Here is a 107221-nt window from a genome sequence, read left to right on the forward strand (position 1 = left end):
TTATAAAATGCATTCCTCTAAATGAATATATTCATTTTATCATATTAGAAAAACTTATCCATAATATGATAGAAGAAGATTTATTTCTTCTTAATTTTAAAGATATACGAGATGAAATCGATTGGTATGATATTGACTCATCATTTGATAAATTCTAATCTACTTCATGCAACATGGGTACAGATCCACCCTGGCAAATAACCAGAGGTTGAGGAAAAGGCGATAGAAGCCAAGGAAGAAGATACTCCTCTTCTAGGGGAAGAAACTTCCCTTCATCATCATATGCTTCTTCATCATCCAATTTTCCAGTATTGCAAAGAGGAAATATTAGTCTGATTAATGCAAGAATTCCTCAAATTATAGAATCATCTTCAAAACTCCGCATATGAGCACTTCGATCCATTTGGACGAGATTCCAGAGGATCATCCTTTATTTGAGCAACTACAATCTTGTATATCTGTCAAGTAAGCCGACTCGTTTCCTTCAATTGCCAAAGAAAACACGCCGATAGGGAAAATTATGAAAAACTTGAAAATCGAGAGCTAATAGTTCTCGTAGAAAATTCTCAAATATGTAAACAAAATGATCCATGGAAACTCCTCCAAAAACATTCATTAACTAACCTCTATTTTACAGGAGAATCTTATAAAACAAGGCCTTTTATGAATCAATACTAGTGGCTACTGGAAGTATTGAAATAGAACACCATCAAATGAGTGAAACAACTCCAGATGTTCATGGATACTCCAAGATGGTCATTAAAAAACTCATATTAATAGAAGATTGGGGAACCGCTTCCATGACAGAAAAATTCATGACAATGAAAGGATCGAAAATCGCTTTCACTTATTGGGACTATATAAAAGTTTTTACATAAACCTTATATTAAAACAATATTAAACATAAACATACTTGGTTTCTAAAGATTTGTTCTAAAGTCTTTGAAGACCCAATTCCCAATTGGTTTATTCAATGGTGGTCATATCATGGCCCTATAGTAAAAATTCTACCAATAGAATATCTTCATCTGTACAAAGAATGGATTAAAGTGTCTTCATTTCTAACAGACTTATATCATTCAGATCATGTCTATAATCTAGATAAAATCGACTAAATGTGTTTCTTTATAGAATTCTCCATTCCATGGATACATAAATGGAGTGTTGAATTCGGATACACGAAAAGACAAATATCCGTACTTTATAGGGTATTCTACACCAATTTTTGGAAAAAGCTAACAAGAAAGGACTCCCTCACTAAGCTCCCGCATGGACTAGAATTGCTCGAATCCATTAATCAAAAGATCGTCGGATAACCACTGCTCCCCCAAAAAAATTATGGAAGATAAAAACCTAAGTTATATTTCTTGAAGAATCTCTGTACATGAAGGAGACAAATTAGAAATGATTGAAAAATACTTAGAAGAAGTCCGAAAAAATTTGATCAAAATTGTGGAACAATGTTCGAATATTTCCATGAAGAGTCTTACAAGTGAAGAAACAGCTGAATATGAAGATATTCAAGAATCCCAGTCACTTTCTCCTAAAAATATTCTTAATGATAAAGAAATTAAAAGAGCTAAGGCTTACTTTATCAATTAAAAAGTAAAGAAAAAGACAAGATATGATAGGTTTACTATATTCGTCTTCTATGTATAGGATCCTTAAATAATAAATTATGCACAGAAACCCACCAGTACTGTGCAAAATACTTTTTATTTCTATATATATAAATACCTCATCTGTTAGGGAGGCAAAAGTAATTTTAAAAGTTATTTTTATTTTTTAAAATTAGCTGCTTAGTCAAAAGAGATAATTCTTTTTAAAATGTATAATATTGTGCTCCCTCGTAAACTGAACTCTTGCAAAAAAATAAAATAAAAAATTCGTAATTACACGGAATTTTATTTTTTCTGATATATAGGCTAAACGGGGGAAGAAAAGCATCGTAGGGGAGCCAAATCTATGTAAAGCCCTAAAACAGAAACAAAGATGGAATAGAAGTGCGCGAAGCAAAATACTCTACTCATCTGATCTCATCTCATCTTTAATATTTGATAAAACGAAAACCCTATTGGGTGATCAATTCTCCTCTATCATCGGTTGGTGTCTGAGTTGCTGCAATGGGAGCGAGTCGTAAACTACAGGGTGAAATAGATCGAGTGCTGAAGAAGGTTCAAGAAGGCGTTGATGTCTTCGATAGTATTTGGAACAAGGTTCTTTTTTCTTTTTTCTGTTTCTACTTCTTCAGTAGTCCAGCCGACATTTCTTTTATTGAATATCCTTCTTTTCCGTCTTTCTTCAGGTTTATGACACGGATAATGCGAACCAGAAGGAAAAATTTGAAGCGGATTTGAAAAAGGAGATTAAAAAGCTTCAGAGGTATAGAGACCAAATCAAAACATGGATTCAATCAAGCGAAATCAAAGATAAAAAGGTAAACATCTTACTTATGCTCTGCTCTTTCTTGTTAGCTATATAGATGCATTTCCTTGTCGTTCACTATGTTGGCTATGCTCCGTATCCATTTCTTATTGCATGACACCTGGTTATAACAATTAATTATTATATTAATAGAATCGCGAGTCAGTGATTCATCTTCTCTCAATTTTCACTTAGCATGACATTATAATGAGCGCAGTTCCTGACCAACTAAGCAGTTAGCCAGCTCATCATTGATAAGAGTACTTTAGGAACAACACATCCAAGGGTGTGGCCTAGTGGTCAAATGAAGTAAGTTGAGAATTATGAGGTTTTTAGGTTCAATTTCTTGAAGGCCTGGCCTGTATGAAAAGTTTGGATCATAGCTTACTTCTTTATACCATGTCAGCTATTCTATAAATTGGGACGATTACGATCCTATTTGTCAGCCTCAGAAGTTTGAGTGATCTTTTTTCTTCTTCCAAGTTTAGGTGATCTTTAAACTTGTTTTTAGTTGAAATTTTGAAGGACTGCATTATAGGGTCAACCTTTATTTTCTACCTTGGCGCGGGAACTTCTGGCTCACCACTCTTTCCTACCATCTGGAAATGCTTCCCATTTAATTGAGTCCCCTGTTAGACTTTAGGTGTTTATTCCTGTTTTAATACCATACTTGAGTAAGAAGTGAGTTTCTTATGTTGGTGATAGAGATGGTTTTAGAGAGAGCATGCCCCATGTGGTTGTTGATTGTTTTGCCGGCATTTGTTTAATCGAGTTTCATACTGAGACATTGTATGGGAAAAATAAATCTGCCTATTATGATGCCTCTTTAGAAGGAGAGCAGAAGTGTTGTAGTTGTCTGGCGGGAAGGAAGTGGTTGAGGTGTGTAGTAGGAAGAATTGATGGAGAAAGGGAAAGCAGAAGAAGAGAAAATTCTACTATCGAATGAAATGCTACCAATGAAGGGGGAACTAGATTAGACTCGGGAGAAATGTTGTGTTTAGGTGATTGAAATGGAACTGTTACTAATTTTCCCGGACATGTTGGCATAGTTAGTTTGTGAATGACACTCTTAGAGAAGTTTTACCTAGGTGTTTCTTTTTCAAGTTGTACTTCCTCTTCTCCATATTTGATTGAGTATGGTTCTTAATATTAGAGTTAAATTGTATTGTATATGATGAAGATGGATTCATATTGTGAACAATGTTTTATTTGATGATGTGAATTTCTACTGATACACTCTCTTACACTACATTGTTATGCCTTTTTTTTTGGTTGTCTTGCTTTTTGTAGATTAGTAATAGTTTATTGGCATTAGTTTGACAAAAGTGATGGCTTTACCCCTGGGAATAGAAAGTGGTTGTATTTTCTTAGTTTTGGCTTTTGAGTTGGTGAACGGGAGCTTTGGAGTAACTGGTGAAGTTGCCTCCTATGTGATCAGGAGGTCACAGGTTCAAAAAGTGGGAACCTCTTGTAGAAATGCAAGGTGAAACTGGCGTACGTTACGCCCTTCCTCGGATCCTGCGCGTAGCTGGAGCTTTAGTGAACCGCGCTGCGTGCCCCTTTTTTTGGCTTTTGAGTTGGTGGCTGCCTTTTCACATCAATGCATTCATTTGCCTTTTGTGTGGTCATAGATACTACTTTTTGTTTTTTCATCCACAAAATCGTGGAATCTTATTTTACCTTTGCTGGTTTTGCTTTTTGACATAGGTAAGTGCGTCATACGAGCAAGCGTTGATGGATGCTCGTAAGCTTATTGAGCGTGAAATGGAACGATTCAAAATCTGTGAGAAAGAAACTAAGACCAAAGCATTTTCAAAAGAAGGCCTGGGCCAACAACCTAAGACAGTAAGCATTGCTTTGCAATTTTGAGGTTACCCGTTTTTAGGTTTGGATATTTTATTTTAGTTCGTGTTTTTTTTTTCCATGCTAGAAGTTAATTGGTACCATCTGAAAGAAATTCTTATGAAGCGACCAACTATTTAGAGTATTTTCCCAATTCTTATGAAGCGACCAACTATTTAGAGTATTTTCCCAATTCTTATGAAGCGACCAACTATTTAGAGTATTTTCCCCATTCCAAATATACACGTTTGAAATCCCAATACTAGTTTTTTCTTAAAGAAATATCTATATAAATTGTATTTTCACCGGGAAAGGATTAAGCATTAGAGAGGGAATTTAAGGACTAGGGTCTCATTTGTTTGAACTTAGTGAAAGTCTTAATGTTAATCACTCAGACCTCAGTTGTTAAGTCTGTTTGGTCTGAATCTTAATTCTTAATCACTTAAATGTGTTAGTTTTTTGAATTTTACTACCATTAGTGGGTCTGAAGATCCAAATGATTAAGATTTGTTAAAAAGTCTTAATATCATTAAGATTTTTATTTAAGAATTTCTACAAAGAGGACAGTTCAACTCCATTCACTTTCACCACTAATTGTCACTGCCGACCTCCATTATCAACTACCATCTCCCACAAATCACAATTACCATCCTTAGCCACACCCATCACAACAGCCAATTACCATAGTCGGCCGTCATTACCATTAGCTACTATTTACAATCATAAGTAACCACCATTAAAACCGCCAGTCACTAGCAAGAATCATCACCATAAACAACCACTGTGTGTCGCCAGTCACCATCATCATTCACCCCCACTATTAGCTATGACTATCATTCACTATAATTATTAGTTGCCACCACCAACTACCATTGTTAATCACTAATGTCATCCACCATCACTACTAGCCGCTACCCACAACCACCACCATCACCCAATACAATTCCCAATCACACCTACAAGTCACAACCACCACCACAAGCTATGTCAACCACCGACTGTTGTATGATTTTTTAAAAATATTTTATTGATATAGTAACAACAATAACAACAACAACAAACCCAGTGAATTCCCACCAAGTGGGGTCTGGGGAGGGTAAAATGTACGCAGTTCATACCGCTACTTCCGAAAAAGTAGAGAGGCTGTTTCCGATAGACCCCTGGCTTTAGATCAAGAATAGTTAACACGGTCATAGTAATACCTGAAGCAGAATGGATGGCATAACCGAGATACGAAATGAGAAATAATACAAATAGAGCTAAGAGAGCCATGAAAATAAGAGCAATATAAAAGTAAAAAACAGTAAATAAGAAATAATAAAAGGCCACCCCCCTCGTAGTAGCATGCACTAACGGCTCCTACCAGAGAGCACAGTCGTAAGCTTACTAAGCCGGCTACACCAGAGCTCTCTAACTACTAGCTATAACCCACACACGCATTAACCTTCTACCCTGATCCGCGACCTCCACACCTTCCTATTTAGAGTCATGTCCTCAGAAAACTGTAACAGCCCCATGTCTTGCCTAATCACTTCTCTCCAATATTTTTTCAGCCTACCTCTACTCCTCCTGAAACTATCCAAAGCTAGCCTCTCACACCTACGAACTGGGGCATCCATGCCCCTCCTCATCACATGCCCAAACCAACTCAGCCTTCCTTCCCGTATCTTGTTCTCCATCGAAGCCACTCCCACCTTTTCCCGGATAATCTCACTCCTAACTCTATTTCCTCTAGTAAGTCCACACATCCAACGCAGCATTCTCATTTCCGCTACCTTTAATTTTTGGATGTGGGAGTTCTTGATTGGCCAACACTCCGCACCATACAGCATGGCCGGACGAACTACCACTCTGTAGAACTTGCCTTTAACCTTTAAGGACACCTTCTTATCACACAGCACTCCCGAGGCGAGCCTCTACTTCATCCAACCTGCTCCAATACGCTTAGAGACATCCTCATCAATCTCACCATTCTCCTGGATCATAAACCCAAGATACTTAAAACTATTCCTCTTACAAAGATCCTGGGAATCCAACCTTACCACCACTCCATCCTCCTGCTTCGAATCACTAAACTTGCATTCCAAATACTCCGTTTTGGACCTACTCAACCTAAACCCCTTGGATTCGAGGGTTTTCCTCCAAACCTCCAATTTTTTATTCACCCTCCCTCGTCTCATCAATTAGCACTACATCATCTGCAAATAACATACACCAAGGCACCTCATCTTGAATACTCCGTGACAATACGTCCATCACCAGCGCAAACAAAAACGGGCGGAGAGTCGATCCCTGGTGCAACCCTGTCTCTATCGGGATATGATCGGAGTCTCCCCCGCCTTCCTGACCTGAGTCTTCCCTCTCTCGTACATGTCCTTAATCACTCTGATGTACGCGATCAGGACCCTTCTCACCAGCATCTTCAAAGAACCTTCCTCGGGACTTTGTCATAAACCTTCTCCAGGTCGATGAACACCATGTGTAAATCCCTCTTTCTTTCCCTATACTTCTTCACCAATCTTCTCACCAGGTGTATTGCCTCTGTCGTCGAGCGACCGGGCATAAATCCAAACTGATTCTCCGCAATGGACACGACCCTCCTCAATCTCCGCTCAACCACCCTCTCCCAAATCTTCATAGTGTGACTCAACAGCTTAATACCCCTATAGTTGTTGCAACTCTGAATGTCACCCTTGTTTTTATACAACGGAATCATCGTACTCCATCTCCAAGCCTCAGGCATTTTTGCAGACTTGAAAATGTCGTTAAACAAATTAGTCAACCAGCTCAAATCAGCTCCACCAGTAAACTTCCAAAAATCCACCGGAATTTCATCAGGCCCTGTCGCCCTGCCCCTCCGCATCCTATGAATAGCCTCTCTGACCTCCTCAACCTCAAAACGTCTACAGTAACCGAAATCCCGATTATCCTCCGAGTACTCCAGCTCCCCTAGCTCAATGCTTCTGTCCCCCTCCTCGTTCAATAAACCATGAAAATATAGTATTAGATTAATTTAGTATTTTATTTGAATTTTATGTTTATTGATTTTTTAAATAAAGACAAATTTTATATATTCAGATTCTGTGAAAACAATCTTAATAATTTTGTGTTCAAATCTTAACACAACATTATAATTTTAAGATATGTATTCATATTCAAACGCCTAAATCTTATTGCACATCTTCATATTCGGATGTTTATTCAGATTCAAACGTCTCAATCTTAATAAAAACAAATGAGGCCTAATACTTCCACCTAACATAGTTGCTTTTTAGGAATAGGTGTGTAGTATTCTCACAATAGTTAATAGTTGATCAACTTTTCTATTATTCTCGAGAACAGTTAATCAATTTTTACATCTAACATCAATAGATGCTTAGTTAAGTGCTAATCCATTAATGAAAGCTTAGTGAAAGGTAGGCCAAACTGATGCTTCTTGTAATTTTAGTTCTAATGTTTGCTTTGTTCCATTATATTTTAGTCCATGTGTGTAGGTCCAGTGTCAACTTTGCATTTGATGGCGTTGTACCATTTTGATTCTAAATGTATTATTTGTATTATTTTTGACTTTTTGTTTCATTTTATTGTTCGAAATTTATCAGGACCCAAAAGAGAAGGCTAAGTCAGAGACACGAGATTGGTTGAATAATGTGGTATGAATAATCACCTTTTTTCAAACGTTTTATCTTGTTAGAAAATTTCCCTTACATTTATCATTGTGAGATATCTGCACTTAGTTGGGTCTCTTTCCACATGTTTATCTTCCAAGGGTAGAACAACTTCTCTTTCAATCTGTGTGTCTTCCAAGGATAAAGAATCATGATTTAATTTTCAAGTAATAGATTTTTATTTTAAAAAAATAGCACCCAGAGGATGCAATGTATGAGTAGTAGTGAGCACAGCCTCAGCAATATGTATCTTAGGGCCCGTTTGGGATTGCTGATACAAAACTGCTTATTTGAGAAGCACTTTTATAAAATGACTTTTCAAAAAAGTGCTTTAAAAAAAAGCAATTTGTGTTTGGTAAATTTATTCGAAAAGTACTTTTGATAATCAAATTATGTTTAGATAATTTTTTTTAAGAAGTTCTTTTTTGAGACAAATGATAAAAAAGGACATCTATTAATAGCCTTTATTACTAAAATCAATTTATAGAGAAAAATTATTTTAAATATCTATGTTAATATTTTTAATTAAATTTTTTTATTTAATTAAAAAGTACGTACTCTAAAATTTTCAATCAATATTTATATACATAAATACGTTAAAAAAAATTAAATGGTGATATATTACTTAAATAATTTAAATATTACTTAAAACATCAAACAAAAATGAATACAAAAGTTATTTCATAAATTAAATCACTAAAAGTTAGCAAACACTATATTCATGCTTACAAATATCTAAATGAGATAATATTTGTTATTTGTTACCTTTTCTTTTGGATATGTTTTTACCGTTTCAATTGTAAAACTAAGTAACCAAATTCATATATGTATACTATACAAATATTTAAAATAAAATTCTATCTATTATTTGTTATCTTTTTTTAATATATTTTTACAGTGTCAAAATTTACTACGAATAAACAATCATCATATTCATATATATACACTATATTTTAACAAATATGTTACTTTTCATGAATTATTTATTTAAAATTAAATATTCGAGAAAAAATTTATATCTGATGTCAAAATATAATCTTGTAAAGTGATTCATTTGTCAATTGTTATCATTAATAATAATAAAATAATTTATATATTCTTTAGTCATCATCATCAATAATAGTTTCAAATTTATTTAAAAAAATGAGTGAAAATAAAATAACAATGTATAAATCATAAAGAATTATGACTTAAATATGAAATGTAAAATTTTAAGAATCAAACGTTAATCAAACTTGTAAGATATGTTAATCAATTAATAAGGTATATAAATATATGTGTGTGTGTGTGATAAGGATATTTTTGTCATAAAAAATAATTTTCTGCTTCTGCTTCTGCTTTTTTTGAGCAGCAGAAATTTTCTGCTTCTTCCCAGAAACAGAAAAACTGGTTCTGCTTATTTTTAACTTGCATCCTTCTTTAAAAAAAAAGTTTTTTTTCTTAGAATAAGTGCTTATTTTGGGAAATAAGCAATCCCAAACAGGCTATTAGTATAGTAGCTGCTTGTCAAAAGAATTGAGGAAATTAACCATCTTATAAACATCTGGACTTCCAGTACATTTTGTACCAAAAGGCTAACTGGCTAGGAAAGTTAACCATCTTTGCTGTAAGGTACAAATTGTGTTCCTTTTTGCCTTCTAAGTATCTCTGATTTCTTTCTTACACAAAGTCAACTGTATAGCTGCCAGTATAGTGTTCCACAACCTTTTGTCACCTTTTTATAGTCCTGTTTTATTCCAACATTGTTATAGGCCTTGAGGAGATTCTGGCATGCACTATTTGACTTCAAGCAAAATAAAAAAAGAGTGCCCTGGGTTGAATTTTGCAGTGGATAAAAATTGCTTCACATCTTCATAATCTTTTTCACACATTACACATCTGTTGCAAAAAGTCATACCTCTTCTCTATAGACTGCGAAGTGAAATGAAATACGTAGGAATGATGGATAAAGTGCTTTTGATCAACACTTTCTACCCCTCTTTCAACAAGTACCTCTTTTGCCATCCATAAACTGCTTCTCCACTATTTTACAGTCCACTCAACCTAGGTCTATGCTCCATACGGTTGAGTAGTATACGACTCATATACATTGGTCACGAGTGAGGGATGCTCATTTTGTATAAAAAACATTATGACACCCACATGGACTAATCAAGGTATGATGGGGAGGGTAATATGGGTACGAGTTGTGACCAAGGGTATGACTCAAGGCTCTTGTCGTACCTAACTCAAAGGCACAAAAATGATGTTGCTTTTCAATGGTTCAAGACCTAGGTGTTTCATTTAAAGTAAATGACTATGAAATGTGTATCACTTACGAAGAATGAAATCTCAACACTTCAACGTCAACGTTCGATACTCTCGAATACTTGGTCACTGCATAGAAAAGAAGAACAAGCGCTGGCCCCTATGTCGCATGGGGACATAGCATCCGAAAATGGTTAGCGGTTGGAGTGCTAGCATGTAACTCAAGGATAAAGGTAATATAATATATTTGTTCAATCAAAGTCAACCATCATTTGAAATAGCATTTATGTTAGCATAAGCATAATAATATATGAAGAAACATATACATATGATTATACATAGCATGCCAAGTCATGGAAGAAGTCATAGAAATCATTCTTAAAGCATTCTTTCATGAGACATGGAATGAAGAACTTTTGACCTTTCACCATACCAATTTTAGAATCCTAAACTTATCCTTTACATTAGTCAAGGGGATCCGAACCTCAAACAAACTCGACAATGTAACCAATTCAACCAATTCCTTAGGAAAGGGACTCGATCCACACACTCAATCAATTGTCCATTGGACTATAACCACATGCTTACACATTCAATTATACAAGGAACTCCAATCATATGCTCATATGCTTAATTGGGCATACAACTCTAATCATATACTCACCTATTCAATTAGGAATGGAACTCTAATCATAAGATCAAATATTCAATTAGGCATGGAACTCTAATCACATGCTTACACATTAGGAAAGGGACTATAACCACAAGCCATTTCATAAGGTAAGGTATTATAACATTAAAAGATCTCTTCAAGCAAGGGACTCCAACCACAAGCTATTATACGAGACTTTAACCACAAGTCATTAGATGAGGGACTTTATCCATACATCATTAGATGATGGACTTTAACCGCAAGTAATTAGACGAGGGACATTAAGCACAAGTCATTTGACAAGGGACTTTAACCACTAGTCATCCCATTACCATCCTTAGTTTACATTTGAACTCTTAACGCATTAGTTCATTCATTAATATCTATACAATTCATTTCGTCATTTAAGGGCTTAAACCCATTGAGGTAACTCTAAGCTACATATAAACACCATAGAAAACCAAATGGTCTTTGCCAACACAATTAGCCATTAATCATATAGATAGGCCCAAGGCCTTAGATCAAAACACGATAAAATTTCACTTATGGTCATCAAGACCCCTACAAACTATTCATTCCTCATTACTATTCTAATACACACCATTCATTCAAAAATAATTCAAGTTTATGTTTTTGGGACCATGTCCCATTTAACCAACAAGCTATAAAGGACATTCACTTACTCCTTGCATGGCTAACAAGGCCTTTAACAACAATTTGCCAAGTGTTCATATTCATTACCAACATCTTACCTCATTCATTTCTACTAGACCAATACCACAGATACATATTTGGACTTCGAATAACCATTTTACCACTAAAACCTTCAATAGACTAAATGACTTAATTCAATTCAATTTACGATCATCAAGACCCACACAACTATACACATTTCATTAGAAAGCTTACAACACATTCTCACCATATTTTAGTTCAACACACTATTCAAATTCATTTTCGTGATTAGAAACATTAATCCCTTATTAGCCCTCAACCAAAAAGGTCATCAATTATAAAATACATGGCTCACAATACCTTCTCAATATCATTTATCAATTATTAATGCTTATTAGGCCATTTCCCTAATACAAAACATCACCAACATGTGACTAGACAATTCACTTAGACATTTTCACAAACACCTTATGTGCATACGTTTTATAAGGCTATTTTAATGGTAGATATCATCAAGATTAGCGTTACTCAAGACCCTCATGTTAAACCACATACAAAAAGAACCCACATATGCAATTCACCATCTATAATATGTATAAACACAAGTCTAAGCAAGAAACAACATAATTTATCATTAGGTAACAAAACCCTTTTTATTTAATTTCGAAATCATCGTGTACACTTACTAATCCAAGAGTAAAATACATAGGTTTAGAGTTATTTAACAATGGGAAGGGTTACATGTCTTAAAAAAGCTGATACACCAAGAACTTTACTCCTCTTTGTCTCCAGAAGAGCAACCTCAACACCCTAGACTCTAATCTTCAATCAAGAAACTTAGAAAGTGTTTGAGAGATAGTTTAGGATGTTAGATCCACTCTAAAATGAGTTTAAAGAGGCCATATACACTTATATAGTGAAGGGACTTAGGGTTTAGGATATAGGAAATGATCACAAGGCCCCTAGCTAAAGTTGAAAATTTACCGTCATGGTGGGTATGACTCACTTGAGTCAATCATACCTTAATGTACGAGTGGTACCCTTACTCATACCCTACGCTCTACCTAGGTCATCTTCGGTGATCTTTATATGACTACACACCCTTGAGTCATATCCAAAGTGTACGACTCACACCCTAATCATACACAACACTCATACCAAAAATAGTCCACTCTACACTAAGTGCCAAACACTATACGACTTACCTAGGTATGACTCGTACCCTTGTATACGAGTGAGGGGAGGACAAGTCATATAGAGAAAAGAGTGCTACCTTCCTAGGCTGCTCAAGGTACGAGAAGAAAGTGAGAAGTTGGAACGACTCACATCCAAATGGTACGAATGGATTACCTTATTATACCTTAGACAATACACTCAAAAACAAAACCAATACAAGGCCAAGATCTTGTGTGTTTCACTCAAAGGCCTTAAGACACGCTTTATCAAACACAAACTCTACGTCCTTCGCTAAAAACTTTAATAATGGATTTACAATTTTAGAGAAGTACTTGATAAACTATTTATCAAACCCTACATGACCCAAAAATCTTCTAATACCTTTAACTGAAATCGGTAGAGGATATTTTTGAATTACCTCAATCTTAGCTCTATCAACCTCTATTCCCTTCTTAAATTTTTTTTTCCAATAATTATCCCCTTTTTTAGAATGAAGTGACATTTTTCCCAATTTAAACTTAGGTGACACTCCTCACAAAAGTGCATTGACTAATTGGGCCAAAGAGTATGAACAACCAAAAAATTATCCATAAAGACCTCTGTAGTATCCTCCACTATATCAGAAAATATAGAATATTATAATTCTGAAAGGTGGTGAGAGCATTACAATGTGAGAAAAGCATTATTTAGAATGCAAATGTACCATATGGACATATGAAAGTTGTCTTTTCTTGGTCTTTTGGGGTAATAGAAATCTAATTTTACCCTATATAACTGTTAAGAAAACCATAACATCCTCTGCCTGCATGACGATCTAACATTTGAACCATGAATGGCATTGTAAAGTGACTCTAATACATCCTAGTGTGCAAATTCTTTTAATTCATGCACACACACCATCCCATAACTGGTCTTATGGGCACTAACTCATTCTTTTAATGAGGGACCATATTTGTGCTCCCTTTTTTGGTATACAGTAAATTAAGCTCACCCATGCTATTGGTGATCGGTTAAACCACACCTGCATCTAACCACTTGATGATCTTATTCTTTACCACCTTTTGCATAGGTGGATTCCGACGATGCTAGTGCTTAATACTAGGCGCATAATCTAATTCAAGCTAAATCTTATGAGTATAAATTCCAGTTGTAATACCAATACTATCCATAATAGTCCAACCAGTGGCCTGTTTAAACCTCTGCAATACTAAAATTATGGTCTCAACCTATGTATCCAACAAATCCTCAACAATAATAACTGACAAGGTATTGTTCGCCCTTAAGAATGCATAACACAAATGAGAAGGAAGGCACTCCAATTCATAGACTAGGCACTCCAATTCATAGACTGGTTGCTCCTCGATAGATGGTCGAGATGGTAGGGTTGCTATATTCTTAAAATCCAAATCCAACTTCTTTGGCGCGCAAGAATAAGAACCTCTACCACAAAAGCGCTCAAAATCTCATCATACTTCTTGATGCTGTCACTATCAAAATTCATGATTACAACCACTAATGCCTCAACCCCAAGTCTCTCTTCAATAGGCATAGTCAATTTATTATCATCCACGGTATCTATTATATAAACTACTCTCATTACTTTTAGCTGCCACATCAACTGATACACTGTAAAAGTAACTCGTTCATCATTGAGTCAGAATTTCATTTCTCCCATCTCTATCTCAACCACTGCTCTGCCTGCGGCTCAGAAGGGACTTCCTAAGATAATAGGGACATAAAAATCCACCTCACATTCAAGAACTAAAAAATAATTTGGGAATATGAACAAATCTACCTTCACCAAAACATCACACAATAAACCAATCTACTTCTTCAAAGTATAGTTAGCAATAAATAATTCACAAATATCGACTTGGGTGTTCCCAGCCCTAATTGAATGTATACAACCAATAGCATAGACTGCTACCTCTTAAGCCACTATCATATCTAGGGCTCTCTACTTACTAGAATCACCAATAACATAAATATCAGCTCCTCTCTGTACCTTTCAAGTATACCACCCTCGGTTGGTTTTACAGATTTAGTCTAGGATTTTCTTAGCTCAATCCCAACGGTGACCTATAAAACCCCAACCTGTGATAGTGTCAGCAAAAACCTTGGTGTTAGCATTAAAGGATCTATAGAATATCTGTAGCTAATTTCTCCCCAAATATCTTTGATTAGGCACATTTATAAACTTTTTGTTGAACCTTAACTAAATATTGTATAATGCCTCTGAATGCATTTGTCTAAAATTGTAAATATCATTCTTTAACTCTAGCATTCTAGAAGGCAAGAAAATTCAATCCAAGAATTGGGTCATCAACTCATTCCAAGTGGTAATAGTCCCACGAGGTAATTCTCCTAACCACAATGTCGCTTCACCTATATGAGATAATAGGAACAACCTAATTTACAATGCTTCCTTACTCACCCTCGACAAATTATACAAAGCGCAGATCCCCACGTAATTTATAATATGCTTATTTGCATTATTAGTCAACAAACCAACAAACACACCCTTCAGATTAAGCAACTGAATCATTACACTCACTATATAGAACTTCACTCCTTGGGGAAAGTAAGGATGATTTATGGATCCTGATTCAACTTGTTTAACATACCTTAAATCTTTATCATATCATCATAAATTAGTAAGTACTGATAAGCAGGGGGTGGTTGAGCTTTATTCATTCTAACTCTATTTCATTCAAGTGCTTCTAGATGCCTTTTCTTATGTATTACTCTTTCTTCTTGAGATACATGATAGGCTTAGGCCATCCTAACATTCTTATTAGCTAATAATTGAATAATAGTCTATATAATTATCTCCTAAACACTATGCAAAGGTAGCTGATTCAAGGTATTTGGGTAATCTTGAACCCCATCTTGATAAGATCCATGATCCTATTCTTCCATCCTATGGTTCTAGTATAGGATCTATTCAATATTAAGATTAAGTGATATTAAGTGATTGTCTTTACTTTGATTACTAGGCATATACCAGAATATACCCACGAAATATTAGAAAAATGAAAACCAATAACCTCAAAAAACTTCATCAATCAATCTATAACCATATTCCCCAGCAATGTTTCTAGAATTTAGTTTCACCCAAATTACACCTCTAATAAAATATATTGCGTTCACTGTCAAATATAGAAACCCAACAAAGATTGGGGTCAAACCCATATGGAATAGAACGAATCTCTGCTAAGAACTTTTTTATGTAGTAGGAAAAGGTAGAAAGTAAATGGGGAGGTTTAGTAACAATCAGTAGTAATAGTTATAGTGCTTGGCAAGTTGGAGAAGATATCTAGGATTGTATCCCCCCTGAATTCTTAACTTTGCAGAGTTATCATGTTCGTTGAAGAATCCTAGTGTCTTTCATGCAAAATCTAATAGTTTATGCATCACAACCATCTCTCACCACTATTTGGTGAATTTCACTCATCACTTATCGGTCTTACAGTGTCTCCTTAATAACCCTAGTCATCGATGACAAATTACCTATCTTCTCTGGATCTCAAGTTAATTAGATAAAGGTTGGTAGCTTTAAATTATTGATGTCATCTTAATTTCCAAGTCTCAACCTCTCTCTCAATTTTTTTTAGTAGAAGTAGGTTGACTTTGCACTTCCAGTACTTCATTATTCCATTAGAGCTTCTAGGACGCTCATTAAGAGGTTTAGCCACTCATTATTGCAAAAAATCTATATAATTAATAGTTTAAATCATTTGAATTATCTCATAAAGAATTAGGAATTAAAATTTAAATCTCAAATTAATATAAAACCTTAAAATCAAGAACATGAATTCCTAGATCAAAAGTGTATCTTAGAACTCAATCTAATGTTTTATGTATGTAGAGTGTGTCAACTAATAATAACACTTCAATTGAGTATTTATAGTTACATAGGAAACCATAAAAATCCATTCAAAGCCAAAGTTAAAAAATATGGTCAACATCGGTAACACCTCAAAAAATGAGTCTGGGCTGCCACGGAATGAGCTAGGGTGGTGAAAGTTACTCTGAATTCACCCTGGAGGATGTGTTCATCCAGGGGATCTTCCTGAATGGGCTAAGGTGCTGACTAATTTTCAGTTTTCCATTCGTTAGACTTCTTGAAGGCATGTTCTATAAATGAAAAGAAGAGAGTGGATTAGACTGAGAGTTTAACTTGAGCTCATGCTCACTCGCACGACATGAATATTGAAAGAATGGAAACTTTTCCTAAAATATCTAATAGACTCCTATCAATAAGTGTGGTGCGCTACGCACCCATGAACAAGACTCTAATAGATGTTGCTTTCAGACTACCTAGGACTCTGTTGAACCTTAGGCTCTAATACCAAGTTTGTAACACCCTGAGTTTGTACCCCAGACGCTACACAATGCTTATAATCTCGAGGAATCACAAGCTAACCCATGATTGGTACCTACTACAATAACTGAATAGTAATACTATAATTATGCAAAAATTAGGCTGAAACTTACCATAAGATTCAAAACTGTAAGTAAATACTGAGTACGGTACATCCATACAAAAATTGAACATCGATTTATAAATACTCTAGTCTGAAATGCCTCTATTGTCTGAATACGGATTTGATGGGACAAGTCCCCAACTAACTCCGACTACTGAAATAAACTAAGAAACTAAAATAAAATCATGTTCTCGAACTATGAGGACTCACCACTAACTCTGACTGCTAAAAATCTAAAACTGCTAAGTATGATCGGGACCTCGTGCGTCTGAACCTATGATATAAAACATCATAGCACAAAAGAAAAGTATGCGTTAGTACTTTGAATTTACTGATATGCTAAGTGAGGTAGACTGATATGCATGGGTTTATATGCATGAACAAATACTGACTTAATAACATGAACATAACTGAATAAGAGTACATGCATGAATACATAAGCTATAAATGAGGTCATGATAACACTGGATACTGAGTTTTGAATCACTGGTTTATTGATATTTGAGTTTACTAATATTGTATTTCTGTTAACTGAGTGACTGTATCTGATAGTCCTAATTCTGTGGAACTATTTTGTGTTCCATACTGAACTGAGTCACTGTGTCTGTCAGTCCTAATTTCTGTATAACTGAACTAAGTTCTATTCTGAAGTCTAAAACTGAAATAGTGGGGTAATCATCTAACCGACAACCCCTTTCTGAATGGATTGGGGTCCAACCCATAACCCCAGTTAGAAGGGTGTCAGTACTGTGCCATGGGTAAAGATAAGTTGAGTCACCCTCATCTGCCAGGTGCTTTGAATGAGAATGGTGGTACCTTCAAATAGAAGATAGGACACCTCATCAACCCTCAACTGGCAGGTTGACATCTCAACCTACGCTGGCTACGTAGTTCTGGAACACAAGGACTACTTCTAAGGATCACATCCTCTACTGGCAGGTGAGTTCCCATCCTTGGGTTTACTTGGTGTTGAACCCTACTCCCAACTGAATAGACACTGAACTAATTTCTAAACTATACTAGGTTGGACTGAACTGCTACTGATCGTACTATCTAACTGAACTGAACTAAGTTCATTGAGTTCCATTAACTGATGGAGTACTACTAAATTCTGTTAACTGAGGGAATATTATAGGGTTCTATGACTAATAGGATTTACTGAGGTCTGAATTGAATACTGAACTGTAACTATGACTGATTACTAATGCTACCGTTCTTGACACTACTAAGACTATTTTGTAACTACCACAACTCTTGGTAAACAACAAAGTTTTCGGGTATTGAATACCTCCGGGACTCGATAGAATGAAAAGTAAATAATATCATAGACTTGAAAAGCATTACCATGTGCACTTGTTCATAACTCATTCATAGAGACATTTTATCAAACATTTACGTGATATAACACAATCTATGCATATGATACTAAACCATATGCAGGCATCATAACTTCAATTCCAATTTCACACATTCAAGGGTTTAACATGAATTCACATGATACTACATATATATAAATTAACTCTGCATGAAACTTGTAGTGAAACATGGAGTTATAACCCCAATTGATCATTATCATAACGAATATAATTAAACCAAACATGGAATTCATTAAATCAATACACTTGAAGTTTAGAAATAGTTTCTTGGACTCCAAGGGTGGAAGGAACCCTTGGATGAACACTTCACATACCTTGGTATTCAAATTTGAGAAGAATGATGGAGTGTTCTCGAAGGCTGAATCTTGAATTGAAGATCCTAGGGTTTGCTTCTTGAGAAATTTTGAGAAAGATGAATGGATTTTGCCTATAAAGAGGCTTAATCTCTTGTTTTTGGGGCTGGCATGAGGTGGATAAAGACCCAATTACCCCTGAGGACGTGGCTTTTTAATGACTAAAAACTGATTTAGCGATGTGCATACCTTCATGCCACGTCATTGGCATCGATGCGATAGCCAATGCACCGCGTTGAGTCCACGTCGGTTCATTAGAATTTGCACTGGGAGCAGGGGAAAAAACTCATCGATGCAATGGGTGACGCGGCATATTGAGATCGCGTCAATCCATTGGTTTGAGCTTTCGAATGTGTTTCAAACGGAGTCTGAAAAATTCAAAACTTGTCTGAGAACACCTACTATCATTCTTAATCAGGATTAAACCTAAAAATCATCACTTTAAGTTCATGAGGGTCGTGAAATAGAGTCGACAACCTATGAAGGCTAAACTAACACTAAATCATAATACTTAGCATAAATTTTCTAAGTCTTGGACCCCTTAATAAGCTTTAAAGGACTGAGCTAAGCTTAAGATTTTGCGGGGTCTTACAAGGAATACATAAACAAGTTGCTATTGCGGCCATTTTTGTTGCTAAAGCAATCATTGGGGCACTGTTTAAGTAAACATCATAATTTCACATCCGTTTGATCTCAAACTACATAAAAGTGATTCCAAGCCTTCTTAAAAATATAATTGGATATTTTCTCAATCTTGGAGGCTAAGGAACTCCATTCAAACCCTTGGAATTGAATATTGGAAGTTTTGTAGTGACATATTCTTTAACCATTTCTTTATTTCATGGCTTTGTTTTGATTATTCGGGTCTATTTCTATACATCAAAATTGAATATAATAGTTAGTGATAATTCCTTATTTTGGTTTTTAATCTTGGTTTTGAATTTACATATTTTTAGTTTATGAATGGGTTTGCATTTATCTAATTAATGTCATGATTTGCTAATTTTCAAAAGAAGTAGCTAACCCTAGGACTCACTCATTTACTTCAATTATACTTGACAATGTTGGTTGATGTTGGGAAAGGTTAATTAGCACGATTTGGGGCATATCCCATATAATTGAATTGAACTAAAGATAGGGAAATTCATAGCATAGCTTAACATTAAAACCATCTGTCTTAGGTCTTTTCCAATTGAGATAATTTAGCTAAGAAATATTCTCTCTAGCCTGTAGACATTGGTGGATACTTGAGGTTCAAGGCTAATTTACGAAATCTATTATTAATTAGGTAAGAATAGTTTATAGAAATAATTTCCCGTGATCAATCCCCTTTTTTTTCATCAATTACGAAAGCCATTGATGAAAGTGTCCAATCTATTATTTGTCCTATCCTTGATTCTTTATATCAACCCCCCCCCCGATAATACTTGTATCAATTGTTTGGATAGAGTAAGTAGTTTTACTTCATTATTTTTGCAATTGTGGCTTATATTGTTCCATGGGAATCAACCCTAACTCTATTGTTAGATAAACACATTACTAGGGATTGAGTCCATCTATCTTGCATATAATTGATCATTATTCAAAATTGAGCCATTGTGGGGGACAAATTTAGAATATTATGTTAGTTTAGAATATGAGTTTACTTGCTTTGATTCAAACTTGTGAAAATGTGTTTGTGAGTTTCTTTTGTTTTTTTGTTTTAGTTAGATTTTCTTTTTATATAGTCTTGTCACTATCTTATATTAGGATGAAAAAGAGTGAGATGGTTGCAAATATTGTTATACTGGACCATATTCTTATTGTGGAGGATCCCATTTGTAGAAAAATTCTGAATATACCTCTAGGAGAGAGCACCATCTAGATTTTTTAATGGATATGATTGTTTTTTGATGCAGTTGAGATGGACATTATATTGTTCGCCCTAATTGTGATCTCCTCTCCCCTATTTATTCTAACAAAATTAATAATTGTGTTTTCAAGTTTTTTAAGAAGAAATAACATCGAAAGGAAAGAACAAGTGTCATCCATCACGATATTGAATTAATGCTTCAAACTTTCATGGATCGGGTGACTACAATAAATTGGAGTGTAAATCTCCATACAAGTGTCACAAAGTTGCCTACTACTCAAGAAGACATTATTGTATAAGATACTTAAGGCCAAAAAAATGAGCCAACATAACTAAATGACTAAAATGAATGTTGTGAAGGTGAAGAAATGGTTCTACAAGAAGAAGTAGATTAAAATTGTGTGGAAGAAATCATTAATTCACAAAAGAAAAAAGTTGAGAAGTTGTTTAAGAGGACAAGGAGAAGAATGAAACATGTGGACATGTGTTAACAAAATAATGGGACTGATTTAAGCATGTGAATAATGAAGTTGTCCAAAACATGGATAACAAGAAGTGTTGATTGAGAACAAGAAGAACTTGACAAAAATAAAATTTTAGCCAAAAAATGGCTATTGAATCAAGCTCAACAACTTGAAGTCATTAGGAAACAATGTGAGGAAATCTTCTTAATGATGGATATATGTTTCACATTGCATATTGAACAATGTCAAGAGGTGGAAAAACATGAAATTGATATGGGAAGTTGGATGCTAAGTTTAAAGAAAAAATGACGAAAGTAATGCTAAACTTCAAATGGTCAATGATGATACTTTTGAGGTTATTCCTTATGAAAAAGAGGTAAAGGTTTATTTTCATGAGCAAATGCGGATTTGTAAAACAATTGAGCAGTAAATAATGCAAGATGTTGAAACTAATGAAATGATACTCGAGTTTGCAAGAAAAATCCAATCAAGTCATTTGTGAAGCAAATTGTTTAGTTCTGAGTGAGAATGATAAGAAAGGAACAAATTCGGAAATAAAGAGTCTCATACTTTATGGCAACTATTTTTTAACATAGAACTTTGTTGATGAGATAAAAATCAAAATAATTGAGCCTAGGGAGAATTTTGGGGATGATGGAAAAAGTCTCAATATTTTTTAGTTTTTCATACTGAGGCAAATAACGTGCCTTACTTAAAGACCAAAAATTGCTGAATGAGATGTTTAAAAAGTGGCTTATTGATTCATTTCCCATTACTCACAGTTTATTTTTCATCAAGTTCTTCTTCTACACATAAAGTCTGATTTTCATAAGCCATCTGTAACATCATCATTTAAAGTATTGACAAAAGAGTTGAGGCAGGCCATAGATTTAATTTTTTAACTTCCATGTGGACTAGGCGAGATGTTTGTGGGGCCTATCACATAATCTATAGAAAGCTTTGAGAATTATTTAGAATAACAAATTAAGTAGGTGGCCCAACTTTCAAGATTGGAAAAGACCTACACCAATCTTGTTATGTTGCATGGGTAGTTTAGTTTTTCATTCACCTTGTTGATAAAAAATAAAATGAAGAGAGATAATTTTTTCTCTCATATGTGGAAGATGTGTGAAAGGGATCTAAAGGGTTTTAAAGGATAAAGAGCCATTTCCATTAGGATGTCAAATGTTTATGATGATGCTTTAGTCCTCTGGTCTAATGATGATGTTGTTGATGATAAGACTGAGAGCGACAATAATGAATAAGACAAACTTATGAAGTCCCTATCTCCTGCTATTCTTTATTCTATATTATTAAATTTTTAAGATGATATATTTGTTTACTTGCAGGTTTTGATTATTGTTACACTTTATTTTACACTCTTGTTGGGCTAAATGTGTTTAGATTGAACTATTGTGCCAGTTCTGATCTTGATGTGTATTATGGGGATTATGTCTTTGTTGGGCTTATTTTTGTTGATTTTATTTAAATGATGGTTTGTTGGATTGGTCGGTTCTCGTTTTTAATTTGTTTCTAGTTTCTTTACTTTTATTAGTTAGATTTTGTAGAAGCTTTCAAGAGACTTTTACCAATGATGGATTGAGTGACGACATTATTAACGGAAAATCATCAATTTTAGTTGTTGGCATTCTTTTGGGGATTTATAAGTACCCTTGTGGTAGGGATTGAGTAGGAGAGGTTAAAAGAAATTTGGTGAAGCCTGAGTAACCATTGTATTTATTGCCACTTTGAAGTTAAAATATTGGATTGTCTCTGTTATTGTACTAACAATGTTAGTCTTACATTATAAAATATTGAATTAAGAACACCACTCCAAGAATTTTGGAAAAATCAGTTGCATGGAATCTAAATTATGTTTGTGACTAATTTTTGACTCTTTTTGTGAATCTTAACTCATTAGGTGGTGATAGCTTGGATTATTAAATATAAATCCTTTTGTTCTTATTTATGAAAGGAAAGTGTTCCATCTTAAATAGTTTCAATGTTGTGTGTGGTGAGTCTTTATTTAATAATTCTAGTGCTTAATTATGTCATCTAGAACTTGCTTGGATGGTCTATCAATGTTGGTCTTCATTGTGTTTGGTTGAAGAAATGAGCTTAGGTCTTCTTTGTAATTTTTGGAAACCCCTTGTCATGACCCAATTTACGAGTCATGATGACACCTATTATATCAAGCCAGTATCTACGCCGAGCATAACCCATAGCAAGATGCAATGGGCTAAATTGGTGTAAAATGGCCTAAAAGCCTTAAATTAATAATTTAAAGACTTAAATAGCAATTATACAGTCAAAAAGGTCTAATAAATAGATAGGAAATCAGCAGCCATCACAAGACTACTAATGTTGGTACAAGAGATGCTACAAATGAATAGTGATTACTGTATAGTCAAATACAATCCATCTCGAGGATGAAAGACTAGAATTATATATATATATGAATAAAAGGAAATAGGGGTAACTCTTATTCGAAGAGCTCACCCAATCTCCGAAATTACATAACATCGACGAATCTGTGACGGTAACAAGTACCCAAATCTACACCAAAAAGGTGTAAAATTTTAGTATGAGTACCAAAATCATGGATACTCAGTAGGCATCTTCGGTGAAAAGTGCTAAATCATGATATAAATATGATAAGATCCACAACCTTTTGTCACCTTTTTGTAGTCCTATTTTATTCTAACATTGTTATAGGCCTTGAGGAGATTCTGGCATGCACTATTTGACTTCAAGCAAAATAAAAAAAGAGTGCCCTGGGTTGAATTTTGCAGTGGATAAAAAATGCTTCACATCTTCATAATCTTCTTCACACATTACACATCTGTTGCAAAAAGTCATACCTCTTCTCTATAGACTACGAAGTGAAATGAAATACGTAGGAATGATGGATAAAGTGCTTTTGATCAACACTTTTTACCCCCCTTTCGACAAGTACCTCTTTTGCCATCCTTAAACTGCTTCTCCACTATTTTGATCACCAGATTCCACACTGCTGCAAGGTCTTTGCTAGAAGCACCCAAAGATAGTCCCAGAGAAGTAAAAGGTGAATCACCCACCTTGCAATTCAACACCTGTGCCATCTCCTCAATATTATTCGCTACTCCCGCCGTAGTAATTACACATTTTCTGAGCTTAAGGCCTGACACAACTAGGGACCAAGTAAGAGTCTATCTTAATTAAGACAAATAATCTAGCCGGGACTCTTTCGCATCACAAAATGCCAACGTGTCATTTGTGAATAAAAGATATGTATCTGTCACATTGTTGTGCTCTCTAAAAGAATCAGCAAAACCCTTCAAAAGACCTCCACTTATCGCCCTGTCCATCATTTTGCTCAAAGCTTCCATTACCAAGATAAATAACATGGGAGAATAAACCATTGTCTCAATCCCCTCGAACTCCTAAAGAAGGTGCAAGGACTCTCGTTCACCAATACAGAGAGCATCTGGCATAGTGAAATCCAAGTATTTCCAATTCTCGTGAATAAGCTTTCTCAAGGTCCAATTTACGTAAAACCCAACTAACCTTCTTCTTATTGGTGTCAACCACTTCATTGGCCACCAGAGCTGCATTTAGTATTTGTCTTCTTTCCATAAAAGCATGCTGAAAAGTGGACATTATCCGGTCCAGAACCTTCGTTAGTCTATTAGAAAGCACCTAATTAGAGATAATCTTGTAAAGGTTTCCTTCCAGACCAATACGTCTTCTATTATCCCCAAAAAAAAAAAAAAAAAAAAGACGACACTCCTACCTTCTTTGTCACAATGTTATTTTTTTTTTTTGATCCTGTAAAATTATTTTCATTCATAAACATGACCCAATCGGTTGTATACATAGGTTACCAAAAGATCAAAACTCTACAAAATATGAAGCTCTACAAAATCCACCCAATCCTCTAAGCAAGAAGGAACTTTCTGTTTACACCCAAAAAAAAAGGGTAATGAAAGGGGCATTGGAAATTCTCGAACTCCTTGTTTCTTGAAATTCCACAATGGTCTCATCTACTAAACCTTACCCATCCTCCAACACTTCTCTTGAAATCCTAGTTCTTGGAATTCTGATAGTTTTATCTTGGTGCTCTAATAACTTACGAAATTGTTTTGGGGCAGGTTGGGGAGCTCGAAAGTCAAATTGACAATTTTGAGGCTGAATTGGAAGGACACTCGGTTAAAAAAGGGAAGCAAAGGCCCCCAAGATTGGTAAGAGGATGTAAATTTAAGTGTGTGTATTGTGCATTCAGCTTATCGTGATTGATTAAAGGTTACTTTTTTATGTTTTCTCTAGGTACATTTGGAAACATCCATTGCTCGGCACAAGGCTCATATAATGAAGTTAGAGTTAATTTTAAGATTACTGGATAATGATGAATTGAGTCCTGAGCAAGTCAACGACGTCAAGGATTTCCTCGATGATTATGTGGAACGTAATCAAGTATATTACCCTGTACAAATTAATGATTATTCCTTATTTGTCTGGCGTAGGTTATTTTGAAGAAATCAAATATAATTATCACTCTAACCTCTTAATTTAAATGGAATTCTGGAGTGCTGCTAGGTTGCTCTTTTTTTCACTTGTTTCTGTTTATTCACTTCTGATGTGTTCTTAGGATTGCTCTTTGAGTAATGACATCTTTTTGGCATGCAATATTACTATTTTCTTGGACTCTATATTTGCAGGAGGATTTTGATGAATTCAGTGATGTTGACGAGCTCTATAGCACTTTACCGCTAGATAAGGTGGAGTCTCTTGAAGATCTTGTTACTGTCGGTCCTCCTGGTCTTGTCAAGGTAATATACATCCAAATCGCCATTTCTTCTACTTTCTTTTTCTGCTCAACTTATTTATTTTCGTTCATCTTTTATGTTTTGGCTGATATATTTCTCCCTTTCGCTATACCAAAATAATTCTTGGTCGTTTTCTTAGTTCTATTGTATGGGTGTAGGATCATTTTTATCTTCAATGCATACCATTCCCGAGCTCAATTGTTCTTAATGTTTAGGCCAAAACCCTAAAACTAAAGGAAAACACAAAAGACTTGTTAAGCAAATGTAAGAAGCACTCAAATTAGCCTGATAAGAGCGAAGTGACAAACACAAAAACTTTGTATCATCGCTATCATTTTAGTCGCAAATCAGTCCAAAGTCGAACGGTTTGCATTGTTGTGCTTGGTTATCAAAGACGTTGATCAGCTGTGCATTTACTGCTTATGTGAGATTTCTTGATGTGCTGGATTTTCGTTTCGAAAATTGGGTGTTTTCTTCTACGTTGAGCATGAGATTTTCAATATGCTAAATTCTGGGAAACATGAAATATTAATTGATAGGTATAAGAAGCGCATATGATGTGAGCCCTTACCCACGAGTTGCTTTAAATCTTTTAACCTGAAGTTTTTTGCTGGCTTATTAATTGGCTGCCCCCAATTGAATTAAGCATTGATTGGTGAATGTGGCCGATGCCCCTTCTGTGTATGTAAATTTACTATTTGTTTCTATTATCTTCGACAATGGACGATCAGTTTTGGATGTATCTTAGGAATTTCTACGGGCTCGAGGGAAGATTTTGCAGATTAGGGTTTTTGTTCGTGATTTGTAGATCTCGACGGGCTGAGGGTTTTTTATCGTTGATAGTAAGCTGAGGAATTCAATTGAGCTATACTTCTTAATATTGGTCAAGCTTAACAAGACTTAAATATTTTCTGTCATATTTATAGATTGGACTAACATTGTCCATGTTTAATAAATATTACAGATCATTTGTGTTCATAGTATACATCAAGGACTAAATACTCGCACCGTTATATGTTAGGGGCCATTTTGATTTCTTCTTTTAACCTATAAATCATCTTATCAAAAGATATTAAACCTATAAATCCTCACCTTCTATTCGATGATAGACTTCTGTCACTCTGGATCAAAAAAATCACATTCAAGTCAACAATGTACAATTTACTTTAGAATGCTCGTCATGCAATAACATTCCACTTTGTCCATGGAATCTGGGGATGGCGTTATCTATTTGTTACGGATAGTGGAAAGCATGATGGGGGCAATATACTTGACAAGATATTTAGAATTGTGGGGTGGAGGTCCAAGAACTTGATGCTAGAAAGTGTTCAAATGAGATATGACACATGTTGATGGTGGCGGATAATTTTGGTGCTCACTAGGATAAAAAAGACAATGATCATTTTCGTGGCAGATAATTGATGTCTATGCAACATTATCTATAGCTGCTGGTTGTGATAGAGTGTTTTGTTCATTCTAGCGATGAAAAGGTTGGATAAAGAGTGATCACAACGAATATAAGAAGTTAGATGGGTCTAAAAGTAAGGGGTGGTATGAAACATAACTGATACACCATTTGCATTGAAACATAAACTCCACATTACTTATTTAGTACATGTATATCTAGTACAATTAAGCAAAGGCTCATCTCTACCTTTTCAAAGGAGACATTTGCTTTGAAACATAAGCTCCACATTAATAATTTTTTTTAAGTATATGTATAGCTAGTAGAACATGTGGTTTTGGGGGTAAAAGAAAATAAGGGATTGAAGACTGCTCCTTAATTGAGCAAAGCTCATCTCCCCCCCTTCAAAAACTTTCTATTTCCCTCTTTCCAAATTCCAAATGACCCACATTAGAGCTAGAGGAGTAACATTCAATGCCTTGTGCCTTCTTCTCCTAGCTTCACTCTTTCGGCTGAACATCAACTCCTTAGCGGATCTTGGCATTATCCCGTTGATGCCAAACCATGTAAACATGTTTGCCATTAACCTCGTGGCTAATTTGCAATGTGACAAAATATGATTCACGTCCTCGCTAGTCTCCTTACATGGGAACAATGCTGTTAAAGGTGCTTAAAGCGCCCTTAAGCCCTATAGTGAGGCTCACAACGTGTTGAGCACTTTGTCTTGCTTAATGTGCTCTTCAGAGTTGTCATCAAGGTTCTAAAGACATTTTTCCTTTTCAAATTCCAGTGAGCCTCTTCTAAAGAGGCGACATTAAATAATTGATATTTGACTTTATCTAAAGACATAATTTGTTTTTAATTTCTTTGGTCATATATTTGTCATTCATGCTTTTCATTATTAGTTTTAGAATATATATATTTGCGCCTTTTTTCATTAAAGCCATGCTTTATTTGTGCTTTGCTCTTAAAGCCCCAATAGACCTTAGGATCTGTTTGCACTTTTTGCTTTTCATAACACTACATAGGAGACACCCAGCTCATGTAGACAACCTTTCGCTTCTTAAGGTACTCTGCCGTCAAAACTACTGTAGTAGTATCACATGAAGAAGCGCACCTTCCGCAATCCTCATCACCTTTGCTATCCATACCACACCATATAAGGACTTGACAAAACACTTTGTTAGTCCCAACTCCAGCACAAAGCATCGGGTTTGTTGACTGACTTGCCTTGCTTTTGGAGTAAATCTTGCAATCTCTGTAGCTTGGTCAGCTCCCAGTCCGGGAAATTCCTCCTTAACCTCAAATCCTAAAAAGTTCCACCCCCTTGTGTCCCCCTAACTTGCTGAACAAATAATTCCCTTGGGCATGAAACCCTGTACAATTCGAGGAATTCATCCTATTCCCACACCACTTTTGTCCCCAAAAACTAACTCGGCTCCCTCCCCAACCCTAAAGTAATGTTATAATCAAAAGCATCCCCTCCTGTTCATTATATTACTCCACACACCATACCTGAAAGATATAGTGATCACTTTTATTCTCCATCCCTCTTTCATTTCGCCATGATCACTCTCTCCATAAAACTTCTGCCTTCATATCAACTCTCCGCAATCATTTACCCAGAAATAAGAAGGATTTGAGTAAATCTTACCCGAAGGAAAAGAAGAATCGTTGAAAACCCTTGCAGAGAAACAGTGTAGAAGTCGAACAAATCTGGATCTCTCGAAATAAGAAGTAACAACTCTGTTTTTTCCCCCTTAAAATCGACCTTTTAAAACTTCGAAAACATAAAGTGTCTCTTCAGAGTGTTTTGACAAGAATTTTCTTATATAATATGTTCCAAAGTATTCTATTTCCAAACATTTCAAATGGAAAGTGTAGTAGTTATTATTAACTTTAAGTTTATTATTTGACCAATTTGAAAAGGGATGCAATGGTCATATACCCAACTTATTACTTAATGCTTAAACTATTTAGCTTAGTAGACTATACTACTTATCTGAGACTATACTACAAATCTTTATAATTAAGTCACTAGACAAATCTTTTCTAAAGAGATTTTGTGATGATTTACCATTATATTAAGATTTTATTGATTGCCAAGAGAAATATGATTTTGAGATTAGTGTGTATGTTTTCTTTCTAACTTTTAAATGGAGGTCGAGGGGACTTACTGTGGGTACATATGCGTTCACCAATGATCTTGTGTTTGTTCATGCTCTTGCTGCTCCTTCCATTCCAAGTAATTATCTTTGTACTTCAACAATTATATCCTTCTTGCTCCTGTCCTGGGAGAATCCCTATAATTTACCTTGGACTTTAGCTTTTCAATTTTTGGTTGCACATCTTTTCCCATGATTTAGCGAGAATACAGCCCTATACACTAACCATTTCCGTTAAATCTTTCAAATTTTAAGCATGAGTTTCACCATGGTTTGTACTCCTGGTTCTATGCTACTTCGCTTGATCTCACTACATTTCTCATCTCCTATCTCGAAACTTCTTTGTTTAATTTCGCTTCTTGTAGTGGATATTAAACGTTGTCTCTGCTTGTGACAATAACATCATCATTTCCACAATGTATGCTAATCAGCCTATGTCCTTGATGTTTGATTGGGTCCTTATTGCTTTGGAATCTCCTCTATCATTTTTCTATGCTATTTCCGTCTCTTGATTCATTGCTAGGTCATGAACTCAATTCATCCACATTTAGTTATCATCTTGGAACACTATCAGATCCTATTGAAGTTCCTCTTTGCTGGTCACTTTGATAATTAGGTTTTCTCAAAAGAGGGCTGCTTTGAATTCTATCTCCATTGGAATTTGGGTTTACGGGAGATCCTCCTCCTTTGATTTGCTAGACTTCTTCATCTAACCCTAAAGAGCAATCGGCTTGGGTCGGGCATAGAATTAATTTTACTGTCTACAATCGTTTGCGACATTTGCTATGATTGTGCTGGGTCCCCCATTTTTTTTCTTTGGGTTGTGAGTTATTTGGCATGTTTACAAAGATCCCATCATTGGTCTTTTATTATCTCTTAAATTCTTAGTAGATTTGGATTTTGCATTAAGACCGATTGGTCTCTATAACGTGTGTGTTTGTTATCTCCGGAAGTGGAAAAGATTGATGCTGCCTTCTATCTACTTCAACATCTTTTTTCTTCATCCCCTCTGTGACATTAGGAGTTCAATGGGTATCCAAATTCCAATCATGTTGTGCTGCCATAGCCCTCAGTTGGCCTACTTCCATCATTATTTTAGTTGATAGGTTCTTCAGTCTTGTGTTCTCTTTGTTTCTAGAAATCGGCCATACCTATTGTCGTTTTTCACAGTATAGTAAGTCTGACCATCTGGATCTTGATTCAACCTACTATGAGGATCTCATATTCAGCAACTTAATAAATTCAAAGGGCAAACCTATGTTGCTCGGACGCAATGCAAGTATCTCAAACGAGTGTCGATCAAAAGGCTGGATTTGCCATCATGTGAATTTTGAGATTCGAGCATATGTATCCGAGTGCAGATACGGGTGCTAATTTACTACTAATAAATATTTAAGAATTTAAGAATAATATACATGCCTATTAGTTATTTAAAATTGTTGGAGAAGTAACTTTTTTTTTGGGATTTAAAGGTGATTTAAATCCAAAATTCTTAATTAAGTTAAACGAAATATGTCTATGTAATTACAAATTGCTAATATATCATATAATAATCTGAACAGAATAGTACTTATTTTTTGTTAAAAAAATTGGTTATATCATTCTCTATTTATGCTTCTTGAGCTTCGTTAATGACTAGAAGCGAAAATCATTTGTGCTTGAAATAATTGTCTTTAATAACTAGATAGCAAAAAGTATTTGCGGTAGCAAACAAGTATTTTTGGTAAAATTTAAAGTCGCTGTAAACACTTAAATGTTTTATTTATAAGTTGTGTTGGATGAAAGCAAAGTGATCTTGGTACTTTATGTGGATATATATGAGATTATTCTATATTTCTTGGCAATAGGTTTAGTCCAAAGCATCCAAGATAGACTGACAAAATCTAGTGTGAATCCCACACCACACCGAGGTTTTTTTTTTCTTTTTTGAAACTGGTAAGTATTTTATTCCTCAGCATATCTAATGCTGGCCACCTCCAAAAAGTGTCAATTGCAGGCTTTCCTATCAGGTCTATAATCTGATCTACATCTACTATACAAAGCTCTTTACACCAAAAAAGTAAAGATACCAAACAATTCCAATTAACCTTATGTATGAAATTGGATCTATCTTCAAAATATCTATCATTTCTTTCCTTCCACACTGACCAACATATGCATGATGGTATTAGCTTCCACCATCTCTTTTGACTGTTGCTGCCTCCTCTCCTAACCCCGCAACTCAACAGATCTGAAGTATGCTCTGGCATTGTCCATTTTAAGCTTGTGGTATTGAGAAACAAATTACAGACTTGAGCAGTGAACTTGCAATGCAAAAAGAGGTGATTATTTGTTTCCCCTGTCAAATTGCACAAAAAGTATCTAGGAACTAGGTGTCTGCCCTTTCTCTGAAGTACTTCCCGTGTCAAGCAAGCCCTCTTAATCACTAGCCAAGTGAAGCATTTCACTTTTGTAGGTATGTCACTATTCCAAAAGTATTTCCAGTGACACTTACGACCCCCATCCATAACCTGCATGCTTCCTATAAGCACTACCAACTGGGAAAAGGCCATCTTTGCTATGCTTCTACCACAATTTGTCTGTGGCAGTGGTGTTGATACTTACTCCACCAAGTTTCCCCAGTAATTCTGCCGCCTTATCTACCTCCCAATCTTTTAATAGCCTTCTAAAAGTCATGTCCCACCTTTGTTCTGTTCAGCAATCACTTACATTTGCATCAGGATTTGCAGAAATTCTAAATAAATCTGGGAATAGATCTCTAAGGGGGGACTGTTCTATCTAAGCATCCTTCCAAAATTTGGTTTTACTACCATTTCCCACTTTTATGTACGAATTTTCCTCCAATTGTGGCCATAGATTTCTAATTGTTCTCCATACTCCCACACCATATGGTTCTAATGTGGTCTCTGTACACCAAGGGTTAAGCTCACCATACTTGGTTATCACCTTCTTCCAAAAAGCTTCCCCCTCCTCAGTGTCTCCAGAGCCATTTCTTCGAAAGGCTTTCATTCTGTAGTCTCAAGTTTTTGATGCCCAAAACCCCCTCTATATTTGTTGAGAAGTGCAGTTTTCCAGTTTACTAAACTCTATAGCCTTTATCTTTCCAGTTTACTAAACTATAGCCTTTATCTTCTTTGTTCTCTTGCCATAAGTATTTCCTCCTTAACTTCTCTAATTTTTTTACCACCTTAACTGGGATTGGGAATAAGGACATCACATAGGTAAGCAAGTAATCAAGAACAAAAATTTATAAGAATCCATTCCCACCCACCCCCCCCAGAAAGATACTGAGCCTTCTATCTAGACAACTTCTTTTCAGTTTTCTCCAAAATGCCATCTCTGATATCCAAGGCTTTGTGTTTGCTTCCCAATGGCATGCCCAAATAGGTGGTAGGCAATTGCTCCACCCTACACCCAAGAATGCCTGCCAACTGTTGAATCTGCGGAACCTTATTCACCGGAAAAAGATCCCCAATTTGTTTTCAATCCGGACACAATTTCAAACAAAACCAAAATCACCCCAATATAACAAATCTGCTCCTACTTTAAAACCTCTGATCCACCTGTTTTGTGCTGTAATTCTCATCATCAAATTCCTCCATTGCCAGGATAACCGAAAAGGGGAAAGAGTGTCACCTTGTCTCAACCCTTTTCTGATTCAAAAAAACCCACAGGTTCTCCATTCACAAGAACAGAGAACTTCACAGTTTTAATGCAAGCCTCGATCCACTTCAGCCATCTGCACCCAAACCCCATCTGCCTGAGAGTATTCAGAAGGAATGACCAATTTACATGGTCGTAAGCTTTTTGTATATCTAATTTGCACATTGCACCGGGACTTCCCTCCTTTATTCTGGAATCAATGCATTCACTTACATTGAATGCTGCATCCATTATTTTTCTCCCCTTCACAAAAGCCATCTGATGTTTGTTAATCAATTTTCACACTACCTTTTCTAATCTTTCAGCCAACAACATAGCAATGATCTTGTAAACAGCCCGTACTAGACTGATTGGTCTGAAATCCTTCCAATTTGAGGCTCCAGGTTTCTTTGGAATTAGGGCAAAAGTAGCATTAAAGCTCTTCTTGAAGGCATGATTGGAATGGAAAAACTGGGCTGTTTTGATAATGTCTTCCATCAAAAGAGCCCAGAAAGTTTGGAAGAAAACCATTGGATATCCATCAGGTCCAGGTGCTTTCTCCTTTGCACACTGGTTTAAGCACTCCAAAATTTCTTCACCCTTAAAAGGTCTCTGTAACCTCACATGCTCTTCATCAGTGATCCTTGGTTCATTCAGCAATCTCAAATCAGGTCTCCAGTATAAATCTTGATAGAATTTCTGTACTGACTCTTTAATCTTGGTCTGATCTTTAGTGATAACTCCCTCCACCTCCAGTTGTTCCATTAAATTGTACCTTTTTATGTGAGGTTGCAATTCTATGGAAAAAATTATTGTTATTGTCCCCTTGTTTTGGCCATTGGATTCTAGATCTCTGCTTCCATGCTCTCTCTTAAATTTTATTGTCCCCTTGTTTTGGTCGTTGGTTTTCTAGATCTTTGCTTCCATGCTATCTCTTCCTTTTTTGCCACTTCTTTAAACTCCATACCCAAGTCTCTCTTCTGTATCAGTTCATCATAAGTGAGTGGCCTCTGTTGAATTTCTTCCCAACTTGAGATTTAATTGAGAATATCTTCCTTCTTTTGTTTCCAATTGCCCTTGTTCTTGCTCCATTCTTTTAGTTTCACTTTCAACATTTTCAGTTTTTCAGCCAAAATATAACGAGGTCTACCATTTACATTAAAAGACTCCCACCATTCTTTGACTTTCTCTTTGAAACCTTCCACTTCTAACCACCATGTCTCAAATTTAAAGTAAGACTTTGTCCACCCTTCATCTCCACAAGACGGAACTTTAGGATTATGATCAGAAGCGATCGTAGGAAGACAAGTCTGACTAATCTGAGTAAAATCCCCCCTCCACACACACACCACTCCACACAGTGAAGAAATCTGTCGATTCTGGAAGCACACCTGTGTTCCTCCCATCTTTTCCATGTGAAGGATCCTCCAAGTAAAGGAGGGTCCACCATCTCTAAATTTTCAATGCAGGAAGAGAACTCTACCAGGACACTAGTTAATCTGTGACAATTTGTTCTTTCCGGGGCGGGGGGAGGTTACTGTGTGACATTAAAATCCCCGCAAACTACCCATGGGCCAGCAATGTTATTCTTCAGTTTATTAGCTGCTGCCATATCACTCTTCTGGTTATTCTATTGCTGCTTGCATAGATTGCTGTGATGTACCAGTTAAAACCATCATTGATCCCAGAGAATCTCCCAGTTATGCATTGGCTTCCGTCCAGAATCAATTCCCCATTCCAGATTCTCCTATCCTATTAAATTATGATTGCCCCACTACTTCCCTAAGCCTCCTTCTTTAGAACCCCCACCCACCTATTACTCCAGATGCTTTGCAGAATGTCTATTGTTGCCTCTAGTTTAGTTTCGACCAAAACTATTACATCAGCCCCCCACTGTTTCAATAGATTTCTCACAACCTCCCTCTTGCTCTCCCCATTTAAACCCCAAACATTCCAAGAATGAATTTTAACTCTCATTGTTGTTTCAGAGAGAGAATTCTCCCGCTGGATCTTGTCTCTCCGTCTTTAAATTTCATGTCGAAAAATAAGTTCATGACTTCTTTTGGGACTATACTATTAGCACTGTTGACCTTCTGGTCCTCCCATTTCTCTCCTCTGATCCAGCTTCACCACCAAAGCATATGCTTCTTTTCTGCACCCCTTAAGATCAACTCCAAATATTTGACTCAAACTTATCATGTTCATTTGGAACCAGTAGCATTAGCTTCAATATCTTCCTCTTGAAAGCTGTTGGCAATTTGTATTGGGACAGGATCTGATTCTGCATACATGACCACCAAGGCATCAGAGTAGTCCATCACCTCCTCTATTCTCTGTTTTTTGCTTGAGTAAGCTTTCTGACTTGCAAAGTTCTTTTTTTCCATTGATTTTCCTGGTTGCTCCTCCTTTTTCTTCTTCCCCAACCAACTTCCACCTTCATATTTTCCCCATGCAGAGCTCAATTTCTTTCTATCCATCGAAGTTTACAAAATTGCAGTCTTCAGAATATTTAGTCACTTGAATAACCTATGTAAAAGGTTCTGTGAATGACCTTCTAAAGTAACTTGGGCCTGATTGATTTGTTGATCGAGGGAGCTCTCTAAATTCTGTTGAGGTTGAATTGGGCTTTTGCTTTAGTGAGCCCAATAGAGTTACTATTAGGAAAACTTCATTCATAAGTCCCACATGATTCAACTTCACGTGAGAATACTGGGGCCCGCACAGTCAACTTGAGAATTCAAATCAGGCACATGCCTAGCCACGTGACACCGCCCGCTAAGATTTCCTCTTCCTTGTATACATCGAACTCTGCTATTACTTTCTGTCTGCATATTCCCTGTTTTTATGTATAGCTTCTGACCGTTGGTCAAAGCTCTAAATCGGACGACAATCTGGAACCACCATATCTTCAGCAGTCGTCTTCTTCACGTGCCTTTTCCGGTAAATCCCCAACAACTCACACCATATTGGAAGGGAATATATAAACTCACCGTCGACCACTTCGACAGTCGTCGAAATTTTTTCCCTTGGTCCCTGTACCCTAATCCTTGCCTATCTCAGGTGGTTTTTTAACTTGTCTCGTTCTCGTTCTCTAGCCAACCTCCACATTTGTCGCCGATTTCTCTCATCGTCATTGAGTTCCACAAGTGAAGGGGAAGACCCAACACTCTGATCCAGAGCCACTCGAACCTGAAAGATTCCGGCACCGCACCTTTTATCGGCGACCACCACTCCAAGTTGAGTTTTTGACCTTGTTTTCGCCAATCACCCATGAGAATTTATTCCGCGTCTCTTCTCGAATGAAACTCGAACAGGAAGAGGAAGCCATTCATGTCATACACCTGGAGATTAAGAATTCCTTTCCATGTTTGGTTAGCCCACCTCCTCACATTGTTTCGGGTAGGGGCTTCTTCTCCACCGGTGAATCGACCTATCAAACATCTGCGTAACAGAGCATAATCCCCCCGAGGGCGATTCTCCTCTAGAGGCTTGTTTTGTATTTGCTGGTCCCATTTGATACTTTTAATTGCTCCGTTGTAGTTCCTTTTTCCGGTAAAAGCTTTACTGATTAAGCCTCCAGATGTAGTAGTTTCCTCCTTTGTACTTGAGATAGCATTAATGAAGTCCTCAATTTTTTCAGCGAGTCTCCCCCATTGTTTTTTGGGATGATAATAATAGTTCTATTGTGACCTTTGACTGCTACAACTGAGATAAATGTACCATATTTATTGAACTTTTGGTTGCAATAAATGAAAGTAGATGCATCCCTACATCTCCACGACTTAAAGCTCTTTCCTTTGTTGTCAGTAGCTTCGCGAAATCTCTTACAAAGCCATAAAAGGGACCCCTTGCTCAGAGTCATCCTTCTCATTGAGGGTTTCGTACTCTCCACCCAATCATACCAGTATCCTGTCTCAGAGAAGGATGTTGTGAGATCATGACTTACTCCCCATACAAAAGAATATTGTCCATCTCGGAGATGGAAAAAGATGGAGAAAAAGAGGTTAGAACAGAAGGGATCGGCTCCGGTGGTGTAAAACCACCGGAGAGGAGTTCAGAAACCCTGAAGGGGCTTCGCAAAAATTATCTTGGAATCTGTGTTTTTCCAAAGGGATATTTTCTTAGTAAAAGACTGAACATATAGCAAATATAAGACTTATGTTTATCTCAGGTACATAAATCGTGTTTACGGTAAATGTGCAAATTTTTATCAAGGGGTGTCCGGAAAGCACATAATATCTTGCTTGAAGTACGCCAAACCCAAATTATGTTGGATGACGCAATTCCGGAAAAGACTATGAAGGATCTGGCAGCATAGATTGTGGAACTCTTTGACTAAGTTGGAGCTGTAAAGCCCCTAAAGCTTACTTTATCTATTATTATAAAAGGAAGAACGAGGTAGCCAAAATTACATATATAGAAGTTGTCTCCTTAAATCTCTTGAGCAAATAGGAACTTAACTAAGAACATTTCACAATATAAGCAAAGGTTCTTTATAAGCTATACCAACTACCTGGGCTTTTGGCTTAGTTGTTGTTATTAAGTCTGAGTATAGATAAGTGAGAAATTTGGATGACCTTCAGTTTTTTGAGAAACTTCAAGTCATTAAAAGGTAAATATTTACCACTATTGGAATGAGTTGAGACTGAATAAAGTGACATACATATGTGATTCATCTGGTTATCAAAAAAAAAAAAGTATATGTGATTCACCTTGGCAGCCACGAGTTATTTGGGATAGAGACGTAATTGTAGTTTATTCAAGTAGCAGTTCCGTTTTCTGGTGTCTTTTGTTATTCTAGTAGAGGAAATGAACTCTTTGCCCATCTATGTAGGGATGGGGCCATGCAGCCTTTGCAGAAGCTGTAACCTTTTTTTGATTTTCCAGGGAGTCACTGTTGCCGGTGCGGTTTTGAGTGTGAAAACTTCTCTGGTCTCTTCACCTGCGCAAGCATCGGTATGGTTTACTTCTCTTTCCTTTTTCTTTTCCCCTTTGGCCATTTGGGATTTGTTAGATGGGAAGATTTGACCATACTCTGTTACACATCTTTTCTTCGAGTGCTACTAGCATAGGCGGGGTGTTTATTTGGAAATCTAGAAATATTTTTCTGACTTTTAGCTATTTTCTTGAAGCTTGATAAAGTAATTTTTATCATGTAGAATTGATAACTTGGTACTCTTTGTTTTGTTTTTATATGCATTTTTGAATTGATTTTCCTCTCCTGCATTTGTTCCAATTTTGTCATTCACTGCTTAGAAGTTTTATTTCATTAGATGCTTAGTGCAATGGATGTCCTTTGGAAAAATTTCAAATATAATTAGGATTATGAGCGCAATTCTTCTATTAATCTTTGAATATAAGTGGAGAATAATTTTTCAGAAATAATTCGCATTATATCCATCTTTTTCCATTTAATAAAAATAGGATGAATCATTTTATTTGTCATGGTAATGGGTTGGAAAGAAAATGTTGCATCTGTTAAACAACTTATTTCAGGCTAATACAACATGAAAGAAAAGCAGCTTAACCACTTCCATTGTGAAGAGATACGGTGTCCGTTTTTTTTCATGAAAGTTTCTTGCTTCATCTAGGTTTTCTCCACCGAGTAACTATTGGAAAACTAGTTAGCTTACAACATTAGGTGTATCAATTCATACAACTGTAGCTTATTTCCGATGGAAGAATTTTGGTTAATGATTGAACTTTTTAGAAGCTCAACTGTCGGTGCACCTTCTCTTGTATTGAGTTTTTAAAAGTTCGACCTCTTTCATTTTAAGGGAGGATTGTTCTGAGAAAGCAACAATTTTATTGATGAGAATTCCATTTACAAGTAGTACAAGGCTAAGTTCCGTAAACACTTCACTTACACCCGCGTCGACACGACTTGGGTGTGGGATCCGTACTGGTTATGGTCCATCGATTTTGGGTACTTTGACAAAATTGATTGAGAAATTTGAGAAAAATACAACGATTCTTAAAAGGCGAGATGGTCTACTGGACTCTTTTACTTGTTTGAGTTGGTAAAGTGAACACTTCTACTTAGTCTTTTGTCATCTGAACCCTTTAACCCATCAAAACACAAGATTTTAAACCCCTTCTACCATGTGTGTGATTCACTCGCCTTAAAATTAATTACACGTCATATCCACGTCACATAAATTAATGTCACGTCATAAGTATATTCATTAATTACTTTTTAAATTACTAATCAATAATATTATATAAAAAAACAAAATAATAAATTAAAATATTATTATTTTGGGGCTTCCAATAAGACAGATCTGGTCCTCAATGGGTCATGTAGGAAATGTCATTGGGTCGGGTCATGCCCGATTTGTGGCAAATGGAGCAGCTGAATGAGAGAGTGATGTTGACCAAGTGTTTTGGACGGCGAAAGGCGACAAGGTCCTGCCTCGCCACGCGGCGAGGCGAGCGGCGAGCGAGCGCCTTTTGAATGTACAACGACAATTGATATAAAAAAATTAAAATAATATATAAATGATCAAAATTTCAATAACACTAATATATTTGGAAATATTTCAAGTCAAGAATTACAAATAGATAGTAGATAGATACTAAAAGTCTAGAACTTGAATGACTCAACAATCCATTATCCATAAAACAAGTAATACTAAAACCTTAAAGTTTATTGAGATGCCATTGAAATTGAAATAACTGTTAATAATCAAGACATCAAGTCATTTAATTAGTATATTACTATCATACTATGTTAATTGAATTCTATATAAGTTATTAAAAAAGAAATTACATAATAAGACTACAAGGCACAAGCTTACTGTTACAGTAACAGTGTTTAAATCATTAAGACAAGTTCACTGTTACAGAATACAGTGGAAGGAAAATAGAAGAAGAAGAGAAATAAGGAAGAAAAAAAAAGCACCAAAGTACAAGCCTAATTGCTGGATTAAGAAGAAGAAGAAGGAAGAAAAAAAAATAGAAATCAATAGTTCACTGGCTCACTGCTTACTGAAGTCGCCAGTGTATGTCGCTGGAGTAGTCGCCGGTCGCCAGAATCAAATTTGTGAGATGGATGGTAGCAGCCGCAGTCATCACTGAGCAAGTTGGTAGAGCAAAAATGTGTAAATAAACCCTAAAATTAGTTTATATACCGAAAATCCTAATTTAAAAAAAAATAATTAAAAGGCGACGCCATTGTCGCTTCGCTGCCTCGCCTCGCCATGTCGCCTTTCTCGCAAAGGCGATGCCTTTTGATTTTCGCAACGCCATGACCTGAAGAGGCGACCAGGCCTCGCCTCGCCATTTGCCATTGGCGACGTGGCGAGCGCCTCTTACAACACAGTTGACCAGGTACTTTGTCATGAAATTTTGTTTCAAAATTTAGTCATAAAGACAAAAATCACAAGTCTGACAAAGACAAAAAGAAAAATTAACCAATGGCCATGGATGAGTTAGCACTTAGCTTTTGTGCTTGTTATACTGTTATCAGTTCTAAGCCGGGGGTCTATCGGAAACAACCTCTCTATTTCACCTGAGGTAGTAGTATGGTTTGCGTACACTCTACCCTCCCCAGACCCCACTATGTGGGAATAAACTGGGTATGTTGTTGTTGTTGGCCATGGATGAGTTAGTTTGAATGCCGATGTCTTTAATGTTTTTCAATCGTGAAAGGAATGTTAAACTTTTTTTATTGAAAAAAAAATCAGTGAGTTTTTTGCTTTAAAGTGATGGAGAAAAGGAATAGAGAAACAGAAAGGGTGTTTGGATTATCGAAAACAAACTAATTTTGTGTTTTTTTTTTCCCAGTCATTGTTACTGTGGAGAAAGGGAGAGAGAGTTGGGTGCGGTGGGGTGAAGAATATGAACAGTAGGGTACGGGGAAGAAAAAGGTGGGGGGGGGGGGGGGGGGGGGTGGTGGAGAGGTGGTTGGTGGGTTGAGGGGGGCGGGAGTTTCGTATTTTTTTTTCTTTAATTTTTTTTTATAATTTTAATATTATTTTAATATAAATATGTTGTTTCACTTGCTCCTACACGAGTGACTACACGCGACATATCCAACTCAGCCATTTTAATGCCGCATAGGCTCAGTAAATGATAAGATGGATTTAAAATATTGAGTTTTGTTGAGTCTAGGGATTCAATTGACAAAAGGTTGAGTAGGAGGGTCCAGAATACAAACTCATACAAGTAAAAGGGTCCAATAGACCATTTCGCCTTCTTAAAATCAAAACAAATGATAGGTGAAATCATAATTTAGACATGTGCTTTTTTATCATTAAAAGATATTTGTACTATAAAGTATGCAACCAGAAGGTACTTTGCAGGTATCTTCAGCTCAATATCATTGTTGAATGTGCAAACTCAAGAAGTCTTATCATGACCTCTATATCATTTGCCATAGCCACGTTACACCAAAATATATTAGGAGATGCATTTGTACTTAATAATGATTGCAGATTCGGATTTGCTCTGAAAGATTCGTGCATTCTTTTCCTTCCAAATAGCCCACCATAATTTAGGTATATTTTGTAACTCTATTTTAAATATTTGAATTATTTTTAGCCGGGCACAAGCGCCAGTACGCATACTTAGATCTGCACCCGCGAATTTTATAATTCAGATCCTGAAGGATCTACACCCACATCATACCCACACCTATATTGGATACCCGCACCTGAGTTTGAGCAGCTTATGTATTAAATTAACTAAAAATCAAAAGTTCCCAATGAATCCATATGAGAGCTGATATATCTACATTCCATGTCCTGCGTTTCCTCTCCTCCTTCTAGTGGCCAGCTGTTTAGCATGTTCTATGTTCCTGACATTTACATTGTCCACTGTATGCCTAATCAGCTCAATACTTTACGGAACTGTGTAACAGCTTTACAATGTAGTGTGAAATGGTCGACATTCTCTCTCTAGTGTCTCCACATGATCTTCATCTCCTTCTGCTGGGTTGATCTTTAGTTTTGGTTTCTTTTCTAGTGTATCATAAAAACCCACGATCTCTAAATTATGTGATTTTTAATATTATTATTTTTTGTACCCTAAGTAGGGTAGCATGCATTTTCAAAGAAGCAACTCCTTTGTCCTCTTTTAAATATTGTGATGATATCCTTCCAACCAGTCATGGTTGAAGAAGAACTGTAGCCTAAAGACAGATATTCTCTTCACGTAAGTACGGAAGATATCTGCCCTCTTATCTTGTTTTACACTATTGTAGTTAATGATATGCATTCTATTACCTTAATAAAGAGAATGGTATGTATCCTGCATCTTACCATTTATGGTTGAGTACACTCTCAACTCTTAACAACAAATACTTTTCCCTTTTGTACTTTTGAGAACACAAATGTTTCAAGGAAATATAGCGCCTTTTTGTCATCTTTTTTTTTTTTTTTTTTTTTAAATTGGTAACTTTGTTTATTCCTCAAACAGTATTAAGCTGAACTAACATATTTTTATGTTATGAAGATGTGTGTTCTACGGTTAATTGTTGAAGACACTGAAACCTAAAGTAAAAAACTCATATTTTTCTGGAAAATTGATACACACACATGATATTATATATATACCTGCCACTTCCCATCAACATGTACCAGGTAATCGTCCACCAAAGCTAGTACAAATGGAAAATATTGGTATGTTTTAAATATGGGAATGTATTAAGAGACAAATTTCCCTGCAGGTAGGGACGTCTACTTCTCAAGGTTTTGTTAGGAGGTAATATATAGCATGTGCATATTGGTTTTTATGATGCCACTCTGAAACTGACCATTCAAAACCCCAAATACACAAATATTTTAGCTGTAGGATCTCTAGTCCTCTTTCCATTTCTCACAAAGCTCTTTGATGCTGGTAGAATATGAGTAGGAATAAGAATTGTATACAGCGTCTTACTTGGAAAAGGATCGTAATGTTAGTATCCTAGTTGGAAAAGGAGTCTAATGCAGTGTCTATAAATGGGATCTCAATGTAATAATTTAGAAACAACACAATTCAATAACATTTTCTCCTTTATTTCTCACAGACGCAATTGTTAAATTGTCTAATGTAGCGTCTATAAATGAGATCTCAATGTAATAATTTAGAAACAACACAATTCAATAACATTTTCTCCTTTATTTCTCAGAGACGCAACTGTTAAATTGTCTTCAAAGAGACCATTATTCACCTTTCTCATATTAATGCAAACCTTGTCCCTCCCATCTTTGAAAACTAAGGTATTTCGAGGAGAAAATATTGATCAAATAGAGAATTCTCCGAAGGAGATATAAGAAAAAGGACCGAGATAGAGATTTCTATATACAAGGTATTCTACTTGTCCAGATTTCTTCGTCGATTTTGGTCAAAGTACCAAAAATTGGTTGACCAGAGCCTGTTCGGATCCCATACTCACATCCAGGGTGTGAGGGTGTGACTCTGAAAGTGAAGAGTGATAGCAACTTAGTCTTGTACTTCTCAAAGCTTTGCGAGGAGGTGTAGCATGTGTATATTAGTTCTTATGATGCCGATTCCTCAAACTGACTTTCGAAAACCCCAGCAAACAAATATTTCCCCTAGGATCTCTCACCCTTTTTTCCCTTGCCCACCATAGCTCTTTGACACAACTGTTGAATTGTGTCTCTGAAAACACTATTATATTATTACCTTTTCCAACATTTCTGATGTTAACGCAATGCAATTTTTTTTCTTGTTTCATTGGCAGACAGTAAAGGTGGAGACCCGTTCTTCCAAGTTTACAGGGTTTCCTTGCTCACATTACATTATCAACGTAGAGAACTAATGGATGGTTTGCTTTCCAGGTGGCTGTAACATCTTCAGCACATCAAGCTGCTAGTATTGAGGATCTGGCTGATGAAGCAGCATCACAGGATAGTAGCTCTGAAACAGTTGTTAGGACCCCACCTCCTAAAAGTAGTGCAGTTTCTACTACTGCTCCAACAACGCCTGCTGGGTGTCATGCAACCCAGGGTACGGACCATGCTTCAACCTGAAAGCTTCTCTTATACATCAACTAGTTTCTTTATTTGTCTGCTTAACTTCTGGATGTGGTTTCTTGGAACATGCAGGTGCTGCTGCTGCTGCTGCTTTGTCTCCAACTAGCATGTCAAATGCAATAAAAGAAGACGATTTGACAAGTTTCCCAGGCCGAAAACCTTCCCCGGCCCTTAGCGATACTGCTTTAAGGGGTGTTAGTAGAGGTGCTCTATCTAACCAATCCATGGCTAGTGTTGCACTTGGTTCTGCTGGTTCAGTTACTGGTAATGGAGGTCTTGGAGCTATTCCTTCTGCTTCTGAAGTCGCAAAGAGAAATATCTTAGTTTCGGAGGAGAGGCTTGGAAGTAGCGGCATGGGACAGCCTTTGGTATCCCCTCTGGCTAACAGAATGATGATGTCACAAGCAGCTAAGGCTACAGATGGAAATGGTGTTGCTGATGGGGCAAATCTCAGTGATGCTACGACCATGACTGGTAGAGTTTTCTCTCCTTCTGTTGGTCCTGGTATGCAATGGAGGCCTGGCAGTTCCTTTCAGAATCAAAATGAAGCGGTATGTTTTCCAAGATCACCAATTAAATTTGTACCTATCAAATGCAAAAAGTTCAAAATAAAAGTAATTAGCCTATCAAATTTGTACTCCTGCATTCCTGCTGTACTCTGTTTTATATTCCTTATGGGTGCCGTATCTATGTTATGTCATCTGCTTCTGTGCTGTACTATGTGTTTGTGTGATATCTCGTGACTTGAGCCGGGGGTCTTTCGGAAACAGCCTTTCTACTTCATCAGAGGTAGAGGTATGGACTGCGTACATCTTACCCCTCCCAGACCCCACTAAGTGGGAATACACTGGGTTTGTTGTTGTTGTTGTTGTTGTAGCCTATCAAATTTGTCACTAAATGCTGAAATATCCTCAAAAGCTATTCTTGATCTTGCTATCTGCTTTACCCGTTGAAAAATGCTTTAATTTTGTTTCTTTGTTCCTATGCAATTGTACTGTGTTATATTTTGAAACTATGAGCACCTCATCCTTGTTGAAATAAAATCTTTTTGCCTAAGTTGATGCAGGATGCTGCCACGACGAAAATCTGACTCAATATATTGACTGCTTTAAGAATTCTAACGATATGTCATGGGATGATCTCAAGTGTGTTTAAAGTTTTTGTTTCTTTTTTATTTCATAACATACTTTAGGGTGTGTGCTGTTACTGCAATTTAATCTTTTCTTTAGGTTTCTATCCTTTTTCCCTAGACTATTATGTATTCAACTGCTTCAACAGGTATAGTTCCATTTCAATGTGTTTCTTGGGCTTTCAGGGCCAATTCCGTGGAAGAACTGAAATTGCACCTGACCAGAGGGAGAAGTTTTTGGAACGATTTCAGCAAGTACAGCAGCAAGGTCAGAGTAATCTTCATGGTGTACCTCCATTTAGTGGAGGAAATCTTAAGCAGTTCTCGTCCCAGCAACCGAATCCACTTTTGCCACAGGTGTTGTTTAATGTCTGTGCATGCTATTTGTTTCTTTTGAGTTAGTTGAATTACCTTGTGTCCCTTCGCTATATGATATTTTGTTACTTCAATGCTATATTTTTCTTAAACTTCTAGCACACCCTTTTTATCTATGCACCTACTCTGTTGTCGACTCCTTGTTTTTCTTGTGGACTTTTCCTTTGTGGAAGGGCCATTAGTTTTTATTAAGATAACGACATCCATATCTGAATGCATATTAGTAAGATGCTATGTTTGGATTTGAATACTGAATGACTAAGACTGTTATTTTCTCAATATCTAAATGCTTATAATTTAGTTTTGTCAAACAATAATAAATGTAAAATACAAATAAAATAATTTATACATTATATCTAAAATTATTAATTTATTATACTGTAAGGTGATAGTTGTATGGTCGAATGGTGGTTGACAATGGTATTGGTGGTTGTGGTGGAGGTGGTTGGTGGTGATGGTCGGTGGTAGTGGCTAGTAGTGATGGTGATGGTAGTTGATAGTAGTGATAATTGTAATGGTGGAGGTGGTTGGTATGGTAGTGATCAGTAGTGGAAAACGGTAGTGGTGGTTGGCAGTGATGGTGGTGGAGGTTGTTGGTACTGGTAGCTGATTGGCAGTGGTTGTGGCTTATGATGTCAGTTATACAGTGGTGTGGTGACTGAGGGTGGTTGTGGAGGTTATTTAAAGATTTCAAAGATGAGTTTTCACCAACGAACCTTCCTAATAATATTAAGACTGCATTCAGAATTTTAATGATTCTGATGCATTCAAACCTTCTGAAGTGGTTAAATCTAAATAAAAACAAATGCACTTAGTGGTTTAGTGGTTTAAGGTCTGAACCATCCAGATTCAGACCTCCATTAAGTGAATACAATTGTGGCGTAAATATTGCTTTTTGATCCAGTGGACTTGTTAATATATGACAACAAATCTTCTACGTAGAAGACAGAAGTGCTGTTACTGTTAAACGCCTGGTATACATCAATAGGAGTCTTTTAGATTGCATTCCGTAGGTTTTACATCAGCTGAGAATATCAACGTTGTTGCATTGTTTTAATACCATAAGAATTTTCTAGTCTGGTAGCCTAGAAGAGGAGACAATCCATTTAACCAAAAAGAGGAAATATAGTGATTTCTTTTGAGAATTAAAGGGAAATAGTGATTGATATACCAACTCGAGAATCTGCTGCTGTCTTTGGGCTTATCACATTTTATTTCTGGTTGCATTGGTTTCCTCCATACTTTTATGCTGGACACTTGGTCTTATTATGTGCTCTTACCTGATTTTATTGTTTCAGTTCAATTCTCAAAGCTCCTCTGTCTCTCCTCAACTTGGACTTGGAGTTGGGGCCCAAGCAGTTGGTATTAACAACTTTGCCTCATCTGCATCTTTGCAGCAGCAATCAGGTTTTAATCCACAGCTTTTGGTGTCAGTATCTGTCATATGATTGCCTTCTGTATCAAACCCGTTTGGGCTGGCCTGAGGTGAAACAAAAATTTAATTTGTGAGGCGTGTCCGATTGGTTTCATTTGATTCCTGCTTCTTTATAAGAAAAGTGAATTACCTTTTTTTATTTATTAATTGAAATTGATCTTTTTTATTTTATTTTAGAATATTAATCTTTTATCTTGTTCTGATTTTGGTTTATCTCATAGACGATGAGAATCATGCACAAAGTTCATCTTTGTACCTACTGTTTCTTTTCTCTGCCTTCCATAGTTCCATTTTGAATTCTTTATTTCTTTTCTTCCAGTTTGATATTCGTTATCTTCCCCTACCTTCTTGATATTAAGAAACACGGTAGTATTAGTTTATCAAGTAACCATATTTCTTAGTTTAAACTTCTTAATTATGTTCCTCGAAAAAGGGAAGCTGATGATAGTAATGTGGAATACATGTGAAGACTGCTTCTACTTTGATTTTCTCTGAATGTTCTTATTTATGGAGATTTGACGAGTGTCTCTGGATTTTCAGTATATTGTTAATTGCCAAGAGTAGATATATTAATATTAGTAGTTGTGTCATTATTCATTATCAATAGTAGAAAGTCTGTCAAAGTCAATGCATGTGCATATTCTTATGTTAAAAAACCAATGTTCATATTGAATTACAACAACAACAACAAACCCAGTGTATTTCCACATAGTGGGGTCTGGGGGTAAGATGGTAAGATGTACGCAGTCCATACCACTACTTCAGGAGAAGTAGAAAGGCTGTCAGAAAGTCAATGTTCATATTGAATTAATTGCTGAAATTTAATTTAAACTGAATGATGTCTTCCAGGGAAAACTGTTAAAAACTTAAAAGATATCAGTAGGTTGTTAAGTGTTGTTGTTTGAGAGAATGAGGCCATTATCTTTTCTTATATGGTTTAGGGAAATTCTTACTTCATGAGCTAGCTAGCTTTTGTGGTGGTTGAGTTAGGACCATGACCCGATTTTTGATCATGTGATAGTATCAGTGTGAGGCTCAACTCAGTTCTTAGTTTATCCAATGCAGGACACCATGTTATGCTGTCCACGATCTAAATGTTCAGTCCTTTGTTATGGTGGGGGGTTAAGTATCCCACAGTGGCTGAGGGATAATAATGAATGAATTTTTTGAGCATTTTTACATCGTAAATAAAATGAACCTGAAGTTTTTTAGCATTCAGAAATCTATTATGTGTAGGATTCAATTCCGCGATAACGAGATTTAATAATTCCAATTCCTGGAAAGCCTAGAAGTACTTTTCCTGTGGTGTGGAAGAAAAGATGTGGAATCAATCATTATACATAAATTCTTCGCCTGATTGTTGGCTTAGTGAACTTTCCTAGCCTGCCTTATGAAGACCATAGCGCAAATAACTTACTGCTATATGCAGGAGTAATGGAAGTAGAATTCGTATGGATCCTCCTGCATTTCAATCTTTTAACTGTTTCCCAGAGATCATTTCATTTATGCAACAACCTTCATTTTGGTCATTCATGGAGGAGTTGTATTTAGTACCTTTAGCCGAGGTTCTATCATAAACAACCTCTCTACCCCCATAGGGTAGGGGTAAGGTCGCGTACACACTACCCTCTCCAGATCCCACTGGTGGGATCATACTAGGTATGTTTAACAAATAAGAAATATCTATTGTTAGCCATTTATGTGGGTTGACTTGGATTACTTAGTGTTGCCCATCTAGGAGGCCAATATGTTTTGGGATGCAGAGCAGCTATTATCGTCCAACTTCCTTACCTAACACAACATTGGGTTTGGACCACGTGGAACCGTAGCAAAGTGGTTGTCTAATCTTTTTGTGGCCTCAAAGCTAACTAATTGTATGCAACAATCTCGAACACTCATGGTTCCAGGATTCACAAAAGTCCGAATTCAGAATGTGCGGTTGAGGTATTAGTAGGTCCTAGAAATTGGCTCTTAACAAAGCGAGGAGTTGGTTTGCACATGGGTGGAATCTCTCTTTCAGAAGGCTACTCCATGACTGGGAAATAAATGAAATTGTCCAAGGTGTGGATGCAAGACCGGTGTGTACAAATCTTGTTCTACAAAAACAACCCATCCTTAACCAACTTGTAGAATTAGAAGAAATTCATGAACAAATGGCCTTGAGTGAAAAAGAGACCTAGTCAAAAGCTGCTTTATTAGTAGAATTTGAGGACATTGCGAAGCATGAGGAGGTTTCCCGATAGGAGCGGGTTGAGTCCATATCGCCGCGGAGGAATAGCCGCATCTGAGCTGATGTATTTACTTCGCAATCCATCCGGTGAACGGTCGCAAGGTCAAGGATTCTTTGGTTTGGGGGTGGGGGGGGGGGGGGGGGGCAAGAACTCTGAAGTTCTTCCACAAAACTACTACTCCCTCTGTCCTATTTTATGTGTTGGCATTTGACCGGGCACGGAGTTTAAGAAATAAGGGAAGACTTGATAATGTTTACCAAATTGTCCTTTATCAAAAAATGTTCTACTATCTTTTTTTTTAATTAAGTGGGACCAATAAGGGTAAAAGTTGAATTGTCTTTAAATAGTTACTAAATTAGGAAATGATGATACATAAAATGGAATGGAGGGAGTATTTTTTTTTGGATAAAGTCTACAAAACTACTATTATATACAGAGGATTTTATAATATTGATGAACTGAATGTTGATGGAGAAATTGTCAAGAACCATGAATGAAGGAAATTATTGACGTCTATCAGATACTCTATAGAAACTGAAACCTGGAGACCAACCGTCAGTATTTACGATGGACACATAATCTCTGAGGAAGAGAATCAGATACTACAAGGGTAGTTTGAAAATCAAGAAATTTGGAGCTTTACTAAACTATGTTCAGAGACCAGGTTCCTGGACGCGATGGTTACACTGTGGCTTTTCATGCGCAATGCTGGGAGGTGATGTTCAGAGACCAGGTTCCTGGACGTGATGGTTACACCGTGGCTTTTCATGCGCAATGTTGGGAGGTGATGATGTGGGTGCTACAGTCAAGAACTTCCATGGCAGATGTTCTTTTGAGAAAAGTTTTAGTGCCACTTATGTGGCTTTGATCCCAAAGAAGGTGGAACCAGGGAGCTGACAAATTTCAGACCTATTACCTTGGTAGATGTGTACAAAATCATCTTCAAAGTGTTGATGGAAAGACTTGAGAAGGTTATGCACAAATTGTTGGACGACCAACAACTTGCTTTCATCAATGGAAGACAGATTATAGATTCTTATTCTTATGGCAAATGAGTGTGTGGATTCAAGACCAAGGAGTAGTGAGACGAAGTATCCTATTCAAGCTGGATATACGGAAGGCCTATGATCACCGTAATTGGAATTTTCTATTGAAAATCCTGACTAAGAGGGGCTTTGGTTCCAGATGGATCAGGTGAATAAAATTCTGCATTTGTTATGTGAAGCTCTCTATCCTCATCAATGGCTCTCCCATATTTTTTTTTCAATTACAAAAGAGGTTTAAGATAGGGGTTTCCTATTTATCATTGCTATGGAGGGCCTGAGTGACATGTTAAAAACTGCTCAAGAAAATATGTGAATTAAGAGGTTTAAAAAGTCAAACCGAGTGGGGCAGACATGGAGATACACATCTCGGTGTGTTGATGATACATTGGTCTCTTGCGATGTTGGCAGGGAGCAACTAAAGATACTTAGGTTGATCTTTGTCCCCTTTGAAGCAATCTCAGATTTACGCATAATTTTTTTTCTTTTTTTGAGAAGGTAACATTTTTTGTATAACTATTTGCTGCATAAAAACTGCAGTCTTTCATACTTATAATGGAATAAAGGAAGATTTACTAAGCTATAACCTACTTACAGAGATCCTATAACATCAACAAAAGATTCTGCATCTTCCATGTATTCATGTTTACACCAAAAATGGAAAAGGGCCAGACACTTCATCTTCAGTTTCTGCGTAGAGCTATAATTGTCTTCAGAACACCTTTGATTTCTCTCTTTCCAAACTGTTCACCAGATGCAAACAGGGACAATCTTCCATCTTTCTTTATGTTCTGAGTGAGTGCTATATTTGTTCCAGCATTCCAACACTTCAACTGTATCTCTAGGCATAACTCACATGATTCCTTTTAAATTAAGGAAAATCCTCTAGAGCTGTACAGTTAACTGCAACTTGCAGTGTAAAAAAAGATGGTTGATTATCTCTGATTCTTCTCCGCACATATAACATTTAGAGCATAGGTGGAAGTCCCTTTTCTTAAGTACTTCATGAGTCTTCATGAGTCAGAATCGCTTTCCTAGGCATGAGCCAAGAGAAACAAGCCACTCTGTGAGGAATTTTAACTTTCCAAATTAGTTTCCAAGGCCAACAACTATTCTGGTTGTTAGGATAATTAAATTCCCTGGAAGCTGACCTAATTGAAAATCTCCCTTGTTTATCCACTTGCCATGTAAGAGTGTCTTCCCGAGAGGAGGGACCCTTGAAAAAGGTTGAGGGTGTCATAGAATTCTGCCAAGTTATCTATCTCCCAATCATTAAGTTGCCTTCTGAAGTTCAGGTTCCAGCTATGCGCATCCCAGACTTCTCCTAATGTGGCATCTTCTTGTTGGTTTAGATTGAAGATAAAAGGGGGAAAAGTTGTTTTAGTGGACGTTGGTCCAGAAAGATGTTTTCAAGCCGTTACCCACTTGATGACCACACTGACTCATGAATTTCGCCCCCAGATTTCTGATTAACCTCTATAAACTTACTCTGTAAGGTGTAGTGACTGCCTTGGTGGTCCATTCCCCATCCATATCATACTTTTAAGTGATTGCCTTTTTCCAGAGAGATTATTCATTTGAGGCGAACCTCCATAACCATTTCATCAAAAGACAATGATTCTGAGCTGTCAGGTTCTTGATTCCCATATCACCAATTTTCTTACTGATTATCACCGACTTTCATTTGACCAAATGTATATTGTTGGTATCACAGTTGCCTTGCCAAAGGAAGTTCCTTCCAAGAGCATCTATTCTGTCCACCATATTTGTTGGAACACGAAAATAGACATCATATAAGTTGGTAATGCTGACCCAACGATAAGTATTGACCCTTCCAGTTAACCAACTTTTTCTCATACTTCTCTAGCCCTTTCATATATCTTTGGAATTGCCTTTGGCACCAAGAGGCATTCCAAGGTATATAGTTGGAAGCTCGCCTGTCCTGCCTCCCAAAATGTTAGCCAAGTTGTGAATGTCAGGAAACCTCATTAATGGGATATAAGAAGCTCTTGTTCCAGTTAATGTGAAGCCCAAATATAACCTCAAGAAGAATGAAAATCACTCTAAAAAATCTTATTTGACCTCTGTCAGCTCCGCAGAAAACTAATGTATCATTAGCGTATGTAAATGAGTGACTTCAAGGTTATTGGCAGCCCTTGAGTCTACTCTAAAACCTGTTATCCAGCTGTTTGATTGAATAGTTTTCATCATATCGTTTAAACTCTCCATGGCAATGATGAACAAAAAAGGGGATAGTGGATCCCTTTGTCTTAGTCCTCTTTGAGAAGAAAAGAATCTAGCAGGTGAGCCGTTGACTAGGATTGATAACTTGATGGTGTTGATGTAGTATTGGATCCAGCTGGCCCATTTTTCTCCAAAACCCATTGTCATTAAAGTTCTGAGTAGGAAATTCTAGTTTAGGTGGTCAAAAACCATTTGTATATCTAGCTAAGGATACCAGGTTCTTTGTCTTACATTCTTGAATCAACACATTCATTGGCTATAAGAATGACATCCATGATTTGTCTCCCCTTTATAAAGGCCATTTGTTTATCATCCCCCAACTTGTGCATCACTTTTTTGAGTCTCTCAGTCAACAACTTTGAGATTATTTTGTAAATACTGCTTATAAGACTAATAGGCCTGAAATCTTTCAATTCTTTGGCTCCCATCTTCTTGGGAATCATCAAGGCTATGTACAACATTGAGGTTTCTCTTAAATATGCCTCATTCATGGAAGTTTTGAATAGTGGCGATGACTTCAGTGTTCACTACATCCCAACAATCTTTGAAAAAGGTCATTGAGAAACCATCTGGGCTAGGTGCTTTGTCCGCGACACAACACTGGCCCATAGTTCTTGTGCTTCAAACGAACTCTGCAGCATCAAATTATCTTCTGAAGAGATAGTAGAGATAGTAGGACAAATTCTCATGTTATAGTGGGGTCTCCAGTTTTCTGTCTCTGAATAAAGGTTCAGATAAAAAGAGATGATCTCCTTTTTTATATCAGCAGGAACCTTATGAGTTCACCATCAATTTCTAACAAGTCAATATTGTTGAATTTTCTGTGTGCGTTAGCTGTTTTATGAAAGAACTTGGTGTTGTTGGCACTTTGTTTCAACCATAATGCTATTGATCTCTGTCTCCAAGCTATCTCCATTTTTGCTATCTCCTCAAAGCCCATGGTTAAGGCGATTTTGTTTCTTATTTCTTCCTATGTTAAATTCATGACATCTTGGATTTTTTCAAGTTTTGATAATTGACTTAGCGTGTTAAACTTCTGCATCTCTAAGTTTCCTTGTAATGTTTTGCTCCACTCTCTAAGTTTGGCTTTCAAAGCTTTCAACTTGTTAGCCAAACCGAAGTCAGGTCTGCCAACACAATTGAAAGAGTCCCACCAATCCTCAACTCTTTCTTTAAACCCTTCCATTTGCAACCACCAATTTTCGAATTTGAAATATGATTTGGATGGTTCCCGATTGCTGCACTGTAGTAATAGAAGTGTGTGGTCAAAGGTCACTCTATCAGGAATTAATTGTTTGATATTCCTGAATCTTTCATCCCTCTCATCAGAGATCAAAAATCTATCCAACCTTGCAGCAACATCGTGTCTGTCACTTTTTTTCCAAGTAAATTTCCCACCTGTTAGTTGCAACTCTAGCAAGCCCATATCTTGAATGAAATCAGAAAAATCGGTCATTGATTTGTTGATTCTATTGCTATTTTTCTTTTCTGAGGGGAATCTAATTGTGTTGAAATCTCCACATAATACCCATGGACCTGAGAATTGACCTCTGGCAGCTCCAACTTCTACTTCCTCTCTAGTTTTTCTATCATTAGGTGCATATACTCCTGTTAAGTGCCAAGTGAGATCCTGCATCTTGCCTATGAATTTACATGTGATGGAGTGACAACCTTATTGACCAGACTACTGCACTCTCCATCCCAAATTCTTTTATCCCACATTAGAAGAATTCCTCCTCTGGTACCACTGGCCTCCAATTGGATGTGATCAACCCATCTGTTGGCCCAAAGGTCTCTAACTAAACCACTGATATCTCCTTCAACTTTGGTTTTCGGGAAATAGTGTTCTCTCGATAATTCTCCTCTTCTTTCACCATTCAATCCTCTAACATTCCATGAAATTAACTTTCATTGATCAATATTGATGTGGTATCCCCCTACTCCTGGTGCCATAGCTTTTTGAATTAATGGCCAAAATCAAGACATTTCAGTTCCTTAGCACCTTTTACCTTTGGCGTGAGCTCCAACATCTTGTTGTTCTTCGCTATGATTGCTTTTTTTGATCAATCTTCATGAGTAAATGCTGAGCCTCCTCCTCAAAGCCCTGAAAATCAATTCCAAATTGCTTGCCAATTTTGATGATGTTTTGGTGAATCCAGATTAGAATGTCAAAATCTGGATCCTGCTCAGGTTCTTCAGTATGGATGCTAATGGGGACAACATCTTCAACAAGTGTTTCTCTAACAATGGAGAGTTCCATGTCATCCGGGGCTAGTGGTTCAGAAAGAGTAGATTTGTTTCGAAGGTGTCTTCTTTGTCGTACTTGAATTCACAACCTTCTTCGTTGCCTTTTTGTGTGACTGGAGATGAATTTCCTTTCGCCATGGATGGAGTAGTGGAGTGAGCTTCTCCCTGCTATGTAATGTTTGAGAGGCAGTTTATTGAGAGATAGCGTTTACTTCTTCTAAAAATGGATCAGAACTGGGCTTTAAAAAGTGGATTGCAGGTGTATTTTCCATCATAAGTTGTTGTGATAGGAAATCTGGGCCTAAAGGCTTAGAAGCTGGTGGCCTTTTAGTTGGGGAGGCCTTCACATGTGTCCAGTCACGTGTTTGACTATTAGGGTTTATTTGAAAAATACCCACGTGCCCTGTCAGGATGCTATCCTCTCGAGCCCCACCCTCTGTAGAGCTAGAACCCATTATTAATCGATGGTCCGAAGTTCTTTCCCTGCTTCCTTCACAGGGAGAGAATCTGGCCGTTAATTCACACCAGATTTGGATCGAGAAATTGATCCCTTTATGTTCAATGTTGATAGTCTTCGGAATTGTGTCTGCGTTTCCTCTCACCAGAATTCTTCCCCATTTGAGGTGATTCCTTAGTTGGGTCTCCTCCTCCGTTCTTATCCATCCTCTACAGTAATCTCCTACTTCTTTGAATACATTTGGTGACCCTAAATGCAAAGGGAGTCCGACCAATCTAATCCAGACTTGTTCAATTGCTGCAGAGCAAGGGGTTGATTCCACTGTTGGCGACCACCATTGTAGTCGGAGTCTGTGGAGTTTCCAACTCCAGTTGCCTCTCAAGATGTATTTAGCAGTTGTTTTTGATGGTAACTCGAAGAGAAATTGATTCTTCCCCATCCTATAAATGTTCGCTTCGTGGACGCATTTCCATGTGCTGCTGACCCAGTGCCTACAATCTGATAGGGTAGGGGTATCTGCTACTCCTCCAAGGAGGCTGTCAACGACGCTTCTCGAAAAAAGCTCATTTTGTGAAGAGCTGACCCCTTCAGAGATACAGATGATTCCACCTCTTTCCTGTACTGTGGCTTTTTCCATCTTCTCTTGTAGTCCATTTGTTTCTTCTGGCGGTTTCTGAGTAGAACAGTCCTACCTCTCTCTTTCTAGAGAGTATTGTAAAAGGCTTTACAGCTGTGCCATTAATGAACTTTGCAATTTTGTAAGCTATTCCTACCGCCCTGTATTAAATGTAAGTTCAGGAATAATAATGACAGATCTTCTTTTGTTTTACATGCTTACAATACTTATATAACGTCCAAGTCTGTTGAAATTTCTTTAGCAAAAGAACTCAGAGGAGTATTCTTGATGCTTCTATCTTCGTACAGAATTCCCTTTCACTTTGGAAGCTTCCTTCAGTGCAAAGCATAGCCATTCCATTGTCTTCTGACTGTAAGAGACTCTTTTTCTGGTGATATTATACGATTTGAAACCAACGGAAAAATAAGTCACATCATCTTCCATCTTGACTTGACTGTGATTTCCGGCCAAAAGTTTCCGGATGATACACTCTAGGTTGACTTCTGTTGTTGAAAAGGTTTACCTTGAAAAGAAAAATGAGTTTACGCATAAACTATAACAACAACAACAACAAACCCAGTGTATTCCCACAAAGTAGGGTCTGGGGAGGGTAAAATGTACTCAGTCCATACCGCTACCTCCGAAGAAGTAGAGAGGCTGTTTCCGATGCATAAACTATAACAAAAGCTTCTTATATCGGATAAATAAGTTAACCAATTTACCTTCCTTGGCTGAGATCCTTGGTCGGAGAACTGGGGAATTGCAACATTCTACTAGAGAATGCTCTTTAGGGCTTCAAAACCATATCCATAGGAATATGGAATGATGGGGTGGTGGATAAGTGTGAAAGAAGGCTAATGAATTGGAAGAGACAATATCTATCATTAGGGGGGAGATAACATTATCAATAGCGTACATAATGTCATGCCTGCATACACAACGTCCTTTTTTCCATCCCTAAGAGTGTTGTTGAGAGGCTGGATGCCTTAATATGGAACTTCCTTTGGCAAGGCAGTAGTAACACAAAGAAGATTCATCTGGTCAAATGGGAGGCTTTAAGGAGTAAAAAGGCAGGGGTCTTGGGAGTAAGGAGTCAAAAACCCAGAATCAAAGCATCATGCTGAAATGGCTTTGGAGATTTGCTTCCGATGAACAATCCTTTTAATCCTTCTGGAAAAAGTTGATAAGTTTGTAGTGTGAAATGGAAAGCAACTTGACAACCTAACCTAAAACAAATACTTACGGAATTAGTTTGTGGAGAGCTATTGGAAATCAATGGCCAAGAATCATACGAAATTACAGTCTATAAAGGCAGTAATTGAAATGGAGATATTCTTTGGGAAGATAATTGGATAAGACAAGGTACCTTGCAACTCTTATTTCATCATATATTTACATCCTCAACTAGTAGCAAAATGCTACAGTAGCAGAGGTATCAGGAGTGAAATTTGAGTTTTACAAGACTTCTAAATGACTGGGAGATTGAGAGATTGGCAGATTCTACAAGACCTTGGAGCAATTAAAAGGACCATCTGATGCTGAAGACTGTCTAATCTGGTAGAATCACAATGAAGGAATTTTTTTTTTAAAAGGAGGCATTTAAGGATTTTAGTATTTTCAGCAATTTAGATTGACTAACCTGGAAATTGATATGGAAAGTAAAGATCCCTCATGAAGTGTCATGTTTTTGTCCGGCTACTAGCTAAGAAGACAATTCTGAGGGTGCATTTGTTTTTTTAAGGTTAAGACGTCTGAATCTGAATGGATGTCTGAATGATTAAGATGTTGTTTCTAGATCTGAATACTGGATGATTAAGATTAGTTTTTTTAACATCTAAATATACATAATTTATTTATTTGTAATAAATATGCAATTTAAAATTAAAAAAATAATAAAATATTATATTATATCATACAACCACTTCCAGTTTCATCCCGAAATTATCAATTCAATTAGTGTCTCTTGACGGAGTAGTATGAAACTCTACAAGTAGGATATTTCCGATAGACCCCCGGTTCATAAGACTGAGAAGTTAAAATAATAATACATATTATAACGGCAACAAAGGATGTGCTAATAGGACTGTACAAAGTAGCAAAAGAACAAATTAAAGTGTTCCACTTCTAATCTTAAATGAATTCTAATGTTTGTTATTTCATTCATTTACATGTTCTATCCTACACGATGAGCAAAACAACAATATACATCTATGCGCATTCTTGCAAAAATTAAAGTGAAGCAAAACAAACTACATGCCCATCTTTTCCACCTTTATTTTATATGTGATGAATTAAGAAGATTAAACATGATTTCAATTGAAGATCCAATTATATCTTCTTGAGTAGAGCATGGATATTGAGCAGCAAATAATGCATGCTTAAATTGATAATAAAAATATTTATAAATAGTTTTGGTGAATCATACCTGAAAGAGAAGGAAAATAATGTGAAGCAGAAGAGAAAGAGAGAGAGAAACGCGAAGATAGAGAGAGCGCAATGTGAAGAGAGGGTGGGAGAACAACATATTTAGAAAAAAATAATAAAGTTTGAGATTTGTGAGGAAATAAATTGTGTTTAAAAAGAGTCTGAATGTCATTCGGACTCTCTTCCATGTCTGATTGATTCAGAGGTTTTAAGATATTTTAAGAGGCTTTTAAAAAAAAAAAACAAATGCACTAAATGGACTGAAGTCTGTACTATTCAGATTCAGACCTCCATTAAAGGCAAACAAATAGGGCCTGACTCAGGAAAACCTCATGAAAAAGGGTTTCAATTTATGTCCATGGTGCTTTTTTTGTGGAGAAGAAGCAGCGATAGTCAATCACAACATACACTGCAGGATTACTAGTCAGTTATGGAGAATATTCATCAATATGAAATGTCTCACTTGGATTATGACAGGCAGAATTGTAGAAGTTCTGGAGATTTGGAATAGCTATGGTAGCCTCTCAGTCATAGATGGAGAATTATACCTGCTTGCATTGGGTGGAGAATGTGGAGAGAAAGGAACCTTAGATGTTTTAAGGATAAGTGCAAATTTACTCCGAAAATGAAGATGGACTGTCTTGTTTTATTTTATTTTTGGTGTAAACAGGTGTATATGGAAGATCTAGAATCATTTATGGACACCTTAGGATCAATATAGGTTTTTGCTATAGGATTGAAGATCTTCTTGATACTCCTCTGTAATTATGGAGATATGTAACTTGTTGTGGCAGGTCTGTTTTGTGGATATATATGCAAGTAACCTTGTCAAAAATAAACAAATCCGACGGTACTTTTTATTTATCACAAATCATTTGTTATCGCACTGTACTCCTTTTGGAAAATCACTCTTAGCATTAGTATGTGTACCCAGACCACGTAAGGACAATCCATCTTGATGATGAATTTCACAATAACAAGACATCAAAATGATTGTTCAGTTGTTCTCGATCTACATCCTACCTAATTCGGTGTTCCGTTTCTTCTTAGACAGAAGGTTTTTACTCTTGTATTGCGGGGTTTCACCTTCATTTAGTTATGTTAGGTCTTTATTCAACTCTATCTTGGGGAATAAGTTCCACTTTAGTTGGTGTGAGATGAGTGGATTCTGAGATGGGAGGTTTTGTTGGTGTGGAACCTACTGTTTTGGTGAGAAGGATTGTAATCCTATAGCTGAGTGTTTTTAGTGCCCCTTTTAATGCCTTCTCTTTTGATGGTGAATGTCGAAAATCCTCTCCCTGAATCTCCTTTAATAGTCATTCCAAAGGATTTGCTTGGCTGTCTTACATGTCCAGAAAAATAAAGTAAAACAGTATGGCAAGGAAGTGAAGTTAAGAATAAGTTCCATTTGGTGGATTGGGAGGAATTACTTGTAATCAAGAGAGGAGGTGGATTGAGCATGAGGAATCTGAACATCCAAAACAAAAGCCTGGTGATGAAGTGGTTATGGAAGTTTGCATCCCCAGAAGAAAGCTCTATGGAAGGAGGTGATTGCAAAATGGATGACAGAGGTAGCCATACAATTGCAGTGTATGGAGATCCATCAGGAACTTATGGCAACAAGTCTCCAGCAGATCAAGTTGCGAAGTAGGAAACGAAAAGAAGGTGGCTTTATGGAAGGATATATGGTGTGGCCAAGAGCCTCTGAGGCAAGCCTTCCGGAACTATACAGTTTGTGTTAAACTCAAGACGCCTCTGACAGAGTTATGGACAGTTCAAGGTTGGAACCTACATTTTAGGAGAAATCTTAATGATTGGGAGATGACCAGTATAGCTGAGCTCCAAGAGACAATTCCTCAGATTATCAGTTTAACAGAAGTAAGGGGCATCTTGATATGGAAGGTAGATAGCGAAGGAGTTTTCACTGTTAGATCTGTCTACAAAGATTTGACAACAGCAATGCCACGATAGATAGGATGGCCATGGAGAATGACCTGGAAGACCACAGTGCCCTATAAAGTGAACTACTTTACTTGGCTCCTTGCAAAGGAAGTAGTTCTCACTCATGAGAATCTACAACAACAACAACAACAAACCCAACCCAGTATATTCCCACTTACTGGGGTCTGGGGAGGGTAGAACATACGCAGTACATACCACTACCTCCGAAGAAGTAGAGAGACTGTTTCCGATAGACCCCCGGCTCAAGACAAAGGACCATAGTCAAAAGTCGCAAGCATACAACATGATAAAAATAACAGTGATAAGCTCATTTTTTAGGTCTATCACCCACTGACCACAATACTTATATTGATCTAGGGTAAATCCTAATCCATTAAAATTTTATGAGCTTTTCTTTGATAAGCTCATTCACATTCCAAGCATACTGCTATGCTATTATCAAAACAGTTATACTTGCCAAAAGCTTCAAAAGAAAACGAAGAACAACCCCATCCACCTTGAGTCTGCCGACAAAAAAGAACATGGATCGAACATAAAAAGAAAAAAAATAATACAGAATGGTAAGGATATAGCAACTACGATGTAATTCATACCTTTTTACGTCGGACGCGTGTTTCATGGTCCGGCTTACCCTTATACCCTTTAGACGCCATGATATCTCAAGAGGAATTTCTATCTATGCTCTAGGTGTTATCTATATGAAGAACAGGTGGAGACCATAACCATCTTTTTTTTGTATTGTAAATGGCCAGACCAGTTGTAGCAAATGTTCATCCATAAGAGGAAGATCAAATGGGTGAAACCTAGAAGGATCAAAGAAGTACTAAGAAGCTGGAATAGGGGTGGTAATGCAATGAGGAAGGTGGAGAGATGGAGGATGGTCCCAGCTTGCATTTGGTGGACAATATGGAAGGAGAGGAATCAAAGATGTTTTGAAGGCAAGAAAAGCAATATATGCAAGATAAGGACTGTATGTTTAGGCCTTTATTATTTTTGGTGTAAACAAATAGTTTTAAGCCGGAGAGAAGATGTTTTTAATGTTGTTGACTGGATGTAACTAGAAATGCTATGATTTTTAAAGTATTAAATTTGTAAAGGGGGACTACACTTTTATGTAGTATGCGTGTAGATATATAGAAGTAAAGTTTACCATTGTCAAAAGAAACGTCCACAAGGAGTGAGAAACAAAAACTTGATTACAGGATTCGATGGTTAGGTCGATTAATTTAGTAGAGCAACACCTAAAAAATTTTATTCCTGCACTTTACCCTTTCTTTCAATATTGTGAATTCCCAGAGTACTAAATACCCTCGTTTATACTGTTATCCAACAACTTTCTTCCTTTCTTTAGCCACTTCTGCGGGAAAGCTTGCTCTGTGGGGAAGCATTAACAATGCCATCATTCTTGTGAGGGCCGGCTTTGGGTCATTTTCTTCTTATATGGTCTTGGATTGTTTTCACTTCATTTGCTGGCTTTGGGGTTGAGTTATGCCCAAAGTCTATTGAGGTTCAGTTAGGGCCAAAGTCCATTTTCTTAAGATAGGCGATAACTACAAAAAGGATTGGTATATGGAGAGTAATGGGAACATCAATTTAGCCCAATAACAGGTAGTAATAAGAGCTTGAGGACATTTGTTGGGTTTAAATTTTTATTGAATGGACATATTTCATGAGAAGTTATTTAGTGCGTTACGACTTTGTCTTTTTTTTTTTTTTTTGGTTAAAAGGTAATTGTATTATTCAGCAATAAAGGGAGTGCTGGAAACCGTCAAAAATTACAAGAGCAAGTAATCATAATTACAGAGAGCCTAAAAAGTCTACTAGCTGTTCTACTTCATCTATACCCTCTTCCTTACAGCAAAAATACAAATTGGTAATGCAGTTTTCTTTAACTTTCTGCATTGAGTTGGTAATATTCTCAAAACATCTGTTGTTTCTTTCTTTCCAAATGGACCACCATATGCATGAAGGGACTATTCTCCACCATTTTTTCTGAGTCTTGCTTCCCCCTCTCCTCGTCCAACAGCTTAAGAGATCTGCGGTATGCTCTGGCATCGCCCATGGTCCTTGGATAAGGTTGAGGAACAGGTTCCACACCTGGACAGTGACTCTACAGTGGAGGAACAAATGGTTGTTTCCTCCTTTTCATTACAGAAAAAATACCTAGAGGCAATCTGGAAACCCTTCCTTTCAGCTTCTCTTGAGTCAGATAAGCTCTACACACCAACCATGTGAAACACTTCACCTTGGTTGGGATATTACACTTCCAGACTTGTTTCCAAGGTTCGGAAATGCTCCCAGGTTGTACCATAAGGTCTCTTTGTAGATTCTTCCAAGCGTGTTACGACTTTGTTTCAAGTATGGATAAATTATTATTTTTTCAACTAAAGTATGCAGATGAGAGGTGAAAGAATGATACATGTCTGCGTGAGATACCAGACTTCAACAATCATGCGGGCCTTAACAATAGTATGAAAGCAAAGGATTCCTTCCCAACCTCCAATATTTGTTGGTCTTAACAATAAAACTCATGTGAGCCTTTGATTTTTGGAAATCATGTGTCCTTTTCTTCCCTTTTAGTTCTTGTTACATGCTTAGGTATGTGGTGGTACCTGAGATTTTTAATGTGAATTGAATTATGAGAATTCTTGTAAAATTCATTTGGGAGTTGGGCATTAGAGATAATGCTTTAGCTAGAGTTTCTTTCTTGATGCATATCCATTTGCAGTGGACTTATTTCTGCTTGTCCTGACTTATTCCTGTTCGTCCTCTTGCTAACCTGTAGCGAATCCCACGGTGCAAACACCATTAATATTGAAGGCCAAGAACTAAGAAAAGAAATCAAGAGATAAAAGTTTAGTTTTCATTCAACGTTGCCTACAATTTTCTTTGCTAATGAAATATAAAGACAACTAACTCACTAAAGGAGTCTATTAGCAAAGACAACTAACTCACTAAAGGAGTCTATTAGCAATTCTCGAACCTAAGGGACTAACAATACTATTGCTGAAGTTTGCAAATGAACTGAAGATGTCTACACCATATTTTAACTCATGTAGCTTTCGAACAAAAGTAGCCACCATGTTTTTGCCCAAATCATCCTTGACAACTGGGTTAGTAAACTCAATGAGCTTAGAAGGTGCAACATGTGTTTCCAACTTCTCTAATGTAAAGGACTCCATGGGTGAAGCAATACTACTAGCACCTTCGTATAGGACAAGGCTGTCCTTGTCAGTAACAAATACCAAAATCACGTAGAAACTTTGAACATTGAACCTGCTTATCAAAGACTTCTCTGCAGGTTCATCAATTCAAGGACGACATAAATGTCGTGTACATATGGGTGAAATGACATTTTCTCCCGTCTCCTTCTTTTTGAGCTTGACCCTAGGTACAACTTCTTTTAGATTCACTACACTATCATTGAATCTATTGTAAGCAATTACCAAATACTGTTAACTATCGTTCAATCCTTCTCGCAAGGCTTGCTTAGTCGCACTATATAATTTACTCTGTAGCTTAGATAACTTGGGGTCAGCTAACACAAATTTCTCATACTTGAGTCCACTTTGAGCTTTCATGCGAACACCGTTAATCAATTTTATTATTGTAGCAGAAAATCCAACTTTATCTCCATAAAATTTATCAAGCACCAGGTCTTTATTGCAATTAGAAAATGCAAGGGATGTATTTTGTAACTCCGAAAATTCAGCATCCAGTATTTCCATGGAGACTAGAGAATCATTTTCATCCTTACAAGGACATTTATCAATCCCATGGCCTCCACTATTTTCTGAAGCTTGTGAATCTTCAAATTCAATTTCAATTGGTGTTTCTCCATCCAACACTAACTGCTTTTCATTTGGCATTTCAGCACTGCCCATGTGAAGAATTTTGTCGAACACCTGATCTTCCTTCGATTGTCTTTCCTTCGCATCTTCATCATTAACTTCCTTCCGCACATCATCACCCTGAACAACTGATTTTGGATCTATTTGGTCTAGAATTGTTGATTCACCAACATGTTGGGTGAAAAATGGCATCACAAGACTTGCATTGTAAGTTGTGATCTGATTCGGATAAATTTTCTGCAGTTCATTTCTCTGAGAACCTTTGACAAACAGTTGGTCCTCTAATGAGTTTCCTTCCTTACCTTCAACTGCTACTACAAACTAGTGCATAAATCCTCTCCCATTCACGGAGAGCGGCAAGGGAAATAGAGACACCTCCTCTATTTCCAAAATCTTCTTCGACCTCAAGCGACTCATTCTCCACACGATTTTTCCATATTGCTTATCCGTCACATAGATTTCCTCCCTCTGAGAAATTTTATCGAACACATGAACCTCAACCTCGATTTCTCCCTTTCCTTCCACGACCAAATGTTGATCCTCTTTCAGTATTTCCTGTTGGTCGGCCATTCACCGTTGCTAACTTGTTGTCAGCCTGATATGAGTAAGGATGTGAATACCCATGCCAATATTGATAACCACCTGAATTTGGTGAACCATAAAAACGGAAATTACTCATAGCTGCGGTAGCCAAGACTTGCGGTGGATAGTAACCCCAGTTAAACATGGTTGTGACTTGAGGCCGAGAATCGTCGGCTCTGATACCATTTGTAGCTGTCAAGAATGGACCTTGGGCATAACTCAATCCCAAAAGCTAGCTCATGACGGGAGGATTGCCCAAGTCCATATAAGGAGACCAATTACTCATCCCTTTTCCGATGTGGGATACTTAACACTCCCCCGCACGCCCAGGACTCGTTAACTGGAGCGTGGACAATATAATATGGGGGCCCAACATCGGTGAACAAACATTTGGGATGGGCCCGACTCTGATACCTTGTCAAGAATGGACCTTGGGCATAACTCAACCCCAAAAGTTAGCTCATGAGGGGAGGATTGCCTAAGTCCATATAAGGAGACCAATTACCCATTCCTTTTCTGATATGGGATACTTAACATTAGCGAATCCCACGGTGGAAACACCATTAAATATTGAAAGCCAAGAAGTAAGAAAAGAAATTAAGAGATAGAAGTTTAGTTTTTAATTCAACATGACATACAATTTCCTTTGCTATGAAATATATAGACCACTAACTCACTAAAGGAGTCTATTAGCAATTTTCGAACCTAAGAGACTATTGTGCAAATAATTAGTACTTCTAACAACCTCAAAACGTGACATAACCACACTGACAGTATATATTCATCTCATGCTGTATAAATCCAAGAACTAGGCATTTTGTTGGCCAATGATAAATCTGGAAATTGAGTAGAGTTTGGAACTAGTAAGAGGAATCAAAGTGCTTTGAACTCACTTTGTTTTGAGGAAACCACATAACAACAATATTTAGGTATACTCCACTTTTCGTATAGATCAAGTTTCAGGATTCATTAGATAAACACTAGTTAATTCAAATTCCCACATTCTATTTGGATCGAGTCTTGAAGTTCATAAGATAAAAACCAGTTGGTCTTCATATCATCAAATCAACTTGCACACTGTGCCATGGATTAGATAACATTGTTACCTCCATCATTACGGATTGGGTGACAATGTCTCCAGTACTTGCATTGAGATGATTGATTTGCTTATTTTCTTTTCCTTTTTGCTCGTGTGGTTCTTATATCCCAGTCCAATGTTTTTGTGTTGTTTCTGGGTGGGAGGGAAGGGGTGGTTGGTGAGCTGGGGTAGTTGGGTAGGAGAAAGGAGATGGGCAGGCTGGTCTCTAGGAAGATATGTTTTGTCTCTGAGTAGATGGGAATTCTAGGGTTTGCATTTGCTAGTTACTTGTGATGGTTTTTTTTTTTTTTTAAAATAAGATATGGTTAGTTACTTGGGTTTGTCTATGGGAAAATGGGGATGCTAGGGTTTGCATTTGCTAGTTATGTGGTATGTTTTTTTTTAATAAGATGACGTTAATTAAAAGGCGACGCCATTGTCACTTCCCCGCCTCACCTCGCCATGTCGCTTTTCTCGCAAAGGCGACGCCTTTTGATTTTCGCAACACCATGACCTGAAGAGGCGACCAGGCCTCGCCTCGCCATTCGCCATTGGCGACGTGGCGAGCGCCTTTTACAACACAGTTGACCAGGTACTTTGTCATGAAATTTTGTTTCAAAATTTAGTCATAAAGACAAATACTTCTCACAAGTCTAACAAAGACAAAAAGAAAAATTAACCAATGGCCATGTATGAGTTAGCACTTAGCTTTTGTGCTTGTTATACTGTTATCAGTTTTAAGTCGGGGGTCTATCGGAAACAACCTCTCTACTTCACCTGAGGTAGTGGTATGGTCTGCGTACACTCTACCCTTCTCATACCCCACTATGTGGGAATAAATTGGGTATGTCGTTGTTGTTGATGACGTTAGTTGCTTGTTATGGTTTAATGAACTAAGATCATATCTTTTTTTGTAGGCTCTTCTCTTCATTTTTCTTTAACTATTAGATTTGTCACCCTTGACCAATTTTCTTTGCTTTGCCAATGAGGACTATAGAATCATTGTTAAGTTTGGATGAAGTAGGAGAAGCAGACTGTAGTTTCTTCACCATCAAATTCTAGTTGGAGTGAGGTTACTAATAATAGGAAATAGCTCGACTTGTAATAGTGGTTTTCTGTCCCTAATGGACCACTGAAAAGAGTTAAAGAAAAAGTTATATCTTCTGTAGCATTTGAAGCAAAAGATAGTTCTGTAACACTCTTTGATTACATGAATGCCTAAAATGCTTTTATAAATACTATGGTCGCAGATGCGGGCCACTCAAAAGCTGACGAGTTGCAGCAACAACAGATTTCGCTTGAAGATTCTTCTGCAGATGCAAATGCTGGGCTCGGGAAAAATCTTCTGAATGAGGATGATATGAAGGCTTCATATGGATTAGATACCCCAGTGAGTTGAATGTCCTTAACTGATTGGCTTCCAATATATTGATTAACTCAATCTCATATGGTTGTTGGTGGAGTGAAAGATGGATATTTGATTTTAGTTGATGACCTGTTTATTCCCAACTTTCTGTGTTTTTAATGTCCCTTCAAATTATTTGTTATTAGTTATTCACAGTAACATATCTTAAGGTCTATTATTCTCCATGTGGTTGTCTAATATATTAATTGGCTGCTACTCAAGTTTGACTAAGCAGCTTGAGTAAAATTTGAAGTTCTGGAAGTGGTGTGTTTAGAATCAGCAGGCAAAGATAGTTTAGTTCTGAATGGTCTATCATTTATGAGGGGATATTTCGTGGTGCAAAGGTCATTGTTAGAAGCCGAATGTATAATTTAGGTGGTTCAGTGTTCCCTAACAGATAAGCTTCTTTCCTCAGGGTGGATGAGGGTGGATGAGGGAATGAAAGAGGAATTTGATTTAGGATTTCAAGTACAGAGTTCAAGTGGTTGATAGGAAGTTGAAGATTCTGATCTTATTGATAATCAATAAGGATTGATAAAATGAAGTATGTCTGATACGATTCAAAGTACGGAAACGAAAATGACACGAAAACAAAGGAAAACACGATACGAAAGCACAAAATAAGAAAACAAAGAAATGGAACGATAAAGTAAAAGATAGATAGATTGATGTAAATTGATAAACGAGAGGACAACCAAAGGGTATATTAAACCCTAAGACCTTCTTATCAATCACCAACAACACCAACCTCTTATGAGGACACAAATGAGAACGGATTCCCGAGCACCCACGTTTCTCACGAATCAATGAAACTTCCAACAATTTTTCATAAAATCACTCTCAAGTGTATTCAAAACATCATCATTCATTAACTATCCCTAAAATGAAGAGGGTCATAGCTATTGTTGATCTAAAAGGCCTTTATTACAACTTGGACCCAAAAGTGACCCTAAATGCAACTTGGGACCAAAAGTGACCCAAGAGCCAAAACAATTGCAAATGGGCGCCTATACTCTCTCGATGCCCAAGCTATCATCCAGATGCGGTGTTGCTCAACAATGACATCATCAAGTATAGCTTCTCCCGCTCTCCACGCTATCATCCACACATGATGTTGTTCTCATGGGAGCTTAAAAAGGGTACTCCAAACATGTCCTGGAATCCTCTAGGAGGTCATGGCTTGGTCTCTCTTGTGTTTGCCTCGAATTATGTGCTCAAAAGTGTTGATGCCAATGTGGATTGTATTATCCACCCCCTCTTGAAGAGGATTCGACCTCGAATCCAAATTTTTTTGATGATGTGCCATCACACTTCTCAAGTTTGGAATCCTTTGATAAGAACTTCGTGTGACCTTCACGCATATATTCATGAGGCACTCTTCTTGTCTTCTCCTTTGGAGGTGATGATTCAGGATCCTATACAGGAGGAGAAATGATACTAGGCAAAATGTTAGTATCATGGTTAGTGAGTAGCAAAGGCCCAATGTTGGAAGTGTAATCGTTTGATTGGACTTGGATTGGTTGAACAATGTCTTGTGGAGCTTGGCTCGTCTTTGTTTGGGTTGAGGGGACATGTTCTTGAGGTCTTGGAACACCACTATGGTGAATGATCCACGGGGTAGTGATTATGAAAGTGTTTTGTTCGTTTGGGGTGTTTTGTTAGTAAGACATGTCAAATTTTCCCTCTTCCCTTTCAAGTGTGACCATTCCTCCCTCCAATCCTTCAAATCTTGTCGCAAACCCATGAGAGCTTCCATTAAGGTATTAAAGGTTTCTCCACCCATAACTTATTAGCACAATTGAGAAAAGAGAGGAAACATGACTCATTTAAAAATAAAGGTAAGGACTTTGAATTCAAGAGTCAAAATAAGAAAGGAACAAATCAAAATGACAAAACAAATAAAGAAATTTAACGCAAAAGACTTGAATTCAAGAGTTAAACTAAGAAACAAAAGATAAAAGAAGGAAAAGACACAGGAAATTAAGCCACAAAAGGACGAATCATGAACTAATTAAACAACTAAGTAGATTACGGTTTAGTTGTGAATTAGTATCAAGAATCAAAGAGATGAAAGGAGGAATTAAGAGTGAAATTAATGGTTTGAACCTGATTTAATGAAGTTTTTGAAGTGTTGAGATTTGTTTTAGAACTTGGATTGGTTTTGAAGAAGTGTTGAAATGAGTTTGGGGTGCGATTAGGGGCTGTTTTGAGTTGGAACACGCTGAAGCGGATGTGGGGCAGATCGGGCGCACATAGGGGGCACCACCAATGCAAGAGCTATTGTTTTGGGCTAAAGCAGGTCAGGCGCAGCTCTAATGCAGATGGGCCAAAGTCAGCTTGTACAAGGCCAAAAATGCCCTCTTGTGGTCCCCCTTTGCTTCTCTCTCTTGGAATATTCTCTTGGATCTTCAAAAAGGTACTTGTACAAACACTTTTGTACACCTTTTTCTACACTTTTGAAGATCAAACAACCACTTTTTGAAGACTACTTTCCTTGAAGATTTGAATTTCTCCAAGAACACTCAAGAACACAAGAACTTCAAAATTCTCTAACTTTTAAACTGTTGATCGGAATGCGATGAAATTTTGAAACTAAGCTCTTTTCAACCTCCTAATCACATTCCACACGTCATTATACTCAAATTCCTCACCAAAAATTTCAGATTTCAAAATCCACTTTCAATTTCTTCAAGTTCAAGCTTTCAACAATGGTAGAATCTTCAATATAGCTCCGATGGAGCTCAAATTCGATATTTTGACTCTACTAGTGTTAGGGAACAAGAATCTAACAGTAAAAACACAAGAAAAGAACAAAATCAAAGACTCAAATTTTTTAGTTATTTTAAATTTTTCAACACAACGAGACCCAAGATTGACTTCGTGGGAACGAAGTCAAGCTCGGTTCTGATACCAAATGATACGATTCCATGTACGGAAACGAAAACGACATGAAAACAAAGGAAAACACTAGATACGAAAGTACAAAATAAGAAAACGAAGAAATGGAACAATAAAGTAAAAGATAGATAGATTGACATAAGTCGATAACGAGAGGACAACCAAAGAGTATATTAAACCCTAAGACCTTCCTATCAATCACCGACAACACCAAACTCTTACGAGGACACAAATGGGAACGGATTCCCGAGCACCCACGTTTCTCACGAATCAATGAAACTCCCAACAAGTGTCCATAAAAACACTCTCAAGTGTATTTAAAATATCAGCATTCGTTAACTATCCCTAAAATGAAGAGGGTCCTAGCTATTTATAACCTAAAAGGCCTTTATTACAACTTGGGCCCAAAAGTGACTCTAAATGCCAAAATAATGCAAATGGGCGCCCATACTCTCTCGAAGCCTAAGCTATCATCCATATGCGGTGTTACTCAACGCTCCCTTCGATGACATTATCAAGTATAGCTTCTCCCGCGCTCTAAGTTATAATCCACAGATGATGTTGTTCTCGTGGGAGCTTAAAAAGGGTACTCCAAACATGTCTTGGAATCCTCGAGGTGGTCATGGCTTGGTCTCCCTTGTGTTGGCCTCGAATTATGTGCTCAAAATTGTTGATGCCAATTTGGATTGTATCAATGTCTCAGATTTTATGCTAATGAGTTTATATTAATGAGCACCGACTCAATTGATCTTTATTTAAATTACATTGATGCATCCATTTCTCTGTCTTGTTTATTTTTAATTTTTTACGTTTTTTCTTATTTCCGTAGATCAATTTAGTTGCCTATTAGTGACTTGTAAAAGATTCTTAGATGCAGGGAGGAGTCACTGGCTCTGTTGCTGAAGCATCCCCTAGGCCAAGGGATACAGATCTATCTCCTGGGCAACCTTTGCAATCCAGTCAGTCATCTGGAAGTCTTGGGGTTATTGGTCGAAGGAGTGTTGTTGACCTTGGAGCAATTGGTGATAACCTGAGTGCGTCCACTGCAAATTATGGAGGAATGCATGACCAATTATACAACTTGCAAATGCTTGAATCTGCCTTTTACAAACTTCCTCAACCCAAAGATTCTGAACGTGCAAAGAGCTATACACCGGTAAGCTTCAATAGTTCATCCACTGTGATACTTGAAAAATAAATTAATATGAACTTATCTTTTGCTGTTGCTACAGAGGCACCCTGCAGTTACCCCTCCAAGCTATCCCCAAGTACAGGCTCCCATTGTCAATAATCCTGCCTTCTGGGAAAGACTTGGAGCTGATAACTATGGCACTGACACTCTGTTCTTTGCATTTTATTACCAACAGGTGTAACTGTAATTGCCCTTGGTTTTGATGTCCTTTTATAATCTTAGAGATCATATTTATCTTGTTCTTTTATTATCCTCTGCAGAACACTTATCAGCAGTATTTGGCTGCTAAGGAGTTGAAGAAACAATCTTGGAGGTATCACAGAAAGTATAACACATGGTTTCAGCGGCATGAGGAGCCAACTGTTGCCACTGATGATTTCGAACAAGGAACATATGTCTACTTTGATTTCCACATTGCTAATGATGAACAACATGGATGGTATGCTACTATATAATACTTTCTTCGATTTGTTTACTATATTCCAAAACGCTTCTGTTTTGATATTCAAATGATTTGATTTTTGTGGGAAATTAAAATAACAGGACCATGCGACTGCCTATATTTGGTTTGATTGTTTTGACGGATGTAAGATGTGTTAAACTATCCCTTGGATTTACTTAAGGAAAAGAAATGAAGGGAAGGAAGCTTAAATTAAATGAACCTGCAGTTTTTTGCTCGTTTGATTCTTGAAAGGGAGTAGATAGATTGAAACAAAATGAACTTAGGAGGCTTTCAGGCATGGATACATTTTCCCAAGCCTGACGCTTAGTTCCCTGCCCAATAGTTGATCTTCATTTTCTTCTTCTACACATTTTTCCCATATATTTGGGTCCTCCCTCTTCTTAGTGGCAAGCAATCGAGATGATCTTTTAACCAGGAAACTTTTATAAGTATCTGGTGTTTGGTTCTTGCATCTTTGATGCATTCTTTTCTTTTACTTTGGGTACATCATTCTAAAACAAGGCTGTATCTGTTGTATAATAAGATCATTTTTTTGGAACTTCCACTGTAAAAACGTTCCCGATTCATGGAGCTTTATTATGGCTTATAGATTTTCCTCTTTGGTTAACCATTATTCTTTTCTGCTCCTCGTTACTCGCATCCATCAACTCTTCTAGAAATAATTCTCTCTTTAAGCCTTCTTAGAATAAGAGTAGGAAATGATGTATATATTGTCCTACATTGAAAATGATTGTAATGTAGTGTCTATAAACAGGGCTCAGTTTATTAACGTAGTCGATGCATTTTAATAATGTTTTCCGAGTCTATTTCTCACATGGTATCATAGCTGATTTGCATCATCCATCCTCCGGCGAGTGTTGTGCAAAAACCAACTCTGCCATCAGATTCAGCCTGCTCTGGCGACCAAACTCTACTCAAGTTTCCTGGCAGCAGACACCTCACGTGCCGGCAGACACTAGGGTTCCAGTAAATGTGTGAGTTCACGCGCCGGTGTTAGATATCCCAGCTAACTTTGGATAATTTTTCTTATCCAGTGGTGCTTGCAATCTGATTCCGAGAGGACCTGTCTAGGCTCCACCACATTCCGATGATTCGTTACAGATTCTGGTGACTGTTCTGGATAGATCTGTGTTTTCTGATGTGTTTTCAAGCCGGGTTCTTCTTCTACAGTAGTCATCTAGTGACTACGACCACATCTGTATTTTTCTATAATTTCCGATCACCTTCTTTTTTGGCGAGTTTTCGCAATTTTAGTCTCTGCTTTTTGGTTCTTTTTTACTTGCTATGTGATTTCGACCTAAGCCCATCCAACTTTTAGTAGTTCTAACAGCCAGATTTATAGATCTGGTCGTATTTCTTGATTTTTCTGTTTTGTTGTCAGATTCAGACCAGTTAGTCAGATTTCAGCTAACTTTCAAGACAAATTTCAACTCCTTCGTTTGCACTTTTCAGCAGCCTTCTTCATTTTAGTTTGTGGTTATTGTTTTTCGGGTTTGATGGTTTTGGCTCCAAAAGTATGGGAGTTGAAAATTCAAATCTTACAATTGATTAAGAACGCTTAATAAGGGTAAAAAAATCGAATATCCCAATCTATGGAGAGTCGATGAGGTCATTTGGAAAGATCTCGAGCCAAGTGTAGTTATTGTAATAGGTTTGGACGCTCTCATTAAGTATGCTCATGTTGTTCAGACCAACACTACGTAATGAACTTGTATATTAGTCTGAAGGGAAATATAATGAGTTCATATTGAGCAAGTAAGCAGATGTCTCTACAAGGTTCTCGCTCATGTTGTTCAGACCAACACTACGTAATGAACTTGTATATTAGTCTGAAGGGGAATATAATGAGTTCATATTGAGCAAGTAAGCAGATGTCTCTACAAGGTTCTCAGTTGCTCAGTCTGATACTTCTGCTGCTCGTTTTTCTTAGTCTAATACCCTGGATCGTGTGTTGTGGACTGCAACACTTCTGATCATATTTCTAGTGATATATCAATTGTGTCAATATTGTTTATTCATAGTCTGTTCCTGCTGTTACTCTAGACGATGGGATCCAAACAAACGCAAAAGAAGTTGGACATCTGGCATTCTAAACTCTATTTTATATGTCCCTAATCATTCTTTTAATCGTGTGTCTGTTAGTCATTTGACTCGTTTCCTAGATTGTGTCGTAGATTGACCGCAGTCATTTCTTTAGTCATGCGACTGGTAGGGGTGCTCATGGTTTGGCTTCGAGGTAAAACCAAAGCCAAATCAATTTAGCCAGTTTTAAAATTATTAGAATCAAACTAAACCCAGTATAATTCATATCCATTTGTTTGGTTGTGGTCGGTTTGGTTCAATTTTAAAGAAACATAATTATATTTCTCTTTTATTTTTTTCCTACAATTAGAATAGTATTTTATTTATCCTTTTCCAACTTATATTATGTTATTAACTTTCTATGTGGTGGCTATCATATCTTGTATCATGGAGAAATGTTGCTTTAATCAAGTGAATAAAATTTTGGTAAGTAGTAAAAAAAAAATATTTATAGGTAAATATCAGAGTTGTTTAATAGACTAAATGAGTTTTGTTTCATGACTTTCCTTTAATAAATGAGCTTAAGGTGTAAAGTTCATTACCCTATTTGGAGAGAAATAAAATTTTCAAGAGAAGTGTGTGAAAGATTTAAAATTATTTGGAGAGAAATAAAATTTTCAAGAGAAGTGTGTGAAAGATTTAAAATTATTTGTAATATATTGTACATGTATAATTATATAATTTGTGAATATTATTTATCGGTTTTTTAAAACTTTTATTCAAACCAAACTAAGTAAAAAATGATTTATTTAATCAGTTTGGTTAGGTTTTTGGGTTGGATTGAGTTTTACCAAAATTGTGAACACCCCTGACATAGGACTTTAATCTCAAGGCCTATCCAAAAGACAAACGGAGAAACACTAGATTGGTGGCAGGTGGCAGGTATTTCATGGAATTAGTCGAGGTGTGCACAAGTTGGATTGGACATCACGGTTATATAAAAAAGGGGAAAGGACAAAAATGACACCTAAAACTAAAATAATACCACAAAAATAGCACCACAATTAAATACCCAATAAATAACCACTCCCAGTATAAGCCGCGTACCATTTCATCTTGTTCTTCCCCCTTTTCTCTATTTCCTCTACCGCAAAATTCTTCCAATTTCTTGCTGCGGCTTTAACATTCACCTATCGAATACTCATTTTGTTGTACGGTGCCCAATAAATTAGTGCAAAAAAAGGTTTTTTTACTGTGATTTTGAAAGTTTGAGTGTTTCTGGGTCTCTCTAGGGAGAATTGCACATAAATGATTTCACCATCAAGTCTTCTTTGAGATGGCTGACATCGAGCATGTCATCTCCCTTTCTTTCTTTCATTTTTCATTCACAATTTTCTTTTCATTCAAACTCTTAAACCTCCATCGTTTTTCGATACTCCAATTTACCTTTTTCATTCCACAAATTTTGTATAAAATATCCAAAAATCTGCATTCAATTAGCTTCCTATAGTTTTTTCATTGTAAATTTACTCAAAATTGATACAAAATAATGACTTTCGCTTCAGTTTTAGTTCCAATAATGATAAAATACGGAGGTATATGAATGTGCTATATGTGCGATATGTACACAAAAACATGCATAGATTTCTATCCATCCATTTGAAAAGGTGTATGAATGTGCTATATGTAATGTATCAATTTGGTATAGGTACTGTAAATGCTTGCACAGATCTCCTCGGTAAAAAGTGTATTTATGTGGTATATATACTGTATTAATGTGGTATAAAAGTGTATCAACCTAGTATAAAAGAGTATCAATTGGGCATATAGGCACTGCATATGCATGCAGAGGTTCCCCTTCTCTCTTGTTATAAAAGTGTATCAATGTGGTATAAAAGAGTATCAATTTGGTATAGGTATCCTTTTTTTTTTTTTTTAAAAAAAAATGTATCAATATAGTATAAAAGTGTATCAATGTGGTATAAAAGTGTAACAATTGGGTATAAAAACTGCATGCGGCGGACTGACTTCAATTGTTATAAATTGGGCCAAATGGCTAAAAAAGGGAAATAAATTAGGCCGACTGGCTCCAATTGTCCACATTTTCAAATTGTGGGTCAGTTCTTTTCAAAGTGGCCAGCCCATGTCCTTTTCCCTATAAAAAAAAGGCATCTGCTATCTTATCTTTCTTGCTTTCTCCAATTCATATCTAGTTACAAATCTTCCGGACTTAGTAGGCGGTTGGCCATGAAAACCAAAATTTTCGAAGTTGAAATTGGAGTTGTGTTTGGCCATGAATATAAATTGTAGTTTTTAAATTTTTATGAGAGACATGAGTGAAATGTGAAAACAAGTTTTCACTTGTCCAAGTACAACTCTAAGTCATATTTGGAATTTGTTTTGCCAAATACCATTTTTGGAATAAAGTGAAATATACAAATTCTTATGGCCATACGGGACCTTAATTCACAAACGTTTTGGACATTCGAGTTTATTCAAGCTACAAAAGATGATGTCTAGTTTGTCTAGTCTATCAACATTAGACTAGGGCAGTCCGGTGCATTAAAGCTCCCACTATGCAAGGCGGGAAGGGCCCACCACAAGGGTGTATTGTACACAACTTTACCTTACCGCCAGAGGTTGTTTCCAAGGCTTGTGCCCGTGACCTCTTGGTCATATGACATCAACTTTACCAGTTACTCCAAGGCTTCCCTTCATCTTTCCATGTTAGACTAGACAATCTAATAACACATGATACTTTCTTCTGTGGCTAAAATAACATATGCCCGTCTTTTTCTATCCATGGTTGTCATTGGACATTAAAAATGATTTTCTCCATGGTGACCATGAAAAGGAAGTTTATTGGAAGCAATCAATTGGGTTTGTTGCTCGGGGGAATCTAGTAGCCTAGTATGTTGACTGCATGGATCACTCTATGATTTGAAATGCGCTCGTCTTTTTCTATCCCTGGTTGTTGTTGGACATTAAAAATGATTTTTTCCATGGTGACCATGAGAAGGAAGTTTATTGGAAGCAATCAATTGGGTTTGTTGGTCGAGGGGAATCTAATAGCCTGGTATGTTGACTTCGTGAATCACTCTATGGTTTGAAATGGTCTTGGTCATTCTGTGGTCTGAAATAGTCTCCTCAAGATTGGTTTGGGATGTTCAGCACACTAAGCAGATCGTTGTATACATATACCAATTGAACATGACCATCTTCTCTTAGACATTCTACATCTAGATATATGTTTTAGTAGGAGGTAATTTGGTGTCCGGAAAGAGTAACAAATAGGTTGCTTGGTCTAGTGTAGAAGCAAAACATCGAGCAATGGTCGTATCACCCGTGAGCTAGTTTGGATCAAATAGATGTTCAGAGAGTTAAAATGTGGGGAAATCAATCAGATGAAACTTGTGTTTCATCTTGTGTGCTGATCAAGTGGTCCTTCGTATTGCATCAAATTGGATATTTCATAAAAGGACTAGGCATATTAAAAATTGATTGTCACTTTGTTAGAGAAAAATACTTTCATGAGATATTATTACTAAATTTGTGACGTCAATTGATCTGCTTGCAAATATTTTCATCAAGTGCCTCATTGGTCCTCTTACTAGTTATACCTGTGACAACTATATATAGACTTATATGCACCACCTTGTTTTTTTGTGTGTGTGTGTGTAGGGGGTAGTATTCGAATGCTGACTAAATTCCTCCCTCCACCCCGGCCAACTTGCACCTTTTGATTTGGGGGGGGGCGATGGAAATAAGATCAGCGGAATGTATGTTGGAATGGGCAATTTGGTTTACTTGATATTCCTCTATTTATTGAAAATGCATACATGAATGTGGTTTCCACTAATTTTATGGCTTTGAGATCTTCTTTGTTCTCTTGCTCAGGTGCCAGAGGATCAAGCAGGAGTTCACATTTGAGTACAATTATCTTGAAGATGAGCTCATTGTATAGAATTTGTTTATATTCCTAAAACATTTAGTATATGTGCCCTATTTTCTTCCTTACTTTCATTGGTCCGTGTAAGTTGCATGGCTTTATGCTGTAACTTTTCTTTCCAAGGTGTGCTTAGTTTATTCTTTAGATGCCTTTATTTTAAAAACCATTACAGAGAAAAATATTACTATGGGTGAGGCTCACCCAACAATAGTTGTGTGAGGCTCTTTTATTTTAAAACATTGCCTCTTTATTTTATATTTCAATCTTCCTCTTTTCTCATTTGTACTTTTAGCTCTTTTTTAGGAGGTTTTTAGCCGTAAAAAGTATAAATATTTTAAAAATATATATTTAAAAAAAAATTAAAATTAAAATAGTGTTTGATCATAAATATGAATCGAAGGTATTTTTGAATTTTTAGGAATAACTTAAATTAAAAATAATTTTTGTATTTTTTTAAAAATATTTTCACAAGTCAAATATGAAAGGATCTAGGATTTTTACTAGGAGAATTAAAAAAAATAAAAATTATATGCTTGAGATTTGATTTTAGAACTTTAAAGTGAATTTTGAACCTCCAAAACCACTAATCCTACTCGTAATATAGTGTTAGGTAATTAAAAAAACTATATGGCTACATAAATGATAAAAAGATTACCTTATATATACAACGCAATTTTTTGTCTAGGAGGTTCCTCTTGTTCTTTTAGATATGCCTATGATCCATGTACTTCTCAAATGACCCCTTTAAAAAAATGTCCCTATTCTTAGCTCATTTTTTGATTTTACTCTGGCGTCGGATTTCCCCTTGTTCTAAGTGATCATGTGTACATGAATTTTTTTTTCAATATAATCTTTATTTTTAGGTTCATCAAAATTTTATCTAAACTTAGCCCTTATTTAACTCTCTGCACTTTTACTACTTTTTCAATATTTCATCAAACAAATCATAAAACGTTGTGAGTTAAAAGTTTTGGAAATGTAAAATAAAATTAATTTGATAATCTTACGTCATTCGTTTTATATTAGTTGTTCATCAAACTAAAAATAGTTGTCTCATTTTAAATTCACCTTACTAAATTGAGAAAGTATTAGTAATAATTTATTTCAATATTACCTTTGCAATTAATTCTTTTTGAAAGTGTCCACGCTTGTTTGTAAAAATTTTAAAAAGTTTTTTAAGGATAAATTAGTAAACCTACCTTTTTATTTATAATTTCTTAACATCGTGTAAAAAAAAAAGACTAACTAATATGAAACGGATTGAATATCAATTTCAAAAAAATTATCTATTAATTTTTTCTTGTAGCTAAGTAATAGAAGAAATAAAAAATAAAAAAAAGTTCAAATTAACTAACGAACACTAGATGTCAATTCTGCTAATATATGCAGCAACGAGACGGCCATGACTATAATATTGAATTTATATGAATTTAGTTATGATTAATTAGGAATTGTTAGAAAAAGAAAAAAAGTGAACAAAAATAAAAGAATTGAAAAGATAAAATAAAAAGAGAAAATATGAGTGGCTGCCATGACTTTATGGGTGTGAAAAAAACACTTGTCATGCATAAAGACCCTCACAGAACTTACACTATTTGAGTCTCAGCCATAATAAAGTTTTCCCCATTACAGATGTCAGGATCCAAATTTCAATTAGTATCAGATTACATAGCTCTCTTCATGCTAATGGTATAAATCTGTCCGAGAACAAAAAGCATTTGGTCAACTGAGGCACTGGCATTCTTTTGTTAGCACTTATATTTTGGTCCAGAAATGACCCCTCTCCCTTGCAATTCATGTGGCAGCATTTGATTAGGAAAACTTTTGGAACTTGTGATTTAAACATGCAATGAGATTTTCGTAGCTATAAAAGTGGCATTAGGGGTAAAATGGAAAGTTGGAAGTTGGATTATTGCAGATATAGGAAGTTGCATAAGAACATAGGGTCACAGAAAATAAAAATAGTGCCATTGTTGGTTATCATAGTCCACTGTCAATCATTGTGTTGAATAAACATTTACGTCTTTTGCATGAGCAGATGATTGTTCAAATTATACATTCTCAATTAGTCTAGCCATGTTTAAACACCAGTGGATAATGACTAGTGAGAGAAGATTAGTAGGGAACATGGGCTTCTCGTCCTTTGAACCTTTAGCATTAGAAAATTAGTGATGTAGATTGGTTTCTATTTACATTCTGTTAAATGGATGTTACGACGAGCCAATACATTGGTTTTTCTTGGTCCAGTTGTGCTGTTTTAGGGTTAGGGAAAAGGGTCAAAAATATATCCTTCGTGTACTTTACTTTGGGGTCAAATTTAATCTCAAAGTCATACTTTGAGGACAAGTTTACCCCTCTACTTTGAAAGCGTTATACTTTGGAGTCAAATTTACCCTCGATGTCATACTTTTAGGTTAAATGTTTTTATTGAGATTAAGTCGATGAATATTTATCAGTGCATAGTTTATGAAAAATGAATTTGCATCAGTACAGTTACAAACAAATATACTCTTTTCAGTTCATGAATCTACATCAATGTAGAGCTCATGATAAATAACACTTGATTGGTCAAATACAACATATTAGACCCATTAGATATTTCTCTAGATTAATGAGGTAAGAGGTCTCTCTATTTGCCAATCATGACATCTCTTTATTTTTATATTTTTATGTATAATTTGAATCTACACAAATTATCATGTCATTTGCTTAGAAAACTTATTTACTAATTCTAGAATTTATATGCACATGAAATTGCATATCAAAATTTGAAATTCGAACATAATTGTGCAGGAACAGATTTTTTAATAGTCAATTTCTCTAGTTCGATACTTTTTCATTATCTTATTTCATTTTAATTGTTGTTCATTTATAAACAATCTACAAGCACTGCATGTTGAATGAGAAGTATATTTGTTTGTTGAAAAAATTCAACCAACAAATCTGAGGAAGCGATATATTTATTTTTGTATTTTTTATGGCTCAAATCGAGTGTATTGGATTAATTTTTTTTTTTTTTAAAAAAATAATAAATTGGATCATTTAATGTTGATCTGAGTTTTTGTGAAAGAAAGGAGTACATGTGAAAAGTTTTTTTAATAACAAGGGTAAATATGACCCTAAAGTATGACATTAAAGGTAAATTTGACTTCAAAGTATGATGAAAGGTATATTTGGCTAATTTTTAAAGTAGAGGGATAAACTGGGCCTAAAGTATGACAACGAGGATAAATTTGACCATAAAGTATGACGAAGAATATATTTATTCAATTTTTTAAAATAGGGGAGGTAAATTGATTTTTCTCGGTCCAGTTGTTGTGTTGTTTTAAGATAAGTAATATTAACTAGGATAGTGCATGTCATATTATTTTCGTTTTGAAAAATTCAAAAAGAAATGGTAGAAAAGTTTTTGTTACAACTACCAGTAATGCCTCTTCTCCAGCCCTACCTTCTTTTTCTAAATAAAGTTTTGGACCAATCCTTGGTGTTACAGAAGCATAGCTTTGGTCTAAAAAATAATGGAGGCATGAGAACTTATGGTCATGATTAAGAGCAAAGAGACCTGAATGGAATTTTTGATTATTTGCAAGGATGATTTTTAAATATATATAAGGTCACCTGTTTAAAGAAAATAGGGGGTTAAAATGTGAATCGTATAGCACACTTAATTATGGTTGATAAAACTAAGGAAAAGAGTCAAATATTCTCCTATAGAAAGTTTGGAAAATAAGTCAAATCTCCTGGAGGTTGAGTAAACCTTATGAAAAGGTCTAAATATACCATCTGTTACAAGTTTGGTCCATTTATGTCCTCGCTGTTAAAGTTTAGGAGCATATATACCCCTTTGAAAGTTAAATGATGTGCTGGAATTTATAAGCTCCTTTTTTGTTTTTCTTTTTAAATTTTAATTGCCACATAAGCAAAATAATTGTCACATCACAAAGAATAAACTTACCCATTTCTTCTACAATCTAAACCCGATCCATCGATTTGGATCAACCCATTACTAGGCCCATGATCCACGAAGGGGACAAATCAAAATCAAGATTTTTAAATCATTGAAGAAATCAAGTACTAAATTATGCGGAAAAAATGAAACTGTTCTACATCATCAATGACAACTCTTGGAGAAACTCCCACTGACTATGATTCTGGTGTTGATTCTATTGAATTACAGAGATAATACTCATCACTAATTGTTCGTATTCAACAATAATTTTTTGATAATCTGTTGCTAAATAAGATTAGTGACAATTTATTTTTGTTTAGCTACAGGGATGATGAATTTGTTCAAAGTTATAAGTATTGCTTTGGGGAGTATTTGCAAATATCCTAGTAGAGGAGATTTCATTTCCCCTGTTTTCCTCCCCTGATGAATTTTGAAGATTTGTTAATGATACATTACGATATCTTGAAGAAATCAGCTACTAGATCACAAATTTATTAATGATACATTACGATATTAAGACTCAAAGAAGGTCGAGTTTTCGAAGCCATAAGATCAAACCCATTTGGCACCATAAGTGAATCGAATGTAAAAACAAATACATTTATGGTAGAGTCTTCAATAATCCCAAAATAGTAACATTCGAAGTCGGCGAATGAACTGTAACGAAATTGGAGTGACCCGAAAGGAGGTGTGGATCATGGGTCAAGTCATGGGTTGATTCAAATTGATGGGTCGGGTTTAGATTGTAGAAGAGTTGGGTGAAAAAGAAAAGAAGGGGCTTGTAAATTTCCAGCACATCATTTAACTTTCAAAGGGGTATATATGCTCCTAAACTTTAATAGCGAGGGCATAAATGAACCAAACTTATAACGGAGGGTATATTTAGACCTTTTTGTAAAGTTTAGGGGCATATTTGACCCTTTTTCCTAAAACTAATTAAACGAATTACAAGTTTTGGTGGCGTCCAACATTCTAAGTTCTAACCTTTTTACACTGTATAGTATTTCTTGCAGAACATAATAATTATGATCTTGATGGATAAACGTGAAATACAAACAAATCTGCATATATACATTGTAGAATTTGATCTCATTCAGACTTCTCCAAAAGGTTAGTCAGACGGAGAAATAAGTTCATGTTGCTAAGTTAAAGTATTCGAGTTAAATTAATTAAAAGTTTATAGTTATTAACCTTCCGTAATTGTATAACTATGCCTTACACAAAAGCATACATTGCTCGAGTAGACCAAAATATACTCACTTCCCACCAGAGCATCAAAGAAACTAATCTTCGACTAATATTCCTTCAATTTCATTTTATTTGTTTTACTTTCTTCGTTAGTTAATTTAGAATAGAACACATCTTTCCTTTTTTGACACCTTTTTAGTTTCAAAACACATGACATATATAAGGTTAAGATATGCATATCTCTAATATAAGACCATGAGTTTCAAATATATATTTTCTTAAATCCTGTGTCAAATTAAAACAAAACAAACAAATTACAAAGGAGATAATAATTCTTTTTTCTTGTAACATCTTTTATAGTCCAGAATGAAAAAAGATTATACTTTCCAGTACTGTTTTTGATAAGTAGACTTCATTTTTCAGAAAGAAATGGGCAAACAACTATTTTTTTGGATCACTATGGATATTCAACCATTATTTTAAGAATAAACTACATAAACCACGGTTCTTTAGTAGCTAATTATTAGGTGAGACATGTATTACACAATCTGTTCCGAGTTTAAGCTTAAGATACATGGGGATGAAAACGTGTATTTGAGATACATGCGCACACGCGCTTCTGCATCTCTCGTCCCTCTCCTCTGTGTTTCATAATGTATTTAAGTTTCGCAACTCATGTATCTATCTTGAGAAAAGACACTCTTACCCCCTTAACTATAATAAAAGTTGTTGAGATACATTCTAACTTAAAGAATGTCCTATTATCCCAATATTATTTTAAAGTGTAATAAATACACCATTCAGTAATGATGTGACATAGAAAGTTTGTTCATTCTCTTGGAAGCAAACGAGGGACGAAAAATAAGGCAAAAATTTGATGAATAATGGACACATGTCCCTTTTTAATTGGACATTTTATAATTAGTTAGTACACATAATTATAAAGATTAAAATTTATATATTTAATTATTTTTAAAAATTATTTTCCTCCTCATTTTTCAACTTTCATATTTTTTTCTTTTCTATTTCATTAATTTCATATCATTTCAATTTTAATAAATTTGAAAAATTACAGTTTTTCTAAGAAAACCAGAAAATAATATTTTTTCCTTTGTTTTAACATTTTTTATTTGATTTGCTTCATTTTTTTTTGTATCCATACAAAATTTACTTATTTTAAATACAAAGCATTGAAATGAAATTTGAAATCAAATTCCAATGAAAGGTAAGAAAATTAAAAAAATAATTAAGTAATAATAATAACAACAACAACAATAAAACAAGTGTATTCCCAATAATAAAAATAATAAGAAAATAAAAAGTTTTAAAAATTATTTGCATTTTGAGAAAAATTTAAATAAAAAAATAAGAAGGAAACTAAAAAGAAGAAAAATTGTGTGTATTTGAGAATATTAATGCAAGAAAAAATTTAAAAAATTACGTGTATTTGTGAAATATTAAATACAAGGCAATAAAAAAGTAAATGCATTTGAGAAAGTTTTAAATACAAGACAAAGAAAATGAATTATGTGTATTGACTTATTTTTAATATAAGACAAAGTAAATAAGAATAAATAACTAAAAAAAGTTTTAAAAAAATATTTATACACGTGGCGGCGCATGTATAATACCAAAACTAATTGAATTGGGTTATGGCACCATGTCGGCACTGAAGAACATATTTATTACATTTTACAATAATTCAGAGGGTAATAGAACCTCCTTTAAATTGGGGCGTGTCTCAGCAACTTTCGTTATAGTTCAAGGGGTAACAATGCTTTTTCTCATCTACGTATTCAGTATCAACTTCTACGTATATGTCTAATGAACATGAAAGCATGTATACGATAGTTATTTCACTAGCATATCCAAAAATCAATTTCATTTAATGTCTATCTCCTATTAATTTTATCTGGTGTATTCGATATCAATTTCATCCAATGTTTTAGGTATCAATACTCTGAAACAAACTCAGGTAGTGTATTCACCCATAGATACATACTTACAAAAAGAAGAAGAAGAAGAAAAAGTTGATGTTGTATCCAATGTATTTGTGCATAGATATATGCTTAGAAAAATGAGAAGAAGATAACGACAAAGAAGAAGATACAATTATTCAGGTACATATATTTGGTATAATTATGTCTTGACAATTGGCCATTCACTCTAAGGAGAAGTTGTATCCAATGCATCTATGGATGAATACATACTTAGAAAGAGAAGAAGAAGATACAATTATCAAGATATATGTATATATGCATAAATACATGTATTTGATAAAATCATGCCTTTAACTAATGACTCTTCACTGTAAGGAGAAGAGTCATTATACGATGCTGTATCCGGTGCATTTGTGCATAGATAAATACTTAGAAAATAGATAAAAAGGGAAGAAGATCCAATTATCTAGATACATGTATCTGGTATATTTATGCCTTTAACCAGTGACTCTTCACTGTAAAAGGAAGAGGCATTATTGGCTATATCTTCTTTATTGCCTTCATAGTCCAACATCATTCCAAAAATATTTACTTGATTTATCTTCTTCTATTTGAGAGAATGGAACACAAAACTAGGCTAGAAAAGGAATTCAAGAAAGAGAAAGCAAGAGATAGGGAGAGAAGGAAGATATGAAAAATTAGGGAAAGAGAAGGAGGAAAATTTTGAAAGAGAGAGGAAGAGAGGGTGGGGAGAAAGGGAAAGAATAAAGAGAGGAGAGAGGCAAACATGAGAAGGAGAGTATATGTGAAATCTACTAGAAAATTAGGAGTAGCGTGTGATTGTGTAATTATATTAAAGTTGTATGGGATTTAGTAGTCATACTAGGGATATTTATTTAGTTATGTAGTTTTCTTTTATTTTAATCGTATTCATTGTTTAGCTGTATTTTAATTTGTTTGCTTTTACCTAAACACAAAAAATCTCTACCATAGCGTGTTTATTGCGACCCGAGACTACCCTCTAGTCATAACACGGTGCTTAGAACCACAAGTGATCCCAAGCTAAACCATGATCTGGCATACTGCTTGATCAACTAATTTAAACGTAAATAAAAACTAAATTTCCAGAGCGAAAACATAGTCATGAGAAAATCTAAATAAATAAGATACTGTAATAGTTACATCACGATAAATATGAAGAAAGAACTCGAATTACATGAATGACTCTAACTAACTATCTATGAAGCCTCTGTTATACTGAATATAGATAGTTAGGACATGCCTACAACTACCACTAATCAATACATATGAATAATTACAATATAGTACATGAAATACAACTGACTGGAGTCCCTAAAATAGGAGAACTCATCACCTGCTGGCTGGAAGCTGCAAACTGTCTGATTATGATGTATAGGCTACAACTGGTACCTACATTATAAGACAATATATCACATAGACATATATGTGTATCCGTACTTTGGAATGTATTGAGTAAGTGAGGTGAATGCAATAAGTAAAACTGATTAGGTATATAATCTTAAAACATGCATGCTAAGTGCAAGTAGACTCACCAAGAGACTGAGATAAACTGAAAGCTGAAGTATCTTAAAACATGAGCAACAAACATAATATGATAAGCTAGTGAATCACTACACTTAGTTTCTAGAAATCTTTCTGGGAAGCGGTAAAACATGAATACTATATGCAAATCTCATGTAAAGCTGAACATGCTGTAAAACCAAACTGAAGATCATGTATGAATACTGGGTCTGAAAATACGTGATGGAAACTGACATAACTCAAGGATATGAATATATAAATATACTGAGTATGAATGCATAAACATACAAAACCAAACAGAACATGTACTGCGTTGATCTGATTAACTGAATGACAGATGTCTGTGTGACTAAATGCTTGAAATCTAAGTAAATGGATAACTAATGTCTGTATACGGAGTACCTGATATCTGAATACTGACTAACTAATATCTGAATACTGAATAACTGATAACTGAATACTAAATGACTGATATATGTATACTGATTATCTGATATCTGTATACTGAATAATTGATATCTGAATACTGATTATGTAAAACTGAACTGTACTTAGTTTGAATAACTGGACTGAAACTGTGGAAGGTATCATGTAACAGACATGTCCTAATCTGAGCTAATTGGGGTCCAACCTCTAACTCCAGTTGAAAGGGTGTCAATACCGTGCTACGAGTACTAACACTGGCTATGTGGATCCACTAAACTAGTGTCCCAAAGGACTAAAGAGTCACCCTCTACTGGCAGGTGCTCTCATGAGATATGTGTCAACCCTCAATTGATAGGAAGATATCTCTAACCTATGCTAGCTACGTATTTCTGGAACTCAGACTCTCTACTGGCAGGTGATCCTTCATCCCCGGGTTAGCTCGGTGCTAAATCCTACTCCCAACTGAACTAACACTAGTGTTGAGTTGAACTAACTTTAACTGAACATTATTCCTGATAGTTCTCATCATGATCATAAATGTCTGAGTACAGTGATAAGATTCATGGATTAAATAACTTATTACTTGAAAATCTAAAATCATGTAAAACACATAGGTATCGGGTGTTCATAACCCACTAACATTGAATGAATATCAAAACTTAAAACTGTAGTATGGAATCATAGTTCAAGGACCCCAAACATGAACATTTCACCAAACGAGTGAGAATCATGAACTTGAACATGGGAATATGTTAAACATAAGGAAACAACATGATTACTTGGCTAAATTCATAATTTGATATTGTAACATAAAATTCACTTAAACATGACATGGAAAATTGTAGTTTAAAGCATGAATTAACCTAACTTTTCATGGGATCATATGTGGACATGAAACTGAGTTCAATTACTAATGAAAAATATAAATTAACCCATCTTGAACATATAAAACTCCATAATAAAGCAATAACTCATATTTTAATCAAAGAGAAGATTTTTGGGCTCAATGGGTGGAAGGGACCCATTAATGAATACCCTACAAATCTTAATTGAACGAATTCTTGAAGAAGCTTGAAATTGGAAATTGAATCCTTATGTTATTGAGAGAAGAATCTTGGATTATTATTTTTGGGAAATGAAAGGGTTTTTATGTGAGTTGTTTTGAGGAAGATGGGCAAATAATTTCCCTTTTTGTGTTATAAATCGTGTTTGTATGAATGGGGTTGAGGGAAAAGGACTAAACTGCCCCTCGACCTCTTTTTCTCTTAGAAATTGACCTCGTAGAGAGACCTCTAGTTTAGAGGACTATCCCTCGCGATGCGACCCCTATTTGGATGGAATAGCCCTTGTGGTGTGGGGCTATCGTGACCCCTTCTTGTCTCTTATGAAAAAAGTCGACCCATATAGAATTAAATACCAAAATTTGGCTGAATCAAAGGCTCTTTGCTCAACTTTGATCTAAGTGATTCCTATGAACATTTTTCACCTAATAAGCACTCTTCACACTAGGATAATGATCATGACACATGTATTTCAATGCAAATCATGATATTAGAGTTTACACAAGTAGAAATGATGGTTCAATATCTAGCCCGAATATGTGAGGTGTTATATTATCTCCCCCTTGAAATCATTCGTCCTCGAATGGTGGATAAGAACTTGTTAAAGTCTTATAAGTATGGAATGGTGTACATATGACATGTATAGTAATGAAGGATATAGCTGAGCTAAAACATTATAACTTTATCATGAAACTGATTTCTAAGCTGACTTGACTCTATTGACTGTAAGAAGATGATTCATGCTGAGAGTTTAGAACTTACTTGAAATGTTCATGATATAATCATACATCTAGAACTGTGAAGTAATAATAGATGCAATAAAATTCTAAGAGTTACTAAGGATAGAATAAGGTATGTAACTCCTCATTAGGGATTGTCCCTCAACAAAACACGTATAGGGATCAAAAGAAAGGGCTTCATGGCATCGCCAAGTACATTATGTGAGCACGAATCTGTAGATAATGAAACCAAGGTCGTACAATGGGTATCACAATGTCTAAGTTGGATTACTTGAAAGTCTGAGATCATTCACTAAACACTTATGTACTGAGTCATGACTAAATAGCTGAATCTGAAACATAATACTTGGACTGAACTGAATTCATGACTTACATGTATGCGAAGAAATTACCTCATGGAATAGCCATATTCATGAAACTTTGGATAGTAAGACTAGGTGGAAAGATAGAAAACTATAGGAACTTGTCGACCTGTCTGCTAAACCGATTTGGTGGCTATACAGACTGAATTATACTGAAAGATTATACTCAACTGGAGTATTTCTTCAACACTTTTCCTAAAAAGTTCTAATAACATTAAGGATCAAAGAATCTTGGGCATAGTTTGAATAAGAAATTTCAATATGGCTATAACTCTATAACATGGAACATAGGCCTACGAAATATAAGGTAGGATAGAACTACTAAGCCTTATGCAATGCAACTGCTAATTTTCAAGATTAACCATACTTCTCAAATACTCCCTCAACTATACTTTTCCCTTATTTACCATGCTCATTTGATTTAACTTATAATTCTTGCATGGGCATTTATAACCATTCCAGCCAAAGTTTGAGTTAAACTACCTGCTCTCTCCAGGTTCAAACCTAATGCAAAATTAAAAGGTATAACACATAACACCATATTACTAGTATAAACCATGAATTCGACACCCCATGTGTGTTTCACTACTCTCATCTCAAGAACAAATTTTCTTACCACTTCAACAACTAAATTCAACCTTTTACTATGAATTCAATAGTGCACAATGTATTCATTCACTTATATACCAACATGACATTCAAGACTATCATTATAACCATATACGAACTTCTATCCAAACACCCATAAAAGTATCTTTCTTATATTCACTAAACCTCTATCAATAACAACTTTCTTACACTATCCTTAAGAAGACACACAAAGAATTCTCAACTAACCATGACATATACCAAAAGCTTTGCCTCAATCTTCCTTCACACTTTTAGCCTTTGATAAAACAAACATATAATAATATTTCCCCAATATGAAACATTTACTCTCTCTCATCTAAAAAATTACTCATCACCACTATTATTTCATAAGGAGAGGTCACTGAAAAGTTAGAACATGAGGACTTGAAGCATGAAAGGATACTATGCATAATGTGACACTAAACTGAGGCATAAGGAATAGAGTATTAATGGCATGAATTCATCACAGAGACCAAAACCAAGGACACACATGACATAATCTTATTTTTGCTAGTCATTAGGAGTGCACCATGAGTTATAGGAACTGAGCATACCTAAAGCATGCGTACATGAGTCATGAGCTGTATGACCTAAATTTTAAGTTCATGATTTCACGAAATATGATTTGTACTACTGAGCAAGCTGTAACTTCTTATACTAGGGACTAGGAGTGTACATGATTTTCTATGAGGTGCATGAATACGAGCTATGATCATAGAGCTGACTTTTAAGGCATGAGTAGATGTCGTGATGACTGAAGCACAAAACTTTGCACTGACGTAAGAATGGGTTGGGCATCTTCCTCCCTTACTAATGTTCTATAATATACTGACATCACTCCTAGAATTTGAGAGCCTGACTTGGCTACTTATTCTATCATCTCCTTCTTAGCTTTAACCCATCATTCTAAGTCTGTCAATCCCTTTAATAAACTCTAAACTGAACTGCAACCACTTTACTCTAGAGTTCGAGATATAACAATATACATAAATGATAAACTCACCCTAAAAGATTGCACTTGAAAAATATAAAACACACTGCTAATACTTCCTTCTGAGATAGAACTCTTAACTTTCTATAGACCAAGTAGTCATTATACAATAACTTAAATACTGAATAACTTAGAATTTTCAAAAGTATCACCATACCATGAGTTCACACCATCTAGAATTTCAACTATTCTTTTTATTAGCTCAATCATCCAAGATTAAAGCTTAGATTCTAATACGTAACATGGATATCTCCAGACTATTAATGAACCATACTACTTTCATTATAGCCTACTAATATCATATCTCTAAACTTATATTTTTCCCTAAACTATGAGAATTACCATTACACCTAAATATCCGATATCAATAACCTATAACCCATAACTTAGCAGGTAAGAATATCACATAATACATTACTTGCCTCATTTGCACTTAACAACTCAAGGGTACTATATAAGCATACACATTAAAAATTTATAAATAATATAATCCCATATCACCTTGGGTACACGTCTAGATTATACCCACGTTATCATACTTAATTTCAAATTAGCAAACTTAAATTATTGCATACACTAATTCAAGCATACTGATTCACCTTTTATATAACTAGACCCATGGATACAAAAGCTACTAAATCCAGATAACCACTATCCCCACTTTACTGCTATTATACTTCTAAGTTCATACTCCTAACTCTTAGTCGTATGCTATCATAGAATTTTGAGAAGGGATCTCAAAGCACATATGACTTAGGCTCAATGTTTGATATTTATGAATAAGAATGAGCATTTTAAAGTTTAGGACATAAGGGGACTGATGGGATTTTTTTAATCCCATATTCAATTCTATAACTGTCTGTAAGGACTATCTGAGTGTCTGTCAGTAGGAACTTAAGCTTAACTGTTTATTTTACCTTGCAAATAAGGCAAAGTCGGTAGGAATAGAGCAATGCAAGAGTTTGTATAAGTTTCTTAGAGAATATCTCTACAACACGATCTGAGATATTAAAGAAGGGAAATATTTTTTAAAGCCTTGTAGCCTCTTAAAGAAAAGTACAGACATCTCTGTACCATTCCATAAGATTCAACCAGACACAACTTCATAGAAACCCTTGAACTTTGAAACTCTATGCTCTGATACTAAGTTTGTCACGACCCGAGACTACCCCTAGTTATAACACAATCCTTAGAACCATAAGTGATCCAAAGCTAAGGCATGATCTGGCATACTGCTTGATTAATTGATTTAAATATAAATAAAAGCTAAATTTCTTGAGCGAAAGCATAGTCATGAGCAAATCTGAATAAATAAGACACTATAATAGTTTAAATCACGATAAATCTAAAGAAAGAACTCGAATTACATAAATGACTCTGACTGACTGTCTATGAAGCCTCTACTATACTGACTATAGATAGCTGAGACATGCCTCCAACTACCACCAATCAATACATATGAACAACAATAATATATTATATGAAATACAACTGAATGGTGCCCCAGAAATAGGAGAATTCATCACCTGCTGGCCGGAAGCTGCAAAATGTCTGATTATGATGTGTAGGCTACAACTAGTACCTATATTATTAGAAAATATAACACAAAGACATATATATGGATCAGTACTTTTGAATGCACTAAGTAAGTGGGGGTGAATGCAATAACTAAAACTGATTAGGTACTGTAACGCCCCGAGTTTGTATTCTGGAAACTACATGGTGCTCATAATCTCAAGGGATCACAAGCTAACCCATGACTGGTATCTACTACAATAACTGAATAATAATACTGTAATTATGCGAAAATTAGGTGAAAAATTTCCATAAGGTTCAAAATTGTAAATAAATTCTGAGTACGGTATATCAATACCAAAACTGTATATCTATCTGTAAATACTCTAGTTTGAAAAGCCTCTACTGTCTGAACAAAGAGTAGATGGAACAAGTCCCCAACTAACTCCGACTACTGAAATAAATTGAGTACTGAAATACTAGAATAATAAATCTATACTAAACTATGAGGACTCACCATTAAGTCTGCTGCTGATGGATCAAGCTGCTAAGTATGATTGAGAGCTCGTGCGTCTGAACTTATGATATAAGACATCATAGCACAAAAGAAAGGTATGCGTTAGTACTTTGAAAGTACTGGTATACTAAGCGAGGTAGGATGAGATCCATGGGTTCATATGTATGAACAATACTGACTGAATAACATAAGTACAAATGAATGAGAGTACATATATGAATACGTAAGCTATAACTGAGGTCAAGATAATAATGGGTACTGAGTTCTGAATTATTGATTTACTGATATCTGAGTCTACTAGTACTATATAAATAATAGTTGAATTATTGTATATGATAGTCCTGATTTTGTGGAACTGTACTAAGTTTCGTACTGAACTGAGTGACTATATGTGACAGTCCTAATTTTTGTAGAACTAAACTGAGTTCTATACTGAGACTGAAATTGAAACTGAAATAGAGACTATGGGAGGTAATTATCTAACTGGCATACCCCTTTTTGAATAGGTTGGGGTCCAACCTGTAACCCCAGTTGGAAGGGTGTCAGTACTGTTCCACAAGTAAATATAACTGTGAGTTAACCCTCTCTGACAGGAGCCTCTTTCATCAATACTCGCTGGTAGGAAATATCAAATAAGATGTATCAACCCTAGTCTGTAAAAAAGATATCTCAACTTATGTTGGCTTTATAATTTTATAACGCAGGGATTGCTACTAAGGGTCAAACCCTCTACTGGCAGGAATGCCCCCATCCTTGGGTTCACTCGGTGGTGAATTCTACTTCCAACTGAATAAACATTGAATTGATTCCTAGTTCATACAAGGCTTGATTAAACTGTTACTGATTATACTATCTAACTGAATTGAACTAAGTTCACTGAGTTTTGTTGACTGATAAAATACTACTGAATTCTATTAACTGGATAAATTTACTGAGGTCTAAACTGAATACTGAACTGGACTAGATTGATATTGAGTCTATTGAGTTTTTTCTGAGTTCTGTAATGACTGAGAGTACTAATGATTATGACATGACTGAGATTATTCTATAAATGACACTAGCTCTAGGTAAACAACTAAATTGTCGGGTATTAAATATCCCTAGGACTCGATAGCATGTAAAGTAAAGCATCACATGGCCTTGCATAGCATAGAAATGCACACTTGTTCATAATGCTTCTATAGAGGCATTTTATTAAACACTTGAATGGCATGAACTAGTATACATGCTAACATGATATAATCTCACTATTTAATTCACATGAACAACTCATCAAACACTTGCAAGGCATTTTATATGCACATAGTACTAATCAACACATGAGCATCACAATTTCAAATCCCCATTTACAATTTCGAGGGTTTAGCATGGATTCACATGATTCTATATATATATCAAATAACTTCACATGAAACTTGTGACAAAACTTGGATTAGAAACCCAATTAATCAACATAATCACGAATATAATCAAACTCAACATGAAATTCATGAAATCAATACACTTAAAGTTTTAAAAGTAGATTCTTGAACTCCAAGGGTAGAAGGGACCCTTGAATGCACACTTGACATTCTTTAAAGCTTGAATTCTGAAAGATTGATGGATTTCCTTGGAACGTGGATTCTTGAATGTGATGAACTAGGGTTTGTTCTTGAAAAATTCTAGGGAGAATAAGTAAACTTTGTCTTTTGGATAACTTAATTACATGTTTTGGGGGCTAATATAAAATAGGAAAAGACCTATTTACCCCTCTAGATGTGGGTTTTAATTACTTAAAATTGGACTAGCGATGCATAGGCTGACGTGCCACATTATTGGCATCGATGCGATGTCAATGCACCGCATTGAGTTCGCATCAATTCACTGGAATTTGTACTGAGAGCTGGAGGAAAATATTCATCGATGCGACAAGTGACGCGGCTCATCTATATTGCATCGATCCACTGGTTTAGACTTCCAAATATGTTTCAAACGAACTCTGAAAAATTCAAAACTTGTTCGAGAATACCTACAGACGTTCCTGATCCTTAATTAACCTAAAAATTGATATTTAAAGGTCATAAGGGTCGTGAAAAAGGATCGCCAACTTATGAAGGCTAAAATAACTCTAAGTATTAATATTTAGTTGAATTTTTCTAAGTCAAGGATCCCTTACTAGCTTTTACAGGATTGAATCAAGCTTAGGATTTTACAGGGTCTTACAATATCTCCCTCTTAGGAATATTTGTCCTCGAATGAGGCTGACTGAGCTGAGAATACTGATAGACTAAATTTAAATATAGGACAAGCACCACTATAACATGATTTCATGGAAAACACTACTGATATGCTAAGATTTCATGCTGAATATGCATATTTGATGCATGAGTACATAGCTGGGATTGCTGATAAGCTGAGTCTCTTTACTGATCATGCATAGCTGATGGGTGAATATGTGGCTGAACGGACTCATGAATGTATGATTGGATATGTAATGTAACTGATACCAAGTTTATACAGAAAATCTGAGCATGAAACTAAGTAAGTTTAAAGAGAATCGTTACCTTGGGCTGAGTCTGAGTTTGCGGAGAAGAGTTGAGGACACTTGGTTCGTATATCTGCTTCTACTTCCCAAGTAGCTCCCTCAACGGACTGATTCCGCCAAAGAACATTGACTAGAGGGACTTTTTTATTCCTCAGTACTAGAATATGACTGTCAAGGATTTTGACTGGGACCTCTTTGTAATGAGACTGTTCTGAATATCTAGGCCCTTTATAGGGACTACAGTTGTTGGGTCACCTATGCACTTCTTAAGCAAGGATACATGAAACACTGGATGCACTGAAGCTAATTCTGAAGGTAACCCAAGTACGTAAGCTACCTTTTTAAAACGGCTGAGAATTCAGTAAGGATTGACCTATAGGGGACTGAGTTTCCCCTTCTTGCCAAACCTCTTCACTCTTTTCATAGGAGAGATTTTCAAATACATAAATCACTAATCTCGAACTCAAGATCCTTTCTTTGCATATCTGCGCATAATTTTTGTCGGCTCTGAGCTATTTTAAGCCTTTCCCTGATCAGCTGAACCTTCTCTAAGATGTCAAAAACTAAGTCAGGACAACCAATGGAAGATCTATATCTCCTTCCATAAAGCACCTCAAATGGAGTTTAAATGCAGGAATGATAGTTGTTTTTATATATGAACTCAATCAAAGGTAAGTAGTCATCCTAACTACCTTTAAAGTCTATCGCACACGCTCACAACATATCCTCTAAAGTCTGAATGATCTTTTTTGATTGACCATCTATCTAAAAGTGAAAGACTGTACTGAGGTGGACTTGGATACCAAGACCCTCTTAGAAGGCTTTCCAAAAATAAGAGGTAAACTGGGTACCTCTATCTGAGATCATAGATAACAGAACTCCATGTAATCTGACCAACTCCCTAACATAGAGCTTGGCATAGTCCTCATCTGAATAAGAGGTATGAACTGGTAGGAAATGAAGTGATTTGGTCATCCTATCTATAATGACCCAAACTGAATCGTGTTAATGACGATTACGAGGCAAACCCCATCGCAAAATCCATGTTCACCTTCTCCTACTTCCAAGTGGGAATACTAAACTCCTGCATAGACCTACTGGATTTCTAATGCTCAATCTTAACCTGTTGATATGTAGATCACTTAATTATAAACTCTGCGATGTCTTTTTTTATCCCACTCCACCAATAGATCTCCCGCAAATCACGACACATCTTAGTGGCCCCTGTATCAATAGAGTAACGCACACCATGCGTTTCTACAAGAATTCGCTCTCTCAGGTCATCTATTCCTGGCACACATAGTCGACCCTAATGATGTAATAGACCATCTCCTCCTTAGGAGAAAACCTCTATTTTTGATCTCTGACTGATTCTTTTAACTTAACTGGGCTGGGATCCCAATCCTTATTTTTCTTCATCTCGAAAACCAGAGATGATTCTAAACTACTCTACACCCATACACTACCTTCAGCTGAATCGACTAAGCAGACACCTAGTCGGGCAAGCTGTTGAACTTCCAAAGATAACTTCTTCTTACCATTTTCCACATGAGCACCACTACCCATAGGCATCCTACTAAGAGCATCAACCACTATATTGTCTTTACTCGGATGATATAGGACACTCATGTCGTAGTCCTTCAACAACTCTAACCATTTTCTCTGACGGAGGTTTAGGTCTTTATGAGAGAACACATACCGTAGGCTCTTATGGACAGTGACCACATCAACATGAACACCATACAAGTAATGCCTCCAAATCTTTAAGGCAAATACTACTGCTGCTAACTCAAGATCATGAGTTGGATAGTTCTTTTTAAGGGGCTTAAGCTGTCTAGAGGCATAGGCTATGACCTAAACTCTTTTCATTAAAACACAACCTAAACCAACTCTGGAAGAATCACAATACATAACAAAGCCGTCTGAACCATCTGGTAGAGTCAAAACTAGGCTTGTAGTGAGTCGAGTCTTTAACTCCTGAAAACTCTTCTTGTAAGAATCTGACCACTAAAATTTGATCTTCTTCTGAGTCAATCTAGACATAGGGGATGCAATAGATGAAAATCCCTCAACAATCCATCGATAATAGCCAGCCAAACCCAAAAAACTCTGGATATCTGATGGAGAGATGGGTCGGGTCCAGTTTCTCACTGCTTTGATCTTTTGGGGATCAACTCTAATGCCATCACCAGAAATGATATGGACGAGGAAAGCCACTGACCTTAGCCAAAATTTACACTTACTGAATTGGACAAATAACTGATGGCTATTGAGAGTCTGCAATACTATTTTCCGATGGTCTATATGATCATGCTTACTGCGGGAGTAGACAAGGATATCATCTATGAAGACTATGACGAACATGTCCAAGAGCTACTTGAACACACGGTTCATTAAGTCCATTAAAACTACTGGGGCATTGGTAAGACCAAATGACATCACAATGAATTCAAAGTGACCATACCGAGTTCCAAAAGTTTTTTTCAAAATATCACATTCTCTGACTCTGAGTTAATGATAGCCTGATCTAAGGTCTATCTTAGAAAAGTAACTGACACCCTAAAGTTGGTCAAATAAGTCATCAATTATAGAAAGAGGATACTTTTTCCTAACTACAACTTTATTTAGCTGACGGTAGTCTATACACATTCTGAGAGAACCATCTTTCTTACGTATGAATAGAACTGGTGCACCCCACAGGGACATACTGGATCTGATAAATCCCTTGTATAGGAGATCTTTTAACTATTTTTTTAATTATCCAAGTTCTGAAGATACCATTTTTTCTGGTAGAATAGATATGTGTTGAGTGTCTGGAAGAAGGTCTATTTCAAAGTTGCTTTTTCTTTCAGAAGGGACTCTGTGAAGATCTTTGGGAAACACATCTGGGAATTCATATGCTACTGGCACTGATTCAAGATTATTTGTTTCTGAGTTAAAGTCTTATACTTGAACGAGATGGCAGACACATCCCTTAGATATCATTTTCCTTGCCCTAAGGTAGGAAATAAGATGACCCCTAAGTGCTGAAGTAGTACACCTCTACTCTAGGAAGGGATTATTCGAGAACTGAAATTAGACAATTCTATTTCTACAGTTGACTGTGGCATAGCAGGAATGAAGCCAATCCATTCTGAGAATGACATCAAAATCGATCATCTCTAATTCGACTAAGTCTGCTGATGTGACATTCTGAGTTACCATAACCGGACAGTTCCTGTATACCTGCCGCACGATGATAGATTTACTCACTGGGGTAGAGACTAAGAAAGGCTCTGCTAGAATTTCAGGACTGACTACAAAGTCAAAAACCATATAAGGAGTTATAGAAGACAAATAAGCTCCTGGATATAGCAAAGCATAAATATGCCATTGACCACATCAGGAAAAGTTTCCTCATCTTGTTGGGACTAAAGTGCATAGAGTCTATTTGGTTGTTGCCCACTGGTGGCACTGGAAGTGGCACCCTGCTGATTTAGGCGATCGGACTGAGCTGAGGGACGGTTATGCTGACTCTGTGAACCCACCTGAGGACACTGTTTGACTCTGTGGCCTGGCTTGCCACATTTAAAACATATATCACTGTCAGCTCTGCAAACACCTTGATAGTTTCTGCCATACTTCTGGTAGAAAGAATTTATTCAGGCTCTACTAACACTACCCTAGGGTTTAGGGCCTGACACCCTATCTCTATTGCTATTTCTAAATTTTAGAATGGGAGAATGGATGAGGATGGAGCTGGAACTAAAAATTTTGGGTGGAACTGAGAATGATTACCACCATCTGACTTAGGCTGGGCGAAGTTAAAGTTACCTATTCTATCTCTCTTGTGCTCCCTATCCTTCTCTTTATTCTTAGCCTTATATATCTGCTGAGCATAGAATATGAGTCTGGATATATCCTTCTCCTTAATCAACATTGCGATGCTACACTCCTTGACCATACTATTAGACATGCCAGACACAAACTTACTTATCTTTGATCTACTATCTGCTACCACATGAGGAACACATCTGGCTAATTGAGAAAACTTAAGAGAATACTCTTGTATTGTCATGTTACCTTGCTTCAAATTTCTAAATTCTAAAACTTTTTCTTCCCTCAACTCTAGCGGGAAGAACCTATCTAGAAAACCAATAACAAACTCCTCCCATTCCATGAGCCCTGCATCTGTGGCCCTCTCTACTTTCCACTATTTGAACCATGAGTGAGCCACATCCTGCAACTAATATGCAGCTAACTCAGTACTCTCACTAGCTGTCACCCCTATAATATCTGTAACCTTCTGTACCTGATCAAGAAATTTCTATGGGTCTTCATCTGACTTTGACATAGTAAAAGATGGAGTGTTCATTCAGGTAAAGTCCCGAACCTCGCTGCAGCAGTATTGGCCACTGGGTTGGCCAGAATGATAGTTTGGCATTCATTATGGGCTGCCACAGAATGAGCTAGGGTGGTGAAATCTGCTCTGAATTTAACGTGGGAGACATGTTCGCCCAGGGGATTTGCCTGAACGGGCTGAGGTGCTGACTGATTTTTGGTTCTCCTTTTGTTAGTCTTTTTGGGAGGTATGTTCTATAAACAAAAAGGAGAAAATAGATTAGATTAGACTGAGAGTTTAACTTAAGCTCATGCTCACTTGTATGAAATGAATATTGAAAGAAGAGAAACTTTTCCTAAAATATCTCATAGCCTCCTATCCATAAGTGTGGTGCGCTACACACCTATGTACAAGACTCTACTAGATGTGACTTTCAGATTTCCTAGGACTCTGTTGAACCCTAGGCTTTGATACCAAATTTGTAGCTCCTCGAGTCTGTACCCCGTACCTTACACAGTGCTTATAATTTTGAGGGATTACAAGCTAACCCATGACTGGTACCTACCACAATAACTGAATAATAATACTATAATTATGCAAAAATTAGGCAAAACCTTGCCATAAGGTTCAAAACTGTAAATAAATTCTGAGTACAGTACATCAATACCAAAATTAAACATCTGTCTATAAATACTCTAGTCTGAAAATCCTCTACTGTCTGAATAAGTAGTTGATGGGACAAGTCCCCAACTAACTCCGACTACTGAAATAAACTGAGTACTGAAATACTAGAATAATAAATCTATCCTCAAACTATGAGAACTCATCACTAAGTCCACTGCTGATGGACCGGGATGCTAAGTATGATCGGGAGCCTGTGCATCTGAACCTATGATATAAGACATCATAGCACAAAAGAAAGGTATGCGTCAGTACTTTGAATGTGCTGGTATGTTAAGTGAGGTAGGATGAGATGCATGGGTTCATATGCATGAACAATACTGACTGAATAATATGAGTATAACTGAATGAGAGTACATATATGAATACGTAAGCTATAACTGAGGTCATGATAACACTGGATACTGAGTTCTGAATTACTGATTTACTAAAATCTGAGTCTACTGATACTGTATAACAGATAGATGAATAACTGTATCTGACAGTCCAAATTCTATGGAACTGTACTGAGTTTTGTATTGAACTGAGTGGCTATATCTGACAGTCCTAATTTTTGTAGAACTGAACTGAGTTCTATACTGAGACTGAAACTGAAACTGAGACTATGAGAGGTAATAATCTAACTGACATACCCTTTTTTGAATAGGTTGGGGTCCAACCTGTAGCTCCAGTTGGAAGGATATCAGTACCGTGCCACGGGTAAAGACAACTGTGAGTTAACCCTTTCTGATAGGAAGCTCTTTCTTCAATACTCGCTGGTAGGAAAACTCATATAAGATGTATCAACCCTAGTCTAACAGGAAGATATCTCAACCTACGCTGGCTACATAGTTCTATAATGCAGGGATAGCTACTAATGGTCAAACCCTCTGTTAGCAAGAATTCCCCCATCCCTGGGTTGGCTCGATGTAGAACCCTACTCCCATCTTAATAGACACTGAACTAATTCCTAGTTCATACTAGGCTTGATTGAACCGTTACTGATTATACTTTCTAGCTAAAGTGAACTGAGTTCACTGAGTTTCGTTGACTGACGGAATACTACCAAATTCTATTAACTGAATGAATTTACTGAGGTCTAAACTGAATACTGAACTGGACTGGATTGATACTAAGTCTACTGAGTTTTTCTTGAGTTTTGTAACTGACTAAGAGTTTTAATGATCATGACATGACTGAGATTATTCTGTAATTGTCATTGGTTCTAGGTAAATAGCTAAATTATCGGGTATTAAATACCTCCAGTACTCGATAGCATGAAAAGTAAAGCACCACATGACCTTGCATAGCATAGAAACGCAGACTTATTCATAATGCATCTATAGAGGCATTTTATCAAACACTTGAATGGCATGAACTAGTATACATGCTAACATGATATAATCTCACTATTTAATTCACTTGAACAACTCATCAAACACTTGGAAGGCATTGTATATGCATATGGTACTAATCAACACATGAGCATCACAATTTTAAATCCCCATTTACAATTTCAAGGGTTTAGCATGGATTCTCATAATTCTATATATATATCAAATAACTCCACATGAAATTTGTGACAAAACATGGATTAGAAACCCAATTAATCATCATAATTATGAATATAATCAAACCCAACATGAAATTCATAAAATTAATACACTTGAAGTTTTAAAAGTAGATTCTTGAACTCCAAGGGTGGAAGGGACCCTTGAATGAACACTTGGCATACCTTAAAGCTTGAATTCTAAAAGATTGATGGATTTCCTTGGAACTTGGATTCTTGAATGTGATGAACTAGGGTTTGTTCTTGAAAAATTCTAGAGAGAATAAGTAAATTTTGCCTTTTGTATGACTTAATTACATGTTTTGGGGGCTGATATAAGATGAAAAAAACTCATTTACCTCTCTAGATTCGGGTTTTAATTACTAAAAATTAGACTAGCAATGTGTAGACCGACGTGTCGCATCATTGGCATCGACACAATGGCCAACGTCCTACATCGAGTCCATATTGGTTCACTAAAATTTACATTGGGTGTTGGAGGAAAATATTCATCGATGTGATAGGAAACGTGACGCATCTATATCCCGTTGATCCACTGGTTTAGACTTCCAAATGTATTTCAAATGAAGTTCAAAAAATCCAAAACTTGTCTGAGAACACCTACTAACATGCCTGATCATGAATTAACCTAAAAGTCAATATTTAAAGGTCATAAGGGTCGTGAAAAAGGATCGCCAACTTATGAAGGCTAAAATAACTTTAAGTATGAACACTTAGCTAAATTTTTCTAAGTCTAGGACCCCTTACTAGCTTTTACAAGACTGAATCAAGCTTAGGATTTTGCGAGGTCTTATCGGTACATAATCTAAAAACATGCATGCCAAGTGCAAATAGACTCTCTTAGAGACTGAGATAAACTAAAAACTGAAGTATCTTAAAACATGAGCAACAAACATAATCTGATAAGCTGGTGAATCACTACACTTAGTTTCTAGAAATCTTTACTTTTGTAGAATAAGTAGAACTGAAGCTGGAAAGCAGTAAAACATGAATACTATATGCAAATCTCATGTAAAACTGAACATGTTTTAAAACTGAATTGAGGATCATGTATGAATAGGGGTCTAAAACTACGTGATGGAAACTGGCATAATTCGAGGATCTGAATATAAAAATATACCGAGTATGAATGTATAAACATACAAAACCAAACGTAACATGTACTGAGATGATATAATTAACTGAATGACTGTGACTGAATGATTGAAATCTAAGTAAATGGAAAACTAATGTCTGTATACTTAGTAACTAATATTTGAATGCTGACCAAATGATATATGAATACTTAATAACTGATAACTGAATGCTAAATGACTGATATATGTATACTTATTATCTGATATCTCTATACTGATTAATTGATATCTGAATACTGATCATGTAAAACTGAATTGTACTTAGTCTGAATAACTGGACTAAAACTGTGAGAGGTATCATATAATCGACATGCCACAATCTGAGCTAATTGGGGTCTAACCTGTAACCCCAGTTAGAAGGGTGTCAGTACCGTGCCACGAGTACTAATACTGGCTGTGTGGATCCACTAAATTGGTATCCTAAAGGACTAAGGAGTCACCCTCTGCTGGCAGGTACTCTCATGAGATATGTGTCAACCCTCAACTGACAGGAAGACATCTCAAACCTACGCTAGCTACGTAGTTCTAGAACTCAAGGACTGGTACTAAAGGTCACGCCCTCTACTGACAAGTTCTGACTTCCAACTGAACTGACATTGGTGTCGAGTTGAACTAAGTTTAACTGAATATTATTCCTGATAGTGCTCATCATGATCATAAATGTCTGAGTACAATGATAAGATTTATGGCTTAACTAACTTATTACTTGAAAATCTAAAATTATGTAAAACACATAGGTATCGGGTGTTCATAAGCCACCAACACTGAATGATCATAAAATACAATATCAAAACTTAAAACTGTAGTATGGAATCATGGTTCAAGGACCCCAAACATGAACATTTCATCAAACAAGTGGAAAGGATGTTTTAAACATGAGGAAACAACATGATTACATGGCTAAATTCATAATTTGATATTGTAACATGAAATTCACTTGAACATGTCATGGGAAATTATAGTTTAAAGCATGAATTAACCTAACTTTTCATGGGATCATACGTGGACATGAAACTGAGTTCAATTGCTAAGGAAAAACATGAATTAACCTATATTAAATATATTAAACTCCATAATAAAACAAGAACCCATATTTTAATCAAAGAGAAGGTTCCTGGGCTCAATAGGTGAAAGGGACACCCCACATACCTTAATTGAACGAATTTTTGAAGAATCTTGAAACCGGAACTTGAATCCTTATGTTCTTAAGAGAAGAAACTTGGATTATTGTTCTTGGAAAAGGGGAGGTTTTTTTATGTGAGTTGTTTTGAGGAAGATGGGCAAATAATACACTCTAACACTACTGTGCATGAGTAAATAAGTAAATATAGAAAAGTAGCATAAAGATCACATAATTATAACCACTAAATTGGATACACTCAGGCTTATATAACCCTAAAGGATATAATAAAAGAAAATTAAATGACCGAAGATCTATAACTTTATCGATTATCAGCTATAACTACCAAACCATCCATAATGTATCATATGATACCCAACTCTTAATGCCAAAGTCAAATAAGAACTCATATCATCATTATCAAACATCCCCAATAATATCAACATCATAACATTATTTGCCGGACTTAAACCAAAACAAATAATATCAATATCATCATCAATTGCCAAGCTTAATTCAGAACTCGTATATCATTATCATCATTAGTTGCCGAACTTGAATCGAAACTCATATAAATAGGCCATATCAACAAATTTACTAATATATATAAGTTCCATGAAGCAAGAACCTTTTGGTTGTCCTCCTTGCTTCCACAAAGGGCAATTTCATCATTTCAATTCATTTTATATAATTGTGTCCTTTTGTGCCTTCTCCATGTGTTGTTGCTGAGAATTAAGATAAGAACATAGAAGCCATAGTTTTTGTCGTCCCCTGCCTCAAGATCTCTCTTTGGTAGGGTAAATCTAAAAAATGTAAATCAATTTAGGTAATAACATCCTTGATATTTGATTTCGTTTAAACAAAATTGTTTCTTTGCTCTCCTTCTTCATTCATTTTATCAAAAGTTTTCTGATTTGTTGTTTTTGCAAAGTTTCTACTTTGCTCTTCTTCTTCACTCATTTTATCAGAAGTTGACCGATTTGCTGTTATTGGCGGCGGTGTTAAACTTCGATGGGAAAAAATATCTTTCTTTCTTAAAACTCACAAATTGCTCTTCAATTTTTATAACTGTTTTATGGGTGGTCATTCCTTATGGCTTTAAATGAGCAAAACAAGAACAAAGTTTCTTTCTTCTTTTTCATGTTTTTATCTCCAAAGCTACTTGCTTCTTTGATGCCTAGAAATGCTATTAACTGGGTGGTTTGCTTCTAAAAATTGAAGGTTTTCTTAGCTACTACAAAAACTCTTCAAGAAAAAATAAATTCCCCTCTATTTTAGGCTATAATGGTGGCTTAGTGTTTTTTCTTGATAAATTAATTAGAAGAGGCATAGTACTACCATTTATTAAAGCATGTGTAGTGTGAAGGAGATAAGTCTGACAAAATAGAAAATCACACAAACACCTTTGTGTAAATCAAAGAATTTCATTTCTTTAACAATTATGGTTTCTGGGATAGTTTTTGTGGAGCTCGAGTGGTATTGTCTACCCCACCAGTACAGGTATCGAGTAACTTTATCCAGTAAGATTCGGATATATCGGGAACAAATCAACCAATGTTAGCTATAAGTTGAAACCTATTTAGGAGGTTGTCTTATCTTCTTCTTCTTTGTCGAAGGTATCTCAACATATTAAAAAGGGTTAATTACTACTGAATTACAGTAGATTAGTTGTTGTTTTTTCCCTCTGCCAAGACACTTACCTTTTAACTAATGATATTTTGTAAGATTTTGGTCGCAAGCCTTCTAAGGTGAGACTTTTTTGTGTGTGAAATTTTTATTTAGTTTTGTTTTTTGTATAGATATATTTTTGTTGATTGTGTTGGTTGTTGTATTTTTTTTAATTTGAAGAGTAGTTGTGGAAGATATTTTATGCGGACGTGACAATAGAGATCAATCTTCTTGCTGAAAAATGGAAATATATTCTTGGTGGTTTGAATTGTAAGGTATATCTATCAATGTGTTCTTGCTTTTTAAAATTTACTATTTTACCTGTTTTTTTTTATTGTATGTCTTGATAAATGTTGTGTCATAATATTAAAATTCTGACTTTGTCAATGTGTAAATATTAAACCATCCAACTTGTTTCGGGCTAAGGTGCTATTGTTATTGTTGTACAGTTCTTAATCGCTATAGGGTTATGCTGGTAGTTTACAAAATGTCCTAAAATAACGAAGAGAGCCATTTCGATCAAATCTATTAGCTATCTTGATATAAAGCTAGCAACTTTCTTTGTTGAAATAGTCTAATTTTGATGGTAATCACAAAAATTTCCAAACCTAGGAAGTTCTATGTAACTTATTTAGGGCTAAGGCGTTGTTGTTGTTGCTATGGATTATATTGGTGTACAGTTCTTTCTTGTTCAACTTATTGAAAGGTTTTCATATGGACTTGATATAGTTTCATTTACTTTAGGAGTTATCGAATTCGATATTTTTAGCCATAGACTTCAAAACAATAAAAAGGAACTAAGCTCCCTCTATGTGTGGTTTCTGGGGAAGAGACGAACCACAACAGTCTATTTTACACAGCCTTACCCTTCATTTTTGCAAGAGTTTGTTATCTATAGCTCAAACTCGAGACCTCCAGGTCACACGGCAACAACTTTATCAATTACGCCAAGGCTCCCTTTCCATTTATGTCAAATGGCTCATATTTGAGTGTCAATATTTAGTCATAGTTTCCTTCCATTTAAACATATCTGAGTTGTTCAAGTATTACCTTCTTGGAGTTCCATAGTTTCTTTCCATTTAAACATATCTGAGTTGTTCAAGTATTACCTTCGTGGAGTTCCTTATTCCGCATTCAGTTTACTTTTACAAGTGTGCTATTAAGTCTTCTTTCAAATTAAGCACCTAATGAAAAATATATTATTTCTCAATTTTGGTCTTTGCAGACAAATCATGTCGGAGTGTAAATCAAGTTGGTATGTGGAATTTATTAAGATCCAGCTATCGGAAGGTTTTAGATAGTCCCAGACCTCTGCAAATATGTTTGCTGTTCGGAGGAAAAAATAACAATAATGAGCAGAACAACGATGCTCCTTCAAAGGTATCTGAGTATATCCCTTTCGTTGTATAGTATTTTATTGGTTACATTGATGTTGGATCAATCTTGTTTGGTGGCTTGTCAACGATCATTTTAAGCTATATAAGCATGCACGTAAAGATAATATTGCAAAATATTACAAAACTAA

The 107221-nt window shown here is 36.0% G+C and overlaps 1 protein-coding gene and 1 long non-coding RNA gene across 6 annotated transcripts; both read left to right on the top strand.

The window, feature by feature from the left end:
• The first annotated feature begins 1935 nt into the window (after positions 1-1935).
• Positions 1936-78070, top strand: LOC107853072 (general negative regulator of transcription subunit 3). Of its 5 annotated transcripts, none has more exons than XM_047408240.1 (18): positions 1938-2216; positions 2306-2437; positions 4132-4269; positions 7869-7919; positions 25347-25436; positions 25522-25680; positions 25914-26024; positions 38121-38189; positions 43921-43929; positions 44018-44186; positions 44285-44763; positions 45528-45698; positions 47015-47123; positions 67137-67276; positions 71061-71345; positions 71422-71556; positions 71642-71820; positions 77764-78070. In XM_047408240.1, the coding sequence occupies exons 1-18, from the start codon at positions 2124-2126 to the stop codon at positions 77828-77830; spliced, it is 2586 nt and encodes an 861-aa protein (XP_047264196.1). In that variant the 5' UTR covers positions 1938-2123; the 3' UTR covers positions 77831-78070. The 5 variants fall into 5 exon arrangements, with proteins under 5 accessions (XP_047264198.1, XP_047264196.1, XP_047264197.1 ...); XM_047408241.1 differs by having other exon boundaries at positions 25522-25668; positions 44018-44188; positions 44284-44763; XM_047408242.1 differs by lacking the exon at positions 71422-71556 and having other exon boundaries at positions 1936-2216; positions 44018-44188; positions 44284-44763.
• Positions 78071-104696: 26626 nt separating this feature from the next.
• Positions 104697-107174, top strand: LOC107853070. Its single transcript, XR_001669647.2, has 3 exons — positions 104697-104854; positions 105877-105971; positions 106922-107174. It is a non-coding gene; the product is annotated as an uncharacterized LOC107853070 (long non-coding RNA).
• The last annotated feature ends 47 nt before the right edge of the window (positions 107175-107221 follow it).

The sequence above is a fragment of the Capsicum annuum genome, chromosome 3 (assembly GCF_002878395.1).
Source record: "Capsicum annuum cultivar UCD-10X-F1 chromosome 3, UCD10Xv1.1, whole genome shotgun sequence".
Classification (NCBI taxonomy): Eukaryota; Viridiplantae; Streptophyta; class Magnoliopsida; order Solanales; family Solanaceae; genus Capsicum; species Capsicum annuum.

Coding starts and splice junctions, on each gene's coding strand:
- LOC107853072 (XM_047408240.1), top strand. CDS start 2,124: ATGGGAGCGAGTCGTAAACTACAGGGTGAAATAGATCGAGTGCTGAAG. Junction 4,270..7,868: donor TGGGCCAACAACCTAAGACA/GTAAGCATTGCT, acceptor GAAATTTATCAG/GACCCAAAAGAGAAGGCTAA. Junction 71,346..71,421: donor GTGCAAAGAGCTATACACCG/GTAAGCTTCAAT, acceptor CTGTTGCTACAG/AGGCACCCTGCAGTTACCCC.